General features: G+C 38.7%; 3 protein-coding genes across 3 annotated transcripts; 1 reads left to right on the top strand and 2 right to left on the bottom strand.

The window, feature by feature from the left end:
- Positions 1-19,421: 19,421 nt before the first annotated feature.
- On the bottom strand, positions 19,422-20,042 carry LOC149142236 (uncharacterized). The gene has a single exon (XM_089451430.1). It carries the CDS (start codon positions 20,040-20,042, stop codon positions 19,422-19,424), a length of 621 nt encoding a protein of 206 aa, XP_089307556.1.
- Positions 20,043-27,709: 7,667 nt separating this feature from the next.
- Positions 27,710-90,556, top strand: LOC149142235 (ABC transporter C family member 14-like). Its single transcript, XM_089451429.1, is given in 8 exon segments — positions 27,710-28,322; positions 28,325-29,811; positions 77,867-78,187; positions 78,306-78,392; positions 78,698-79,357; positions 79,515-79,679; positions 90,106-90,400; positions 90,498-90,556. Coding segments are annotated over 8 exon segments (3,687 nt in total).
- A 35,916-nt stretch (positions 90,557-126,472) lies between these two features.
- Positions 126,473-126,994, bottom strand: LOC149142234 (uncharacterized). Its single transcript, XM_089451428.1, has one exon. It carries the CDS (start codon positions 126,992-126,994, stop codon positions 126,473-126,475), a length of 522 nt encoding a protein of 173 aa, XP_089307554.1.
- Between the last annotated feature and the right edge of the window lie 17,185 nt (positions 126,995-144,179).

Below are 144,179 nucleotides of genomic sequence, written 5' to 3'. Positions count from 1 at the left end.
TTTTCTTCTTTGAGCTAGTTAAAATAGAGAGATACTTTTGATCTTCTAGGGTGGAGCTCATGAGAGTTCGTTCTAATCTTTTAGCTGCTAAATCTTTCTCACACCACATTTTTCTTTGAACTTAGAAGTAACAATATTTTTAATGTTATTAATGTTTTGCAATGCAACATTCTCGTCGATCTCCCAATGGTTTAACCAGGGCCTGGTGTCTTTACACTAACCTTGTTTGAGCCTTCAGTGGTTTTTGCTGGAATTTAAAGCTAGCTTAGGACATCTATGGTCTCCTATATTATTGAGTTTTTTCTTGTACAAAAGAAGCCTAGTCATAGCTAGGCTCTCGATAGGGGAAAGACCCACTTCTATAATGAGAATAGGATAGGGTGTATTGCTTTTAATTTTGAGGTTATACATTATAAAACGCTTCTAGATTTGCTCAAGATTTCTTCAGGATTCTCTAAAGATGTTGCAACCTCAAACCTCACATCCATATAAGATAACAGGGGTGACTAAAATTTCAAAGAGGAACTTCTTTCTATCCAACATTACGAGGTTTGTCGTTTTACAATAATTGAAGACCAAAATAAGCTTTCCACCCCCCATTAATCCTTTTCTCAATGCTATAGTTTTGGTTGATCTTGTGATGAATATCAATTCCTAGGTACTTGTAAGAAGACACTTCCTCCAAGTTACTATTGCCATACATAAAATTAGTGTAAGTGTCCTTGGATTTGATAATCATAACTTTTGTGTTGTCAATGTTAACAGTCATACCCATGGTAGAGCAGAAATCCTTAAGAAGTCTAAGTTGTTTATCAAGATTCAATGGGCACCTTGCGAGAAGAACAATATCGTCAACATAGAGAAGAAGGATGATGACTATCCCAGCTAAGATCATGCTAGCACATCCTGCTTCCTCTAAACAACCTTCTAGCTTGTCGATGTAAATGCCAAATAGGGTAGGGGAGAGGGGGCAAACTTGTTTAACTCTGATATTACACTTAATATCTTTCGACCACCCCTCATTGCTCTTTAACTTGGCAATTACATTCTCGTATAACCTTATAGCGACAACTCTCAACTCGAAAGGAACCTTTATCTCTTCTAATATATTCCATAGGTTGTTTCTAGGAACCGTATCAAAAGTCTTTCTAAAGTCCACAAAGCAACAAAAGGGATTGGATTTATCATTGCGGCATTCCTCCACCATGATCCTAAGCGTAACGAGGTGGTCCATTGTTGAGTGTTGCCTTCTAAAACCTGCTTGGCCTTTAGCCCGCTTACCTTCATTTTCAAGCCATATGCTCAACTTCTTTTCCAAAATGATACCATATAACTTGGCTAAGAGAGGGCTGATCATAATTGTCCGATAATTAGAGGGGTTATTTGTATCCCCGCTTTTAAAAATAGGGATAATGAGGCTCTGAGTCCATGGTTTAGGGAACCCTTGCTTGACCGCTTGATTGAAAAGCTTGTGGATGTGGGGGATGAGGACAAGACCTCCAATTTTTAAGATTTCTGCCTGGTAACCTTCAATGTCCTTAGCTTTCCCATTTGCCAGGCGTTTAACCCCGAAATCAATGTCTTATAATGAGAAAACTTCTTTCATTGTGAACAGGGTTTCAAAGTTATCCATGACATTTGGAGATTCATAAAGCTTTTTAAGATAGGAATTCCAGTCGTGTGAAGCAGTTTTCTTATTATCTTTAGTACTCCTAGTTAGAATATGTCTCCAAAATTTTCTAGGAGCTTAGAGAGGTGTAAGAGATTCTCTTGTCTTTTACGATACTGCCTTTTTTTCCTTTTAGTTAGGGCTTTGTATATTTTTATCTTGTCAATTTTAAGAGATTCATCAACAGCTTCCTTAATTTCTCTCCTCTCACTTTTACAATCATTGTCATACCATGGGTTGGTTTTGCTATTTCTTTTATTACTTGAAACTTCAATTGAGAACTTGTTAATAGAATATGAGAGGGTTGTAGTAAAATTATGATAGTAGTTTTATTATGTAAGTTAGTTTTTTTAGTTATATTTATTATAAAAATAATTTCTATGTATTAACTACTAAGATCACTAACCTATTAATAGACCTATTTACTATTAAGACCATCTAAATAAAAAATTAAATCATTTATATATATATATATATATATATAAAACCTAATAACTTAGTTACATAATTGACCACATATTAAGAATGACCACATATTAAGAATAAGGAATCTAATAGTATTAAGAATGAAGCAAATTCCTCTTGATTAAAACAATTTGGAAATTAAATTAAAATCATTGAAAAAAATATGGTTGGTTAATTCATTTATAATTAATTATAAAAAAAGGAAGATCAATAATTAATATTAATATAATTATCAATATTCAAGTACATGAAAAAAAATTAATTCATTTATTCATACAATAATGTTAATAAAAACAAATTTTTATTACTTATTCAAACCGAGCACTTATTTTTAATTTGGAAAGAGTGAAACAAAACTAGTGAAATCAAATTAAAATACTAAAAATAAAAAAACGAGAAGGAAAAAAAAACAAACGATAAAGATAACGAGGGAAAAAACCAAAAAAACACACGGAGACGACAATGCGAGGCGAATAAAATGTACATATTAATTTATTTATTCTATTATAATTGATATTATTTTTTTATAATAAAATTTTAAATTTAAAAATTTAACCTATTAAAAATTCAAAATAAATTAAATTAATAATTGTCCCAAAAGGTACAAAGAGAGGCCGATAGAATTATTAAATTGGAATTGTTGAATTTCTCTAGAAGAGATGTTGGTTCAAGCCTAACTAATGAGCAATTTGAGCTGGCTAAAGTCCTTCTAATTATTTTTTATTATGGTAAAATTATATTGATAATTCATTGGTTTTACTTTCAAAAGCTTGAAGGAATTTGAAGAGCAGGTATAGAATTACTTTGTGGGATTTGTTCCCAAAATCACTTATTTGTAAATACATACTCAAAATGGTTAAATGATATTCTTATATATAATTTAACTCAGACATATAATATAAGTGTTGATTTGTGAGGCGTAGTACAGGTATCATATCACCGAAATGTGATTTTGGATTAAGTTTAATATTCTTATATATAATTTAATTCAGACATATAATATAAGTGTGTTGATTTGTGAGGCATAGTCTAGGTGTCATATCACTGAACTGGTCAAGTTGTCAATGAGGAGCATGTTGGTGCCATATGACTAGAGATCTACCTAAAACTATACAATGTTTCTAGGGGCGTCATAAGTGGTATCAAAGATATCACCACTGAGGTGGTAACAACACACTTATGAGAGTAAGTCACATCAAACATGATAGTGGAGCACAATTGGGACAGGAATACTTGACATGTGGATATATCATTACAGTGTTTTGAGCAGGGCAATAGAGACTTGGTGTAGGTGTGCTAGTAGGGAGATATTTGGTGTTACTATAAAGAGTCCTTTAGTACATTGAGATGGAAAATTCATGGTAAGTTGTAGTAAGTTAGAAAGTTACGATTGCCACAAACTGAAAGAGAGTGTTTCTACTATTGAAAAATGCAGGATCAAAATGATGAATGATATCCAGGTACACATAAATGCATTAGAAGAGATAAGGAGGGACATGGGGACTATGAGGGAACATTCATGGATGCAGGATCAAAATGATGAATGATATCCAGGTACACATAAATGCATTAGAAGAGATAAGGAGGGACATGGGGACTATGAGGGAACATTCATGGCATAAGTGAACTTGAGGGGATTTCTCAAATAATGGAGCAAGTCTACGATGATGCATGGGCAAATTGGTTGAAGCACCTAGAAAATGAGGTGGCTTCTATTGTAGCCTTGACCCTAAAGCAGGAAAACATTATTGAAAGTGGGGCTACACATAACTTCATGCGAGAGGATGTGGCTAGAGAGTTTGGATTGAAATTCAAGATAGCCCATGCATCCTTTAACCATTTTGATTTTTATCTTTCATCTTTTTTTATTTTTTTTTCTAATTTATGTGAGTTGTAAAATGGTTAGCACAACTAACTTATGGCAACCTATGGCTTAAGTAATCGTCACCAAATACTCCCAAGTTACTCACACCCTTTACCTTTACACTATCTTTGTTCACTAAATACACTTTTACATTGATTTTAATTACTAATATATCTATAAATGTTGAGGAATTTGTTACATTCTTTTGATGGAAAAATCCATGCATGAAATTGTCTAAACTTGTGACTTGAGTTTTTCCTATGGAATTTCAAATTAATAACTTTTACAACATAAAATACCTAAATAAAAATACTTTGTCAGAATTTACTCTAAACCCCTTAAAGTTTATATTTTTCTTTAAAAAACACAATTAAATACAAAATTATTATCAGTAAATATTATTAAATATATTTAATAAAATAATAATAATAAAATAAAAACTATATATTAAAAACAAAATCTTATAGTCTTTAAACAATATAATCATCTCAATTTACTTATCCCACAATCTTTGGACAACATAATCATCAATTTACTTATCCCACAATCTTTAAACAACATAATCATCCTTTGACGTTACACACTGAAATGACCTATAGCATCAATGACTTTAATATTCAAAAGCATATCATGAAAGAGACATAATATGGATTTGGTCCCCTTTTTATGTACTTTGCAGTAATGCAGATCAATTTCCAAAAACAGGAAAGACACGAGTATCTAAACAGCTTCCAGTATAAGCCAATCATGATTAGTTTTTGGTGTCAATGGTTTTAGAACAACATATTTGTGGAGCCTGAGGCATTGGACCTGAATAACATGGAAGTGCAACTAGCTGTTGTAGAACATTCTGGGGATGTTATCCTCTAGGATAGCAGTTGAAGCTGTGAAAATAAAAAATGTATCAGAAAGGATTATGAATATATATCTTACTCATGCTTGTAGGCTTAGCATTCATGCATCCAATGTTTACGCAAGAAGACACCATTCAAGAACTCATGTAGTAGGCAAGATAATTGAAATCAGTGAAACTCGAAGTTCATGTGTTGATATTGAAACTACTTAAAATCGTTTCAACTTAAACCCAGCACTCTAGGGGGGGGAAGTTGGAAGAAAAATCTCTTCTTGTTTATCCATTTACAAATGTTGTATGTCATATATGTTTGTGTTGCTAGGAATTAAAATATTATGGACTAATATATCAAGACTCCTGTGACTACAATCATAGCCCAATGATTTTGATTTGGAGACTTTTAGGTTTCAAAAGCATATACACCATATTTGTTAGGTGCCCAAGTTCTAGCCCCAATTGTCCTGGAAAAACAGAAAAATAGGCCTCTGAACAAAATAGGCAGCAAGTTGCAGGTAATGTTCAAAAAAATTTAAGTAGCTAGTATAGACCTCCCAAGCCATGGTGAGAACATATCGGTGCCTAATAAACACAGAATTACATCAACTCGACATCGAAAAAAAAGTTCTAGCATGGCTGTAGGCATATACATTGGCAATCAAGGCACCATGGGTATTATTTTGTTGGTCCAAGTGACACACAGAATCCTCCAAATCAGCTCCACACACTACTTATTGCACAAGTGAAAACATACCCTCACCGATACAGAGCATTACATGCAAAATGTTTCCTCAAATAACTCTTAATTTCAAGGTACTCAGTTAAATTGCCACTACATGTGTGAGAGTGCTCCTCCTTGAATTTCGCTTTCTGCAAAGTGTTCTCTGTTTTGCTATCTTATTGAAAGTTCAGCAGTTTCTACACAAAATTTCTCCGCAAGTTTTTTCTGACAAGTAACCTTTCATTTAAGAAGGCAATGTCTACGCCAAATAGCTTCAAACTTAAATAGAACAGAAGGTGCAAATTTTGACATGAAATACTGAGTCTGTCCTTTACATGCCTGCAAGGCAAATAGTACCAAGGTTTTCCTAATAACATCCTACATACATTAAGGGCATTTGGATTCTGGGCACACAAGCCTTAGCAAGGTAGAGAGTCTCTCTTTTGCCTTTGCTTCAGAACCCAACTGTAATTCCAAAAGCTTTTGCAACAGAAAGAGCGGCAACTGATTTTTTTGCAACAGAAAGAGCGGCAACTGATTTTCGAGCATCATCAGATCTCTCACAATGGAATTATGGGCAGCGCTGGTGCCAGTCGGATCTAGTATTCGCCCCAATTGCTTGACGTCCACGTCAGAGTTTTGGTCGTGCCTGACATAAAATTGCAAACACTCTAGAAGGAAGGCTGCGTCCAGCGCCATGATCCAGGCCAAGGTTTCTTCCTTATAATCGAGAAACTTGTGATAGCTGTTCCAGATTTGCCATTCGTGCTTCTTAAACTCCTCCACAACCACGGACTCAAACTTCTGTCCGTTGATTCTTTTCTGAAATCTTCGAGCAGCTGCTACTTTGTAACGCTCCATGTCATAGAGCTCAGATCTCGAGTGGTGATAGGGACCGATAGATACCGACTGAGGAGTGTATGCTTCAGGCTTCACAGCCAATAACTCCTTGGGCACATTAAACATGTTGGAATATTAATTCCAACTATGTGCAGTATTGGTGGATGCCGACAATTGGAAAGCGACGGCAGCACAGTCAGTTGCCCGTGCAGCAGGAAAACAACTCCGTAAAACCACTGCTTCATATCGCACCGCCTTTTTCCAAAGGTTGTTTTTCCCTGGAGGCCTCTGACACAATCAGCTCCAGCCACGCGTCCACTGTACGAACCTTAAACCACCAATCTCTCGGGCATTAAAGTTCGTTTGGGTTGTGTGGCTGTAGGATCCGAAATGCGTCTGATCAAGTCAACGGACATGGATCTTTGTCAACCTGCCTGAACCTTATTGCCTGACCACGCACGTGAAGGAGTTAATGTAATTAATGGAGTTTCGTAAATTGTAAGAAAAAGTTGGTAAGTGTTTTAATTTTTGTTTGCACGGATGTATGGCGAATTAAAGATTGGTATGGGCAAGTCAACGGATAATTAAAACCCTCCTCGTTTTTGGTATATGTTTTGTGTGTGCTCATTTTCATATGAGTTTTTGTAACACCGGATGAAAGATAGTGTTCGCAACGAATTAAAACCATGAGATGCACAACAGTGCGATCTTGTGTAATGAAGTGCAAAAAAAAAAAATGAAACCAAAGCGAGGGTTCATTACACAACGAATGAAATGAAACTAGAGCAGGGATGAAAAGGAGGGTTCGCGGCAGCAAATGAAAAACCAGAAACGCACAGCAGTGGGAATAAATATTTTTGTGGAGCATATGCATTGAAATGCATAGAAATGAAATGTATGGTGTGGCCCAGCAGCGAAGAAGAAAAACAGGGGAGCACAACAATGCGAAGAAAATGAAACTAGAGCTAGGGTTAATTTTTCCAGAGAAGGCAATTTTGAAAAGTGCAGACAATGCATATAAAATTTTATTGGTGGATGTGTAATGCTTGAGAAGCGCGAAAAGGGTGAATCAAGTTTTTTGTTTTGTTTTGTTATTGGAATGTATTCTACAGCAGTAAAAGTAAGTTTTCTTTTTCACACAGCAGTGAAAAGAGCTATGTAAATTTTGTTTTGTTGGGAGTTTGAAATGCAGTGCGAATGTAATCAGATTGTGTAAGAAAATTTTTATTTTACAGCAGTAAATGTAAAAGTTTTTCACATAGCAGTGAATGAAAATTTTACACAGCAGTGTAAAATTATTTGTAAAAGAGGCAGAGTAATTTTTGTGAAAGTTTTTGGTGAATCCCTCTGTTAAAAGAGGAAGGTGCTTCTCAGCACAGTCTCTGGTGAATCCCTCTGCTAAGAGGAAGATCTGTTATCTTTGGTGAATCCCTCTGTCAAGAGGAAGATGCTTTTCAGCATAGACTGGTGAATCCCTCTGGTGAAGAGGAAGATGCTCTTCAGCATAATCTCTTGGAGAATCCCTCTGTGTGAGGAAGATATTTTAGTGAATCCCTCTGTGTGAGGAAGACTCTTTTGTTGTTTATGAAACTGCATTTGAAGCAGTGTTGGTGAATCCCTCTGTGTGAGGAAGACTCTTTTGTAACAGCAGTTTTGTAATCCCTCTATTAAGAGGAAGACCCTTTTTTTTGTAACAGGCAGTCATATTGATGAATGCAAAGTTTTTTTTTGGGGTGAAGAAAAACTCTGCTTTGCTCAGAAATTTTTTTTGGGGCTTCCCTGTGCAAAAAGATCCTGTGGCAGAAACAGAGTATTTCCTCTGTTCAATATTTGTTTGAAATTACCAGAAATTTCCAACATCGTATCGGAGCTGATCCAGTCTCTTTGAAAGTGATAAAGAAGCTGAAGGAAGGTTCCTTTTTTGCAGCAACAACTTCTCCAGCAGAGTGAAGACTCAAACAAAAGGATCCAGGTATTTCTCATGTCAAGTTTTTGAGTTACTGTTGAAGAAACAGTGAGTTATTTTAAATACATAGTCAGGTATTTGAAGCATAGTTAAGAATGGCAAGGTCAAAGAAGAAAGTCTCCAATCCTTCTAAGGATGTGTCTCCCTCTACTACTAAAATAGAAAATAATCAATTTGAAAACATTCTATTAGAGGCTCCAAGGTTCAATGGGAACTTTTATATATGGGAAATAAAAATGAGGACTTTCTTAAAGTCTGAAGGGATTGAAATTTGGGAATCAGTGATTGATGATAGCAGGATGGATAAAGAATCCAAGGAGTGCAATGCAAAAGCAGCAAAGGCAATCTTGGATGGACTGCCTGATTCTGTAAAGGAGAATCTAGGAAAATATTCATCAGCAAAGGATATATGGGACAGACTTCATGACCTTCATGCAAAGGGAGCACTGACCATGACCATCAGTCAAGAAGGAAATTATGAACCCATCATAGAAGCTGAAAATGAGAAGGTTGACCTCATCAAGCTTCAAGTCAAAGAAAAGGATGAAGAGCTCGCCAAGCTTAAGAAGGAACTTGATCAAAGCAAAAGGAAGCATCATGAAGAAGTCATATCAATGACAAATCAGTGGAATAAAGCAAAGAAGCAGGAAGATGCCTTGTTAAGACAACTTGAACAAAGGCACAAGAGAGTGAACAAACTTGTAGAAGAGATTGGACAGTACAAGGTAGAGGTCTCCTCCCTTAAGTCTGAACTACAAGAAGCTAGGAAGCAGGCACAAGAAGCTGAAAAGAAAATGGAGAGCAGTCAAGCAGAAATCTCTAAAATGAAGTCAGATATTATCTCCCTTAAAATAGTAGCAACTGAAGCTACTCGTAGCAAGGAAGAAACTGAGGAACAACTTGCAAAGAAGAATAATGAGTGTGAAAGATTGGAAGAAGAGATTGTCCTTCTCAGAAAAAAGGTTGAAGGGATGAACAAAATCATGAAGAGCTCTCAAGCCTTAGATGACATGCTCAGCTATCACAGATCTCCATCTGATAAATCAGGACTCGGGTATGTAGGTGAACCCTCAAACAAGAATGAAAATGCTTTAAGCAAAAGAGATGTGAAGAAGGTAGAAAGAAATTGTGATGCTCCTAGTTCCAGCAAAGGCAAGGAGAAAGATCAAGGCTACAATAGAAGAAATCCTACTCCAAGTAGAAAACCAGCTCCAAGAAGAAATGTAGCTGATGTCAAAGAGGCAAGAGGCAATGGTTATCATCAAAGGATCTCAAGGCAGAAAGGCTTCAGAAGTACATCAAGGAAACCTCCATCTCCCAGGTACCAAAGTTCATTTTTTGGTTATTGTTATTCTTGTTCAAACTTTGGTCATATGGCAAAACACTGTAGAGAATTTCATAGAGATAGATGTTATGGTCTCCGACAACCTCCAAGAAACAATTTTACAGGAAGAAATCATGAAATCTTATTCATGAACAATGTAGAATGTTTCAAGTGTCATAACATTGGGCATATGGCACGTGATTGTAACTTAACATGGGCTCTTACACAAGCTAGACCCATGCAAAAGAAGAAAGTTACACAAGTATGGAGAAGGAAGGAAATACAGTCTGAAAGTCCCTTGAGCTCTCCAGTCGATCTAAGTTTCTTTTGAGAAAACTTTGTTGAAAGAAGACAATGCATACAGTTAGGGGGAGCCTGTAATTCTTGATCATTATTGCTGAAATATATTAACAGTCATTTTTTTTATGAAGATCTTCTTATAGGGGAGAGATATGGAATTAAATCTGCCATAAAAGCAGAGAAGAAAAGTCTGCAGGGCATGGAGATTGCGTGGAGGATGTATTGTAGCGCAGCAGAGCGCAAATGAAATCTTTTTGTTAATCCCTCTGAAATGTAATACACAGCGGTGTTGAAAAATGTAATGTTTTTGCTTTGTTTTTTTATCACATATGCAATGGAATATGCACATAAGTGCGAAGAAGAAAAAGGGGCAGCGTTGAAATGTGAAGTACAACAGCGCGGTGAAGAGAAATGTTTTTACGCACAACAATGCGAATGTAAGTGCAGTGAAGTTTTTGGTTATTGTCCATTTTGAAAACAAAAGGAAGAAAAAAAACACGTAGCACTGTGCAGAAGTGAAAATGTTTTTTTTGGGGTAATGAGAAGAGGGCAAAACGCAGCAGAGCGTAAATGCCCAGTGTTTGAGAATGCAGTGAAATAAAACACGCAGCAGAGTCAGTGTAATATGCAGCAGAAGGAAAAAAAAATTGGCAGTGATGAAACGCACAACAGTGCGAAGAAGTAAAAGAAAAGGAAACATGATTGCAACGCCTGAGCAAAGCAGTGAAAGCGATGAAAGGAAAGCTGATACGAATAGGCAGAAAAGTTATGAATTCTTGAGGAAGTGTTTGGGTATGACTAAACGCCTAGCAGTTGAAATTAAAGGGGAGTGTTGGAATATTAATTCCAACTGCGTGCAGTATTGGTGGACGCCGACAGTTGGAAAGCGACGACAGCACAGTCAGTTGCCCGTGCAGCAGGAAAACAGCTCCGTAAAACCACTGCTTCATATCGCACCGCCTTTTGCCAAAGGCTGTTTTTCCCTGGAGGCCTCCGACAAAATCAGCTCCAGCCACACGTCCACTGTACGAACCTTAAACCACCAATCTCCCGGGCATTAAAGTTCATTTGGGTTGTGTGGCTATAGGATCCGAAATGCATCTGATCAAGTCAACGGACATGGATCTTTGTCAACCTGCCTGAACCTTATTGCCTGACCACGCACGTGAAGGAGTTAATGTAATTGATGGAGTTTCGTAAATTGTAAGAAAAAGTTGGTAAGATGGCGAATTAAAGATTGGTATGGGCAAGTCAACGCATAATTAAAACCCTCCTCGTTTTTGGTATATGTTTTGTGTGTGCTCATTTGCATATGAGTTTTTTGTAACACCGGATGAAAGATAGTGTTCGCAGCGAATAAAAACCATGAGATGCACAGCAGTGCGATCTTGTGTAATGAAGTGCAAAAAAAAAAAATGAAACCAGAGCGAGGGTTCATTGCACAACGAATGAAATGAAATTAGAGCAGGGATGAAAAGGAGGGTTCACGACAGCAAATGAAAAACCAGAAACGAACAACAGTGGGAATAGAGATTTTTGTGGAGCATATGCATTGAAATGCATAGAAATGAAATGTATGGTGTGGTCTAGCAACGAAGAAGAAAAACAGGGGAGCACAGCAGTGCGAAGAAAATGAAACTAGAGCTAGGGTTAATTTTTCCAGAGAAGACAATTTTGAAAAGTGCAGACAATGCATATAAAATTTTATTGGTGGATGTGTAATGCTTGAGAAGCGCGAAAAGGGTGAATCAAGTTTTTTTTTGTTTTGTTATTGGAATGTATTCTACAGTAGTAAAAGTAAGTTTTCTTTTTCACACAGCAGTGAAAAGAGCTATGTAAATTTTGTTGTGCTGGGATTTTGAAATGCAGTGCGAATGTAATTAGACTGTGTAAGAATTTTTTTTTTTTACAGCAGTAAATGTAAAAGTTTTTCACATAGCAGTGAATGAAAATTTTACACAGCAGTGTAAAATTATTTGTAAAAGAGGCAGAGTAATTTTTGTGAAAGTTTTTGGTGAATCCCTCTGTTAAAAGAGGAAGGTGCTTCTCAACACGGTCTCCGATGAATCCCTCTGCTAAGAGGAAGATTTTTTTATCTTTGGTGAATCCCTCTGTCAAGAGGAAGATGCTTTTCAGCATAGACCGGTGAATCCCTTTGGTGAAGAGGAAGATGCTCTTCAGCATAATCTCTTGGAGAATCCCTCTGTGTGAGGAAGATATTTTAGTGAATCCCTCTGTGTGAGGAATACTCTTTTGTTGTTTATGAAACTGCTTCAGAATACTCTTTTGTTGTTTATGAAACTGCATTTGAAGCAGTGTTGGTGAATCCCTTTGTGTGAGGAAGACTCTTTTGTAACAGCAGTTTGTAATCCCCCTGTTAAGAGGAAGACCCTTTTTTTTGTAACAGGCAGTCATATTGATGAATGCAAAGTTTTTTTTGGGGTGAAGAAAAACTATGCTTTGCTCAGAAATTTGTTTTTGGGGCTTCCCTGTGCAAAAAGATCCTGTGGCAGAAACAGAGTATTTTCTCTGTTCAATATTGGTTTGAAATTACCAGAAATTTCCAACAAAACACGGACATGCACAACTCCTTTAGTTCTTCTTCTTGCAGGTGTAGATCCAGACTTCCCTTGATTCCTCCATGTTCAATGCCATAAACTCCACTAAGAATTCAAACAAACTCTCCGAGAACTCTGGCATAAAAAACAAACTCTCCGAGCACTGTGGTCTGGCGTAAAAAACAAACTCTCCGAGCGTGGTGTAAAAATGTAATAATGGTGCAGGCACAGATGTCATGTATGAACTGAAAAACCGTCGTCCTCCTGTTATGAAAAACCAACGGCGAGAGTTGTTTTTGAATTCTCATTTCCATTAAAAAAAATAGTGTGCCACATGTCAATCAAATCAGAGTATGCCACATGTCAATCAGAAAATAGAAGTGTTCAATAGGAAAGTCTATCGACGTAATTAAAATTTTCTTTAAAAATTAATAAATCAAATTTATTAAAATATATCCTAATATTTCAACTCATTAAAATTATAATAATTTAAAAATACTTTTCCTAAATTTTTAAAATCAAATTCTTATAATAATTTTCTTAAAATTTTAAAACAAATTATTTTTCGTTTTAAAATAAATTAAAGGTTCAGAATTTAACAAACCAATTTTGCTTTCACATTATTGACCATCTGTCATTTTATTTCAAAATATAATGCTGTTGCTTTATTGAGTTGTATAAATTATTACTTAAAATATTCACATTTAATGTTAGCATGGGATGTTAAAATCGCGACAACCATGCGATGTATTTGCTGGTATTAGAGACCATTAAATTCCAACCAATCAACTTTGCAGCTCTGGGTAGAAAATAGGCTCTTTGGGTTGACATCGCTGAAGTGGAATGTCAAGGGCTTCGTGCGATTCCAGCGGAATAAACTGAGCTGGTGCCATGAAACTTGACTAATACCAATTGAAAATCACAGCAGCAGCCAAACGTACTTTGATCTTTCTCCCCAAACGTAACGTGGTTTGGACGACTTTGCTTGACCAATGTGATAATTAGATTTCCCTATCTGAGAAGGTTGGAAAATAGAATCTTCACTTTACTCCGATTTTCTGCATTTTATAATGGAAAAAGAAGAGTTCGGAGGAGGCGTTTTCTGAATTTTAAAATCCAACCAACCAGAAAACGCAACCATATTTGGAAAATCTAAACACAAGCATCAAGGAGAAGAGGACACCGAAAAGAACAAAAATGCTCCGCAGGAGAAGAGGATCACTTCAAATGCTCACCTGTTTGTTCCCGCTAAGCAAATAGATGGAAGATTAAATCACAATATATTAAAATGATTTGAGTTTGCACTGTGTCACGATTTTTTTATTTGTTTTTTTTTTTAATAAAAAAAACGCTTCTGTATTTATAAAAATAAAAAAACAAATAGTACATATAACATATTTTTTTTTTATTACAGCGTGCTTTCACAGTATTTATTATCTCAACCAAAAAAAAGGTGAGTTCTTTTTTGTGTTAGTCTTAACTTTCAGTTATATAATCTTAATCTCCTTAGTTTACTATCTAACATATTTAGTTCAGAATCTTTTATGATAAAAAGAAAACTCAAAATGTGTTCATCTTCTTCCAGTGTTTAAAATCTTTTTTGCCTTTCTTATTTGGGAAGTGGCATTGGCATCTAATTCTTTGAGAAGTTGATACTTCCAACATTTACCTTAACCCCATGTTGAAGAGTTGTAAAAAAACTTACCAGGATCTTTCCCAATACCTTTTTTGGACAGTAAATCTGCAGTCCAGTTCTGTTCTCTATATATGTGATCGATGTTGATGAGTTGATATGTACTCACCATAGTCTTGATGCGCTTCATCCAATTGTTCAAGATCGGAGGGTTGAAATTATTCAGTCCCTTAGCCCAGTCGATAATGCCTTTTGCATCCCTTGATATGTACTCACCATAGTCTTGATGCACTTCATCCAATTGTTCAAGATCGGAGGGTTGAAATTATTCAGTCCCTTAGCCCAGTCGATAATGCCTTTTGCATCCCCATAGACCTATAGGTTCTCCAATCCCAACCATTTCCCTGCTATCAACACTCCCCATAGTGCCATAATCTCTTCCTTATTGTTCGTGCCCTGTCCTCCTTCCCACAAAAAATGATAGCTTTTCCCGGCTCTGTGACTATGTACACCCCACATCCACATTTCTGCCCACTGCAAGCACCATCGAAGAATCCCACTGGGAGTGTATGCCATATGTTTTTACAAATGATTCTTATGTGTTTGCTTGCAATTTGGGTTGGTCTTATCTCCAAGAAATATGTCATTGTTTTAATTACGTCCTCCCTAATAGTTGGATTCTTGTTCTCAAATATGAGTGCATTTCTTCTCCTCCAAATGATCCATATGAGGTATAGAGGGAGAAAACGAAATTTGTCATGAGTTTTAAACCACTTCCTAATGCAACTTCTTAATGTAGTGAATTGCTCCATCGGCTTGATGCCAAATGAGTCCATTACTCCTTCCCAAACAACCATCGCATATGGGCAATGCATAAATAAATGTGTATTATCCTCACTACTTACCTTACAGAGGAGGCATATCCTCGGCGCTATGAATCTTTTGTTTAGTAAGTTTTTCCATGTCAGTACTCTGTCCTTTATAGCTAACCAGCAGAAACACTTTATTTTGTTGGGGATATCCCCTTTCCAAATTTTCTGAGTCCAGGAGTCTCCCTGTTGTCCCAATGCCTCCCTAGGGATGTCGTTGTATATCTCTTTTATGATAGGATGCCCCTTTTTCAAGCTGCTCCCTCTCCCCCCATGGCATGTGGTCCTGCTAATTATTTAGAGAGATGCCTACATTTCTCAATTTGGTGATATAGCCTTCCCATTCGCTAACCTCCCCCTTTGGTAGTTGAATGTCCCTAGCACTTTTCCATGATTGGCGATCCATGCACAATGCATCAATCTTGTAGATCTAATTTAGGAAAGCGAGTCCTATATTATGCAGTAAATTAAGAATGCCAAATGGTAGTGTGTGATTCCCTCCCATACCTTTAATGGCATCCAGTCTGATCTTGATAACAGTCCCATCTCCTACCTCCCATCAAATTGATCCCATCATCCATTGGATGTTTTTCATCATACTCCTCCAAATGTATGAGGAGTTAGTCTTCTTCTTGGCCCCTCCCGAAATCCACTCCATGAAAGACTGTCCATACATGTACTTATCAAAAATTATCCTAGACCAAATCCCTGATCCAGATGCTGCCTTCCACGTATTCTTTATGATCAACGCATTATTGAAGGCGACTGTATCAATGATGCCCATCCCCCTTTCTCAATGGGTCTACCTATTTGTGACCATTTAACACGATGATACTTCACACACGATAATTTTCCATTCCAAATGAATTGGCCCATAATAGATTGGATCTTATTGATGATCTTCCTTGGGAGTTGGAAGAGGTGCATCTAGTATACAACAAGGTTTTGTAGAACAACTTTTAACATTATCATCCTACCTCCCATAGACAACCATCAGTTTGTCCATCCATCTAGCTTCTTTTGGAACCTAATTACTAACCATTCCTAGTCCATGATGTTATAATGGTTGGGCTTCAAGTTGAAACCCAAATATGTGCAACCCTCATCCAAGTGTCGCACCCCCACATCTATGTGCAATCTAATTTCCTCTATCTCTGGATCAACATTCCCATTGTGGATGATGAAAGACTTCGATCGATTCATGCACAACCTCGAAGCTCTACCAAAAGATGTGATGATGCCATGTATTGTTGTCCATTAAGCCAAGGTAGTTGGACCTCCGAATAGGAGGTCATCTACGAACATTAAGTGTGTAATGGTGATCCTTTTTGTCACTTTGATGCCTGAGATTGCCCCCACCGCTTTTGCTTCCCTCACTTTCCTGCTTAGGCTTTCAATTACCATAAGGAATAACATAGGTGAGAGGGCACACCCTTGCCTCAACCCTCTGTACGCCGAGAAGAATTTGGACGGGATTCCGTTTACAATAACAACAAATTTTGTGGTCTTGATGCATGCCATAATCCACCCAATGGCCGGCATGGACATCCCCACTTTGATCATAATCAATTTAAGGAAATCTCAGTCAACACAATCGTACGCCTTCGTCAAATCGACCTTTAGCATACAAGACTTTAGGTTTCTGTATTTGATGGTATGCATAACCTCGTGGGAAATACCAATAGCATCATGAATTTGTCTTCCCTCGATGAACCCAAACTGCGCCTTCGAGATGAATTTTGACAGTATCGGCTTCAACCACCTAGCAATGACTTATCACTGGAGAATTGCCTTACACTGTTGAAATTATTTGGTGGGGCCTAACATGGAGAAATGATCATGATGCTTGCTCAGACCAATTGGCTTATTAGGGGAGTCTTTTGATTTTTTAGTTGTAGTCACATATGTTTTCCCTCATCAGCATAGATCTATTTTAAGTATGGATTTAACATGCCCTGAGAGATGAAATTTCTTTAAGTGCAATTTTTTTAAGAGTGCAAAATACAATGTGTAGTTTTTTTTCATTTTAAATTATATTTTTAAATAAAGTATATATGAGACTAAACAAATGTTTTTATATTAAAATATTTTATTGATAACCCACATTGAATATTTTATTATATACAACATTAAATTTTTTATGTTAATTTTTTTTTTAAAGAAGATATATATGAAGTCGACATTCACATAAATTAGTTAACACTGATGTTCAAATAGTTTATTTAAATCTCATGTTGAAATAATTTTTAAAAGTATAAGGTTCAAACATCTTATTCACACTTTTTTTTTTCTTTTTACTTCTAATTAATTTATAACATATTCATTTTTTATTATAAGAGACATTATTTTTCTATTTAGAACATAATTTATTTTTATTTTAATGGGGTTGTGTGTCAACTCCACAGAAGGACGGACTAACTTGCACATACCGTCATACTAGGTTGTAGAATGAGCCTCTCAACTCAATAATTAAATAATTAACAGCTTAGATCCATCTTAAATACGAATCTAACATGAGCCAAGAGGGATCCAATTTCTTCACATGCAAATTTTTTTATGACAGTACATTAATTAAATGTTTTGTATAGTTATTTTTTTTATTTTTATTTTGGACATTCTTTTCTTTCAACTGAAACGGTTATGTTTTATTAGAGAGAAACAGGTTGGGCCACGCCAATCAACCAAAGTACATTCTTCAGAAATTCAGAAGCACATCCTTCCCAATCAGGGGATTATTGCCTTGATCGGGAAATCAACATTTATACTTATCATCCCAATTTTCAAAGTACATCCTATATTTGCCAGTGTGTCCGCTTCCTTGTTTAAACCCCTGAAAATATGGTAAAATTGAACCGAGTGAATTTCTCTCGAAATTCTATTTAGTCTAGTTAGCAGCTTGTTTAGCACTAGATCCTTTAGCTTTTTCTCACTAATGAGCGCTTTTATCAGCACTTCCGAGTCTCCAAAGACTAAGATTTCTCTTGAATTTTCCTCTCTTGCCATTTGACAAGCTTTCAATAAGCCGAGAAGTTCTTCTTGGTTGTTGGTTCTATGACCAAGCCCCCAACTAAAACTATCTGCTTTGTTCCCATTCGAGGAAAAAATCACCCCACCCACCCCTGACTTTCCTGGGTTGCCTTTTGAAGCGCCATCAAAGAAGATTGTGCACTTGCCCTAGGATCTCCACCAATGTTGAAAGTTGTCCTTTGAATCTCGAATTTGCCATCTTTCCTTTTGAGTTGGGCGAGGATTCGCTTTGATTCTCACGCTGCTAGAATAAGCATCCAACCACGTCCTTTCTTCAATAAGAAGGGAATTGCCATCTTTGACGGGGAAATGATTCAAAGTTTCAAAGAGTATACCCTTTACTCGGGCAACCACCATTGTTGGAGACCAATCTGTATCGTTGAAAATGATATCATTCCTAGTGAGCCAAAGCTTCCAGCAGACATATCTCGAAACAACAATCCACACTCGAAGCTAAAGAGACTTGCTAGTGATGCTATGAGGATAATTGTCTTTCCAAGAGGTAAACATTGAGACAACCAAGACCTGAGATGGAGGGATAACATTCAGCCCATGTAGGAAAAGGGACTAGACCTCCTTCGTAAACTCGCACTCTATAAATAAATGATCAGAAGTTTCCTTTACGCATTTGCATAACACACAGCGGTGGGGACCTACTATATTCCTTTTGCACAAGTTTTCTCCGGTCAGTTTTTTTTTGTGCATCAAAGTCCAGAAGAAGAAATTAATTTTGGGGATGTTGAAGCTATCCCAAACCTGCTTCCAAAATGATTCCTAGTGAGTCGACTCCTTCCTAGTTTGGATCTGAATGTAGCGTTGCGCTGTGGAATAGACCCCGGTCTTGCCCCAACCCCAGGAATATTCTTCTTCCTTGTGCACCGGTGCGAAATCAAAGATTGATTCAAAAAGAATTTCCAACTGTATTTGTAAATGTTTTGGAGTTCTGGGAACTTTCCATCGCTGCCAGCTCCCATGGCTGTCCCATTCCGAGATGTCTTCTATTTTCCTGATTCCTTTTGCATGTAACCATGCTCTTAGCTCATAGATTTCGTTAACTTCTGCAAGAGGAGGATGGCCCATAATGTTGTCCCTCCAAAGCATTGTGTTTCTGCTGTTGCCAGGAATCCGATACAGGTAGGATCTGAAAAATTCAATGCCTCTGCAACATAAATTCCAAGCCAAAGATCCTTTTGGACTTTCTCCATCGTGAATTGCCTCAACCACTGATTATTGAGATATTTAAGATTGATTAATTTGCTAAACGGATGGCTAGGTTGTGCATGGATCTGCCATAATAACTTGCATCCCATTGCTAGATTGGCATGCGTGGGGTCTCTAATTTGCAACCCACCTTCCATGAGAGGTCACTTCACAATGTCCCAATTTATTATTGTTTCCACGACCTCCATTCCATAGGAAATCGCGAATGAGCCTTGAAATCTGATCGGAGATTGCTCTTGGAGCCAGCATTAGAGAAGCCTGGAAAGTGGGCAGCGCCGAGAGAACAGATTTGATTAAAGTGAGCTTGCCTCCTGTGGTGAGCCAAAAACCTCCCCAGACAACGATTTTCTTCTTGAATTTTGCTATTACTTCCTCCCACAATTGATTTCTGTTGGAACCCAGCATTAGTGGAAGGCCTAAGTATTTTATTTTTTCCCAGGAATCGTGCCCAACAAAGCCTAAATGGTTTGCAATTTTCTCAATTGTGTGTTGATCTGTATTCCATCCATACACAACGCTTTTCCTCTCACTTATAAGGGCTCCCGAGATGCTACAGAATTTTTGGAGAATGACTTTAAAATAATTTTCTATTCTCAGAGAAGCTCCTCCAAGCATTAAGGAGTCATCTGCAAACATAGCATGGTTTACGGGTTCAATTCCTTTTTCTATTCGAATCCTAGGGATGCTACCAGCTTGTTTTTCAAAAGACAGCTTTCTACTCAAGGAGTCTGCCATCAGAATATAGAGGAAGGGGGAAAGAGGGCAGCCTTTCCTCAACCCCCTGGTGGCTAGGAAGTAGTTGGCAGGCCTTCCATTTACCAAAGGCGCAATCCAGGTCTTTTCTACGCAGGCTTTGATGAGATTAACGAACTCCTGACTGAAACCAAAGGATAAAAGAACCCTGTACAAAAAGGAACAATTAACTCTGTCAAAAGCGTTAGACATGTCCAGTTTGATCAGCATACCTTGTTCTTTTCGGGAATGGCTAGAATGCAGAGCTTCTTGGACTTGGATTACATTGTCCAGGATGTGCCTTCCTTTCACGAACCCCCCTTAAGTTGGAGAAATTAATTTTTGTAGCAGAGGTTTGATTATGTTTGTCACGAGTTTAGCCAAAATTTTGTAAGAGGCATTGCATAGCGAGATCAGCCTATATCTTTCAAAAGACCCGGGGTTCGCTTCCTTGGGAATTAAGGCAAGGAAGGTGGAATTGGTTCCACCTCCAACCTTAGCTTTCCTCAGGAATCCATGAATCATTCTCAGAAGGTCTGATTTATTTATCTCTCGACATAGTCTGTAAAAATGAATTGAAAAGCCATCTGGCACAGGAGCTTTGTCGGGCTCCATGGACCATATTATTCTAGAGATTTCCTCTTCCGAGGTGGGATTCAACAACATATTATTATCATCTGCGTTAACTAGCTTCGGGATATGAGTAAGGAATTCATTTATGTCCTCTTCGCACCCATCACTTTCAGCACTGGTAAGAGCCTTAAAATGATTCTTAACTACTTCCTTTATCTGTTCAAAGCTTTTGCACACCTGCCCTCTAGAAGTGGTGATTTCAGCTATGTGGTTTCGGGAAAGGCGAGCTCGGCTATACTATCTGTGGAAGTATGCAATGTTTTTGTCTCTAGCTTTTAACCATAAGTTGCGAGACTCGATTCACCAATATTCTTCTTCTCTTCTGAAGTAGCTGTAAGTATTCCTTTGAGCAGATTTTTCTTTGTAAATGTCCAATGAGGTGACTTCAATCTTTTCCAAATCAAATTGAACTTCAACCAGCTGTTGGACAACTTCTTTCCTCTTTCTGGTAGGAGTTTTTAAAGCCTTCTTTATCCAATCTTTCAAGGCATACTTTGCATTTTTTAACTTTTGCTCCCACACAAAGCTTGGGGAGCCTGTTACTTCTTTTTGCCAAGCTGTTTGAACTGTTTTGAAGAATCCTTCTCTTTCAGCCCAGAGAGGACTAAATCGAAAAGGAAGAGGGCATAAGTCCTCTTCTTCTTTCAAACAGAGAAGTATTGGCTTGTGGTCCGAGGTTAATTTAGGAAGAATCTTGGAGAAGATGATTCTTCTATCCATCATGATTGAACTGTGGATGAGAAATCTATCTAGCCTGGCTGAGATATGATTCTCCCCTATTCTATTATTGTTCCAGGTATATTCTCCTTTTACTGGATTGAAATTTACCAGATCCCATTGAATCATGAGGTTTTCCACTATGTAGAGCATAGGATCCTTGGAGTAGGAACCTCCTCTCTTCTCTTTGGGATCCATAATAATATTCAAATCTCCTCCTATGACAATGTTCTTTGGATTGTGAAGTTCTAAAAATTCTGAGAGTGACTTCCAACACTCCCTCTTTTCAGCATAGTGTACAGGTACATACAAGTTAAAGAGAGCTAAGGTGAGATTGCTTGAGGTCTGTCGAAGCTCGATGAAAATCCAACGTTGTGTCTCATAGAATCTTTCTAACGAGAAGATTTTTCGAGACCAAAAGGTGCCTATTCCTCCAGCCGAGCATCTGGCGCTTACTTCCTTCCCATTTTGAAATTTCCATTTTGTGCTGCTTGTGTTTAGAAGGAGTTCCCCTTCTATTTTTGTCTCTTGGAGCATGAGAATGTCTGTGGGTTCCATTTTTAATAAGTCTTTAATAGCTTCTACCTTTGAAGGATTCCCTAATCCTCTGCAGTTCCAAGAGACCAGCTACATTACTCGCTGCTTGTTGGGATGGGTCCTCCTCCCTTGGGAGGTCTAGTTTTGGTACTTCTCCCGAGAGTCATCTCGATGGTGGCTTGGCTCCCTAGGGTTTTTTGTCTTTCTGCTTCTTCTTCTCTAGTTTCCTTGTGTGTTCTCCTTCCGGTTCTCTTTGAGGGCCTCTCGAAGGTCTCATCCTCCGATGAGCCAGAATTCTCTATGGTCTTTTTCTTTTTTTTTTGTAACGTCTGCATATGACAGAGAGGAATTGTTACCTAGAACCAGACTTGAGAGGAGAATTTCCACGTTACCTGAGACCGGAGAGGCAAATTCATTCGTCTGGATGAGTCCTTCCTGATCTGCTTCTGGTGGTTCTGGAGGGGTGTTGAGAGGTTCGAAGGAGTTTTTATCTTCCTCGTTGTTGTTTGGTTCCATGCTCCCTGAGGTTTGAGGGTTTCCACTGTCTTGCTCGGATCTTTTCCTTGTCTCTTTGCCTTTGGATTTATTATTCTGCCTGTTGTGTGCTGGTTTTTTAACTTGCTTCCATTGTTCTCCTTTGTCTTTATCTGCTGTCTCCTCGCTCTTCTTCTTGCAGTACCTTGCGAAATGCCCGTACTCATGACAGTGTCGGCATTTGAAGGGAAGTTGTTCGTAGTCAAGCTCTTGGATGTGGGTCCAATCTGCAACCGAGAGTTTGATGGCTTCAGGTAAACCGACTTCCAAGTTGACTTCAACACAGATTCGGGCACATGAGTATTGGTCTTTTCTCACCGCTTGGTCTATGTATTTGCCTAGGGCATTGCCTATATACTGCAGCGATCTCTGGTTCCAGCAATGAAGAGGGAGATGAGGAAGGCGCACCCACACTGGAACTGTTGTGGGCACATCTTGAGCCGGATCGAAATCTGGTGACCATTTATTCAAATAAAGCCCTTGGGGGCCCATAAAATATGGTTCGTTCCTGAAGATTAGACTTCTGCCTTCCCCATTGTCGAATACAAAGACGAATAACCCTTTTCCGACGAAGTGACTTTTAATTCCTTTTGAGACTAGTGGGATCCAGTTTCATTTTACCCATTATTCTACTGCTTTTAAGGCTGGCCATAGCCTTGTGAACTGGCCAATAAGACCCCTTTCAGCTAAGTTCAATGCTGATCTGCAAGTTTCTCCGTTGGCAATTCCACCATGGGGATATTATCCAGTTTTTTCACAAACTTCTGCTGTGATCCAGAGATTGTTCTTTTTCTAGCTGCTGCGATTAACTTCTGGAATGCTTCGACTTTAGGAAGCGAGGAAGGAGGAGCCTCAGGGCCACCTCCAAGATCCATTGCGGCAAGGAACCGCTCGGAGGGAAGGGAGAGCACAGTTAGGGTAGCCGCAGTCCAGCCATGTGCGTGGTTGCTCTCAGTTTTTTCAGATCCAAGAAAAAATAACCTTTGATACTTTAAAAAGTTTGTAGACTTTAACTCATGGACATTCTTACACATCATACTAAGTTGTAAAATGAACCTCTCAACTCAATGATATTAATATATAAAACATAAATAAAAGAAATAAAAAAATTTAAATATAAAAAATTTGTGAGCAAATGTATTTTTATTTTTTATTTTATTTTACTTGGTACGCAAGACCAGATCATGAATTTGGACTTGAGCAGTTTGTAGGGTCCAACCTAAATTTCATTCGTCGTAAGTATTCGACAAATGATAAAGGAGCACACGTATAGAAATTTGGTTTTGCCAACATGTTACTAATCACAATGACGAAATTCAACTTTTATATTCATTGAAGTCTGAAAATAAATCAATTAGTTTTTGGCAAAATTCATATTCTTCATGTGCCAATATTTTTCCAAAAAAGCAATGTTCCACCAAGACTCCGGGACGGGGGAGACGCACAAGGGGGATGTTTTAGGGAAATTTAGGGGGGACGAGGGGATGTCGGCGTATATATATATATATATATATATATATATATATATATATATATATATATATATATATATATATATCAAATTCATATTCAATAATGAAAGCATAAATACAATGATACATACATAATTGAATTAACTAATGAAATACAATGATCCATACTCATCATCCTTACTACTACATACTTGATTCATCCATAGATCACAAGATTCAATAATGAAATACTCCGATCCATATTCATTATTCATTATTCACCATTATAGAATCTACATTGATTTAAAAACTAAATTCATCATTCATCATTCTAGATTTTAAATTGATTTAAAATTAGAATTCATCATTCACCATTCTAGAATCTAATTAGTACTAAGCAAAATAGACTATAATAGATACTGAAATCTGAACACTGGAATAGTAAATTGATATAACTAAAACTCAAAAACAGTGGAGTGATGAGTCTAAAAGTCACTCTAAAATACAAAGAGGGCTTGGTGCTCTTGATTAAATACTAATTCCATACCCTTGCACATGACAAAATGCAATGGAAACATTGCAATCCATCGAATTCTGAATTCCTAAAAAACTGTTAAGTCTGTTGGATTTTGAATGAGATCTAAAATTCTACTTTCTCCATATGAAATCCAATGAGGTCAGAACCACTCTCAAACATCCTGAGTCATTTCATGGTAATGTTAAGAATTTAAGTAAAAGGATGAAAATGAAAGATAAAGGAGAATGTCGCTTTTACTTTAAGAATTTAACATTACCATGAATTGCATAGCATTAGTAGGGAAATATGGTCAAATATTAGGTTTTCCCCATCATAAATCATTGTTTAAAAGCAAATTTAACAAGGGACACATAGCCCATATTGAGGGGAGACGCCTAGGAGTCCCCCTTTTGGGGAGTCGTGTCCTCCACACTGGGGAAACGCCCCCCCTACGTCTCTCTGCGTCTCCCCAAAAGGGGGACGTGGGGAAATGTTTCCCCAGACATCTCCCTGTCCCGGGTGCATGGGGTGCGAGGGGTGCGCGCACCCGACCCTGGGAGACGCGTCCCCGTGGAACACTGCAAAAAAGCCATTTGGCCGATGGATTAGTGGGTGGCTGGTGCTGAAGAATACACCTTGGAAACCCCGACATGTTTCTTACGGAGAAGAGGAGGACCAAAAAGAGAAGCGTGGTAAGAAGCTGCAATTGAAAATGAAAAATAAGTAGAATAGGAAAGAGCAAGCCACCTTCATGAAATATGCCATTTAAACGTCCCGGACATATCTACGTTTGAATATATTGGTGCATAGATTTATTATAATAAATTAGTATAGATTTATTTTAAATATAGATTCATGAGTTGAGAGGAATTTAATTTTTTCACCTGTAAATTTTTTTATGAGTTGATATTATTTAAATATTTTGTATAGTTATTTAATTTTTTTTAATTTTTTAATTTTTAAACCTTTTTTGACCCATATAAACAAATTTTGAACTTTGATAACAAATAAACATCATTTTTTTCAGTACTAAAAAAACTAAATTATATTATAAACAAATTAACATCATTACATATCATACTAAACTATAAAATGAACTCAATAAATACTCTATATTCTATCCTCCATCACTATACCACACAGATTCCTCCTGAACTTCATTGAGCTTAATTTGTGAGAAAGTCTCAATTTAGTGTTAAGGTTCGAACATAACCACTGCTATTAAGAGGTTGTACCTGCCTATGAAATCACACCCGCAGTTCATAGCTTTATGAATTATATTTCTGCAGTGCAAGGTAGTTTGGTTTAATGCAACACCCTGTAGCCCATTTTATGTGACAAAATTTCCTCTCAGAGTTCTTTCTCTTAACATATTTTCGCGTACTTTTCCTCATCTCATCTGTTTTTGTTTTGGATTTGATGAGGTTTGTTTCGGACTTGAAGAAGGAAGACTAATTTTTAAGAATACTTGTAGTATATTTGTTTTGGACTAGCTCCAAAGGCCAAGCTACCGAGAGTGCTTTGAAGGACCGTTGAAAATAAGTAATCTTTCCCGGGCATCGGTTCTCTTTCATAAATGTGATCTAAAACAACCCAACAGTCGTAAATTTTGATGCATTCTTCTCGGGCCATGTTTCCCTGTCCATGGTCTGTGATACACGCAAATAATCGTTAGTAAGAACAATTCCAAATATTTGTTAGCATCCCATTTTTGGGTACCACCTGCATTATCATCGTTCCATTTTGCTGAACGGTTTTCCACTTCGTTTTGAATTTCTTTATTGTATTTCATCGGAGATACATTAAGTGCACCTCTTCAATGTTCGATTTCATTGATGGCATTTCTTTAAAAATTTTAGTTACTCATTTAAGATTTTTAGTTATTTTTCTGAATAAGGGTGAGATGGGTGGATTATTTGTAAATTAATTTTGAGCATGGGTGATGAAACTTGTTTTTCATATTGTTTATATCTTCTAATTACATTTGGTTTTCATATTGTTTATATCTTCCTATATGTATGTGTATGGATGACACTCCCAAACTTAAGATTTAAACACTTAGTGAAACTACTTACAAATCGGTTCCAAATATCAAAACTCTAAACGCCAAAGCTAATAATAAGACTTACTTTTATTGCTCGTATCCTGCTCTAAACATCAACATAATTTACTTCGCATTATTTGGGAAAACCCAATTCCGTGAAAGGTTGTGTGAGATTTTCATCGTATTATAGGCAATTGAATTTCTTTTTCTCCAAGTTAGCAAAGTTTAAGCATCAGATTTGAAAGTATTTTGCTGTTGTTAACAATGAGTAAAGGTATGTATCTTCGAAGTATTCCTTTATTTTGACAACCATCCACTGTCACAAGCCGAATATCCTCTAGATTTAAAAATTTAAACCTCTACATAAGGAAAATTAGTATGAGTGCTGGCTCAACCAGGCGTATCTGTAGCCATCTACTCATATGATCACTTCAATCTTTTTGCTTTCCCAGTTATTGCAATTTCTCATGCTGACATTTCAGCGAAAGATGATGGCCTTGCTAATTTTAAAAATAGTATATCAGAAAGTTTTTTGTCTTATCATGGCCCAATCCACTGACGCTGGTCTGAGACGTTTTAACATATTCTTCACTTGCAGGAAAATATCCTGCTTACTCTGTATTGTATTCTTTATGCAGCTGCAACCACTTGTCAGATCAGAACTTCAAGATAAACTTTTCTTGAACATCACAGATAAGCGGGTAGTAATTATGTTTCAGAAAGATTCATTACTGACTAATACCAAGCACGATTTTTTTGCTGTGAATTTGCAGATATAGTCATTAATTAAACGCAGACGTGATTCCGCAGTCATCTATTACAACGTGGAGTCTGCACTAACATATGCAGAGCAACGAGTTACAAGAGGTGCATAGTCTTCTTCCTCTGGAATATCCCACGCTTTAAACAACAAATATAAGTTCCTTTCAGTTTTATTGTTGTTTGTTTCGGAAATGCATCACCCTCTTTATGCTAATCTGAAAGCCCAGAAGGATTCATATCAGCACCATCAGTTACAGTACTGCAGTACACCATGGTCTCCACATGCATGCCAGCACACAAAATTTTCTCTGGCAAAAACACAAGATCTCCACATGCATGCCAGCACACAAAATTTTCTCTGGTAAAACACAAGATCTCCACATGCATGCAAGCACACAAAATTTTCTCTGGCTAAACACAAGAATTATGTTGCAGGGAAATGACCAGATCAGAAAGCTTATTTTCATCAGCCTCAATGGCATGGATCAGCTCAGAGTCTTGTAGTGGTTATAAAAAATCATCGGGCAACGAGTATTTTCTTTCAGAATTGTTAGGGTGGCTCAGATATGTGCTGCTGGCTCCATGTCCCCAACGCGAAATTGTCATCCTCGTCAACATTGGTTTCTTATTGCTTTATCTGTCATTCTTGGTGAACAAATTCCTGTGTTCACGAAAGATATCATCAGGGAAAAAATCACCCCCTAATAACACCAATCTCCTGGGCCAGCGCCAGAGCGTCAAAGTTAGTCTCAAATTCAGAGCAACTTTAGTTGTCACGGGAATTGTAAGTTTACTGCATGTTGGTCTCTGCATTTGGAGATTTGGAAGACTAGGCCTTGGAACGAAATGGGCTATCCATGAGGTAATATACACACTAGTCCAAGCACTTTCATGGATTGTATTTGGGGCAATAGTTGGACATGGGAAGAAATTTAAAGCTACAGCACATCCAAAGTCTCTACGTCTCTGGTGGCTTACAAATTTCATTCTGAATACACTATTCTTGATCTATGCAATCATCAGGTTCACGTCCACAACTCCTAATCCATATAGTATTCTCCCTCTTGATGACCTTTTTGCATTGATAATGTCCCTGCCAGTGGATTTCTGCTGGCATTAGCCCTCAAAGGGACTACAGGCATCACCATTGTTGAAGAAACAGAAGAAAAATTACGCAAACCTCTTCTGGATGGTAGCACTCTGAATCCTGGCACTGAGACACAATTAATAACCCCTTATGCTACAGAAGGTATTCTGTCAAGGGCTACATGGTCATGGCTGAATCCTGTATTGAACAAAGGTTACAGAAATGCTTTGCAATTGACAGATGTTCCTGCACTGGCACCTGGTGATAGCGCTGAAAATATCTTTGAGCTTTTTAAATCAAACTGGCCTAATGACATGGTGGAACACCAACACCGTGTACGCCTTACATTGCTTCGCTGCTTTTGGCCAAATCTTGCACTTACTGCATCACTGGCCATTGCAAAACTGTGTGTGATGTATATTGGCCCAGTTTTGATACAAAAATTTATTGATTTTACATCTGGAGATCAGAGCTTTCCTTATGAAGGCTATGTTCTTGTATTGATACTTCTTTCAGCAAAATACATTGAGGTTCTTTGTTCCCATCAGTTTGATTTTCAATGTCAGAAGTTGGGGATGCTGATAAGGTCTAGTCTAATCACGACTTTATACGGAAAGGGTTTAAGATTGTCTAGCTCTGCTAGGCAAGCTCATGGTGTTGGACAGATTGTAAATTACATGGCTGTGGATGCTCAACAGCTTTCGGATATGATGTTGCAACTTCATTGGATCTGGATGATGCCTCTGCAAGTTGGGGTTGCTTTATCAATACTGTTTGGGGTTTTGGGCATTTCTGTGTTGTCTGGTTTTGTTTGCATTGCACTGATAATGGGCATTATAGCTTGGGGATCCAAGAGAAATAGGAGATATCAATTTCAATTAATGAAAATGCATGATCTTCGTATGAAGGCAACTGATGAGTTTTTGAATTATATGAGGATTATCAAACTTCAGGCATGGGAAGGCCATTTCCAAACACGTGTACAGTCTCTTAGGAATTCCAAATATGAATGGCTCTGCAAATTTATGTATTCTGTTTCAATGAATATAATTACTCTATGGAGCACAGGTTCACTTATTTCAGTAGTGACATTCACTACATGCATTTTTGTAGGAGCAAAACTTACAGCAGGGAAGTTGTTCACTGCAACATCCATTTTCAAAATTCTTCAAGAACCCATTAGGAACTTTCCTCAAGCTTTAATATCTCTTTCACAAGCAGTGGTGTCCTTGGATAGACTTGACAGGTATATGACCAGCAAGGAGCTTGATCCTAAGGCAGTTGAAAGGTTACTGCCAGGCAAAGAGATTGCTGTTGCAGTTGAAAATGGTACCTTCTTTTGGGATGAAGAGGAATCGAAATCCACTCTTCAGAATATCAACCTTGAGGTTCGAAGTGGATCTTTGGTGGAAATTGTTGGCATAGTTGGATCCGGGAAGTCCTCTTTGCTGTCATCCATTCTTGGGGAGATGCCAAAACTCTCTTGTGTGGTATAACTACTATCCCTACTATCGTATTGACTTGCATCTGCATCTTCCTCTTTTAGTCTCCACTACATTAAAAATATGTATTTAGAACTCTGGTAACATTATCAAGATAATTGTTACAAAATTTGTTAGAGTTTCCTATTCAAACTCAGGTCAGCAGAGAAAACAAGCCAAACTTGCTTCTTGGCTAGTACAAAATTGCCATTCTTGTCAGAAAAAGTTAGCCTAGTTCTCCTGAGTTTTTCCTGTGTTTGAGCCGATCTCTGGCCTCATTAAAATTTTCACGGAGCCAATTTTTGTAACTATAAGAACCAAAATATGGGAAGGCTCCTCCTGCCAGAGAAATGTGAGATTGCAATAGGTACAAATCAAGGACAAACATATATTGAAAAGAAGAAACTTGTACCCACCAGAAGTTTTGATTTCAAAGGACTCATGACTAGTTGTTCTTAGTACGCTAAACTTAAACCATTGCAAGATAACCAGATGAAAGAAAAGGTAGTCGAAAGTACCAGAAATAGTAGCTGACTTGAAAACTGTCACTTCAGAGGTATAACAGACTTGTTTTCTGTTAATTAATGATTAATTGATTCATCAAACATGATTCGTTCTCTTAGATTTCTTTCCCTCATTCAGACTAAATAGGTCTATTAGATTGAACTATAGCTCTCACCATTTTTGTTAGAAATCACTTAAATCTGGGATCTTTGTCTTAAAATAATTTTACTAGAGATGCAGCATTTGCAATGAAAGCCCTTACTAATTATATGGAAGTTTTAAAACTGACTTTACATTTTGCTTGTGCATAGTTTCAACTATTTTTTCATCTCTTCTCAACATTCTTTTCCTTTTCCTGTCTCTTTTTCCTAACTAAAACTTTATTTTGTTGTACCTCATCCCTTGTGGTTCCTTGGCTGAGTTTCTTCCTTGAACTCACAGTTGATGATGGTTTCTTCTCTCTTGTTTTGTGATTTTCTTTCTTTACCTTTATTGCTATTCAAATCAGACTTGTCTTCCAAGTTCGCTTCAGTATCTGATGGGGGTTTTCCTTGATCCTTCACTTTATTAGGTTTGCTTTCCAAATCCATTCTCTTTTTTCCCTTCTCCTTGCAGCTCAAAACCTTCTCTCCTTCTTTAGCAGTTGGGTTATGGTGAGGGCAATAGTGGCTATATGCCATATTCATGACAAGACCGATACTGAAGAGTAACATGTTCATAATTTAAACCTGTTCCTAGGTAAAACCATTGAATTTCAGAGGAAGCCCTTTATGAAGATCTATTTCCACACATCATAGTACAAGACATGTGACCATGGGAGGTTGCATTGTCAGGTACTTTCTTAGGTAATTTCCAATAGTCTTCAAGGCTGATTCATATCAAAAATGCATTAACAAATTTGAGATTCTAACTCAAAATGACATAGTTTCAAATATTTCTATGAACAGATAGAAATTTGTATGCCATGGTTTCAAGCGAGGTTTTCCTTCCACAATTAACATGGCCCAACTTTCAGAACGAGTAGTTTATTTTCTTGTAACTCAAAAATCAGAATAGAGAAACCCCTACCATAGTACTGTATATTCATAGAGCCAAGCATTTTAAAAACCAATCCAAAAACAGCACTGAAAATAATTGACCAATGCAAAAATCTAGAGCTCTGGACAGCTAGAAGCTTCTAAACCTATAGATCCGATATGTGCACAAAAGACAACAATGAGAGAAGACTCACATAACAAGAAAATGCAAGATTGTACTAGTGTAGTTTGACTCATCTAAGACTCTTTTGCTTAGTCTCGTGGAGTCTTCTCTAGCCTCCTCAATCACTAAGAAACTCACCAACAAAGTCACCACTTGCTATACTCACCATAAACTTGCCATACTCATTGAGACTCGCCATATTTTTGGGCAGTGAATTTATTGTATTTTGAGGTTCATTTGTATTTGTTGAGTCTTTCCCAAGTCACTAAGTCATGTCAAGTCATTTATGATCATTGAGTTTTTCAGAGTCCTAGGCTAGTTGAGCCTTTGTCAAGTTTGAGAGTGTGTTAAATTTAGGTTAACATGCTCTAGCTTAGGATAGTTACTTCAAATTCCATATAAGTCCATTTGTTAGTCCATTTCACTTTCATTGGTATTGAATCATTATCACATTGATAGCAACTTAAGAAAGAACATATACGATCGAATCAAAAGACGAGCCAAGGCAAGAGAACACAAGGATATGGCACAAGCCATGGAAAAACCCCAAGATGGGGAAAACCCTTGATCAATTATTCTTATTATTATAATCAAATGCTTCAGCAGAGCGAGAGAGAGAGTACAATAATTAAAAGGTTGAGATTGGCTTGCCAATAAGGAGATCCATTAACACTTCCTTCCATTACAGTTGCAATTCTAGGGCAGTCAAGATGAACCCTCTTAATCTGGTGACAAATAGTAGAAGAACCTTGTTCTTGCTAGGGCTACTAACAAATCATCAAGATCTGTAAGGATCTGTCCAATCTAGTCAACTAAATATAGCGAGAGTTGGAAATTCACTGTTGTTTGGATGCTGCTCCTGGTTAGGGCATGAGACATAGTTTCAGTCCTTACAAAACAGACTTCTATAGATGCGGCCTCCGTGTAGGATAAACAATCCTCTTCATGTCACACATTTGGGCTCAATCCAACCCCAAGCTAGCCTCCATGAATACCTGCCTTCACCAAATTAGGGTTGCAGCCTATCTGAACATAAACTAACCCTTTTGGTCCACTGATTTGCAAGAAGAGATTTGCGGCATGCTTGAGAAAGGCTTCTGGAAGATATGGCCCATCTAAGAGAGAGATTTCACACCATAGAAGTACACCCAAAACACTTAAGCTCTACGATCACCCTCAGGAATAATTAGGACCTACAATAGGAGAGAGATATACCCAAAACAGTGCTCAAATAAGCCCAAACCTGACCTTAAGAGACTCGGCCTTCTTCTCAAGGGATTCGGCCCATCAACTATCCCTATCATGACACCAAACAAGCCCTTCATCCCTCACTGGAGATACCTTGCTTTTGCGGCCATTTTCGAGAGAGAAGAACATGAGATCGATGTGTGAAATGAGGTTGAGGGCACCTCAATAATTACTAGTCAGTGGGGTTGAAGGGACATGACTGTAGGGCTTGATGGGTTGACATATAGGAGAAGACGACCTTGATAATTGCATGTGAGAAAACAAAAATTCAAAATAACACTTCCGCTTGTCCAAATGAGGCAATCTTTATATCAATTTTGGTCCTCTCGAAAAGACGAATTCAATGGAATGATTATCTCCATCAACTAAGTTATCTAAAGTGGAATTTGGCCCTAGTTGCCAATTTTAACACTCCCTCTCAACTAGGGAGAATTCCACCTGCCAATTCACCATGTCATCCTGTCATCATGAACCATCTCTTCATCTCATCTCAACTCTACTGAACACTGATATAGATAATGAAGAATCGATTGAGAGTGAGTCACAAGACCTTGCCACTCCATTGACAAATGTCAGTCCACATAATTAGGGGTCGAACCTCAACAGGACTTGATCCCAAGTGATCAAGTTAATTGATCATCATACATCCTAGACATAGGGAGTACGACAGTGCACGATGCGTCCATCAGTAATGCTATGGTCCCTATGCACTTTTCCCAACTCATTATCTAGATGAGGGTGCTTTCGATGAATCCCAGACTAAATGGGTAGGATGATGCAAGAACATCAATAGGAAAATAATATATCACATCTACTCACAACCACACGTAGGGAAAGGAGAAACCACATCCTACAAACACATGTCATAATCACACGTAGGAAATGGATGAACCACATCCTACAGTCACATATCACAATCATCGTAGGGAATGGATAAACCACATCCTACACACATGCAAAACACCGAGAGTAGGGAAAGGATGAACCATGTCCTACACACATGCAAACCAACAATAGTAGGAAGGATCCTACACCTGGGAAAGGATGAACCACATCCCACCAGCATGTCAACCATAGATTGTAGGGAATAAGTATCCCACATGTGGGGAAAGGATGAACCAGTCCCGTCGACATGTCAAGAGATGCCTATATGCATCTTTCATTGGGGTATCCGCAGGAGAAGGTGAAGCACTCATCCTGCTCATACGCCATTGGAGAAGGTGAACCACTCATCCTATACATATTTCATCAATAGTAGGGGAAGGTGAACCACTCATGCTACACACATGTGTCCACAATCGTAGGGGAAGGTGAACCACTCACCCTACACACATGTCAACCACCATGGGGTATCACAGTGGAAGTTGAACGCCTTATCCTGTACACAGTGCACCACTAGGGGAAGGTGAACCACTCACCCTATGGTCGCTCATAGCTCAATAAGTACCTGAAGCCCCCAAGAGCTCCCAGAGCTTAGTATTCAACCAAGGATCCCTTCATATAGGGAATAATGCCAAGCTGCTTTCTGAAAACCAAGACTAATTCTTGGTGATAATATTGATGACCGGATTGTCAGTGGGAGCGTTATTTCTCTACGTAGCAACATATAGATGTATACATGGGGACACACAAATCAATGAAGAGTTTCTTATGACAAGGCATTCCTGCAGCAGTAATCTTAGCAGCACTTGGCAATCCTCTGTTTCCTTTGCATCTTGTTTACAGGAAATATTTAACTAACCTTACTCCCTCTTATTCATGGAGACCACAAGCCTAAGCTTGTCTCTATCATGAAGGTGCCCCACTACCTGTTTTGCTAAATAAATTTCATATGACAAGACTTTCTCTGGTCCAAGGTCCATGCTGAAGAGAATCAATAAGCATGCCATGACTTTGACAGTACCCTTCCATAGATAGAGAAGTTCTTTGTTATAATTTCGAGGAGAGTTCAACAAACAGCTCCCTCTTAGGTTGATGAGATATGCCATTCTTTCGGAGATAGATTGTTAGCTAATCATACATTCACTTCATTAAATGATCATCAGAATTTTTGCTGCAAAACTCAGAGGTAGCTTCAAAAGGTGATTCATCCAGTAATGCATGCAAGGATCTTATCATTATCCTCTCCCTTTGAATAGTAAGACTCTTCATCAATCAAAGATATCAATTCATGGATCTCTGAAGAATTTATGTCATGGAGATTTGAGATCATGTTAGACATGAAGCAGATATAAGAATATAGACATACCATAACTTTGTTATATACTTCAGAGGTATTATGCTCATCTTCTAAATCATTGTCTGCCAATCATTCTAAGGATTGCCATATTGGCTCATCATTATGTGATGACATACATTACTGTAGAAATTTTTCCATATAGAATTGTTGTCAAGAGGAGTCATAGACTTCAAAGATTCATAACAAGATATTGTTATAATAAGATCAAAGTCTCATATGAGAGGCATTTAATATGAATTATGTAGTAGAATGCAATCACAAAGATCTCTGACTTATGATTCATAACGGTCAAAATTTGGTAAGTGCACCAAGGTTGTAGACCATAGATGATACCTTGAGATGGTTGTGGACTATACTAGATCCTGGGATTAGACATCACCCTATGTCCTGTCATCATCAGCCCATGGTCCTATTGAAGTCTTGGACAAGTCATTTATAGGAGCTCAACCAAAATCTTATTACCTTTGGCGTAGATCCATTGAAGGTCTTGATTTACTGTAATGATAAAATCTGACAACTATAGTATATCAGAGCAAGAGGTCTGATAGGTTTGGCAACTTTTATTACAATTGGATGATATATGGATGGTGACTGAAACTTGTCACAGTGGATGACTATAATTGTAACTGGATCTTCGGACAGTCACTTCAGATTAACAGAAGAAACTTCTTGACTGCATATCAGAATTATAGTAAGCTTGAATCACATTCTTCCATATGAACAGTGCCTACAGGCCAGGTGGAACTTTGATAATCATTGTCCACAGTCCAGAATTTTCCAAATTTTTATGACTGTAGACAAATGGATATGAACAATATGAGTGCATACCATGTAGCGCAACATGTCCACCAAAGCATCAATACCTATCATCCATGCATGTGTATTCACAATAAGAGGAATCTAGATTCCTTTTTGACAGTTCCAATTCATTTGATGGCTGAGCATCATAGTACTCTCTTTGAACAGGGAATCTATATATGGGTTGATCACGATATTAATCATGGATCTCTTATCCTAGGTACCCATATTCTTGATACTATAATATGTATGGATGGTTTAATCCCTTTTATGCTGCAGTGATGAGCTTTCTTAAAACCCTTATGAGACTCGGCTCCTCTTTTCTTTATGACAGAGGCTTGAGTTGAGATATTATGAGATGAAACGAGCTATGAACTGGACAGTTAGGTTGCTCCTTTTCTGAGTAGCTCTTACCTCGTGCTCAGGAATATACAGGTTCATGCTTAAATTATGCTTTCAACAAAGTCAACATTTGACTCAATACTTACAGAAGCCTATTTCCTTTGAGGACATAAAATAAAATAGTAACATAGGATTGGGACCATAGCAGAAGATTTCCTTCCATGGTGGCCCAATAGAAAAGCCTTGAATGCCTTGCATCATTAGAACAGTCCCTCCATACAAATTTATATATATTCACTAATTAATAATGTACATACCAGAGATCAAAAATTCAGAGAAGAGTGCAGATATGATGGTCTTTCTTTTATTCCTAGAAATGACCTTCACAATGGAGTATTGGATGATTCTTTGCTTAATTAACCTGGGTTTGCAACTTTTGATGTGTATTGATGACTTCGGTCTCCAAATGGATAGCATCAGAAGCTTAACCTTTTCTTACTTTGTTCTAGGGCCGAAAATATTCCACAGGAATCTCTGAACCTTTAAACAACCAATCTCAAAATATTTCTTACTCAGGAATATGCAGAAAACTATCCCAACCAGTAGGATGAATCTCATTTGGGAACTAGAGATGCATAACAATTTTCTCAAGGCTAGGACCCTCAAATCTAATAGAACGAGGTGCATGCTGTAGCAAATCCTTGTTCCAGACTGAAATGATTTCTGCCAATGGATACATTAAAATGTAAGAAAATAATCCATGACAGTGCAAAGGCAAACTATCACAGAGAATGAGAGCATATTGAATTCTTCTTTTCAGTTCTCTCATAGGTTTGAATCCTCAACGTTAGCTAATTCAATTTGACTGACAATCCTTTCATGCCTTACCATGATCCTTGTCAACTCATGTATATTCCAAGTGAAGGAGCCTTAGGAAAAACAATCCTTGATGAGACTAGGTCTCAATTTCTGATCCATACCAGATATGAGGTAAGACTAATAGAATTCTTGGCCTTACAGAATTCTCCTCCACCCTGGAACGGAGATTCTTAACTCAGAATTATGACCTAGCAATCTTTGTGCAAAAATCCATCCTTCCTTCTGCTCCTTATTTAATTAGACAACTTGCAATCATTATCCACTTCATGTTGTTTTATCTTCAGGAGATCATTCAATAAATCTTATTGAAGATTGCCTTTATTCTTACTTGTGCTTGTCCTCACTTGTGCTCTAATACCATGTTAAATTTAGGTTAACATGTTCTTGCTTAAGATACTTAGCTCAAATTCCATATAAGCCCATTTGTTAGTCCATTTCACTTTCATTAGCACTGAATCACTATCACATTGATAGCAACTTAAGAAAGAACATATAAAATCAAATCAGAAGACAAGCCAAGGCAAGAGAACACAAGGATATGGCACAAGCCAGGAAAAAACCCCAAGATGGGGAAAACCCTTGATCAATTCTTCTTATTATGATAATCAAATGCTTCAGCAGAGCGAGAGAGAGAGAGAGTACAATAATTAAAAGGTCGAGATTGGCTTGCCAATAAGGAGATCCATTAACACTGCCTTCCATTACAGTTGCAATTCTGGTGCAGTCAAGATGAACCCTCTTAATCTGGTGACAAATAGTAGAAGAAACTTGTTCTTGCTAGGGCTACTAACAGATCATCAAGAATCTGTAAGGATTTGTCCAATCTAGTCAACTGAATATAACGAGGGCTGGAAATTCACTGTTGTTTGGATGTTGCTCCTGGTTAGGGTATGAGACACAGTTTCAGTCCTTACAAAAAAACTTCTATAGCTGCGGCCTCCCTGCAGGATAATCAATCCTCTTCATGTCATACATCTGGGCTCAATCCAACCCCAAGCTAGCCTCCACTAATACCTTCCTTCAGCAAATTAGGGATGCGGCCTATCTGAACAGAAACTAACCCTTTCGGTCCACTGATTTGCAAGAAGAGACTTTAGGCCTGCTTGAGAAAGGATTTTGGAAGATACGACACATCTAAGAGAGAGATTTCACACCATAGTACACCCAAAACACTTAAGCTCTGCAGTCACCCTCAGGAAGAATTCAGACCTGCAATAGGAGAGAGATATACCGAAAAACAATTCTCAAATAAGCCCAAACCTGACCTTAAGAGACTCGGCCTTCTTCTCAAGGGACTCAGCCCATCAACCAACCCTATCATGACACCAAACAAACCCTTCATCCTTCGCTGGAGATACCTTCCTTTTGTGGCTATTTCAAAGAGAGAAGAACATGAGATTGATGTGTGAAATGAGTTTGAGGGCACCTCAATATATACTAGTCGTTTGGGTTGAAGGGACGTGACTGTAGGGCTTGATGAGTAGACATGTAGGAGAGGTCGACCTTGATAATTGCATGTGAGAAAACAAAAATTCAAAATAACACTTCCGCTTGTCCAAATGAGGCAATCTTTATATCAATTTTGGTCCTCTCGAAAAGAGGAATTCAATGGAATGATTATCTCCATAAACTGAACTGTCCAAAGTGGAATTTGGCCCCAGTTGCCAATTTTAACAGTGTGACAACATTGCATAGTTGCTAGGGTTCCACAGCCACCTTAACTTCCATAGTTAGTGGAATAGATTGTTACTTAATGTATTGAGGGCCATATTTCTTAAATAAGGCTCCACACAATAGTATAGTGTGAAATCAATAAATATAAGTGGCCTTATTAAAGAAGGTGAGGTAGTTAGTGGTTGAGGCCTCATTAATGGAAGTCCATTAGGTGGTTAGGGTTTTTGTTAATTAGAAACTATATATATATATATTTTTTATATATATAGTAGAAGAAGCTATGTAATGGGTTATCAAGTGAATATTGTAGTATTTGGAGCTCTTCTTATGTTGGAGATTACCCCCTAGAAAAGGAAAGTGAATATTGCATCTAGTTTGGAATATCAATAAAGGACTGTTTAAACTTTATAGTGTTATTTTCCAATTTTAGTTCTATTATTTTCTTTTAACAATTGTATTCCATCTATCTTAATTAATTTCTTCCTGCATTTATATTATGTCTGTTTTGCTCTAAATATTCTATTTCAACTAACAAGAAACACCACAAGTAGTCTCAGAGCACTTTCTCATGCCAATACATGCTCCACTTTTAGAAAAACATTATTTATGTTAGGGATGTGTTTCAACATCTTTAAATAACAAAAATATCTATCATTCAATGGGAAAGCCTACAATTGGGGAAGAATACATGTAAAATACTAGAGGCATCACCTGGTTGAAAACCTTTATAACATTTGTTGGCACCCCTTTGAGTATCACTTATATATGGAATTATCTTCCATGTTCCTTCAAGTATATCAAAATTCCCCTAGGTACACTTGAAACCAACCTTGCATAGCCCTACCAGTGATCCTATTGCCATAATACATGGAGAATAACACTTGTGGAAATCACTCTTACATACTAGGGAATTGGGTAGTACAACTAAGGGAATAATCTATCCTCCTTGGTGCCATGAAAGATTCGGTTGAGTACTATTGTTGGAAACACTAGATATATTGTAATAAGAAAGGGAAATTTTACCCTAGGGTTTCTTGCACAATTAGGTTTTCTTCAACAAATTTCCTGTCTATTTATAAGATAAAATATTCCAACACAAAAGGTGTCCTTCAATACCAACAGCCAATAGTACAGTGTAACATTATAGTTTAACCATTCAAATAATGCATACTATTAAATTGGTTTGAATTCAACTGTCCAGATAAACCAATAAGTTCCAATATAGTCCCAATAGCTCTAAACTATTTTGAATCCCACAGAAACCTACTTGCTTCTAACAGATCTGAACTACATTATATTAATCGGGTTCAACCAGAAAAATGATTATCTAAATTCAGGACGAACCTCTTTGCTCTGCTACAAGACTTGTCTAAAATGCGGTTGAGCTTGAGAATGAAATTGTGGGTGTTCTAATCCTTGGGTTGCATGTCAACTGTCCAGAACTCCACAAAACCCTATCTCGATGCTTCTACGAAGGTTTCCAAGCACTTTAGTTCTACTTCTATACTTAATAAAGACCTCAGATCATCCCTAAAGGGCTCATTCACGTTAGTTTCTATAGCATTGGATGTGTTCGAGCCACAAAATTTGGTGGAGAGGCTATTATACACGAGATCTTAGAAACCCAGAAATCGTTTCTGGAAATTCCACCTAGAGATGGCTTAATTAGGAAAACTGGTTAATTAATTAGAATTAATTAAGTCAAGGTGAGAACTCTCTAGAAACTCACATAGATCGATCCTGAAATGATCTAATCCATCGATCAAGATTTAATCTTGGCCGTTGGAGTCCCAACGGGAAGATATAAGAAGGGATTGATGTGGTGATGGAGAATAAACACCAGAAGTTTGATTTCCTTGGCAGATTGATTTCCAGAGAGCAATAGCAGTTGTCGGAAAGCCATTGATCGAAGTAGAGATAGTGAGGGGCAGAGATAGTGAGGCTAGAGGAAGATTTCCAAATCAAGCGAGTGCATTTGCAGAGAGGCAAAAGTACCACCGTGAGGCTGACACAAGGGTTGCGCAGAAACCTCTACAGGGCAGTTCAATTTAGCTGGAGAGAAGCCGAATTTCAGTTCCAGAGGCTGGGAAAGGGTTCCAGAAGGTCGGAGAGACAGTTTCTCAGCCAGTGGCAGACAGGACGACTACAGAAGCAACTGATTTAGGTCGAGTGTGGCAGATACTGCGCTAGGGTGACACAGGCCAACACAAAGGCAGTTTGGACGGCTTACTTGGAGCTACAGTCAAAGCCTGAATTTGCCTGTGGGGTGAAGAAAATTACTCACTAGAATTTTGCCAAATTTTTCTTTGTAGGATTGTCAGATTCAACTTCCAGATTATTGTTCTCAGATTTCACTACTGCCTAATAAAATAAAAACCTCATCTGTTGCACCAGTTTTCCCGCATTGGGTTTTTTGGGGACTTGTCCAAAAATAACTATTTTAATTTTTATGTGTCTGTGCTAGCATTTCTCAGTTCCAATGCTATTTTATTTCCGCATTTTTATTTGTGAAGGTTGTAGTGTGTTTATTTCTATGTTTCCATAGCAATAAACTGAATAATTAATTTATCAGCTAGAAGAAATAATACTAGCTGCTGCAATAGGATTCCGATTTAGGAATTTTCACATGGTATCCAGAGTGTGAGAGATCAACCGGAAAGTGTTAGTCTTTGTATCATCGGATGTGTTCTAGCCTTGAAACTTTGTGGAGAGGCTAGAATATAGGAGATCTCCAAAACCCATAAATCGTTTCTGGAAATTCTGCCCAGAAATGACTTAATTAGATAATTATCCAGTTTTTAAATATTTCCTAAGTCTAAACTTAGGAATATAGTTAATTAATCAGAATTAATTAAGTGTTGGAAACACTGAGGGGGGGGGGGGGGTGAATCAGTGTTCCTTAGCAATTAGCACTTTTAAATATTTTCAGAGTATTAGTTAATCTTCAATTATTATTAATGTTTATGCAGTAATAACAGTAAATAAAATAGCATAGTAGGCACAAGAATTTTAGGTGGAAAACCCCCTCCGGGTCAAAAACCACCAAACGCTTTTCTAATAGATTCTTTAATCTTCAGCCCCATCTGAAATGAAAGACAACATCTTAGAATTCTAGAAAAGCATTCTTCTCCAGCTCCCACTAGAAGGATGCCCTAATGCCCTGGTTTCTTCAGTAATCAACTGAATGGATGCCCCAACACCCTAGCGAGCCACAACTCATCCTAGCACCACCCTAACACCTTGAAGTGTTCATAGACCCCAACCTGTAGGCGACTTCATACACCTGCCTAGCACCTCCCTACCACCCTATAATGACTGATATAAGACAAGACTATGTATTCCCAAACCAGGGACAACAATCCACAATATAATAAGATGTACAATGATTTTTGTGTACTTAACCAAATACCCAATCACTCTATGACTTGCAACCCAACCATGACATCATCCCAACAATGACTCCTATACCTCCCAACATTGCCTCTTCGACTCTAGGCAGAATGACTCTTTTGCAAATGACTATTTTACAATCATTACAATGATGCCTCTTTTACAAATGACTCTTTTACAATCTTTACAATGATGAATCTTCTACAAATGACTCTTTTACAACTTTACAATGATGACTCTTTTACAACTTTACAATGACTCTTGGCCTTAACAACATTTCACGATATCTGGATGGTTGTCATGTCTTCAAGGATGTCTCGTTGCAATGCTTCCTTTCATTTGATACTTTTGCTCTTGAATTCTTGCTTGATGTTGTACTTGAATCTTCTTCTACCTACATGCAAAATTTGCCCCGTGAAACCAATCCCAAAACAAAACAAAATACCCTTCAACTTACCTCTGCCTGCAAAACACATGTAAGTGCATAATAATGAAGAAATACAAATTAAAATTACAATGCAAACTTGAAGTGTGCTTGTCACTTTTGTTGTTGACTTGTTGCAGCAGTAGACAAAGACTCCCACTCTTGATATAGGCTTGGACTCTATGCAAGACTATATCCAAAACTGACCTAAAGATATATACAATAAAAACTGATGATAGACCCTAGACTTGTGATGGACCAAGTTCTAAGTACAAGAATAGAGACCATTCTATCAAATATGACAAGACAAGTAACATGAACGTACAACATCATATAGATTTAGCAGACTTGGTGTAGCATCAAATGTGTAGTATCAAGAATAGGACATCCGAAATGTGGTATCAAAACTAACTGTGACATATAGAGACATAGAGATATAACTGAGACCCTATATATACTTACGTTGTCCTGCAAAAACATATGTCAGAGATGATACTCAAAACTCAAATGCAAACACTAATCATAAATACCTTTTTGTAGGATACTTACTCTTGACTGTTGATGTGTGGTCCTTACTGCAGCGATCCTTGAATGCATGCTTTTTCTTGCCTTCTAGGAACTCGATATTGAATCTGTTGTATCTATGTAATATTGGATCTCTAGGGTCTGAAATGTTCTCTTGTGGTAGCCCTCTGAGTCCTATTTCCAACCCCACAGGTCTGATCAAGATTGGATTCTTCAAAAAAGAGTTATTCCCAATCTCCCATGATGACCTGGTTATAGACTGGTTCAGTAGAGCGAACTTGTACGAAGTGCCATGTGTCATTGTTGCAACCTTTGGCCCTGAAAACAATACCCAACAAACTATAGTATGTCCTCTTTCTGCCACTATTTATGAAATTTGAATCCAATGCTCAGGGAGAAAGTTATGATGATTTTCCCAACGTCACTTGTTTGACATGGAATTCGGGAGCCTGCAAAAACCCTAACTTCCTCAGATCATGGCTCTGAAAATATAGCGAACCAAGATCTGAAATTCGGTCACGAGGTTCATCAAGATTTCGACTCAAATAGGTTTTAATTTTAGCTTTTGAAGCTTCGAATAAAAAAATTTATAGCGAAAATTTTACGATGACCTGTTTGAAGCCACAAAATCCCTACTAGAGGAGGATATAAGCGTCGCTATTTATATGAATGTCTTGAGTTGAGAGGGTCCTCAACAAGTGAACATTGGAGGGATTTTAGGAGATTTTTTTTTTATTAATTATTGACTATTCAATGACCACAACCAAGTATGAGTGCCATGCCACAACCCCATAGGGTTGTAGCCCACTAACTAGGGTTACTAACTTCAAACACGAATATCTCTCAAACCGTGAAGAATTACGTGGCGTGCCATATATCAACAGAAACATCTCGACAAGTATAATCCATTTAGAAGATCCTTGACTCATAATAGAGTAATTTGTCAAGTCAAAATGCCCATGCAAGATCAGGGTAGCCCTTGGTGCTGCTTGGTTTGACATCAATGACAACCACTCATCAACAATATCCCCCTTTGGCATTGATGGCAACACAAGTACTCCCCCTACGATCATGACACCTCTTCCTAATGCCTTCTCTCCCCCTTTGTCATCAATGGCAAAGGGTAACTCCCCTTGACAAACTGCCATCCTGCAGACCTATACACACCTCCATTCCCCCTTTCTACTTTGTTAGATAAGAGAAAGATTCTAATGAGAACTTGGGAGAATCCCAAGCTTTTGGTGAAGGTAATCAAATGCTTCACGAGGTAATGGTTTGGTAAATATGTCAGCAATTTATTTCTTTGTGCCAACATATTCAAGCTTGATATTATTTTCGGCAACCTGCTCTCTAACGAAATGATATTTGATCGGAATGTGCTTTGTTTTGGAATGCATCACAGGATTTTTGGAGATACTGATGGCACTGGTGTTATCGCAGAAGATGGGAATAGGCTCATCAAACTTAACTTGAAGATCTTGCAAGGTTTGCTTCATCTAGAGAACTTGAGTACAACAAGCTCCAGTCGCGATGTATTTTTCTCTTGCTGTGGATAACGAGATTGAAGACTGCTTTTTACTTAACCATGAGACAAGGAAACCACCTATGTAGAACGCTACCCCACCGGTACTCTTACGATCATCAACACTTCTTGCCTAATCTGCATTTGTATAAGCTTGGATGACGAGATCATTTCCTTTGGGATACTAGAGACCATATTTCGTTGTGCCGTTAAGATATCGAAGAATTATTTTGACGACAATGATATGATATTCTTTTGGTGCTACTTGGAATCGTGCTACTTGTGCAACCGCCTTCTTCACATCTAGCTAGGAGGATGTCACATATAGGAGACTACCAATCATGGATCTATACAACCTTTGGTCCACATCCTTTGATGAGTCTTCTAAGCTTAACTTGCAACCTGTTACCATGAGGGTAAGAACTGACTTGCAATCTTCCATCTAGAATTTCTTGAGCATTTTTTTGATGTACTTGGTTTGATATATGAATATTCATTTATCCTACTGAGAAATCTGAAGTCCTAAAAAGTATGTTAGTTCCCCAAGCATAGACATTTCAAACTCACTTTGCATTTTAGTGGTTTACTTAATTTGTCGTCACTGCTTCCAAAGAATATATCATCCACATATACTTCGATAATTGTTAGGTTATCTCGATCCACTTTCACATAAAGATTGTTGTCAGCACTTCCTCTCTTGAATCCATGTTGATGTAGATATCCGCCAAGATGAGCATACCAAGCCCTAGGAGCTTGCTTGAGACCATATAGAGCCTTCTTTAATCTGCAGACGTAGTCTTCTTTGTTAGAAAGTAGAAAACCTTCGAGTTGTTCAATGTAAACTTCTTCCTCCAATTCACCATTTAGAAAAGCTGACTTAACATCCATTTAGTAGACCTTGATTTTTCTCGAGCAAGCATAAGCAAGAAACATCCTGATAGCTTCCATTCTAGCAATGGTAGCTTCCAAATCAATTCCTTCAACCTGTGCATATCCTTTGCAGACTAATCTTGCCGTGTTCCTGGTGACCTGCCCATCCTCATTCAATTTGTTTTTGAAGACCCATTTAGTTCCAATAACATTTTTATCCTTTGGCCATGGAACCAATTCCCAAGCGTCGTTCTTCTCAATTTGATCTAGTTCTTCATTCATAGTTGCTACCTAGTGTTCATTTTGACTAGCTTCCTCAAAATTGCTACGCTCAAAAGTCGCTAATAGAGCAAGATGGGCTTGTTGTGATGAACAAAGTTGTCGACTTCTTCTGGTTCTAATTCCTTCATTTATGTTGCCGATGATTTGATTTGATGGATGATTCTTTTGACACCATTCTTTTAAAAATTTTGGAGAAGTTTCTTGTACATCCTGCTGATCATTTATTCTTTCCTCTTGGTTCACTGTTGTTTCCTTATTCGATTGGTCTTATTCTAGAGCTTCTTCTTCATCCTTCACAGATTCTACCTCAAGACCCTCAAATTTGCTTGGAGAGATGATCACATTATTATCCTTTAAAACACCATTTTCGTCGAAAGTAACATTTATGCTTTCAACTATTTGTTTTCACCTCAGATTGTAGCATCTATAATCCTTTCTTTTGCGCGAATAACCAATGAAAATACCTTCATCAACACGGGAATCGAATTTGCCCAATTTTTGGTCTTCTCTTTTGATGTAACATTTACTTCCAAATATTTTGAAGTATATGACATTAGCCAGTCTTCCTTTCCATAGTTCGTACAGAGTCATGTTACAGTTGTTCTTGAGCAAGCCTCTGTTTAAGATGAATACAGAAGTATCAATTTCTTGAACCCAGAATTTATCATCTAAGTTTGAGTCCTTTAACATTGTTCTAGCCATTTCCTGTACGGTTCTATTTTTCCTTTAAGCAACTCCATTCTACTATGGTGTTCTGGTTGTTGAGAATTTCCTTTTTATTCCATTTTCGTCGCAGTATTGCTAAAATGCTTTGGATGTGAATTCTCCTCCATTATCCAATCTCAGACATTTGATCTTCAAATCAGTTTCATTTTTGACCAATTCCTTATAGATTTTGAAACACTCGAATGCCTCAGACTTTTTCGTCAGGAAACTGACAACTGTCATTTTGGTGTAATCATCTATCATTAGCATAAAGTATAATTCGTGGTCTAAGACTTTTGTTCTCATAGGACCACATAGATCGGTATGTATTAATTCCAATGGACGTGATGCAAAGTGTTCCTTTGTCTTAAATTCGACTTTTGTCTGTTTGCCATGCCGACAAGATTCACATGTCGTATTGGAAGGTTTCGAAATTTTCGACATTTCTCTACGTGCTTTCCTTTTGCTAATCTTGACCAAATTGTCAAAATTTATATGTCCCATTCGTTTGTGCCATAACCAACTCTCATCTTCTTTTTCCAAGAAATAACCTTTAGGTGTCTCATCCAAAATGTATATGTCATTTGGAGCTCTGCTTGCTGTAGCCACAATTTTACCAAACTTTCCTTTCATAATTTCACATTTCTTCAAGTCGAATAGCATTGTGTGCTCTTGATTGCACATCTGTCCAACATTGAGAAAATTGTGATTCATATTTTCAACCAACATCACATCTTTGCTAATGTATCCTTGCTTCCAAGAGAGACTGTACCTGTTCCTATGACGTTTGAAGCCTCGTCATTTCCAAAAGACATTGTTCCATCCTTCTTTTCATTCAAGGATATGAATTTATTTTTATCTCTAGTCATATGTGTTGAGCAACCGCTGTCAACATACCACACATCTCTGTTGCTTTGAGCCTTGAGAGTGAGAGCAAACCTTTCAGTCTTCTTTTTCCATATTTGTTCATTTCGATTTTGCGTGAACTCCTTTGGAGAGCTTGCAAGTCTGTAGATTTAGCTAGGTGTCCAAAATTGTTACATTTGTAACATTTGACATCATCTCTCAGATAATCAAATCTGTTGATATCTTGCTGAGTTTTGGAATATCCATTTTTGAAATATCTCCTAGAATAATTTTCATACATGCGACATTCTACAGCTCTATGTCCAAACCTTCCACATGAATAACAGTGACCATAAAAGATAGGTTGATACTTGGGAGGAAATCTTCTTCAAGGAATTGTCTTCCAAGGTTCTTCCTGCGAGTCTTGATCTCTTGATCTAGCTAGGGGATCTACCCTTTTTGCATATCCATCTTCTTTAGTTGTCATAGAAGGACTTGACTCCTTTTCGGATTTTTCTTTGTAACCAAGACCAGTCTTGTCACTATATGATCGTTGGTTGCTGATGAGTTCATCCAAAGCCTTTGAACTGTTGGCGTAGTCTTGAAGATTTTTTCCACTTTTTACTTCCTTTCACAGAGAAACTATTTCAGCTTCCAATGCTTCTCTCTCCTTGTTTCTTTCCTTTACTTCTTTCCTGAGTGATTCTTCAATTCGTTTGTATTCTTCAACCTTGATTTTAAGATTGAGGACCTGTTCCCTTTTTGTCTTCAATTCGTCTTCAAGAGTGTTAACATGCTTCTTTTCGGCTTGAGCTCTTTGATAACCCTAATTACTTCGTTTTAAAATTTGACTTCAGGCACTTCTTCTTCTTCGTCTCCTGCCTCTTGTTTATTGTGCTTGGCCATAAAGAATACTCTTCCGTTGAATTCTTCTTTGTTATCACTGTCTTCTTCAGATGAGGAACTATCTTCTTTGGAGAAGAAACTTTTCTTAAACCATTTCTTCTTGCCTTGCTTGTTGAATTTCTTAAGACTTTTCTGCCCTTTCGTAACACCCTCATTTTTGTGAGGACAGTTGGTTGCAAAATGCCCAACCTCACCACAATCAAAACATATTAATGGAAGTTTGCCTTTGAATTTTCTCGTACTTGTTCTCATTTTCCGCATGAAGTAGGAAAATTCTTTATCTGAGAATTCTTCTTCACCTTCTTCCTTTTCCTCGTCCTTACAATTGCAGTCTGCTTCTCCTTACCATTCTTCTTGGATGCGGAAAATGTTTTTTTTAAGTGAGATGTGCCATCGTCTTCTTCAATCCTCATTTTATATGCTGTAAGAATTCCATGAAATTCATCTATGCTAAGATTGGTCAGATTCGGTCTATCTTCCAAGACAGATACCTTAGGGTTAAATCTTGCTTGGAAAGGTTTTGAGGATCTTTCAGACAACAATTTTCGTTTCAACAATTTCTCCTAGCCCTACCAATGCATTTGTTGTTTCATCAACACGCTGAAAGTATGCAGCAATATCTTCATCTTCCCTCATTTTGAGTTGCTCAAATTTTGCCCTGAAAATTTGAAGCTTTGCTTCTTTCACCTTTGAGTCACCTGCATATATATTTTCAAGCTTGCCCCATACCTCTTTAGCAGTTTTGCAACTCAATACCTTAAGATAAACAAATTCGATAAGCCCATTGATAATAAGATCTTTAGCTTTTGCATCATATACCATGTTTTTATTACCTTGTTCATCCTGGGTTGGTGTGAAGCCTTTGTCAACGATTTCCCATACTTCGTATCCTTGCGGCAAAAAAGGAACTTGCATTCTTCCACTCCAAAATGCATAGTTATTTCCATTAAACAAAGGAACTCTATTCTTAGTATACTCCATGATCTCCTTCCAGTTGTTAGACTGCTATTGAAAGAACCAAGCTCTGATACCAATTGTGGGAAACACTGAGAAGGGGGCGGGGGGGTGAATCAATATTCCTTAGCAATTAGCACTTTTAAATCTTTTTAGAGCATTAGTTAATCTTCAATTATTATTAATGTTTATGTAGTAATAACGGTAAATAAAAGAACACAGTAGGCATAAGTATTTTAAGTGGAAAACCCCCTCCATGTCAAAAACCACCAAACACTTTTCTAATAAATTCTTTAATCTTCAACCCCTTCCTAGAATTCTAGAAAAACATTCTTCTCTAGCTCCCACTGGAAGGACACCCCAACGCCTTGGTTTCTTTAGTAATCAACTGAATGGATGCCCCAACACCCTAGCGAGCCACAAGTCGCCCTAGCACCACCCTACCACCCTGAAGTGTTCACAGGCCCCAACCTATAGGCAACTTCATACAACTGCCTAACACCTCTCTGCCACCCTATAATGAATTAAATAAGACAAGATTGTGGATTCCCAAACCAGGGACAACAATCCATGATACAATAAGATGTACAATGATTTTCGTGTACTTGACCAAATATCCAATCACTCTATGACCTGCAACCCAACCATGACATCATCCCAACAGTGACTCCTATACCTCCCAACACTGCCTCTTCGACTCTAGGCAGAATGACTCTTTCACAAATGACTCTTTTACAATCTTTAAAGTTTACAATGATGACTCTTTTACAACTTTACAATGATGACTGTTGGCCTTAACAATACTTCACGATATTTGGATGGCTGTCATGTCTTCAAGGATGTCCCACTGTAATGCTTCCTTTGATTTAATACTTCTGCTCTTGAATTCTTGCTTGATGTTGTACTTGAATCTTCTCCTACCTGCATGCAAAATTTTCTTGGCGAAACCAATCCCAAAACAAAACAAATTCCTCTTCAACTTACTTGTGCCTGCAAAACACATGTAAGTGCATAACAATGAATAAATACCAATTAAAATTAGAATGCATACCTGAAGTGTGCTTGTCACTTTTGTTGTTGACATGTTGCAGCAATAGAGAAAGAGTCCCACTCTAGATATAGGCCTGGACTCTATGCAAGATTATATCCAAAACTGACCTAAAGATATATACAATAAAAACTGATGACAAACCCTAGACTTGTGATGGACCAAGTTCTAAGTACAAGAACAGAGACCATTCTATCAACTATGACAAGAAAAGTAAGCAGACTTGGTGTAGCATCAAATGTGTAGTATCAAGAATAGGACATCCGAAATATGGTATCAAAACTAACTGTGACATATAGAGACAAGGATATAACCGAGACCCTGTATATACTTACGTTGTCCTGCAAAAACATATGTAAGAGATGATACTCGAAATTCAAATGCAAACACTACTCATACATACCTTGCTGTAGGAGACTTACCCTTGACTGTTGATGTGTGGTCCTTACTGCAGTGATCCTCGATATTGAATCTGTTGTATCTATCTAATTTCAGGTCTCCAGGGTCTGAATTTTTTTTATTTATTTTTTTTTTTTTTATTTTATTTTTTATTTTATTTTTTATTTTTATTTTTTTTTTTTAATTTTTTTTTTTTTTTTTTTTTTTTTTTATTTATTTATTTATTTATTTTTTATTTTTTATTTTTTTTGTGGTAGCCCTCTGAGTCCTCTTTCCAACCCCATAGGTCTCATCAATATTGGATTCTTGAAGAAAGCGTTATGCCCAATCTCCCACGATGACCTGATTATAGACTGGTTCAGTAGAGCGAACTTGTACGAAGTGCCACGTGTCACTGTTGTGAACTTCGGCCCTAAAAATGATACCCAACAAACTATAGTATGTCCTCTTTCTGTCACTATTTAAGAAATTTGAATCCAATGCTCATAGAGAAAGTTATGATGATTTTCCCAACGTCACTTGTTTGACATGGAATTCGGGAGCCTGCAAAAACCCTAACTTCCTCAGATCATATCTCTGAAAACATAATGAACCAAGATCGCAAATTTGGTCACAAGGTTCATAAAGATTTCAGCTCAAACGGGTTTTAATTTTAGATTTTTAAGCTTCACAGAAAAAAAAATTATAGCGAAAATTCCACGATGACCTGTTTGAAGCCACAAAATCCCTACTAGAGGAGGATATGAGCATTACTATTTATATGAATGTCTTGAGTTGAGAGGGTCCTCAACAAGTGAATGTTGGAGGGATTTTAGGAGAAAAAAAACATTATTAACTATTGACTATTCAATGACCACAACCAATTATGAGTGCCATGCCACAACCCCATAGGGTTTTAGCCCACTAACTGGGGTTACTAACTTCAAACACGAATATCTCTCAAACTGTGAAGAATTACGTGGCGTGCCATATATCAATGGAAACATCTCAACAAGTAGAATCCATCTAGAAGATCCTTGACTCAGAATAGAGTAAGCTGTCAAGTAAAAATGCTCAGGCAAGATCGGGGTAGCCCTTGGTGCTGCTTAGGTTGACATCAATGACAACCACTGATCAACATTAAGTCAAGGCGTGAATGATCTAGAAACTCACACGGATCGACTTCAAGTTAATCCTAGCCATTGATTAAGATTTAATCTTGGTCGTTGGAGTCCCAACAGAGGATTATAAGAAGTTGACGGGCACTTGGAGAAGACATTTTTGCAGTTCGATTTCATGAGCAGATCAATTTCCAGAGTAGCAGTAGTCAGTTGTCGGAGAGAGAGCCAGTGAGATTGAAGCAGTGAGTGAGGGGCAAAGACATTTATCTGGAGAAAAGATTTTCTGGATCTGGGGAGGTAGCAGCAAGTGAGCCGAATTATCCCAGAGAGACAACACTGAGGGGTAGCATAGTTGCTTCAGTCAGGCAATTCAATTTGGAGAGAAGAAAAAATAATTCTCAGTTCCAGAGGCCAGGAATGAGTCCGAGAGAGCCGGAGAGATTATTTTCTCAACATCCAGAGGCAGAACGACTTCATCAGAGCCGAATCCAAAGCAGTCTGTCCAACCATCTACACAGAGCAGCGCAAAAGATGACGCAGTTCTCCAAAAGGTCGAGTTTTGATAGGGAAAGCTGAGCCAAATATTGCCTATGTGAGAAGGGTAATTCCCTTCAGTATTTTTCTCATATTTTCTTGGTATGTGGATTTCCAATTGAGCTTCCATAGATGTACTCAGATTTCACTACTACATAGTAAAATAAAACCCTCACTACTGCACCGGTTTTCCCAAGTTGGGTTTTCCAGGGGACAATTGTCCAAAAATAACTGTGTAAATTTATGTGTGCGTGCTAGCATTTCTTCTAGCGTTTATTCTTCTGCAGTTTTATTTGTGTAGGTTGCAGTGTGAGTTGTTCAATATTTTTTTATAGGAAACAATAAATAATTTATTAAATTTAATTAACAATTAGGCGAATAATTTCCAGTTGCTGCAATAGGATTCGGGTTTCCGAATTTTCGCATGGTACCAAAGTGCAGATGATAAGCTGGAGAGCTCAGTAGTGAAGAAAGAAGGATTTTTATTGTTCTGTGTAGGCAGCAGATCGAAACCCCAAAAGGTAGCACAATCACTTTGCCAGAGGCCGAATTTCTTGAGGAGATTCGATTTTTCTGAGAGAGGAACAAAAAAATTCGATCTCTCCAGATCGAGGGATTCTAGAGGCAGGGGGAGTAGCCCAGTATTTTCGCAGGGAAAATCTCTAGTTAGACGCAATGGTTTTGCAGGAGTTTGCTAGAGCAGAGCTAGCGTCGCGAGGAAGAAGAGCACACACTGAGGGAAAAATTTCCTTAGGGAACTTCTAGTCTCAAGAAGTTCGATTTCCTTTGCAGATCAACAGTCATTGTCAGTAGAGTTTCTCACTCCAAAAGGAAGTACGAATAGCCTAGCAACAACGGAGCAGAAGGGAAGAGGAGATTTTCGACATTTGTTGAGATGGCCATTGCTGGGCTTCGAGATCAGGACAGGTTGGATGGAGCTTCCAAGTATGTCATTTGGAAGGCAAGGATGTCCTTCCTTCTAGATGAATATGGCTTGAAGACATAGATTGATGCAGTTGTAGAAGTTCCCATGGATGCAGATCAACTGAAGGAGTACAGAAAGGAGATGGAGAGGGCAAAGAGATTGATCCTAGATGGTTTGCGGGATCATGTTGTATCACACATAGTGGCCAAGGGAAGAACAAAAGAGATGTGGGATACACTTTCCACGTTGTCCCAAGGAACTTATGAACAATGGAAGATGTACTTAAAGGAGAAGTTGAGGCTCATCCGAATGCAAAAGGGGGAAGGCATAGATCCCTTCCTCACCAGGATTTAGGAGGTTCGAGACTAGTTGTCAGTTCCTCAATCCATAGAGTTAGTGTGATTGGCACTAAATAGTGCCTCCAAGGAGTGGCAGGTATTCGTCCAAAGTATTTTGGGTAGAGACACCTCACCAAGGTGGGATAGGATGTGGGCCGATTTGCAGCGGGAAGATTTGAGGCAAGCACTTCTAAAGAGCTCCATCAGTGGCAGCAACAACGGATTGAAGCAGGTGAAGGAGGAGGGGAATGTGGCCCTAGCATCGAAGGGTCCCAATCAGGGATAAGGGGAGAAGAGAAAGAATAAAAAGAGCCTGTCGAAGTTCAAGTGCTTCAAATGTGGTGAGCTCGGTCACTATAGTACCCAATGTCCTCTTAGAAAGAAGGACAAGGAGGAGAAGCAGGACCAGCAGGCAACATCAACAAAAAATGATAGGCTTTCCTCCAGGTTGGAGGAAGACTTCGACATGTTTTCTAATATACCCCCACGAGTGAGGTGGAGTGACTTGGTGCGGTAGTGTAATGACCCTTCCAAACTTTATATTAAAAAAAAAAAAAAAACTGATTTGATAAATTTCATATTAAACATAAATGTGAATTAAACTTTGTTATAAATAAAAAATTTAAAACTTATAAATATATATATAATATTAAAACTCATAAAATTAAAGTTTATAATAAAAAAAATATAAAATATCAAACTTATGTAAGTGTAACGCAAGGGCCAAACAGGAAAGAGAAGTAATGTACAGAAGATCAGAGAGAACGGGATCTGAGAGAAAAAATGCATGCGGAGGCGTGTCGGAAGGAGGAAGAGCGGTGGCCGTAGGCAGGAGGGCGGCCACCACCAAGCCTACAATTATAAAACCACTGATCTGAGCCGATCACGGGGGGCAGAAGGCAGAGAAGAAAATCAGCAGAGAAGGGAGGACAAACCAGAGAAGATCAATTGACTAAGGGAAGAGCTTTAGGTATCTGAGGTTCGGGGCACGGGGGACAGTGAGCTTCTGTGGGAAGCTTACTGGATTGAGCAGCCAGGCTCTACTCAGTCTAGGCTGGTGAACTGGTTTCCCGGTAATTGGTATCAGAAGCAACTACAACGCCATCAACTACACCAGAGCAGGCAGCAGTTCAGGTAGGTGACCAAATTCTCTTATTGTATTTCAGTTCAGTTTTGGTTCTTACTGTATTTTAATTCTGGTTATTACCGAAATTCAGTCTATAGTCTTTACATATGGTATCAGAGGTTTGTTCAAACCCTTTCGACCTTACCGGCCCTACGCATTATGTAACTCTCTGCTGAATTTTATCCGCTGAATTTTACCTGTTAAATTTTCTGTTGGAATGTCGCCAGAGGCAAGAAATTATTTTTTCCTTGACTCTGCGTACGCAAGAAATCCAAAATGCCCTTATTCGTATCCATATCTCGTTAAAGAGACAGCTGACTAGGCAACCGAGCCTGGACAGTATTTAAAACCTCTGTATCAATTGACGACCATTGTCGAAACGGAATTTATCAGCAGGCCAGGTCGTGCGTGCTGAGTTCGGTTCTAGTGCAAAATCCTTGGGGGAAATTAGATTGTAGGGTTCTGTGTATAAATTAAGGATGTAGTCGACTGCTGCTAAAGAAACCGAGTCACTGTATCGACCAAGCGGTGGAGATTTGTTTTTTTTTTATATACCTCATTGCCGTAGAGAAGCGGGATGTGAATTGCGTGTTCTGCACAATTCGACCTAGCTCGGGTTCGGTCCTTACCGTGAAAATTTGACTGTTCAGAGGCAGAATTTCCATGGCCTGTGCATTGAGAACTGGAGTTTTTGATTGATTTTGCTAAATTTGATTCAAATTCTAAGAATTCAACTAAAATTTTTAAAGAAACTGTCAACTGTCAAGCTGGATTTGAGTGGCGGAATCGCAAATTTAGAAATTTAATCTGGATTGTGCAATGAAAAAAAAATAGCTAAAGAATTAGAAAAATAGTTTGCTAAATCTTCAGTGAAGGGAAAGAAATAGAACCGGAAAAATAGGTCTTCGCATGAGAAACTGAGATTAATAAACGCAAACGATGATTAAAAGATTTTACGTAGGGGTTCGAAACAACGAATTTAGCGGTTGCTTCAATCATTATCCAAGACGGTGATCCAGTCCGCTATTAATCATTACTCCGGTCCCGAAGGCCAGCACAATAGGACTAGACTCCTAGTGGTCCGTCTTTTGAATGCCAGAACTGAAATCATTCGGCTTATTACCCGCTGTATAACACCTGTATGTTGTATCGGTCCCCGCATAATAGAGATGGACACAATAGTACCTAGGGTACCATGCAGAAAACAACAGAAAGCCAAGAGGGACCTCCGACTATAAGAAGCCCTTAACTGGCGCGTTAACAAAAGCCTCCTCACTTGTGCTCTCTCTTTTTTTTTGGTTTTGCTGCTTGCGGCAACACCATGTATTTAGATTTCCTTGCTTAGGGCATTTTGAGGGCTTATTACATCATCTCACCAACTCATGATTATCCGGATCTACATAGTTCCATCGTACTTCTTGTGCGCACCATCTTGGTTTCCTTAGTGTTTGCATATAAACCCAATGGTGGAGGAATTTTTTCAGATGGCTGCACAAAGAAATCGAAGGGTTTATTGTAGAACTACTCAGCTGCATGCTTGACTGGAGACTTTCAGGCTTTTGAAGAAGATTCAGAGGCAGATTGATCAGTGCTTTGATTTCTATGGCTTTTAGAACTTTTCCTGCAAGCAATTCGAGGAGCTGCAACAGCTGTTAAAGAGTTGGTGTGAAGTCTAATGGTTGTTGGACCTCCAATATCAATTTCCGTTGGTTATTTAGATGACATGATGGTCCCCTTGCTTCGCTTAATGGATTTGCATTTATTTATGCCGGTGCCTACATCAATCATGAACGTTCCCATCTGATATGTACAAAGGTACTGTCATGATCTAGGACTGAGGAGTGCACACAGCCCATAGATCTGACCCTGTATTTCATGCCTCTTTAAAGTTTTTTAGTTACTCTTTGTATCTTTTGTTTTCAATTATACTCCGTAAACAAATTTAGGCTGATTTAGGTCACCATTTCAAAACAACTACTCAACTTAATAAATTTTATATTCACTTGAAAAGTGCTTCAAAAAGGGACTATTGGGGGCATTCGTATTTCATTGTCAGAGTAGACTGAAGGTCTTAGGGTTTGTAGGAACACAAACTGGTTTCGGATCTGCAGAGAGGCGTAAAACTTTGAGGGAAACTTGGCTGCCATCTGATCAACATGGACGGTTGAGGTAAGCTTTATACATGCAGTTCAAGCTACCACTTGTAATCAGTTGAAATTTATTCCACTGGAGATCCAATATTACAAAATGTTTTCCCATTTTTTTTTAAATCACAAGATATTGACACTTCACTAGAAACGATCACAAATATCGTCTTGTTGAGTTCAGTTATGTCCTTTTTAAAACAACATTAAGCAACCCAATTTTTTTTGCAGCAATCATATGATTATATTTAGACTATAATTTTCCTGCCAAAGAGAATTGCTGCCTTCCGATGGATTTGTATAGGCAATGACCTTTAACATGCCAGTATTGTGCCATTGGTGCTATTTCAAAGCATCAGTTAGAGGACAAACTGTACTAATTATATCCTTTGATGGAGTCATTCGTAAAACATAATTGGTTCTTACACATCCTAATTTATTTCCTCCGTTTAAACCCAATCTACTTTTATGATATACTGCTGAACTATATCCCTTCTAGATTTTAATCATGACATGTCCTGGGTAAATTTCCGGCTAAAGGTCAAACTGATATGGAACCAAAACAACCCTTCATACTATAGATTTAATCCATATCCAAGTAATATATTCTGAATGTAAATATGTACGACCTTCCTTAAAAGTAATAGCTAGATTGAGGTATGGCGGGTATGTTACCGGCATATATTGTAACGAGACATTTTATAGTTTTTTTCGTGGATGTCATTGGTAAATAAACTTTGGATGTCTTACCTTAGGAGCTTATAACCATACTTCTGCATTATTCATATTAGGATAGAATACCCTGCATTAGGACAAGGGGGTCGCGAGACCACCCTCCTTGACCTCGGTACCAGTGAGATCCACCTAGCGGGTAAAAATAGCAAAACTGTACCCGTTTACAAATGTGAAGTTGCAAAAGAAAATTGTGTTAAATTCGGTTGTTTACCTCAAGATTTTTATAGAAATTTTATTATGTGTTCAGGGACCATTACAATGGTAAGGACGTATGAGCGACGACGACGCGACCAGGTAGCATCACCACCATTAATGCCGCCACCGTCGCCATCATCATCCCCATCACAATCGTCACCACCTAGACCATTATCAACATCAAACGCCCCAGCGCCAGAGTTGACTGTGATAATGAACTCTTTGGAAGCCTTATTGGAGGCATTAAAGGAATCAACTAAGGCTAAAACAAAAGAGGAATTTCAACATGTAGCCACCAGTTCAGCGGAACCAAATAATTTTGAGCCCAGAAGACCAAAAGAAGACATTTCCAGGGAGCTTCAGAAAATTAGACTCCCATAATTCTCAGGAGGTCGAGCAGGTGAACGCGCTGAAGTGTGGTTAGAGGGAATGAACAGATGCTTTAGGTTAAGAAAATATTCTTCTTCTGCAAAAAAAAAATTTGCCGTGTTTCAATTAAAGGTAAGCGCCTTGATTTGGTGGGGAAATCTGGAGAAAGTTACACCTTACATCGGATAATGTCCCTTGGGAACTATTTGAGGAAAGGTTCCGCGCAAAGTATTTACCTCCATACTTTCAACAACAGCAAGCCAGAGCCTTTCATACATTAGTTCAGGGAAGTAAAACGGTGGAAGAGTAGGAGATAAGGTTTATGGAGCTTGTAAAATACATTCACTACTTAGACTCTGATGAACGTCAAGTTGAACGCTTCATATTTGGGTTAAATCCTCGCATCAGAGCCTTGGTAAGCATGTGGAAGCCATCATCAGTAGCAGAGGCAGTCGAATGTGGTTGTTATGCAGAAGAACACCTTGGGATCAAAAAAGATATGGGGCCAGCAGGGCCTATCCAACCAGGATTTCCAGGAAAGACCCCCCGAAACTTCTTCAGAGAAGGTGGCTCGAGGCCACCTTACGGTAACAGGTTTACCCCAAGAAATGTGGGGACAAGAGCTTCCATGGCAGTAAACACTATAGCCGAAGAATCATCAAACACCAATCCATGGACATCTCGAGGGACCGCTAGTAGAGGAAGAAATTCGAGAGGAATCAACATGAGAGGACGAAACTCGTCCTCTAGAAATTCATGTCCCGATTCAAGAGGATCAACGCAGCTTAATTGTTGGGGATGTGGGGGACCGCATTTTCAACGTGACTGCCCAGAAGCTTCATCGAATATGTTGCATAGGACTGGAAAGGAACCGATATCAAACAATCGAGGTAATCATAGAATTCACGCAGTAGTCGGCAACGACCAGGCAGCACATCAATCCACTGTAGTGGAATCTTCAGGTATTATCAATGGTATAAAACTCAAAATCTTATTTGACACTGGTGCCACAGATAGTTTCATTTTATCATATGCATTAAACAAATGTGGGTTGGCAGCGCGTAGACAAAATGATTTCCATCAAGTGGAACTAGCCTCAGCAGAACTCCAAACCGTGGGCTTGAGTGTGGATCAATGCAAAATTGACCTAGGGTTCTGTACGACTAAATTGAAAGTTTATGTCACAGCCTTAGGAACGTATGATCTTATCATAGGTATGGACTGGCTAGAAGCCCACCAAGCTTGGGTAGACTGTTATGGGAAAAGGATTCTAGGCATAATGATGAAGGAGAAGTAATCCAAATCCAAGGAATCAGGAGGGAAGTTTCCTTACGCTACATTTCAGCAATGCAGATGAAGCGTTGTTTAAGGAAAGGTTGTCAGGCTTACGCAATTCAAGAAGTAAGCCATGGAAAAGGGTCATCCTTAGAACAATATCCGGTGTTAGCCGAATTCCCGGATATATTTCCAAAAGAACTACCTGGATTACCCCCGGTAAGAGAATTGGATCTCACTATTGAATTAAAACCAGGTACCCAACCAATCTCTAAAACACCTTATAGAATAACAGCTCCAGAACTTCAGGAATTGCAAATTCAATTAAAGGAACTACTGAATATAGGGCATATTCGGCCCAGTTCATCACCTTGGGGCGCTCCTGTAATTTTTGTGAAGAAGAAAGATGGATCTTTAAGATTATGCATAGATTATCGAGACTTGAATCGAGCTACAGTAAAGAATCAATACCCTATGCCTCGAATCGATGATCTTTTCGATCAAATGAAAGGAGTTGTTGTCTTTTCAAAAATTGATCTTCGCTCAGGATATCATCAGCTAAGGATTTCTGAAAATGATATTTCTAAGTCTGCATTCCGGACACGTTTTGGACACTATGAATTTACGGTGGTACCCTTTGGATTAACAAATGCGCCAGCCGTATTTATGAATCTTATGAACAGTGTTTTCCGTGAATATCTTGATCAATTTGTGCAAGTCTTTTTAGATGATATTCTCATCTATTCCAAGGATGAGAAGGAGCATGAAGATCATTTGCGGATAGTATTGTCCTGCCTTAGAGAACATCGGTTATATGGAAAACTATCCAAGTGTTCATTCTTTCAGGAAAAGATTCATTATTTGGGTCACATCATATCAGGTGAAGGGATTTCAGTAGACCCTGAGAAGATAAAAGCGATCATGGATTGGCCAATACCGAAAAATGCACATGAGATTCGAAGCTTTATGGGTTTAGCCAGTTATTACCGAAGGTTTGTGGAGGGATTCTCCAAAATCGCAAATCCAATTACCACCCTTCAGCGTAAAGGTGTTAAGTACGAATGGACCAAGGAATGTAATAAAGCATTCTCTGAACTCAAAAGACTACTCACCAGTGCACCAATCCTAAGAGTCCCAGACATGGACAAAGATTTTACTGTATGTACTGATGCATCCAAACAAGGGTTGGGTGCAGTGTTGATGCAGGATAGAGGAGTGATAGCATATGCTTCCAGCAAGTTAAAATCTCATGAAGAACTCTATGCTACTCACGATTTAGAACTAGCCGCTGTAGTACTAGCTTTAAAGATTTGGAGGCACTATCTAGTGGGACGAAGTTTTATACTTAAAAGCGACCATCAAAGTCTACAATATTTGTTCACCCAAAGAGACCTAAATGCCAGGCAAAGGCACTGGAGCGAATTCCTAAGTGAATACGACTTCGAAATATCATACATTAAGGGAAAGGAAAATGTGGTAGCAGATGCTTTAAGCAGAAGACCTCGGATATTTTCTCTCATACCCATTAAAGTAGACTTAAGACAGCGAGTACTGGATCATCTTACAAAAGACAGCTGCTATTTAAAGGTAAGAGCAGGTCTTGAAGGTAATAAGGCAAAAGAACCTAAATTTGAGGGATATGAATTAGAAAACGATGGGATCTTATGATTCCATGGAAGGATGTATATTCCTGATGATAAAGATCTTCGAGATACCATCCTTGGGGAAGCCCACAGAGCAGTATATTGTGCTCATCCTGGAGTAGGGAAGATGTATGCGAATACCAGGAAACTCTTCTTTTGGGCAGGCTTGAAGCGTGATATCACTCAATTTGTTGCAAAATGTTTGGAATGTCAGCAAGTAAAGGCAGATCATTGTCACCCAGCGGGCCTCTTACAACCCCACGACATTCCTATGTCTAAATGGGAGACCATTTCGATGGATTTTATCACTGGACTACCTCTTACTTCTCAAAGACACAATGCCATTTTGGTAGTGGTGGATAAATTAACAAAAAGCGCCCATTTCATTCCCGTAAGAGATACTTACGATGTTGCTGACGTAGCTTGAGTATTCATAAATGAAGTTATTAGATTTCATGGAGTACCAAAAAAGATTATATCCGATAGAGATTCGCGATTCACTTCTAGATTCTGGACTTGTATGCAAACAACCTTAGGTACTCAGCTAAATTTAAGCACTGCTTACCATCCTGAGACTGATGGGCAAACTGAAAGGGTAAATCAAGTACTTGAAGACATGTTGCAAATGTATGTGATGGATCAACAATCACATTGGGAAAAGTACTTACCCTTAGTCGAATTTGCATACAACAACAATTACCACAGTTCGATTGGGATGCCTCCATTTGAAGCTTTATATGGCAGACCTTGCAGAACTCCATTAAGTTGGGACAGGTTAGAAGATCGAGTGATAATAGGACCAGAATTAATCCATGAAATGGAAGCACAGGTAAGACAAATTAGACAACGATTAAAGGAAGCACAGGATAGACAAAAGAGTTATGCGGATGCTCACCGAATTGATAGGAGGTATGAAGTAGGGGATCAGGTCTTCATCCGCATCAAACCAACTAAAAGTACTATTCGATTCGGAAAAGAGACAAAGTTGTCACCCCAATTTATTGGACCATTTAAAATCATGGGAAGAGTTGGACCTGTTGCCTATCGTCTCGCCCTGCCACCTCACCTGCATAGAATTCATAATGTATTTCATGTTTATGTATTAAGGCATTATATAACTGATCTATCTCATAACCTTCAATGGAAGGAATTGCAGGTATCGGACAAGGGAGTCGTAACGGTCGAACCATTACGTATATTGGAACGTAGGGTCCGACAGCTGAGGAATCGCCTGGTGGACCAAGTTAAGGTCCAATGGGACAAGTATAGTCCTGGATCAGCAACTTGGGAAGATACAGAGGAAATATGCCAAAGATACCCTAATCTATGTCAATTTTGAAGAACTTTAAACTATGTTTAGTATATATTTACTTCACTGCAATCAGAGACTCAGAAACATTTTTGAATGATTATAAATATACGTGAGATTTTGCGACATTATATATATGTTTAAATTCTGCTGGTACATGGATACCAAAACGATATATGCGGTTCATTTTTATAGTTGTCAAGGTAAAGTTAAAGACCGTAAATGATTTTACTTCTGATAGAAATTAAGATATTATAAATTTGTTTTATTTATGCATGTCAACATGAACAATGGAATAGAAGGCAGGAAGTGAATACATTCTAGATGAAGGTCAAATGACATGCATGGAATATGGCAAAATATGTTATACTGTAATGTCATATGTGAATAATACATGAAGTTATTTTGAATATGCTAATGCACGTTTTACAAATGTATGGGTAAGTGTATGACTGCAGGTAATGAACAGTTACCGGGATAACCACGTGATGACCGAACCTCAGAACCATTAAAGCTCAAAGTGATTCTATGATAAAGTATTAGCCCTAATTCTACTAGGAGGGGTGGAGGTGTTACCCACCGTTTATCCTCCGAACCCTGGAGTCATGGGAGGACTGTGTGAATCACGCTCCCCTAGACGTGTGATGATGACTGCCGGATGCCTACTGGGAATCAGGTCGGTATAACCGACGCTGTCACCTTAGAGTTATGAATCGTTAGGTCAGTAAAACTGACGCCAAGGCATACTCCAGTAGAGGACGAATAGGATGGGAGCGGAAGAGATTAGGAAGGATAGGATGATTATAGAATAGCTTGGGAACTTGGGTAGGGTAAGAATTATCCATTTAAAATCATAAACCTAAACTCTAATTTTATAGTCTCTTAAACATTAAAACAAAAATTTTGAAATCTAACTTCGGGACGAAGTTTTTGAAGGGGGAGTGTATGTAATGACCCTTCCAAACTTTATATTAAAAAAAAAAAAAACTGATTTGATAAATTTCATATTAAACATAAATGTGAATTAAACTTTGTTATAAATAAAAAATTTAAAACTTATAAATATATATATAATATTAAAACTCATAAAATTAAAGTTTATAATAAAAAAAATATAAAATATCAAACTTATGTAAAGGTAACGCAAGGGCCAAACAGGAAAGAGAAGTAACGTACAAAAGATCAGAGAGAACGGGATCTGAGAGAAAAATGCATGCGGAGGCGTGTCGGGAGGAGGAAGAGCGGTGGCCGTAGGCAGGAGGGCGGCCACCGCCAAGCCTACAATTATAAAACCACTGATCTGAGCCGATCACGGGGGGCAGAAGGCAGAGAAGAAAATCAGCAGAGAAGGGAGGACAAGTCAGAGAAGATCAATTGACTAAGGGAAGAGCTTTAGGTATCTGAGGTTCGGGGCACGGGGGATAGTGAGCTTCTGCAGGAAGCTTACTGGATTGAGCAGCCAGGCTCTGCTCAGTCTAGGCTAGGTGGAACTGGTTTCCTGGTAATTGGTATCAGAAGCAACTACAACGCCATCAACTACACCAGAGCAGGCAGCAGTTCAGGTAGGTGACCAAATTCTCTTATTGTATTTTAGTTTAGTTTTGGTTCTTACTGTATTTTAATTTTGGTTATTACCGAAATTCAGTCTATAGTCTTTACAGGTAGTCCCAAAGAGCTACAGAGATTGGGCAGGGTCCTTAAGGATTCCACCTCTTGGATCAATACCTTGCTACGGGGCCCACAATATTCAGTAGCAAGATGGATCAATGGCAGTTGCTGCAGTTAGATTCCAGAGTGATAGTTGTAGAGACTAGTAGCAGTCAGATGTTGGGGAGCGCAGTGTAGAGTTGGTAGCAGTGCAATTGGCATAGTGCAGAGTCAACAACAACACAAATTCTCCAGTGACAGTGCAGATACTAGCAACAGGAAGAGACTCTGGTGACAGATGCATTATACTGATCACAGTTGATTCAGTGTTTAGGATGCTTCTTAGTTGCAATTGTTGCAGTTGCAGCAACAACAAATGAGAGGGAGTTGCAGTTTTGGCAGCAGTTCAACAGAGTTAGTAGCAACATAGATGCAGTGTACATCAGAGTTGCGTAGTGGTTGGTGGGTAGCAGTAGCCAGACATCAGCAACTCGGCAGGAGATGATACAAAGACAAGGTGCTATTACAGGATGTGTAGTAGAGCACTAAAACACATTCGTCGCTAAGAGGGAGTGTTAGTTTTTGTAGCATTAGATGCGTTTTAGCCTCAAAATTTTGTTGAGAGGCTAGAATACAGGAGATCTCCAAAACCCAAAAATCATTTCTGGAAATTCCACCTAGAAATGACTTAATTAGATAATTAAGCAGTGTTTAAATATTTCCTTTGTCTAAACTTAGGGAATATGGTTAATTAATCATAATTAATTAAGTCAAGGCGTGAATGATCTACAAACTCACATGGATCAACTTCAAGTTAATCCTAGCCACCGATTAATATTTAATCTTGGTCTTTGGAGTCTCAACAGAGGATTATAAGAAGTCGATGGGCACTTGGAGAAGACACTTTTGCAGTTTGATTTCATGAGCAGATCGATTTCTAGAGTAGGAGTAGTCAGTTGCCGGAGAGAGAGCCAGTGAGATCGAAGCAGTGAGTGAGGGGCAGAGACAGTGATTTGGAGGAAGGATTTTTCAGATCCGGGGAGGTAGTAGCGAGCCGAACTATCCCAGAGAGTCAGCGCTAAGGGGTAGCACATTTTCTTCAGTTAGGCAGTTCGATTTAGAGAGAAGAAAAAATCGTTTTTTGTTCCAGAGGTCGGGAAGGAGTCCCGGGGAGTCAGAGAGATTAGTTTCTCAACATCCAAAGGCAAAACGACTTCATTAGAGCCCAGTCTGAAGCAAACCGTCCGACCAGCTACACAGAGCAGCGTAGAGGCTGATGCAGTGCTCTAGAAAGCCGAGTTTTGATAGGGAAAGTCGAGCCAAAGATTGCTTGTGGGAGAAGGGTAATTCCCTTCAGTATTTTTCTAAGATTTTCTTGTTGTTTGGATTTCCAGTTGGGCTTCCATATATGTACTCAAATTTCACTGGTACATAATAAAATAAAACCCTCACCGCTGCACCAGTTTTCCCAAGTTGGGTTTTTCTGAGGACAATTGTCGAAAAATAATTGTGTAAATTTATGTGTGTGTGCTAGCATTTCTCCAGCATTTATTCTTCCGCAGTTTTATTTGTGTAGATTGCAGTGTGAGTTGTTCAATATTTGTTGTAGGACACATTAAATAAATTGTTAAATTTAATTAACAATTAGGAGAATAATTTCCAGTTGCTGCAATAGGATTCGAGTTTCCAAATTTTCACAGGAAGCTCAGAAGCAAAGGAAAGAATTTTGCTGCTTAGAGGGAGAAGCAGGCCGAAACTCTTAAGAGGCAACGCAATGCTCAAACAGGCAGGCCGAATTGTTGGGGCAAGAATTTGATTTTTTGTTGCACGGTCGTAGAAAAGCCGAGTTGCCCGAGTTAGTGCTTCCAAAAGTCAGAGGGAGCAACAACAACTCATATTTTCACTGAGCAGAGTCCTTGGTTGGACGCAGATGGTTTTGCAACAACAAAATCAATGTTGGGTGGAAGAGGAAAGCACACGCAGAGGGAAAATTTCTCTTAGGGGATCTTGAGTTTTAGAGATCTAATTTTTCCAGTTTCATATTGGCAGTAGCTGTGAGCATTTTTTCTCACTCCAGAAGAGAGTGCAAGTAGCAGATTCAGCAACCAAGCAGAGGGAAAGAGGAAGATTTTCGAGGTTTATTTCTCCAGTTTCTAGTTTCCAGATTTTGCACATCTACAGGGATGGCCATACGAGATTTCCAGAGGAGGTCGTGCGAGTTAGCTAGAATGCAGATCTGGGCAGTAGATTGAGTTCTTGTTGCTGAAGGCAGTGCAAGTTGTCCAGTGCGAGTTGCAAAGAAAGGAAGGGTCCCAGCCAGGGAATAGGCTTGAAAAGAGATAGTGGGGCACCAGATCCAGGAGGAGGAGTATAAGACTCCAATGTGCCATATTAGGCAGGGTCCAACGCAGTTACAACAAGGAGATCAGTCAAATCAATTCCAGATTGTTGCAGGAGGACAATCACCCTTGCTACGGGGGCCCATAGTATTTAGTAGAAAGATGGATTAGTGCCAGTTGTTTCAGTCAGATTCTCGAGTGACAGTTGTAGATACTAGTATCAGTTAGATGCTGAAGAGCACAACGTAGAGTTGACAGCGGAGCAGGAGGCTCATAGCAAAGTCAACAACAACGCAGATTCTTTAGTAGACAGTGCGGTGGCTAGTAGTAGTCAGGACTTAGGAGACAGATGTAGTAGACACAAATGATTCAATATTTCAGATGCTTCTTAGTTGCAGTAGTTGCAGTTGCAGCAACAACATATGAGAGGGAGTTGCAGTGCAGATGCGGTGTTGGCAGCAGTATGGCAATGTCAGCAACAACACAGATGCAACATCACAGTTGCGTAGTGGTTGGTGGGTAGTATGGCCAGACATTAGAAGCATGACAAAAGGTGATACAGAGACAGGGTGTTGTGGCAAGATGTGCAACATTAGAACACAATCCTTGCTAAGAGGGAATGTTAGTTTTGGTAGCATTGGATGTGTTCTAGCCATGAAATTTGGTGGAGAGGCTAGAATACATGAGATCTCCAAAACCTAGAAATCATTTTTGGAAATTCCACTTGGAGATGACTTAATTAGATTATTAACCAATTTTTTAATGTTTCCTAAGTCTAAACTTAGGAAAACGGGTTAATTAATCAGAATTAATTAAATCAAGGTGAGAATTCTCTAGAAACTCAAACTTATCGATTCAGAAATGGTCTAAGCCATCGATTAAGATTTAATCTTTGTTGTTGGAGTCCTAACAAGAAGATATAAGAAGGGATCAATGTGGTGATGGAGAATACATCAAAACACCAAAAGTTTGATTTCCTTGGCAGATCGATTCCAGAGAGCAGCAGCAGTTGTCAGAAAGCCAAAGATCAAAGCAAAGACAGTGAGGGGAAGAGACAATGAGGATAGAGGAAGATTTCTAGATCCAGTGAGTGCATTTGTAGAGAGGAAGAAGTAACACAGTGAGAGTGGCACAGGGGCTACACAGAAGCCTCTAGAGGGCAGTTCAATTTAGCTGGAGAGAAGGCGAGTTTCAGTTCTAGAGGTCGGGAAAGGGTTCTAAAAGGTCGAAGAGACATTTTCTCAGCCAGTGACAGACAGGATGACTACAGGAGCAACTAATTAAGGCTAAGCATGGAAGACACTGCACTAGGCTGACGTAGGCCAGCACATAGGAAGTTTGGACAGCTCACTTGGATGTGCAGTTAGAGCCCGGACTTGCCTGTGGGGTGACAAAAATTCTTCACTAGAAATTTTCCAGTATTTTTCTCTGTAGGATTGTTAGATTTGGCATCCAGATTATTGTGCTCAGATTTCGCTGTTGCATAATAAAATAAAACCCTCATCTCTTGCACTAGTTTTCCCGCATTAGGTTTTTCTGAGGACTTTTGTCCAAAAAAAACTGTATTAATTTTTATGTGTATGCTAGCATTTCTCAATTCCAATGCTATTTTATTTCCGCAATTTTTGTTTGTGAAGGTTGTAGTGTGTTTATTTCAATGTTGTCATAGCAATACACTGAATAATTAATTTATCAGTTAGAAGAAATAATACCATTTTCCACAATAGGATTCAGATTCAGAAATTTTCACAATTCATAACTCGGCTCCTTCAAAAAATCACAAAAAACTATTGTCGTCCCACACTCTTGTCTTTCGATATGAATTTTAGTCCTCAAGATGATTGTGACCTTCCACAAAGAACTTTTATTTTTTCTACATGACGTCCTTGCCAAGTTCTTAGCACCTCAATTCCTTCGATCTGTTCAAGATTCAACTCTAGAAAGTGACGTTTGGCTCTAGGTGAATAAATTTGCCATGCCATTAAATGTTCTTTCCACAGAGCTTTGATCTGGTCAGAAGATTAGTCATAGAGAATTCTGCCAACTTTAGGAGATTTAATTGGCCTTGCTACCACACTTCGTTTTTCCTTAGATGTATAATTTTCCAGTGGCCAAAACAAGAAACAAGGACCAAAAATAGAAAGATTTCCCCGCCTCCTCAGATAGATGATCCCTGTGTCAAAACAGGGAGAGTGATTAGGTAGGGTGGGATCACCTCCACCGAAACTAGTCCAAAAGAAGAAAACGAGGTCTTGAATGCTCAGAGCCTCAAGCTCAACAAAACAGAGATGAAATAAATCAATCCAAGTCATGCCTTAAATGCTTCTAAGACTCTTCTATTTATAGATTTTCATGAGGGGGTTTTTCTCCTAAATTAATTGAGTGATGTTCACAACAAGCTCCAACTTTGGGCTTTTTTTTCCCTAGCTGCCCCAAAACTTACCCAACAATGGATATTTTGGGGTTTTCCCCTTTATCGAGGACTATAGCCTATGGGGGTCAATAGGCTACTTCATACCTGGGCTAATTAATCCGTCGATGACATTACATATATTAAGAGCTATAAAACTTGACACTCCTCTATCCTTAAGACCCTACAAATCCTAGCCTCTTCCTACAAACCATAGCTTTTGCAATGCAGTTAACAAAATTCTACTCATTTCATAGTATCAAGAGTTTTAGAATTTGATCAATGCAGTAACACTCCCCTCAAATTGAAAAAATATGTCTAGGGCCTACCAGTATGGGAGACCTATCTCAACCAAATCCTTGTGCAACATTGATGGTTGTGGTGTCATTTTACAGTAACTAATTTTTCTTTTCCTTTTGGATCTACTCATACCATTGCTTAAAATCCATGTCAACAAATTTCTTTTGGTATACTGTTTATGTTGGGTTAAGATTTGGCTAGCCTCTTTGATGGACCCAATGGTCCATGAAAAACACCCGTAGCATGTCAACCATGAGGAAGTACGGAAGATAGTTGAGTCTTTTGCCTAGTAAATAAGCAAAATGGGAACCAATATGTCCTCCCTCACCTTTCACATATCACCCATTTTCAAGCCAATGACCCCTTTTCAGAAGCTTTTCCATACAATGATAGTTGGTTATTTCTGTAGTCGCTGCTTTGATACCTTTGAGCATGTAGGAATTGCCATTCTCTTGAAAACTCACGTATAATTCAAGGAATTCCATGGTGATATGGCCTAGTGTTCTTACCCATTCAGCACCCAAAAAAATATCACAACCACCCATTTAAATGGAAAATATGTGGCTTCCTTGTGAAGGAAGACATATTGGTTCCATTTTGCTAATTGAGGGAACAATTCCTTGTAAGCAAGGAGGAAGAGGTGAAAATAATACTAGTTGACAAGTGGCAAGTGGGAATGTATCATTGTGTATTTGTAAACTTCTAATTTAAACTCCCATGTTTAAGAGACAAACAACCACCAATGATCTCATTGGTTTCTCCATCAATTACTCCATTGATTGACTTCATTACATTTTGGATTTGATGTACTACAATATATCTAGTATCTACATTTGTGGCATTCCTCTCTTGTAGCCTACCTTTTACTTTTTAAATGCCACTTATATTACTTCAAGGTAAAATAGCAACTAGTTACTTGTGTTATCATCATCGTATTTTCATAAGTCTTCTCATCTTTGTTTGTAAGAACATATAATATATTGGGCCAAATCTTGCCATCTTTTAGCAACAGTTTGATCTATTGTCAAGAGATTAGCACAGACTAATCTACATCTTTGACCCATCCAAGCTGATGCAACTTGGGATGAGTTGAGGATGGTAACTTAATTTCCTTTTCCAATTGAAGCAAGAGAGGGTTATTTTGGTTACCATTATCAATGACCATATATGCTAGTTTGTGTTTGATTTGACAGTTCTATGTGAAAAGAGCTTCCTTGTTGTTGGCAAGGCCATCTTTGTGCATTAGCATCAAATGTGGGTCAATGTAGTTGGGATTGTTGACATCAACCTCTAAGTCTCCAACCTCTCAAAAATGCTTAGAAAAGAAGTATTTTTTCCTTTTGGAGCTCTCTGGCCTAAATGTTTGACATTCCTCATTGGAATGGGCAAGCTTTCTATGATAGGTGGCATATTTCTTCTTCCCACAGTGGGTAGAGGATATGGAATTGGTTTCTTATTTGTTCTACTCAATATTGTTGCGCTGAAAGAAAATGAGGACAAAATTCCCTTCATCTAAAAGAATTGAATGGGCTTATGTAACTTGGCTTCAATCTTGGAACCAATTTGCATAATATGCTCCAAGGACGAAATAGAATAAACTCTAACTTATTTATAATACTAGGGAACAACCCAAAAAATAATTTAATGTAAAGGGTATATATTGGGCCCTTTGAGACTTTGCCTTGAGTTGGGAGAGAGATCCATATCTATCTCTCCATTCCTATAAAGATTTGGCCTCCTCGGTGTTGATTTTCTAGTGCAATTAGGGTTAGCACGATATTTATGAAAATCTGATAATTACTTTTGATGTAGATCTTCTTTTAACTTGTTCCAATATATCATTCAACAATTATACTTCATAAATTCAACAATAAAGGACAGTAGAACATTAAAGATCAGAATGCACAAAAGAGAGACAATATTTACCCTAGGAAAACCCACTATGTGGGAAAAACCCAACAACCTTTTCAATAGAGAAATTCTTGTTTAATAAGAGACACACCTAGACCTATGGTCAAGCTTGGTGTTCTCCTCCAAGTCAAGTAACCCAAGTTGATCTTACAATTCGTTTTGCTTGTATGATCAAGAAATTTCGACCTCCAAGAAACTGTCTAGTAGCTTAGAATTTTGCACCCTAGTAACCCAAAAGATTTTGACCCCCAAACAACAGTTGCCCCAGAAAGATGTGAATCATAAAGAGAGAGACTAGACCACACGTGAAAGATTCTAAAGAGAGAGAGAATACTCCACCCTTCTTATCCTTCGTTAGCTTTGCCTAGAAACTGTCTCGAGTGAGGAATGTGAATTGCCCAAATGAGGAGCTCGGGCTGCCTTTATACAGTAATATGTCTAGGGTGAATGGATGTGTCTCTTGGCTAGGGCCGACTTGACTTGGAGGGAAGCCGACTTGTCACTTTTGGAGCCAAACAATTCATTTTAAAAATTCGATTTTACATCTTTTAAAAATCGCAATAGGACTTTGACTCAAAATAAATTTTTCTTTGACTCGAGCATTTATAAATATGATTTATAATGATAAATATAATTACATCAAGTGACAATAAATACATTATGGAGGCCAAACATAGTTACAAATTCAACACTTGGCTCATTCTGGTTGCAGGAAATATTGATACTTTGAGGTGACTTTTTTTCTTCAATTTGCCATCATCTCCATTGATTGATTCCCGCCTTTATAGGTACCCTTGAATGCTCCCCCCCCACCCCTCCCCGAAGGAGGAGAATAGTGAATCAATCAAGGAGGACATCTAATGGTAGTACATTCTAATCACTTGGTTTTCTCCCTTGCAATGCTTTAGATTTAAGCTAGCATTTTATGCTAAATTTTTTTTGCAACTTAATAGTCTGATTGTTTGTCCAACTACATATGAAGGCACTAGCCCCATGGACTGAAGATTCCCCTCATCAACTAAGACTGTGCTCCCACCATTTACATGTCAAGATACGTATCCTTAGATTCCCTGAGAGGACAAGATTTGTCGACACTCCTCCCTCTAGGAGGTGAAGTGTTGGGATAGAGTCCCTAGGGTTAGTTTTGGGGTTAATTTAACCCAATTTTGTAAAAAGAATGTAAAGTCTCCGCAATATGTGGATGCGGAGCGCACAGATAGATAGGAGTCAAAAGGATCTTAGCCCTTATTTTTGGTTGGCTTTAAGATTCTCCCATGGTCTGTGGACCATGGTATTGTATGAAGGAAAGCTATAAATAGTTGAGTCATAATGAGTCTTAGAGATAACTTTTGATAGAGAATTGGGTACCTTGAAGGGTTTTGTTGTTTTGGGCGAGTGCTAAGGCAAGAAGGCTTTTCTTCCTGTACTTAGGTGAAGAGGGGAAGGCTCCTACAGTTGGGTGCGTAGGAGGCTTGGGTAGAGTCCATAGCTAAGTGCGTGGACCCCTGTAGCTGAGTGCGTAGGGTAGAAGAGTCCGTAATCTGAGAACTGAAGATCAATAAAGACTTTTTTGAATAATTATTGTGCATTTCTGTTGAATCTGTTTATGTTATATTCTGTCGCTTAATGATATGTTTTAATGAAATAATGAATGAATGTTGCACGAATTCACTGAATCTATCTTAATGATGCATGATACGAATGGTTATCTACTTTCACGAAGTTAAAAGCTATTTCTGTTATGTTTTCTGATGAATTAAGTAGATCTGCGCGAACTTAGATCTAGGGTGGTTTATTGTTGCGCGGAAGTAGGTAAATCTTCTGTTTAAGGTCCGCAAAGACTGAGCGTGGATCTTCGCGAAGGTCTAGAAGCCGTCTTCACTTAGTTGTAGTGAATAGCCCTAGAAAACTACCAATTTGTGCAAGGCAGATATGAGCTATCAGAGCCTAAGAACCATTTATCACATGTCCCTAGATGCAAAAACCTGGTTCTAGCATCCCCCAATGCTGCTTTGGGTGAGACTACAGCCTGTGCTATGCAGGTTGTTGCCGAAAGGCCTAGCAGTTAGGGTTTTGTTGGTTGGCGCGAACAACTCTTAACTTGGGTTAGTCCCCCTTAAGCAGGTCGAATTTGAAGGTCCTAGGCTAGTGCGCATTCCGGTATTAAAAATGGAGGACTGGGACCTCGCGGACCATGAGAAGTTCCCACATTTAGCAACCCACAAATATATGTCAAAGATATATTATGAAGAAACAGGGGTTACGACATTGGAACCCATGAAGTGGGTCCACAGTGTTGAGCAGGTGGGGCTGTTGAACATGCTCTTAGTGCCGCACTATCATCGCTCAATTATCAACATGATGTGTGTGCGCTAACTCCTTGCATTGGTGCACGATGGGTGTCTATGGCTGGGAGATCCCATCCAAATTACGGACGTGTTGATCCACAGGTTCACGAAGTTGCCTCACAAAGGAGCAGACCCTGCCAAGGAGTTTGGAGGGAAAACTAGGGAGAAAGAATTAGCTGATAAAATGAAGAAGAGTATGGTCTTGTTAAAAAATCGCGTAGATACTCTATCCTTTCTATCCAAGACCTAGTAGTACAGTTTGCTACCCAGATTCTCGCGGGCAAGATCATGAGAAAGTGTCGCGCGGACGAAGTTTCGACGCTGGTAGTGTCGCTTGTAGCACAGTGCGCAAAGGGCGTTCAGTATAATTGGGCCAAGTATCTATGCCAGGAGTTCCTCATGAACTGTCGAGAAGCCCAGGAAGAAAGCAAGCCATTTCATTATGCTTGGCTTTTATTATCCATTGTGTTAGTTGCTTGGAGGTTGCCGGAGGATAGTCAATTTCCTCCGCACAAGGAAGATTTACCTGAGGTAGTGCGGTTTGCCTCATTGTGGTCTACAAAGGATCAGGCACGAGTCAAGGAGACAAATATTTTCTGGATCCTAATGGAAATGGACCTTCATATGGTGGTTAATCAGAGGCCAAGGTTGTCCCCAACCTTGTTCGAACAATTGACAACCTACGCATAGTTTAAGGCCGATTTCCACAATGTGTTTATCCACGTGCGGAAGGACCTAGAGAAAACAAGGCATTTGTTGCCTTATTTGGTGTTCGAGACGGATGTGCAAGAAGTTGTAGGGTATTGGCCAACAGAGTGGCGTGAACCTATGAAACTGGATGTGGGAACAAGCAAAGGCGCAACAAGCTCTACTGCGCAGAAACGAAAGGATGTCGCTCAGAAGGCCGCACGCGCCTTGGCCGAATAGAAGAAGAAGGAAGCTGCTAAGGCAGCTGCAAAGAAGGAACGAATGGAGAAGGAGCGCGTTGCTAAAGAGCAGGCAAAGAAGGAACGACATGATACAAAGGAGGATGGAAAGTCTGCTTTGCATCATAATGACGAGCAAGAGCCGTCAGAGTAGGGAGGAGGCGGTGGTGAGGAGTAGAGCACTCCTTTCATCTTGAAGAGACGTGGGAAGGAGCGGATAGGTGGACAATGGCAAAAGCATAAGTCTGAGAAGCAGACACATATCGATCCCATGGTGCTGACAAAAGGCGATCTCAATGAGATTGGAGACAAGGTGCGAGACACGACAACGAAGGTGTTGAAACAATTTGAGCAACAATATATGCATACGCTGGGGAGCATCCAAAAGGATCTGTCGGGCGTTGGGCAAGCGAGTGGAGCGCAAGCGAGCCTGACACAAGGCAGTAGCACATTGGCAGAGCTAGAACGAAATCTAGACCTTAGATTCATTCCATTACCAGAGGGGTCTGTTCGCGCAAAATCAGAAGATGATTGCACTGTGATTAACGCAGTGAAGGACATGGGGTTGAATTTGGCCATGCTGCCGCTCCAGACCCTCCATGCGCTACATCAGGGGGTGTTAGAAGAATTGAAGATCAAGGAACAACACGCCCTCACCGTCGTCGGTGAGTTTAAAGTTAATAACGAACAATTTTTCGCAGAGAAAACTCAGGCACTGAAGGAAAAGGAAGAGTTGCAGACACAATGTCAGAACCTGGAGACAACGATTGAGCAGGCCTGCAAGTCAGTGCTTGAACTGAATATACCAAAGGATGTAGAGGCCTCAGCGAAAGTGAGGAAATTGGCTGCTGTAGTACGTGCTTCAAAGGAGGAAGTCAGTAGGGTGACTTTTGATTTCTAGATGAAAATCGTCGAGCTGCAGTTGAAGTTGCAGCCAACGACTCTGCCAGAGGTTCGGGAGCAGCGCAGAGCAACAATCAAGGAGGGAATGAATACATTGGATGCCATAGTCAATGGCTGCTCCTCAATGTTTGATGCAGCGATGGAATTATGGACGAATCTGCAGGAGGACCCAAACCTGTAGATGTTGAACACAAATGTCTGAGAGACGCAACGGAAGTATGATGAAGTTCGAATGACTGCGCGCACTTTGGCGCCATTGCAACGCCTCACAAAGTTACAGGAGGGAAAATAGTTGCTCACACAGGTGGAGGACTTGCAGAGGAAAGAGGCCTTGCTGAAGGCCAGATTGCAGTTGTGGCTAGAGGAATCTTGTCAGCTTACTCTATCACTTCAAGAGAAGCTCAAGGGGCTACAACAGACGCAGAGGACAATGCGCTTAGCAGTGGATGGGCCAACAACAGAGAAATTGGTCGAAGAGGTACAACAAGCAGCGACACAGAGCACTATTGAAGTTGCAGTGATGTAAGTTGAACTGGGTGGTCTTCGCAGCAAGATTGCGGTGCCAACTGAGTGACTCGAGGGCAAGTCACGATCTTTGTTTTGGGGGCCTGTTGGGATAGGGTCCTTGGGGTTAGTTTTAGGGTTAACTTAACCCAATTTTGTAAAAGCTTTTGTAAAAAGAATGTAAAGTCTCAATATGTGGATGTAGAGCGCGCAGATAGATAGGAGTCAAAAGGGTCTTAGCCCTTGTTTTTGGTTGGTTTTAAGATTCTCCCATGGTCTGCGGACCATGGTATTGTATGAAGGAAAGCTATAAATAGTTGAGTCATAGCGAGTCTTAAAGATAACTTTTGATAGAGAATTGGGTACGCTGAAGGGTTTTGTTGTTTTGGGCGAGTGCTAAGGTAGGAAGGCTCTGCTTCCTGTACTTAGGTGAAGAGGGGAAGGTTCTTACAACTGAGTGCGCAGGAAGCCTGGGTAAAGTCCGCAGTTGAGTGCGCGGATCCCTGCAGCTAAGTGCGCAGGGTAGAAGAGTCTATAATCTAAGAATTGAAGATCAATAAAGACTGTTTTGAAGAATTACTGTGCATTTCTGTTGAATCTGTTTATGTTATATTCTGTCGCTTAATGATATGTTTTTATGAAATAGTGAATGAATGTTGCGCGAATTGACTAAATCTATCTTAATAATGCATGATACGATTGGTTATCTACTTTCGCGAAGTTAAAAGCTATTTCTGTTATGTTTTTTGATGAATTAAGTAGATTTGCGCGAACTCAGATCTAGGGTGATTTATTGGTGCGCGGAAGTAAGTAAATATTTTGTTTAAGGTCAGCAAAGATTGATCGTGGACCTTCGCGAAGGTCTAGAAACCATCTTCACTTAGTTGCAGTGAAGAGCCCTAGAAAACTACCAATCTGTGTGAAGGCAGATATGAGCTATCAGAACCTAAGAACCATTTATCACATGTACCTGGATGCAGAAACCTAGTTCTAACATCCCCTAATACTGCTTCGGGTGAGACTGCAGCGTGCACTATGTAGGTTGTTGCCAAAAGGGCCAACAGTTAGGGTTTTGTTGGTTGGCGCGAACAACTCTGAACCTGGGTCAGGCCCCGTTAAGCCAACATGGAGACTAAAGATCACTTCATGCTTCAAGTGCCCCATCTACTACGAGATCTGAGGGAGATTACATTGCTTCTATGTAGACTCTAGCAAGTCCCTTGCTACTTTTCTTTAAAACCCAAACCATAAATGCTTATCCTGATAATGTGAGATCTAGTTACTAATAGACAGTGTGCCCTACAAGGACCTTCAAGGCCTACTTGGTTGACAACTCCACCTCTCAGCCATTAAAGGCATGAAGAGATTGGGATATTGGTTGTCACTAGCATCGACAATGACAGATTATTTAAACAAAGGCCATCGACATGAGATGTCATGAGATCACTTTCCCATTGACTCTTCGCAATTGGCATAAAGGGACAACCATCCTTCCTTGTTCTTAGCATAGAGGTCATGGATAGATGCTAGCATCAAAGTTTCTTTCCTCCTTGAGAGATTTGCTGGCCTTGGATGTTTGGGGAGGTACATGGGGTCCCTGAATTCTCCCCCCCCAGAATTCTTCCATTTTGTGGTGGTGGATGATGATTTCTCTCATTTGATGCTGGCCAAGATGCTACTCTTCCTCAGCCTCCATAGTCGTGGTTGATTTCTAGAGAACCTGTCATGGTGCAGCGCTATCATTGGGTTATTTTCTCCTCCTAGAAAATTATCTATTTCACTTTATAAAGCTACCATTTAGGTTCCTTCCATGTTTCTATTTTACGTTTTTGTCTACTCTTTCTCATGCTTTTTCTTTCTTCCCATAAACTAAGATTTTAGAAATGTTTAGGAGATGCTCTACTGCTGTTCCAAATGTTGTTATTCCTGGTCTTATTAACCTATTTTGGTCATTCGTCAACATTAATATAATTTGATTTCATTTTGAGTTCATTTGTCTTTTTTATGTCCGCTCAGACTAAACAGGTCTATTGGTTTGGACTGTAGTTCTGAGTTTTCTGTAATACTTTTCTTCAACCTATTATCTCTGTTGTTGAGTTTGCTAATTCATAAATTGTCTATTGCACAATGTACATAACTCTTCAAAAGTGTCAACTGTCATCCAACCTATATTCATCTACATCAGATAACAATGGATTATTTTCTTATTCACAATGAATTTTCTCTTGCTTTGTTCAGGTTATTCTCAAACTGATGTTTCAATCAATTTGATCAGATGTTGTCATCTAATAACTGTTTGCACTTTTCTTTTCATTACTTGTCATACAGGTAAAGGTGAGTGGTGGCACAGGATATGTGGCACAAACATCATGGATACAGAATGGGACAATAGAAGAAAACATTCTCTTTGGATTGCCCATGGACTATGGCAAGTACCAGAATGCAATTCGGGTGTGTGCACTGCAAAAGGATTTAGAAACGATGGAATTCGGGGACCAGACTGAAATTGGGGAGCGAGGGAGCAACCTTAGTGGTGGACAGAAACAGCGAATTCAGCTGGCACAAGCTGTTTACCAGGATACAGATATTTATCTTCTTGATGACATTTTTAGTGCTGTGGATGCCCATACTGGTTCTGAAATTTATAAGGTAAGAACAATTAGATTGTCATGTATTACTGTCTATTTACCTGGCAGGTTGATTTACCATATACAAGAATTCATTGGGAAAATTGGAGATTCAATCTTCCTAATTATTCATCTCCCAGGTATGCATACGAGGTGCTCTAAGTGAAAAAACAATTTTACTGGTTACTCATCAAGTTGACTTCTTGCATGGGGTAGACCTAATTTTGGTAAGATTCAATGTTACCTTGTCTTATCCTGTAACAAATAAAACCACATGCAAATCTTCTCTTATTTTGCTGTTCAACGGACAGATACATTATCTCAGAAAAATTGTTTGCTTCTCTGATTTTTAATTTTGACTATAACAAAGATTTCCCGAGAGCAATAGCTGTATGCATCAGATTAGCATGACTGGCAGTTTAGCATTGGCGGACACGCACAATTGTTGCTGAATTGAGTAGTTTGACATGATGTAGCAAGCCATCTCAAAGCTCAGCATGATCTGTTTCCACTATTCCTGATTTACAAACAGGTTATGCGAGATGGTATGATAGTGCAAAAAGGAAAGTATGATGAACTTTTGGAGTTGGGCACAGATTTCGAAGTACTAGTTGCAGCTCATGAGGATGCCATGGGATTAGTTGAAACAGGAAATTAATCTACAACGCATGCTGCTGAAAAAGAGCTGGAAACCATTCCAGAAGGGCAAATCAATGAGCTCAGAAGTAAATCCAGAGACATTCGTGTCCAAACCGTGCCCAGTCAATCACATACTCCTGTCTCAAAGGTCAAAAAAGGAACAGCAAAGCTTGTGGAAGAAGAACAAAGAGAGACAGGGCATGTCAGCTGGAAGGTTTACTGGTTGTATATAACCAAAGCATATGGCTGGTACATAATTTTAGCATTGTTTACAGTTCAGATCGTATTTCAAGCTTTTCAAGTGGCGAGTGATTATTGGCTGGCACATGAAACATCGGATGCAAACAGTAAATATTACCACCCAAAATTATTGATAGAAATATATGCCCTGCTTTCAGCAGGAACACGGGTTTGTACATTTTTGCGAACCATGTTAGTTACGAGATTTGGACTCAAAACCTCACAAATATTTTATGAACAAATGCTCGGCAGCATCTTCCGTGCACCCATGTCTTTTTTTGATACAACACCATCAGGACGAATTCTCAGCCGGGTAAGCGTGGATCCTGCGTTGATGACTTTGATTTCATACAGTAGTTCAGTACTAATAAAAATGTCCCATGTACGATTCAGCAATTAAAAATCAGAGATTTATCTGAGATACAACCTGTCTCATTTCCTGAGATTTTCTGTTTTGTTTGTTGTCGCAGTCATCTACAGATCAAACTGCTCTTGATATTTTGCTTCCTTTCTTTTTGGGAGGATGCTTTGCAAATTACTTTAATGCGATTACCATTATTGGCGTTACATGCCAAGTCGCTTGGCCAACTATTTTTACGATAGTGCCACTAGGTTGGATAAATGTTTGGTATCAGGTAAACACCGTATATTGTAACCGATTTAATTCTTCTTTTTTTCAGAAGAAAAAAAACCATATATATTATATTACGGGAAATATAATGTCCATGAATACAGCATAACCGAATTGTCTGGAGACCCACGGCAAAAACAGATAAAAACCATGTATGAGAGAAATGTGCAAGGATTACAGATGATCAGATGGGTGGAGCAGTTAGTCTCACAGTAGAAAGAGACCAATAAATTAAGAAATCTCCATATGGACCATGTGTAACCAACAGCACCAGATAGAGCGAGAGCTCCATAATCAGACAAATCCAAAAAAAAAACATTGATGCGCAGCAGCAATGACGACCACAAGTAACAGTTCTGTTCCAAATAAAATATTGATGCGCACCGATTTAATTCTTCATAGCGGCTGTTTTTAGTTTGTCAGACAGCAAGATAAATTTTGGAACTACATATTCTATATGCTGTTAATTGTGGCCGCAAAAGCAAGTTTACACCTCAAGGGAAATTTTAATGGGTAATATTTGCCATGCAGCTATTCCATTTCACACTATTCTAGAAACAAAGTTTCCAATTGAACACGATAACACATTCGCCTCAGCTTCTAAAAAAATTAAACGTGTCAAAGATTTTGTAATGGCATCAATACTTTGACAGCTTACTATTAAACTCCAAATCATCGAACTCCATATTGGAGAACAGTAAAAAATCATCACGATTCCTATATTTAATAGAAACAAATCTCCATATGTTCTTCCAATGTTCGGCATCATCCCAAGTCTGGTATGATCTTTCCCTTTCTTTTGGTTTTCCTTACCAGGTGTTCGCTTCTGTCCAGGATGGTTTCAGATGGTGGTCCGTTCAACGATCAGAATGGAGATCGCTTTTCATCTACACGTGCTGGCTCTTGTGGAAATGGCGGAACGCGCGCATTTTTCAGGATTCAAAGACTCCCATTTCCTCCATTCCGATCCTTATTTCTGCTTTGTCTGAACAGTTTTGATTCTGATGGTTATATGCTGCCGTCCTTCATGGATCTCTTTTTGATTTGGCTGTTATGGGTCTTCTGTATATACAATCTGCTCGTTTTGATTCTGATGCTTTTCCATGGACCTCTTATGAGGGACTGTTATGATGGACTGTTATGACTCTTCGGTGTATTTAATCTGCTCATCTGGCATGTATCTTCCCATATCTGCTCAGCATCTGTCTATTTCTGGCCATGCTCTTTTGGTTAGATCATATGGTCTGATAATTGTATTATGCCTATTATATCTCCTTAATATAATATCATGTCGATTTTCTCTGTTGGACACCTAATCCTAAATGGGTTAGTGTGGAAGTCGAGTGGACAAAAGCAGTCCAAGAGACCTTGGGATCTGAAACCCAAGAGTCACATAATGTACTATAAATGTAAATCATTTGTCAATAAAAATTGTATTGCATGTTTTATCTTTCACATTGTCTTGCTGTCCATGTGTGTTTAACATGGTATCAGAGCAGGCGAATTCTGGCCCTGCTCATATTTGAGCCACTTGTTTTGTGGTCTCTATGTATATGTCATTTGTGCAGACCTTCCAGTTCTGCCCATTACCTATAAAGCTCCATTAATTCATTGTTTGCCAGAAATCTGCTGACTCTGGCTATTTTAAGCCTCTCTGTCTGACCCTTGAAATCATACCTGCGCTCTCTCTCTTCTGCGTTACTTGCGCCCTCTGTCCTTTGAATTATGCCTGCGCTCTTTACTGTTTATAAATGTTCTGTAAAAGAAGCGTTGTCCTGACAATTTAAATTTCTGTTGTGCTGTCATCCTGACATTGAAATGCCTGAGCGCTGTCATAACCTGAGCGCTGCTTCCCCTCTGTCCTGATGATGGCCTGTCCGAGCTCATTTCACTCTCTGCGCTTCTATCTCTGTCGAAACTCTGCAAATCTCATTAAAACGCTTCTGCCATTATTCTTTGTGGTATAAGTTCATCGAATCACTGCTCCTGCTCGTGTAACTCTTATTTACTTAGCATTATTCTCTGCTACATCCTCTCTCTGCCCTTTTTACAACAACAACAACAACAGATCGTGAAATGCCAACACTGTGACCGAGTTGGCCATCTGAAAGATCACTGTTTTGATCTTCATCCATGTAAGCACTGTCATAAAACCAACCATTCTTCACACAGATGCTTCAAAAACAAACATCCTGCAAGAACAAAGATTCATCTTGGATGGATCGCTTCTTGGCAATGGGCATCAACAACCAAGAAGATATTCCAAACACATGTCAGAACTTGTTCCAGAATATTGAACAGTCTTGCAGTTGAGTTTTCTCCATCTTCTCACCTTGTATCTGACAGGGGGGAAATGATGGTCATCTACAAGCTTCAAAGTCACATCAAGCGAGCCTGAGCCACAACCTGCCACACCAGTTTCAGAGTTGTAGCCAAAGACAAAGATGCCCCTGAACATGCCTTCAGTTGGCAATCTGGGACACTTCCTCTAGCAAAAGACTCCAGCTTCTTGCCAGTTTTGGAAGAGTTCCAAGAATCGCAGAGTTGTTGGTCATCCTTAAACCATCACAGATTAAGAACACTTCCTCTAGCAGAAGACTCCAGATTCTTGCCAGTTTTGGAAGAGTTCCAGGAATTGCATTAAGCATTCTAGAGTTGTTGGTCATCCTTAAACCATCACAGGTTGAGACTTCCCTTTTATGGTTGAAGGTTTCCCTCTTTAAAACAATAGGATCACTTCCTCTAGCAGAAAACTTCAGTTTCTTGCCAATTTTGGAAGAGTTCCGGGAACTGCACTAAGCGTTCCAGTGTTGGTGGTCATTCTTAAACCACCGCCCTTTTTACCAACATTTCATAGAGCACATTCAGCCTAGTGCTGCCATGCATTTTTTGCACATTTTGTATTACAGCTCTCTTCTTGGACTCATACATAACCCTTCGGATTAAGGGGGGAATGTTGGACACCTAATCCTAAATGGGTTAGTGTGGAATTCGAATGGACAAAAGCAGTCCAAGAGACCTTGGGATCTGAAACCCAAGAGTCACATAATGTACTATAAATGTAAATCATTTGTCAATAAAAATTGTATTGCATGTTTTATCTTTCACATTGTCTTGCTGTCCATGTGTGTTTAACATTCTCTCTGAAAAAAAAAAGAAAATAGGGTAAACGGTTCGTCAAACAAATTCTGACTATGAGCATAATAAAGACAGTACAGTCAGACTATCCTAAAAACGAAGCTGCCAATTGAACACGATAACATTCACCTCAGCTTCTAAAAACAGTTTGAATACTCAGTCAAATATCTGTATATGTTGGTGTATATGCACATTAGTTAGTTTTAGTGGTTGCATGTGGTGTACATGCACATTAACATAGCTTTAGTTAGCCTTAGTGCTTGCATGCAGTTACTTTATTTATGGATTCTCTCATCAATATTGAAATAGTGAATCCATTCTCTCTTCCAATTTTCTTTTCAATTTTTAATTCCCGCAAGTTTTATGCAATTATTCTCCACGTTACCTGTGATTTAATAATTTTTACGGTGTATATGACATCATCCACAGTTTGAAAATTATTATTAAACTCCAAATCATCAACCTTAATATCTGCAGAACAGTCAATATTCATCATGATTTCTATATTTAATGAAACAAAAGGTAATTGGTTCGTCAAACAAATCCTGACAATGAGCATAATAAAGAAATGTAATCAGAGTGAAGAACTGCTAATGTTTGAGGAAAAGACCCCGTGTAGAAATGCAACTGTGATTGTGATCTCGTATTTTGGTGATTGTAGTGCTATATGCACTTTTGCATATTACTTGTTGGCTATGCTTCTTGGCTGTGACTGCTATCTTTGGTGTTTAAACAAAGCCATTCAGTAAAGGACTTCCCCACAGTACCTAGTTGTCCAGAATTTGATTGAAAAAAAAACATCAGTTCAGATTGTGGTTCTCGTAAATTATAGTGCTTGTGGTTCTCGTAAATAATAGTTTATTTACTAAGTCAACGTGCTCATTATTTAGTAGGATCTCCGAGATGAATACATAAAACCCAAAATGGTGTAGAAGTCCTTCAATTCATTTTGAAAGGACTAGAGTTATATTATCAACTGTGATAAATATGGATTTTTAAATTCATTTTGAAATGACTCAATGTATATTATCAAACGACCGAGATGGATTATTATAAAATGACAACAGTATGTCGTTACCAACCTTATCCATTTCATCTAGTTTGCATTTATACCAGAAGACACTTGGCATGGTCAAATCCAGCCAAAGTGAAGTTAAAAGATTCCATTCAATTTCCGTACTTTACTTTTATTGCCGATATTTTTCTACGACTTTTTCCATTTCTGTTCTTTTAATAGCTACTGAACATATATATTTTCCTGTTTGTATCCTGTGACCATGATTTATTGTTGGAATATTAATTCGAACTGCAGTGCTGCCATGGAGGGCAAGTTGAACAGCGGCAGTGTACTGTTTTTGCAAAACAGCCAGTCTCCCATCGCACCGCTCTTTGCCGGACAGTGGTATTCCCCCCAGAGGCTCCGACACAATCCGCTGCTGCCACGCGTCCTCAGTACGAACCCTCAGTACGAACCGAAAACCACCAAACTCCCGGGCATTAAGTATCGTTTGGTTTGTGTGACCGAAAACCACCAAACTCCCGGGCATTAAGTATCGTTTGGTTTGTGTGAGTTAGGCGAGCGATATGCGTCCGATTAAGTCAACGAACCAGGATCTTTTACAAGCTGTCTGAACTTTTTGTTTGACCGCCCATTCCCCGGACAATAACGTTCAGCATGGAAGGGCCTCCAGACATCGCCGTCAACCGTTCGCCGTCAACCGTCCGATTGCAAGGATGACTGTCCACTGTTTGATCAATAAGGAGCTCCAGGGCAGTATGAGAAAATTAATTAATTGCCATGCTGAAGTACCATCGTTAATAAATTAACGTGAAGGGAAAGTTTTTATTATTATTGCCGGACAGTTTTTTCCAGTGAAACCATTAATGTAATTTACGCTGGTTGGTAAATGTTGGTAAAGATTTTTTCATTGACTTTAATGCACGGAAGTTGCTTGTTTTTATGGCAAAAGTAAAAAAAACAAAAGTAATGTTTTTTGGTGAGGAGGAGGTATTGCAGCACAGCAAAGTGCAAATGAATGTTTAATCCCTCTGAAATGAAACTGGGTTCGCAGCAGCGAATAAAAATCAGGGAGATGCACAGCAGTGCATAAGATATGCATTTGTAATGTTTGGTGTGTGCTTATTTTTGCATACGAATTGAGTGTGTAATGGAATGAAGAAGAGGGCTTGCAGCAGCGAAGAAAAACAGGGGAGCAGAGCAGTGCGAAACTAGAGCGAGGATTGCGAAACCAGAGCAGGGATGAAATGAAAGGAGGGTTCGCGGCAGCGAATGGAAAACCAGAAGAGCACAGGAGTGTGGAAGAGAAGAAAGACTTGCGGCAGCAAATGAATATTTGGAATCCCTTTTTACAGGTGCTTATATTTTGTTGAAACCAATGGGAATGAAAGTATTTTTTTTATGTAATGTGAAAATCCAGAATTTTGAATGTAATGGAGAAATTTCACACAGGAGTGAATGTGAATTTTTTTTTATTTTACAACAGTAAACCAAAGTAAGAATTTCTCAGCTTACAACAGTAAATGTAAAAGTTTTTCACATAGCAGTGAATGAGGATTTTACACAGTGTAAATTTTTGCTGAGACAGAGAATGAGATGCACAACAGTGCAGTCAGTTTTTTTTACAGCAGTAAATGTGAATGAAGATTTTACACTGCAGTGTAAAATTATTTGTAAAAGAGGCAGAGTAATTGTTTTGGTGAAATTTCTTGGTGAATCCCTTTGTTAAAGAGGAAGGTGCTTTTCAACAGAGTCACTTGGTGAATCCCTCTGTTAAAGAGGAAGGTGCTTTTCATCACAGTGTCATGGTGAATCCCTCTGTCAAGAGGAAGGTGCTCTTCAGCATAGTCTCAGGTGAATCCCTCTGTTAAGAGGATGACTCTTTTGATTGTTTGTGGAACTGCATCTGAAGCAGTGTTGGTGAATCCCTCTATGTGAGGAAGACCTTTTTTTTTGTAACAGGCAGTCATATTGATGAATGCAAAGCTTTTTTTGGGGTGTAGAAAAACTCTGTTTCTCTGAGTCAAAAACAACTTCCCTGTGCAAAAGATCCTGTGGCAGAAAAACAGAGCATTGTCTCTGTGTGTGTTCAGTTTGTTTGTTTTTGGGATTTTACCAGAAAAATCCTCAACAGTGGTATCAGAGTATTTCCTCTGTTCAATATTTGTTTGAAATTACCAGAAATTTCCAACATGGTATCAGAGCTAGTCCAGGCTCTTTGAAGGTGACAAAGAAACTGAAGGAAGGAGTTTATTTGCTGCAGCAGCTTCTCCAGCAGAGTGAAGACTCAGCCAAGAAAGGATCCAGGTATTTCTCAAAGCTTTTTTTGTGTAGTTGTTGAAGACAGTCAGGTGTTTTAAAAACACAGTCAGGTATTTTAAACATAGTTAAGAATGGCAAGGTCAAAGAAAAAAGTCTCCAAACCTTCTAAGGTTGTGTCTCCCTCTACTACTAAAATAGAAAACAATCTATTTGAAAGCATTCTATTTGAGGCTCCAAGGTTCGATGGGAACTTTGATATATGGGAAATAAAAATGAGGACTTTCTTACAGTCTGAAGGGATTGAAATTTGGGAATCAGTGATTGATGATAGCAAGATGGATAGAGAATCCAAGGAGTACAATGCAAAAGCAGCAAAGACTATCTTGGATGGACTGCCTGATTCTTTAAAGAAGAACCTAGGAAAATATTCATCAGCAAAGGATATATGGGACAGACTTCATGACCTTCATGCAAAGGGAGCACTGACCATGAACATCAATCAAGAAGGAAATTATGAACCCATCATAGAAGCTAAAAATGAGAAGGTTGACCTCATCAAGCTTCAAGTAAAAGAAAAGGATGAAGAGCTCGCCAAGCTTAAGAAGGAACTTGATCAAAGCAAAAGGAAGCATCATGAAGAAGTCATATCAATGACAAATCAGTTGAATAAAGCAAAGAAGCAGGAAGATGCCTTGTCAAGACAACTTGAACAAAGGCACAAGAGAGTGAACAAACTTGTAGAAGAGATTGGACAGTACAAGGTAGAGGTCTCCTCCCTTAAGTCTGAACTACAAGAAGCTAGGAAGCAGACACAAGAAGCTGAAAAGAAAATGGAGAGCAGTCAAGCAGAAATCTCCAAAATGAAGTCAGATATTATCTCCCTTAAAATAGTAGCAGCTGAAGCTACTCGTAGCAAGGAAGAAACTGAGGAACAACTTGCAAAGAAGAATAATGAGTGTGAACGATTGGAAGAAGAGATTGTCCTTCTCAGAAAAAAAGGTTGAAGGGATGAACAAAATCATGAAGAGCTCTCAAGCCTTGGATGACATGCTCAACTATCACAGATCTCCATTTGATAAATCAGGACTCGGGTATGTAGGTGAACCCTCAAACAAGAATGAAAATGATTTAAGCAAAGGAGATGTGAAGAAGGCAGAAAGAAATTGTGATGCCCCTAGTTCCAGCAAAGGCAAGGAGAAAGATCAAGGCTACAATAGAAGAAATCCTACTCCAAGTAGAAAACCAGCTCCAAGAAGAAATGTAGCTGATGTCAAAGAGGTAAGAGGCAATGGTTATCATCAAAGGATCTCAAGGCAGCAAGGCTTCAGAAGTACATCAAGGAAACCTCCATCTCCCAGGTACCAAAGTTCATTTTTTGGTTATTGTTATTCTTGTTCAAACTTTGGTCATATGGCAAAAGACTGTAGAACATTTCATAGAGATAGATGTTGTAGTCTCTGACAATCTCCAAGAAACAATTTTGCAAGAAGAAATCATGAATTCTTATTCATGAACAATGTTGAATGCTTCAAGTGTCATAACATTGGGCATATGGCACGTGATTGTAACTTAACATGGGCTCCTACACAAGCTAGACCCATGCAAAAGAAGAAAGTTACACAAGTATGGAGAATGAAGGAAATACAGTCTGAAAGTCCCTTGAGCTCTCTAGTCGATCTAAGTTTCTTTTGAGAAAACTTTGCTGAAAGAAGATGATGCATACAGTTAAGGGGAGCCTGTAATTTTTAATCATAATTGCTGAGCTGGATTAACAGTCATTCTTTGATGAAAATATTCTTATAGGGGAGAGATATGAAATTAAATCTGCCATAAGAGCAGAGAAGAAAAGGTTGCAGGATAGCTTAGAGATGCAAAGATTGGAAATCTTGCCGGAGGCAGAGAGAAAGAGGATATTACATGATTGGAGTGCCTGAACAAAGCAGTGAAAGAGATGAAAGGAAAGCTGATACGAATAGGCAGAAAAGTTATGAACTCTTGAGGAAGTGTTTGGGTATGTCTGAACGCCCAGCAGTTGAAATTAAAGGGGAGTGTTGGAATATTAATTCCAACTGCAGTGCTGCCATGGAGCGAAAGTTGAACAGCGGCAGTGTACTGTTTTTGCAAAACAGCCAGTCTCCCATCGCACCGCTCTTTGTCGGACAGTGGTATTCCCCGAAGAGGCTCCGACACAATCCGCTGCTGCCACGCGTCCTCAGTACGAACCGAAAACCACCAAACTCCCGGGCATTAAGTATCGTTTGGTTTGTGTGAGTTAGGCGAGTGATATGCGTCCGATTAAGTCAATGGACCAGGATCTTTTACAAGCTGTCTGAACTTTTTGTTTGACCGCCCATTCCCCGGACAATAACGTTCAGCATGGAAGGGCCTCCCGACATCGCCGTCAACCGTCCGATTGCAAGGATGACTGTCCACCGTTTGATCAATAAGGAGCTCCAGGCCGTATGAGAAAATTAATTAATTGCCATGCTGAAGTACCATCGTTAATAAATTAACGTGAAGGGAAAGTTTTTATTATTATTGCCGGACAGTTTTTTCCAGTGAAACCATTAATGTAATTTACGCTGGTTGGTAAATGTTGGTGAAGATTTTTTCATTGACTTTAATGCACGAAAGTTGCTTGTTTTTATGGCACAAGTAAAAAAAAACAAATGTAATGTTTTTTTTTGTGGTGAGGAGGAGGTATTGCAGCACAGCAGAGTGCAAATGAATGTTTAATCCCTCTGAAATGAAACTGGGTTCGCAGCAGCGAATAAAAATCAGGGAGATGCACAGAAGTGCATAAGATATGCATTTGTAATGTTTGGTGCGTGCTCATTTTTGCATATGAATTGAGTGTGTAATGGAATGAAGAAGAGGGCTTGCAGCAGCGAAGAAAAACAGGGGAGCACAGCAGTGCGAAACCAGAGCGAGGGTTGCGAAACCAGAGCAGGGATGAAATGAAAGGAGGGTTTGCGGCAGCGAATGGAAAACCAGAAGAGCACAGGAGTGTGGAAGAGAAGAAAGACTTGCGGAAGCAAATGAATATTTGGAATCCCTTTTTACAGGTGCTTATATTTTGTTGAAACGAATGGGAATGAAAAAGTATTTTTTTATGTAATGTGAAAATCCAGAATTTTGAATGTAATGGAGAAATTTCACACAGGAGTGAATGTGAAAGAATTTTTATTTTACAGCAGTAAACCAAAGTAAGAATTTCTCAGCTTACAACAGTAAATGTAAAAGTTTTTCACATAGCAGTGAATGAGGATTTTACACAGTGTAAATTTTTGCTGAGACGGAGAATGAGATGCACAGCAGTGTAGTCATTTTTTTTTACAGCAGTAAATGTGAATGAAGATTTTACACTGCAGTGTAAAATTATTTGTAAAAGAGGCAGAGTAATTGTTTTGGTGAAATTTCTTGGTGAATCCCTCTGTTAAAGAGGAAGGTGCTTTTCAGCAGAGTCACTTGGTGAATCCCTCTGTTAAAGAGGAAGGTGCTTTTCAGCACAGTGTCATGGTGAATCCCTCTGTCAAGAGGAAGGTGCTCTTCAGCATAGTCTCAGGTGAATCCCTCTGTTAGGAGGATGACTCTTTTGATTGTTTGTGGAACTGCATCTGAAGCAGTGTTGGTGAATCCCTCTATGTGAGGAAGACCTTTGTATAACAACAATTCAGTAATCCCTCTGTTAAGAGGAAGACCTTTTTTTTTGTAACAGGCAGTCATATTGATGAATGCAAAGTTTTTTTTGGGGTGTAGAAAAACTCTGTTTCTCTGAGTCAAAAACAACTTCCATGTGCAAAAGATCCTCTAGCAGAAAAACAGAGCATTGTCTCTGTGTGTGTTCAGTTTGTTTGTTTTTGGGATTTTACCAGAAAAATCCCCAACAGTGGTATCAGAGTATTTCCTCTGTTCAATATTTGTTTGAAATTACCAGAAATTTCCAACACTTATACCAATAGCTGATTCGTGGCAATTTATCTTCCTTAATCAAATGATGTCCAATTTGTAGAGATTTTACATTGCCTCTTCTCGAAAGCTGACCCGCCTTGACCAGATCACTAAAGCTCCAGTGATTCACCATTTCAAGGAGTCCTTTGCAGGAGTTGTTATGATCCAATGTTTTAAAAAGCAAGCAAACTTCTCACAAGTGAATATTGACCGCGTAAATTCTAACCTACGAATGGATTTCCATAACAATGCATGAAATGAATGGCTTGGCTATCGCTTGGATATGATCGGAACCACTGCTCTATGTGCATCTGCGTTGCTTCTAGTTTCTCTAACAAGTAACATTATCAAACCAGGTAATGCTAAATATTTCATTTAGTTGTTTTGGTATGCAAACTACTTAAGCTCCTTCTGATTTGCAGATTGATCAGGCTGTACTATGTCCTTGAACAGGCTATAAAGTACCCCAATGCAAAGAGGGCATAGTTTTGTGGGCACTTGTAACCTTTTAAGCATTTAAAAAAAAAAAAATGTTCCCATAACCAAATTTATGGTTTTTTTACCTTGTTCTTTTTCTATTTAGGAAATTTTATGCTTATCATACTGGAAGGTATGTGAATTTCATCCTTTCAAATATAAAAGGTGTTATCATTACCTAAAATTAGCTTTTCCCTTGCCTACTGATATCATATTTTTAAAACTTGGACCGTTCTGACTGAGAACTAGTCAAACTGGCCAGATTAATAGGCCACCAAGTCAACTTCGCCTTCAACTCAGCTCGGAGGTGGTTTGATACCAAACTAGCCCAAACAGTTCAAGTTGATCCTAGTTGAAAAACGAGTCATTGAATCCGAGTTGCAACCCAAGTTAATTGGTGGCTGAATCAAACTCCGAGTCCGAGTTTTAAAACTATGATTGATATAAGTAGATAAGATAATTGTATTATTGTCCAACAAATGCCCGCAAAAATAGAACAACTACTGTGATTTGGCACCTATATAGAGCTTACAACAATCTTTTTTTTATGGCACATATTCTAGTTGAATTGTGGAGAGTTATTACATGCAATTCATATATCCTTTCTCAATGAAAATCTTTAAATATCCTAGCACAACCCTTTTGCTATGGGAAGTGAATAGTGTCCAATTTAATTACTTGCCAAACACTCCACAGATTTATGATCACAACCTGCATCTCAAAAGTATTTTAACTAGGACTAGATATAAATCTTCAAAGATCCTAGCACAACCTTTTTGCTTCAGGAAGTGTATAGTGTCCAATTTGATTTCTTACACTCCACATAGATTGATGGCCTCAACATAGATCTCAAAAGTATCTTAATTGGGACCAGATATAAATCTTCTTCACAAAATTTATTATTCGAAAATGTATGTATATATTTTGTTTCCAAGAAAAAATATTCTCAGCTTAAAAGGCATCACTTGCTTTTGTAGATAGTTGTGTAAATCCCCCAAAAAATCGAAAGTACATCTAGGCTCTTGGGAAAGATGCACAATATGATGGCCATCTTTCTGAACTCAATGGTGTACTCCTATACACTCTACCCTTGCCTCTATTAGAAGTAATGCCATTGGATCCATTGGTCCTCTACATGCTTGATAGGGTAAAATTGGGACTTAATGAAAGTTTTGAAGTCCTTCCCCTTGGTACTAGAGGATCACCCTCTAGCCTGTAATATTCCCAATTTTGTGAGCATGGGAGTCACTAAGCAATTTTGCCCAATTTTAGTAATATTAATTAAAAATGGGCAAATATCATTGGAGAAAGGTGGCTAGTATTATTTTATTAGAGAATAGCAACAAATTATTATTGTATTAAATGGTGGCAAAAGTAACTTAGTGGACAATGGCCCCCATTAATAAAATAATATTAAAAAAAGAGTTTAGAGGCATGAGGAGAAATATAAAAGGAGGATGTACTCATTTTGTGGATTATCTTTTGGCTATTACACTTCATATTTCATCTTCTCTTGGAGGTGCTTAGCACAAGGACTAGAGTGTTGTTTAGCACAAGGAATTCCAAGTGGAATTCCACCCTCATTTCGGAGAACTTCGAGTGTCTCCCTAATGAGGAAATTTGGGAAGCTCAATTCAAACCTTCCATTGGACATCATTTTAGGAGTTTATTTAGTGGTGTGTTTTTCTTGGGCACAAAGGTATTTTGTGGAGCACATTGTGGGAGTAAGCATGGGTTAGAGGCTCCGAGATTTTGTAGGGAATTTTATTATTGTTAGACTGGAGTTTGGACAATGATTTGCCAAGGTATATTAGAGGCTATTACCAGGGTCAATTCTTCTATCTTTTGGCAAGGGCATGAAAGCTATTGACCCAATGTTGCGCATGAGTATATAGAAATGGAATCAGGAGAGATAAGGGCTGGAGATAGGAGGTATTTCTTAGTACAGAATTTAGCTATAGCTAGGAGAAATTTCTCGTGGTAGATTTGGGCATCATTCAGTAGTATCAAAACTATTGGGTGTTTTTTGGCCAGATTGGGCAATTCACACTTGTTGGGGGTCATCGGGGTCAGTGGATTCAGACCAAACCCTTTCTGGGTTTTTGTGGGTTTATTGAGAGGTCTCTGGCTAATTTTACAGAATTTTTTGGGCGATATTCAGGCCCAAAATTCTCATTCTTATAGCAGGGCGTATTGCTTTTTAGCTGGCAAATTTGCATCACTTAGTGGGTTTAGTTTTGGCTTGGAGTTGGGTCAAACTCTTTCTGGGTATTTTTGGGTACAAGGAGTGGAGCCCGTGGCTAGAATTTTAGGGTGATCTAAGCATTCTTCATAACAAAATATCCAGTCCCATTCTAGCAGCAACAACAGTAATTTCCTGGGTAGTGTGCAGTTCCAGTTTGGGCTAGTATTTCCTCCAGATCAGAGTTGTCTCACCTGGGTTTTGTATAGCTTGCAGTAGCAAGCCCATGTTCCATTTTCCTTACTCATTGTGCTCATCATTCTTGAGATTAATAAAATGGCTCAATTATATTACTTATTTTCTATGGTGTTTTGATTTGGGTTCTTGGATTTTAATTTTAATTGTTGTTCCTAGTTCGTATTTTTGGTATTTACTATTATTTTACAATAAGAAATATTACTGTGGTATCAGAGCCATGATCTTGGCCAAGCTGTGGGCCTTAATCCAAGTGATGACAAGGCCAAAATAAAAATCTAAGAAATCATGGGATCCACAGAAAGATTAAAATCAAACAACATGGCAGTAACCTTGAATGAGGTGATTAGGATGCAACAAATGATGATTGATGTGCGGGAGCAGTTGATTCACACCACAATTGGGAATGAAGACCATTCTCAATTATACAACAAATCCACTGTGCCCAAAATTATGGATAATGCATCAAGATGGAAATACATGATTGTAACTAATGTGGAGTTACTGGCAGCAAATTGGAGGGCATACCAATCATTGGGACATGGCATTCAGACGTCCCTCTCTTTTTGGGAGTTTTGTGACAAAGATATGTGCATACACCTACTGATGAGATGCTGAGAGTTGATGAGGTACATAGTGTTGTGACTAAGTTTTCAAGTAACTACAACGCACCACAGGTTGATGAGGTGCTTAGAGACATCTCCATCGTTGATGAGGAGTCGATAGGTATAGAGGCATCCAGGTCTATGACAAAGCTTCAGGACAACAACCACCTACAACTGACTGGTGAGCATGTCTTGCATGTCAGGTTGTCTATGGAGGAACAGTTGGAGGCTCATGTTGAGCCCATGATAGAGGAGGACGAGAAATCATCTTTTGGGCCAACCACTGATTAGACAGTGGCTCTCTTTGGCATCATATAGATGGGGCTTGCAACATTGCTAAGCTAGCTTTGCACAACAGAGAGAGAGAGATGTAGAGTCACCTTGAAAGATTTTATGTGTTGACCACGATGGTGAGATGAAGCAACATGAGCTGCGTAGGGTGCAACACTCACAGGATGGAGGGCTTATTCTATGTGCGGTAGTTCATGGATTCGATCCCTCTCTTGGGGTTAGATGGCAAGAGATTCTGAGTTGGTACCCGGTGGAGTGGGCTGGACTCATAGAGATGATCGTAGTCTGGAGTAAAGCTCAGTGGGAGCTCTCAGACACCGACGGTACTGGAGGCCCAAGTTGGCATTGGGATCCAAGTGGGGCTTCCTATCCGATATCGGACATGTCATATGGCTATGGCATTGATGATATAATCGACACAGTGACTCAACACATGCATTCCTTAGGGGAGTTCTAGTTGACATTAGTGGCTAGACGGTTTGTGAGCAGATTCCATGGATTGTTTTGGCATGTTAGTTGCGCACGGGGTCATAGGATCATTAATATTCTCTAGCAGGAGTTGGTTGGAGGAGGTGGCATGGGTAGGTGACTGGACTGGGTGTTGTATGGAGACGATATTCTCCCATTGAGGTATTGGGCACAGGAGTGGCTAAAGATCATCACAATAGAGATATCCCCTCTAGCAAGAGTGGATTTAGGCCACTCAGGTCTACCGGGACAAATGAGGAGATATGACGTGTGTCCTGGTGGGCTCACTAGCAGAGTGGTAGATACATTTGCACGTGCGGGATACCATTTGCTATAGGGTAGTAAGACAGAAAAATACAAGACTGCACAGGGTTATGTCATAGGGTCCAATGTTATGTAGAGGGAGGTGAACTGATGTTTACAGACCCAATTTCAAGTGATAACATCCAATGGTGTGCAGGGCTATGTTGCAAGGAGGAGCGGCCTATAGAGGGGCATGGAGGTGTGTGGTGGTGTGCGGTAGCATGTCGATTTACACCATGGAGTAGGAGTGACTAACATCGCATTGAGTACACGCGGGGAGTTTCAGGTACAATGACACCGACAGGACACGAGATGATGTAGGATGGAGCAACAGTAGCAGGGGGTATCTAACAGTGTACAGGGCTAGGCCGCAATGTACAGTGGCATGCCGAGGAGTACAAGGATGCTCAGTGGTATTCAGGCGCGTATGGTGTTGCGCAACGGGGTCTTGGAGGGTTGCCTCCAAGGAGACTTATGGATGGAGAAATAGGGCATACCTTTGGGTGTAACTCACTGAGGATCGACAAGGACACAAATTTGTGATACTCGATGGTATCCATGGGGACTCACCGCCGGTCCTTCTTCTACATCACTTATAGGCACAGACGATTTGGTTGTTGTCCTTTGACACTTTGGGCACAAGCAGCAAGGGACATGGAGCTCACCATAGATATTTGGATGACGCTTAGCGCACTAGGGGAGAAACCTCTCAGTGGCGGCATTGGGTCGGTGCGGAGTTGACAACTGTAGGTTGGGGGATGAGGTGATCACTACAAGGGTGGCATATCGTTCATCAATGAGCCTACGCTTGCGAGATAGTCACGAGGGAGACATGTGTCACTCTTTCCACAAGGCATGTCAGGACCATGCATGAGTAGAAGATACCGTGTACAGATGAGGCAGTTTTCCAGTATGTGTTCAGGCTCTAGACATTGTATTGGCACATTATCGAGAGGGCAACTGGCAGAATTAGTGGTGGTGGTTGGTAGGAGCAGGATGGATCCACATACATTGAGTCGATTGCGAGTATCAGATACCCATCTATTAGCTGCATTGAGGGGGTATCTATTTGGCATATGTGGTTTCTAGTGGTCATTGGTGCTATGCAGTGGCAGACACAGGGCAGTTTAACATGCATCAGATTAGTTCATGATATATGGAGCATATATATTGATTGCATGCACGGACTAGAGATGAGGCACAAATGGATTCCAACAGTCGTCAGAGCTATGTCGCAGCATGTCTAGCTATGGGATCCTGGGATTCAGTTGGTTGATAGATCACTCTGTCTCTTGATGAGGGGAGTCATGGCAGAGAGTGTACTAGCTCACTCTTGGGTCGATACATGGGGGTTCACAGAGGCCTTCACCGTATGGCGCGGTAGGATTTCCCTATTGCTACGCAGGTTTGGGTTAGCTTTGGATGGGTAGGCTTTGGCATCATGGAGATGCCTGGGCAGGATGTATTTGAATTTTGGCCTTTATCAATATTTCACCATCAAGTTCTAGGAGAGGAGGATATAGTATGCACACAATGGGCAGTCAGATGTAACCGAAGTGGTGCAACATCAACATGGTGGCATATTTTTTAGATTAGCATGAGACCTTAGTATCAAGGGATTCATTTATGACAGGACGATGTACGGATTCAAGGTGACTCAGTGGCATATTTGGGACCCCAGTATTGTTTGCGGTTATAGTTTGCGTCAACAGTGAGAAGGGGCGCTTGTTCGAGCATTGCTTGAGGACAAACAATTTTTGGCGAAGAGGACTGTAATATCCCCAATTTTGTGAGCATGGGATCCACTAAGGAATTTTGCACAATTTTAGTAATATCATTCTAAGGAATTCTAGTATTATTTTATTGGAAAATAGTGGTAAATTATTATTTTATTAAATGACGACAAAGTAACTTAGTGGAAAATAGCCCCCACTAATAAAATAATATTAAAAAAGAGTCTAGAAGCATGAGGAGAAGTTATAAAAGGAGGATGGACTCATTTTATGGATTATCTTTTGGCTATTACACTTTCCCATTTCATCTTCTCTTGGAGTTGTTTAGCACAAGGGCCAAAGTGTTGTTTAGCACCATGAATTCCAAGCGGAATCCCACCCTTATTTCAGAGAACTTCGAGTGTCTCCCTAGTGAGGAAATTGGGGGAGCTCAATTCAAAGATTCCATTGGATATAACAACAAAACTATATTGCAGATCAACAAAGAAAATACTCAATAAATCAAGGTGATAAGCTTGAACGTGCCACGAATTGAGTATAGAAACTTCTTGAATAGGTAATAAATCGGAAGTGTTATAGATGCTCTATGTGGTTGTAAGTAGGACGTAAACTTGTTCAAACCTATAACTTCTGTAATTTTGAAGATTGAACTAGGAAAAAAAAGCATAAAGCCACGTTAAGGGCTTGTAACTAGCTCTTGGTGTACTTGAAACTCAAGGGACTTGGTGGAAGTGTTAGTATTATGAAAATCCTTTCCAATGAGCACAAGAACACCAAATTTGGATGAGTAGTTGAAAATATATTCAATCTGAAAATTAATTACCCAGAAAATAGCCCACAATTGTGTTAGATGAATATTGACTTAGCCCAAAAAAATGATTAGACCTACAAATTCCTTTTGGACAGCCAATATATGATCTACAATAAATGAATAGTCAATATAAAACCCTTTTACATCAATTGTAAAGGATACAAGAGAGTCAAGCTTGAATCTCATGTATCCCAAGGAAAGGGTTTGCCTCTAGTTACTCCTGTAAATAATTTCCAAAACCTATAATAAGCCTTGAAACACTTGGAAACAATGTTAGAACAACAATATAGAGCAAAATAAATGGAGACATTCAGCCTCAAGGCTTTTAAGTTTTCCCAAAAATGCAATTTGTGGTGATTTATCCAATGGAGTAATCAATAAATGCAAATTAAACAAGTTCACAATGATTCTCCAAGGAGAAGAAGGCCTATATTTATAGATGAGGATCTTCCAAATTTGCTCCTTTGTCTCCTACAAAATAAGTAACTTTCCATCCAAAAAATTCTTGAAGGGTAAGTTTGAAAACTATTTTTTCAGATTTACATTGAGTAAACCCCAAAAGGAGGCAACATGTTGCACTGATACGAGGTCAAGAGGGGTTGTTTTGACTTTAAATGACCAAACATTCCACTTGTGATTGCATGGTTGGCTCGCTTGTAAAATCAACACTTCATTGCTGCTCCAACGACTTGATTTGACCTTGCTTTGACTCTCCAATTATTAGGCTAGAGTTGGCCGCTAGGCTTAGGTGGACGGATTGGATAGGCTAGTCTTCATTGCTTGAAATTTGGATGATTTTTTGTTTGTAAAGTGACTCTTCCTTGCTTTTCCCTTCATACTTGACTTGGAGAATGTCCCTTCCATGCAACATTTCACTCCCTTGACCTTCTTGCATAACGAATGAGGGGTTGGCCTTCCTTCATTGCAAACGACTAGCTGATTTGGTGAAGAATACTTCAATTTTGGCTTGAATTTGACTTGAAAACACTTGAAATAGCCCTTGGGGGCTCTCCTTCACCAATAAGCCTTGTTAAGCTTTCTCAGGAGAGATTTAATCTTGCTCGAGGAGGGCTTGACCTCCTTCCTTGGCCCTCAATCTTCCCAACGACTACCTTACTTAAGAGAGGATGCTTTCCTTTGACCTTTGAATTGATATTACTTTGCTTACTTCTTGACTACTTCCTTTGACGACTTGCTTGGAGGTGCTTCTTTTTCTTACTTGAATGAGTCGACCCCCCTTTCTTCCTTGAAACACTAGCGGCTAGGACACTTTCCAACTCTTTGACATTTTCTTTGAGTAATTTTTAGTTGACACTTGGGTGATCAGCCCTTGGGGCTCCGATTTATACAAATAGATTTCGACGTTCCAATATTTGTCCTTATCTTGCTCTTTACTCCATCTAATAGCCCCAAATAGGATGACGGTCATGCCCCACGTGTGGTGGAATTACTTTCCAGAGCTTGATTTGATGTCACTTCACTCGAGCGTTGGGCTGATTTGGCTTATAGATGACATTTGCTGGACCTATCTTCTTGGTCCACTTCATCAACTTCGTTCAAATCGCATTGCTTGCAATGCCACACAGAAGGCCCTCTTCCCCCAAAAATGGGTCCACTGTTGTAACTAGATATCTGTGAGCGTGCTTTGTTTGCTTCTAGAATCAAGTGGTTCATCTTGGCATAGAGAATCAAATGGACACCCTCTTTGCCTCAAAATACATAGCAGGATGCCTTGGGAGACACATGCATTGGGTACTTTGAGAGTATCAGGATGTATGGCCAAGGCCAAAGGGGAGTGCAAAATACATAAGACACATAGCACGTGGGGTAGGGGGTGTATCGGAATCAAAAGAGTTAATGTCAGGGAAGAGTACATATGGTGATCACTATTACAAGGATTTATGATGAAAGTACTCCCTTAAACCATGTGTCCTAGTTGTGTCTAAGCTATGATACCCGCAAGTTGCAACACCATCCCAGGGTATAAGGATACCCATCAAGGTAGTGAGTTACCACCTACCAAAGGGAAGTCAATGATGCTAGAAAGGCAAACATGCCATGAAATAAACAAAATTAGGAGTAGTCATGGCCGTTCACACCAACAAGGATGCAAGAGTCACTCTCACAAACTAACACAAACCCACATGGCTTTACAGGGCTATAAGGCACATCCTATGGGCTTATATGGCATGGAAAAAATGTTTTGGAGTACCCTTGCTAAAAGAGGGGTAGCATCTGGCTCCAAATGTAGGACGAGTGCTCTTTTGGGGCTGCTTGAGAACCTCAGAATCTCCAAATGTCCATCACTCAAAGACTTGCATCGATGACACCAAAAACAAGTATCAAATTCTATGAAAATAAATAAACTAATCTAACATGCAATGCAATAACATCATTGACTCAAACCACACAAGTATGAAAAGGAAAGGAAAAACACCTACTCTACATGAGGATGCCCTAGACGCATAAGATATTACCTAAATAGAATAGTTCTAAGGCTTGCCCATTTACAGGCAAGGGTAGCTTCTTACGGTCCAAATGACATATATGGAAAGAGTCTATACCTACAATCTCATCAAGCATATAAGGTCCTAACCATAAGTTTCCAAACTTACCATGATTACTTGGTTTTCACCTCTTTTGTTCCACAAGAGGACTAAGTCCCCTTTTTGAAATTTACACTAGTGAGCCTTCTTGTTGAATTATTTTAGTGTTGAATTGACTTTGCCATAGGTGATCATAAGAATGTATTCGACTTTCATCAAGTTCCATGATTTGATTGATTCTTTGATTCAAGCCATTTGAATCAATAGATTACTACTGCTTGAAATTGAACAGGGGAAGATTTAAGTGAATAGAAATGTAATATCTGTCCCATAGACCAGTTCAAATGGGCTCTTCCCAATGGAGTCTTTCTTTGTAATTCTATCATCTCATAAAGCATACTTAATCTTGCTATCCCAACTCTTCTTATTGTGGCCAAGTGTCTTCTTGATGATTTTCATGAGGTTCTTGTTCCTCAATTCTACTAACCCATTACCCTGTAGGTAATAGTTTGAAGAATGAGATAGAACAATGCCATAATCAAAACAAAATGTTGTCATTTCTTATAAACTAAAGGCTCTGGCAGTGTCAGTAGTGATCTTATTTGGCACCCCGAATCTCATGAAGATCCTATCTTCAAGAAAATACATGACCACTGAATTGGTTACCTTGTTCGTGGGGATGGCCTCTACCCACCTGGTGAAGAAATCAATAGCAGGTAAGATCCATCAGTAACCATTTCTTGAATTTTCTTTGAATTCTCCGATGAAGTATAAGCCCCATTGTTAGAAGGGAGCTTCCACTGTAGAAATTTACAGGGTAAGTTCCTCATATAGAACACCAAAGGACACCGCTCACAAATAGATCACAGATCAATACACTAGTATTCTTGACGTGGTTAAAACCCTCAATGAGGGAAACAATCCACAGCGTGAGCCAACGCGGCCACTTTAGGAAATTTATTAATAAAAGAAATAAAATTTACATAAGCTTCTCTCATGAATGGTCACCTTACAAATGACCCTCCATGCTCTTTAAATAAACATCATCGACCAATCGGGTGTTAAGCCATGGATCAAGTGTTGGTAATACCAAGGAGAGAATGAACTGTCGGATCACTTCATGTCTAGAACATATCGTGACTGTCGAATTGTAAGTTACAAAAGTAAATAGTAAAGAAACACACTTTACCTAACTCTATATTAGACCAAGTTATACTTAACTATTTCCTATGTGTCAGAATATCCTAACATCCCCCCTTAAAAACAACTTGGGATAGGATTGAAGGATGTACAAATATGACACAATAGGAGAAGGAAGGAGGCATTAGAGCCTATCCCCCCTTAGTGACAACTTCCTGAACTCCAATCATAAATCGAAGTTTAGTAAACTTCGCCTCTGTGAGAGCCTTTGTAAATATGTTTGCAACTTGATCATCGGTTGAACAATATTGCACTTCAAGAACATGGTCATGAATGAGCTTTCTGATGAAGTGCATGTGTAGTTCAATGTGTTTGTTGCGCTGATGTTGGGCTGGATATTTGCATAGTTGAATGGCACTTTGATTATCACACCAAAGTGTAGTCGGATGCTACTGCTGAAAGCCAAACTCTGACATGATTTGATGAAGCCATAGGGCTTCCTTACTAGCTTCTTTCTGTTGAAGAAAGAGAAATGGCACTTTGTTTCTTGCAAGCCCATGTAATAGGTCCAGAACCAAGAGTGAAGACATAACCCACAATAGACTTCCGATCATTAGGGTCACCAGCCCAATCAGAATCAGTGAAACCAACCAATAGAGGAGATGCATCTGCACCTTAATGAATCCCAAAATGAACTGTACCTCGAACATAATGAAGTATTCTTTTAGCTACTTTCCAATGACTTCATGTGGATTTTGCATAAACCGAGCAATAAGGCCAACAACGAAGGAAAGGTCAGGAGGAGTATGGGTCAGATACAAAAGATTTCCTACAAGCTGACGGTATAAGGTTGCATCAACTTCAAGGCAAGTACAAGTGACTGAAAGTTTGGCTCCAAACTAAAAGGGAGAAGGGGATGGCTTACAATCTTCCATGTGAAAGTGGTGTAGAAGATCACAAGCATACTTGGACTAGGAAAGGGAAATACCTTCCTTGGATTGCAAGACTTGAAGACCAAGAAAATAATGCAAGTGTCCTAAGTCTGTCATTTCAAACTGCTTTTTAAGGTTGGATTTCACATGGTTTATAAGGTTGGGATCACTACCAGTGAGGATAAGATCATCAACATAAAGAACAAGAATGATAAGAGACTTACCCACTTTCTTGGTGTAGACAGTATTGTCAGAATGACACCTAGAAAAGCCAGTATCTAAAAGAAAACTATCTATTTTGGCATACCAAGCCTGAGGGGCTTGCTTGAGACCATAAAGGGATTTCTTAAGCTGACATACAAGGCTTGAGTCTGTTTGTATAAAGCCAGGAGGTTGTTCCATATAGATTTCTTCATGCAAGTCCCCATGCAAGAAGGCGGCTTTAACATCCATCTGATGGACTTCTCATTTGAAAGAGGCAACAAGGGAAAGAACAAGGCAGATAGAGTTCATTTTGGCAACAAGGGTGAAGGTTTCAGTATAGTCAATGCCTTCAACTTGTGAAAAACCCTTAGCAACAAGACGAGCTTTATGTTTATCAACTTTTCCATCTGGTCCAAACTTGGCTCTGTAAACCGATTTGCATCTAACAAGTCTTCGTCTCTTTGGAAGAGGAACAAGATCCCATGTATCATTTGCCAATAATGAATGATATTCTTCATTCATAGTTGCGTCCCAATCTGGATGGCTGGCCTGAAGCTTCTGCAAAGGTGTCAGGATCGCAATTCGCTGAAGCTTGAGCCAGTAAGAAGAGGCTCTATCGAACTGAGAACGAGTACGTCAATGATCTGTAGGATCACCTGCAAGAGAACCTGCTGCATCCCGAGTAGCACGAACCCATTTTGGAAGTTGAGGCGCTGAAGGAGGATCCTGAGAAGGTGGGGGAGGATTGTCATCCTCGCTATCATCATCTGAAGAAGAAATATTTTCAGAAGTAGAAGGGATAGAGAGAGGTGGCACATCTGCCGAACTAGGCTTGTAGCCCGATATATTTTCAACAAACTTTACATCTCTTCTAATGATAAAATTTTTGGACTTAAGTGGAATAAGTCTATCCTTTGACATCTTCAGAATATCCAACAAAAATACATTTTTCACTCTTAGGTTCTAAAGCTTTATGTTTCTCATCTAGAATATGGGTCCATGGTTCACTTCCAAAAAACATCTGGTTTAATTGAGCTCCATGCTTCTTCTAAAGTGATATTCTTTAAAACCTTAGTAGGAGTGCAGTTTACTATGTAATTTGCACAGTTAATTGCTTCTTCCCAAAAATTAAGACTAAATCCTTTAGATTGAAACATACAATTAGCCATTTCCTTTAAGGCGCGATTCTTCCTTTTAGCTACACCATTTTGTTGTGGAGTATATGGAATAGTATGTTTCATTTGAATTCCATGCTCAGTGCAAAAGTTGATGAATTTGTTGTTAACATATTCTCCGCCATTATTAGATCTTAGATTAAGAATTTGATGTTCATATTGTTTCTCAACAAAGGCCTTAAAGGCCAAGAACATGTTAAAGACTTCACTCTTGAGTTTTAAGAAGTATACCCAAGTGCATCTGGAGAAATCATCAATGAAAGTTAAGAAATACTTGTAGCCAGAGAATGAAACAACTAGAAGTGGACCACATAAATCACTATGCACAAGTTGTAAAGGGGCTAAGGCGTGCCAAGAGGCACGTTTTTCAAAACTATCCCGATGATGTTTTCTAAGTACACATCCAAAACAAACACCATCTCTGCAAGATACGATAGGAAGACCCGTCACCATATTTTCTTTAATTAGATTTTGAAGCGAGCGATAGTTTAAGTGACCAAATCGCTCATGCCAAAGTTTGCTCACTTCATCATTATGAGCAAAAAATACTGAGGGAAGAGTTGATGACCCAAAGTTGTTAAACTTATACAACCTTGTAGAATCGTTAGCAATGCCAATAGCTAAAATCTGTCTAGGATCTCTTAGGTCCTTAATTACAACATCGTGAGGTGAAAATTCAATGATTTTACCTTCACCTGAAGGAGTTATCTGATATACAAATAGAAGGTTGCAGGATAAGTTTGGAACACATAATACATTATTAAATTGACCATTGTCTAGATGAATAGTTCCAGTCCGTACAACACTAAGAGATCTATCATCACCAACATATATATTTTTGGTGTTACAATCATTTAAAGAAGAAAAAATGGCTTTGTTTTTGGCCATGTGATAAGAAGCTCCAGAATCAATGAGCCACTCATGAGAATGAGAAGAAGAAGGTACATTTAGTGCATAACCAGACTGAGATGCTTGACAAGCACATGTAGAAAGTGCTATTCCTGAAGATGAAGTTGAAGTTGAAGAATGATCCAAATGGATGTTATGCTTCTTCATTGCTGCTTCCAAGGCTTCCATCTTCTTAAAGAATTTGGATTCTAAGTGGCCATCTCGATTACACAAGTTGCAATGTCTATCAATATTTTTCCCTTTGTTTTTATTTATCTTATCATTTTGTTGAATTCATTTTTCATTTTGTTGAGACCGAAAGTGCTTAGGACCCTTGTTTGGTTTAGGACCATTCTTTTTAGGATACTGCTTCTTAGGATTTTTTGAATTTGGTTGTTGCTGGGTAGCTAAGGATTTCTTAGAGGAGTTTCCAAGATTAATAATACCAATATGTAATAGTTTTTCTTGTTCTCTTATTAAAGAATCACGAAAGGCATCAAAAGAGGGAGACTTGTAGTCTTGTCCTTGAGAAATGAAGGCTTCTCTAGTAGAATGGAAGGTGGAAACAAACACAGAGTAGGCTGGTCCCAACTTAGTAAGAATGGAATAGATAAGGCTACCATCTTCTTTCTTAACCTTAACACCTTCCAAGAGAAGTCTAAGGGTCTTGAACTTGGATAAAAAATCTTCGATGGAAGAAAAATTACTGGGGTCCAACGTAAGCAACTCATTTTCGAGTTTATGGGTTCTAATTTCATTTTTAATTCCAAAAACTTTAGTGAGTTGTTTCATTGCTTCATTAGGGGTATCAAGTTCTGCGATATGGAATCTAAGGTTTGGAGAAATAGACATCCCTATCAACCCACGTGCTTGATCTTGCCTATTTTCCCATTTGGTTGCCTTATCTTCATCTTTAGGTTTAGTTTCTTGGCCTGAGGCTATTATGTAAAGACCTTTACTTCTAAGTAAATCCACAATGTAGGACCACCATTGGAAGTAGTTGGTGCTGTCAAGAATAACTTGGCATGGACTTTCCATTTTAACAGAAACTGAAGCTATAGATGCTGAAACTAAGTGTTCCAATGGAAATATCTCAAAAAATTAGGCCGATTAAAAAAAACAACTCTGAAAACGGTTTCCAGATGAAAAAGTTATGGTTTTTTGAAGAAAAGTTGTTGAAGATGCTGACGAAGTGCGTGAATGTGTGGAAATGAATGATAATGTTATATTTAAAAAAAAAATCCCCCCTCTTTTCAAACTTAATATAATTAGCTCACTTTAAAAAAAATAAAAGTATGTGACCCACTTTCATAAATAAATGAAAGTCACTTTTACAATGGTACTTTATGAGCTCCCCACTAAATTGTAACTTAAATAAAAGATAAAGAGACTTTAGAATTATAAGTGACTCACCTTTTATAATGGGTGAGAACACTTTTACATAAAGTAACTTTAAAACATAAGCTACATGTGCTTTTTGAAAAAGTAACTCAACAAAAAGAAATACTTGAACTTAAGACCTCTATTCTCATAAAACAACTTTGGACCAAGTGAGCTAGTTTAAAAGGTTAGTAATTTTTGGAAAAGAGGAAGGGGATTTTTTTTTTAGTCACTGAAACTTTGGGGTGCGTGGTTACTTGAAAAGGCTCTTTTTGCCTACAAAACAAAAAAACCACACAACCCAATACGGACATGCAAAAAAACCAAACCTTATGCTTGAAGTTAGCTTTCGCCGAAAACTAAATATTTTCCTCAATGTTTCTGATTTTCCGAGATCACACTAAGGCGCGGCAGAAAAGAGCATACGAATGAGAAAATCCTTCCTTTTTGTTTCTAATTTGCCCAGATCGCACAGAGTTGCAGGGCAAAGAGCATACGCCGAAATGAAAGGTATAAATATGGTAATAAAAAACAAAGAGCTAAATAAACCGAAATAAACAGAGAGATGAATAACTAAAACTGCAAATAAAGACTGTATACCTCCAGATCTTAAAAATGACATAGCTAGGGCTACCAGAAACCTTTTTCGCATGAAACGAAAGGGGTTCCTCACTGGAACAGATGCTCCTAACACAATAGAGCAGTCCTCTCGGCCCGAAAGTGGTCAAAAATAGTAGATCTAGGACACGACAATCAGATGCAGTTGTATTGGCTTCAGATTTGGATCACCAATGGATGCGGCCCTCAAATAGCTCTGATACCATGTAGGAATTTATAGGGTAAGTTCCTTTGATTGAACACCAAAGAACACCTGCTCACAAATAGATCACAGATCAATACACTAGTATTCTTGACGTGGTTAAAACCCTCAAAGAGGGAAACGGTCCATGACCTAAGCCAACACGGCCACTTCAGGCAATTTATTAATAAAAGAAATAAAATTTACATAAGCTTCTCTCATGAACGGTCACCTTACAAATGACCCTCCATGCTCATTAAATAGAGATCATGGACCAATCAAGTGTTAAGCCACTGATCAAGTGTTGGTAATACCAAGGAGAGAATGAACTGTCGGATCACTTCATGTCTAGAACATATCGTGATCGTCAGATTGTAATTTACAAAAGTACATAGTAAAGAAACACACTTTACCTAACTCTATACTAGACCAAGTTATATACTTAACTATTTCCTATGTGTCGGAATATCCTAACATCCACTACAACTAGCTAAAGAGGGAGTTCCGCCAACTTCTTCTTCTTGTGAAAAACTAACATGGATGACACTCTCTGATGAACTTATGCACATCTGTAAAAATTGAAGGCCAATAATATACTGCTCTTAAGAATTTTATGTGCAGTGCGTTTTGTCAAATGATGTCCTCTTCACAATCCTTGATCAAATTCCTTTGTCAACTTTGCAGCTTCATCTGGGATGACATATTTAAGGACCAATCCATTAGGATTCTTCCATCTAAGTCCCTACTCAATCAGAGAATATTTTTCTACTCTCAACCTCATTGACATCTTCTTATGCCCTAGAATATGTCTTGGTGATGAAAGGTTCTTGAGGTAGAAAATGATGTCCTTGTACCAATCATATCCTTCCAATTCATCAGTGATTGTGCATACCAAGGCACATGCACCATCCTTAATGCCTAATGCTTCTTTATTTTTTCAGCCATAAGTTGAGCTAACCCTTGACCTTTAATGAGCTTAGGAGGTTTGATTTCCAAATCATATTCTTGTATTTTGACACTCATTTGCCTCAGGTTTCCAATCAGTCTTGCTGAGATAGTATGTCTTTGACTGTTGGATGGGGAACATAATAAATCACTTTATTGTATCTGATGTATGTCTTGAAATTCTTAAGTGATTTCACTAAGGTATATGCTTGTTTTTCCATAATGGCGTAGTTGAGTTTTGAGTCCCTAAGCATCTTGCTCACGAGATTTGTAGGTTATTCTTCATCCTATTCATTCTTTTGGAGAAGGATACCTACAATAGTTTTGTTAGAAGCAAAATAAAACACAATGAAATTTCTAGAATGATCAAGACTTACCAATACATTAATAAGGAAATGTTGATTTTGTTGGTTCTATTGATTATTATTTGTTTGGATAATTTTTTTTTGCAATGATGCCTGACTCTTTATGATGATGAGTTCCAATTCTTTGCGTTTATTGACTAGAAATGAATTGGGTCATTCAATCATCCTAGTTCTTAACTTCTTCCTTCTAGAGCTTTTGTTTGGCTTCAACCTTTCTTATTGGTCTTGTTGTTGCTCGAATTGTACAGGGACCGCGATAACTACTCAGGGCAGGGGTTGTCACTCTGATCCCCGTCCAGTCCGTTCTAGTTGTTTCCCATCAACAAGCTATGGGGGGTAGTCCCTATGGAAATGAGGTGAAGAAAACAAGTTGGGAACTAACTTGTTCGAGAGACATAGTTGAGTGGCCTAGTTACTTGGTAGATTTAACAAGATTAAGGATTTGATTAGATTTAACATTGAGACCAGTGCCTGATGGAGTCAAAACTTCTTGCTTATTTGAAATTATAGCCAAGTAACTGAATGGACAATTGTCACTTATATGATGAACTAACATATATGAAGATGCAACTCCTAAGAACTAGATATGATGCAAGGATCTTGGTTAATTTTAGATTAAATGCCTAATCTAAGTTGAACCTTTCCCTTAACTGTTTTGAGAAACAGTCTTTAGAGTAGGTTGTGAGATGGAAGCCAATAGGAAGTAGGCAGTGGCCTGATTAACGATACCTCCCCCGGTGTTCCAACCACCCAGTGCTTCCGATGCTGCAAAAATTGTGGCTCTGACGATTGCAAGGTTACTATGTTAACCACTAAGAAGGGTTGAATCCCTCAACCTAGATGAGAGAAGGTTGTCTTAGGATTCTATCAACCAAGCTTATGCTTGGAGATAAGTTATTAAGTACAAAACTAAGACTAGAATGCTTATGGAATGATTATGAGTGAGGTCACTTGAGTTAAGATTGTTTAAGTGTTTAAGCACTTAAACAATGATTACTTTATGACTTCAATACTGTTAAAATTGACAACTAGGGCCAAACTCCACATGGGTCATCTTATTTATGACAGCTGATACTTTTTTTGGATTCCTCTCTCCGAGATGTGTAGGATTGATCTAAAGATCATCTGATTCTGTCATGTACAAATGAAGTTATGAATTTATTTTGATTATGGTGAAATTTTCAAGGTTGGACAACAAACTTATGTAGGCTCAGAAGCCCAACAATCACGTTTATTCATCCTCAATGTTGCATATAAATAAAAGGTGACTTAGCCTCATTTGGACACTCTCATTTTCACACTTCTCTCTCTCTCTCATCATTGATTGGGTATTGATTTCTGGGCCTCTCTCTCCACACGTCTGAAATATCAGGAGAGCGAAATTTCAAGAGGCCGAAACTTTAGGAGGCCGAAAATTCAAGAGGCTGAAATTTCAGGAGACCAAATTTTTGGACAGTTTGACCAAGCGTTGACTAGCATGCGTTGACCTCATTTGACTACATTTTTGTGAGGGCTATCTTTGTTTGGGCAGCCCACATTTCTAGGCACAAAAATCGAGGCTAAACGTTGACTGTTGACCAGTGTTGACTGCAGCTAGGGCTGATTGCAGGTGGGTTGTTTGACCAGACGTTGACTGGGATGAATTTCACTGTTTTGAGGGCTATTTTATCTTGCTGTTTGGAGGCCAAAGTTGACTGAAGTTGACCAATTTTCTAAGGGTCAAATATTCCCTCTTGACCAACGTTGACTTTTCTGGTTAGGGCTCTTTTGCTGCTGTTATAAATTTATCAGATTTGTAAATTGTACTATCTCTCTCTGTTGAACTATTGAAGACTAAAAGAAGATTTGATCAAGGGTTCCCCACATTGGGGTTTGTCCCTAGCTGGTGCCACATCTTGTGTCCTCTTGTCTTGGCTTGTCTTCTACTGTTTCTATTTATGTTTATGTTCTATCTATATTTTACTATCATGTCAATCTGAATATTGATACTGGGCTAATAAAGAAATTGAAGTAAAATTGCTCTAAAGCATAGAACATACCATTGTTGCCTAAAATTAACATGGTATCGGAGCTGAGGTGAAGACAAAGCCTAAGCAAGAATGAAAGAGAAATCACCAAAGACAGTTGGACAAAGACAAAAGGTTCAGTGGGTTCCTCTTCCTACTTCCTGGCTGAAGACAAACTCCATGATAAATCTGACTATCATGGATCAAATATGTCTCTTGATTTGACCTTGGAAGAAAAAGAAGTGATGGACTATGTGCAGGGTAAAATCCGAGAACCTCCTTCAAATGAAACGACTAATGTGAAGACCAAGTACAATAGGGCTGAAGTCAAAGCAAAGAAGATTATCAAGGATTCCATTGACAAGCATATGGTGGCCTACATCTCCGAATTGAAGACCTCCAAGGAGATCTACAGGTTGGTCGGCATGTTCAAGGTTAGTAATGCTAATCAAATTCTGTTTCTCAAGAATAAGTTGAAGGATATTAAGAAGCGCAAGGATGATGATATTCAATACTATTTCTTGAGGATTACTGAGATCAAGAATGATCTACTCTCGATTGGAGAAGTCATTCTTGACAGGGAACTTATTCTCACCACCCTTGGAGGACTCCCACCTGAGTGGTATGTATTTAGAACCACTGTCCTCAACAATGATCGAATTATAGGGTTTGAAGAATTGATGTCGAGATGCATTCAAGAGGAAACAAGAATGGTGGAGCAAGAAATGCCTTCTAATAGAAGCAACCCCACTGCATTCTCCACTCATGCGAAAAGGAGAAATAATGCAGGGTCTAAAGGTCATTTCCATGGAAAGCCTGGATCTAAGGGAGGAAGGAAGGGCAGGTGCTTTGTTTCTAATAAGTTTGGCCACTATGCAAGGGAGTGTCCAAACAGAAGGAGGACATCGCATGATGATGATCACAATCATTCCAAAGGCAACTTCAACAACAACGATCAAAGGAATGGCAAGTCCAATGGCAAAGGAAAAAGGAATGCGAAACATCAATTAAATGGTCGACCCTTCAAGAAATCAAGGAACTCCAGGTATGAAGAATCAAATGTTGTTAACAATAAGCAAAAAGTGTACTATCTTATATCGGCCCTCTCCATTGCCTTTCCTCCAGACACTTTGGGAAATTGGCTAATTGATAGTGGTCGCTCAAAGCACTTCACCGGATACAAGGAAGCCCTCTCTAATCTGATAGGAAAGGAGACAAACTTGGAGATCATCCTTGGAGATGATGCCACCTATCCCGTGAAGGGAGTAGGGAATGTTATCCTTCAATTGAATCAAGGTAACATTATTCATTTGCAATAAGTACTATATGTATCTGATCTCAAGAAGAACCTAGTGTCCATTTCAGCCATGGAGGACAAAGGATTCAAGGTGGCATTCATCGATGGAAAGATATGTTTTTGGAAAAGAAATTTTAAAGATGTTTTTACTCTTGGGTTTAGGGTTGACACTTTGTATCAAGTTGGACGAAGTCCATTGGGAGCCATGTCTTGTGACACATCTCTACAATCTAAACTATGGCACTGGAGGTTTGGCCATCTTCATTATAAGGCCCTACCCGATGTGAGGCAGATGGTGACAGGTATGCCCGAGTTCAAAGTAGAGCATGAAGTTGTATGTTCGGGATGTGCTGAAGTAAAACTTACAAGGGGACTATTCCCCTCAAGTAATAACAAGACCACAAATATATTGCAATTTATCCACTCCAACATATTTGGTATGATGCCTGTAAACTCTTTGGGAGAATACTTATATTATCTCACCTTTACAGATGATTATTCTCGCAATACCTGGATCTATTTCTTGAAGAAGAAGGATGAAGTTTTCACCTAGTTCTGACACTTCAAAGCCTTGACCGAAAACCAATCTGAGAAGAAAATCAAGATATTGAGGACTGATAATGGGACCGAGTACAAATCCAATGAATTCCAAGATTATTGCAGAGAAGCTGGCATTAAGAGGGAGACTACAATTCCATACACTCCTGAGCATAATGGTGTGGCAGAAAGGAAGAATCACTCTATTGTAGAAGCAATTCGTGCCATGCTTCATGATCAAGGCCTTCCGTAGTTCCTATGGGCTAAAGCTGCAAACACTGTTGGTTCTGTTCAAAACCGATACCCTCATCAAGCATTGGACTCCAAGACTCCCGAAGAAATGTTCAATGGTAAGAAACCTGATGTCTCTCATTTTATAATTTTTGGAAGTCCCGTATATTTTCATGTGCCGAAAGAGAAAAGAAGCAAATTGGGTGCCATCAGGGAAGAAAGGAATCTTTGTGGACTATAGTAAAAATTCTAAGGGATATAGAATTTGTGTGGCTGGTCAAAAGAGAGTTGAGATAAGTCATGTTGTCACCTTCGACGAAAATATGGCCCTCAGGAAGATCAACAACCTTCCTATCGTAAGGAAGGACAAAGAAGCTGACACCAGAAATCAGGGTGCAAAAGAAGATGAAACGATGCCTGATGTTGATGAACCTATGGATCTGATTGATCCTCCTCCTCATGATCCCTGCTCCTCCAAAAGGAGACCCTCATGGTTTAGGGATACTCTTGAATATGCCGAAAGGCGCATTACACCAAGGGGGACTTTCTGTGAAAGCAAGAAGCCGAATAGGTATCAAGGATATTTGACCGCCATGAGAACTATCATTCAAAATGAGCCTTCATCATTCAAAGAAGTCGTGAAGCATCAAGTATGGAAGGATGCTATGAATGAAGGATACGAGTCAATTATGAAGAATGATGACTGGGATGTGGTCCCTAGACCCCAGGAAAAATCGGTTGTCACCTCTAAGTGGCTCTACAAAATCAAGCATGGAGCTAATGGAAGTGCAAGCCCTCTCATTCACAAATGTAAGAGGGCGTTGGCTTCTGAATTTGAGATGAAGGACCTAGGACCGATGCACTATTTCCTAGGGTTGGAGGTCTAGCAAAAGGGAGGTGAAATTTTGCTCTCTCAAGGAAAATATGTTGTGAAGATAGTGGAAAGATTTGGGATGGTGGACTGCAAGCCTGTGACTACTTCGAAGGAACTTAACTTTAAGAAGTTATGTGGTAGTGTTGCTGGACCTAAATTGGGAAATGCTTCTGAGTATCGTCAACTCATAACATCATTGATGTTCTTGGTGAACTCCCATCCATACATATGTTTTGCAGTTAACACATTGAGCCGATATATGGTTGAGCCTCATCATATACATTGGATTGGTGCCAAGAATCTTCTGAGGTATCTTCGACACACAATCACTCATGGATTGAGATACACTGCCAGAGATGTGAGGCTGCATGGTTATTCTGATGCTAATTGGGTTGACAGTGTGGTGGATCGCAAGAGCACTTCTATATATTGTTTTTCTTTGGGTTCTGCTTCGATATCCTGGATGAGCAGGAAGTAGAAATCATTTGCCTTGAGCACCGTCAAGGCCAAATACATGGCTGCTAGTATGACCTCCTGTGAAGTTGTCTGGTTGAGGAAGCTCTTTAGTGCGCTATTTGGACATGTGTTGGATGCCACCATGATCCTCTGCGATAGCCAAAGTGTGATTCGATTATCAGAGAATCTAGTGTTTCATGATTGCTCCAAGCATATAGATATCAGGTACCACTTTATTTGGGATATGGTACAACGAGGAGCATTAAGTGTTGGAATTTCTAAGTCTATCCATTAGAATTTTATCTGTATTATTATGGTTTATTTCTCCTACTTGTTAATTACAAACAAGTTATTTAAACATATAAATATCGAAACACAATACAGTCTCAACCATCTAATATCAACAGTTGAAATAAATAGCAAACACACAAGTGACACCGTTATTTTTGGACAAATCGTCCTCGGAAAAACCCAATGCGGGAAAACTGGTGCAGTAATTCTGAGGGTTTATTTTATTGTGCAGTCTATCCTTGAGTACAACCGGGTGCCAAACTGGCTCACTCGACAGAGAAAAATAACCGGCAGTAATACCTCTCTATTCGGAAGCAGATATTCAGAAATCTTCCCCACGAAACCCTCTCCAACACGACTAAAGCACACGTCAGCCCTCTTGGCCTCTGTGTCAGCCTCAAAGCCCTCTGCGTCAACCCTCTAAGGCACTGCGTAGCCTCTATAGCCTTCTGCATCACTCATGCTGCCCTCTGCATGGATGACGCAGGCACTCTGGCCTCTACATTGTCCCAGCTAGCCTCTGCGTGGCCTGCTCTGGCTTCTGCGTCTGCCTCTCTGCCTCTGTGCTGGTCTCTTGGCACTTTCTTTGCTTCTCTGTCTAGTACTCATTGTCCCTTGCTGCAAACTGATCACTGATTCAACTTTACTTAGCAAACCCCACTCTAGTAAATCGAATGACTAATCACTCTAGTGTGTTCTCCAATTGACCCTCAAGCCTCCTCTTATACTTTTCCTGTTGGTCCTTCAATGACTGGGATTACTTCTCTAATCAATGACTAAGATTATATTTGGCTTGATCCTTATCTTTTGGAACCTTCTAACCCAGTTTTATATTAATACCCATTAATATTTTATTTTTCCTAAGTTTAGACTTAAGAACTCCATTAAAAATATTAATTATTTTAATATCTCCTAAACCGGGTAGAATCTGCCCAAACCATTCTGAGTCTTGGAGATCTCATGTGCTTTAGCCTCTCCACCAATTTTCATGGCTAGAGAAAATTTGATGCTACCCTAAATCAACAGTCCCTCTTAGCGAGGATTGTGCTCTAGTAATACTTCACACTAAGCATCACTATGATTATATGGCACCGGTACCTATGCTGATGCTAGGCCTACCTGCCCAACATCCTCTGCACTACTACATCCTGTATTGCTGCCCACGGCTCTGCCACTGCCACTACTACATTTGTACGACAACTCCCTCTGCATCCATGTTGTTGCTGGTCCTTTCTCCCAACACTGCATCCACCCTGCAACCCCCTCTCATCATGCTGCATCGTGCTATTGCAATGCAACTCAGTTATTGAGAAGTAAGTAACTGATCCACCCAACTACTGACATCCCTGTTAGGCTGGAAACACTCCCGATGCTGAAGCTCCCTCTACCGCTATCAAGTGCTCCCTCTACTACCTCTGTATTGCTGCAACAACTCCCTGCCTCTTGCACCACTGCAAATCTCTGTGCCATCCTACACTGTTGCAACTTGCTAGTTTTGCGCTGCCTGGGACTACTGCACTCTAGCACTCTCTACCTCTTCATCTGCATCTATTTCTACCGACATCCGCCAGTCCTGCTACTTCTCACTTCAGGGCTCCCGTAGCAAGGATCTGATCCAAGAGTTTGGGTACCTCAAGGATTTTGCCCCTCATCGCCTGTAGTCTTCTTGACTATAGCTCGATGTCTCCCCACCTCTTCTCTAGAGGTACATGAGCACTCATGGCACAATTTTCATCCTCCTCTACCTCCTTTTCCACCTTTGCTGGCGCTGCCTTGGAGTCAAACGCCTCTCCCTTGTTCTTCTTCCTGGGACACTGGCTTGCATCATGACCCAGTTCCCCACAGTTGAAGCATTTGACCTTGGAGAGGTCATTTTTCTTCCTCTTCTCCTGCTTTCCCGCATATGCCAGAGCTGCATCCTCTTCCTCTTCCTTCATGATCCAGACTCCTTTACGGCTACTTCCCATCTTGCTCAGCCATCTGATATCTTCTTGGCAAAGAGCCGCCCACAATTCTTCCCAATCTGGAAGATTCACTCTGCCTAGAATGCTTTGGACGAATGTCTCGTAATCCTCAGAGACTACATTTAGAGCGGTCCTTACCATCAACTTCTGATCCAACGTGGCCCTTATGGAAGTCAATTGGTCTCGGATATCCTTCAACCTCTCGAGGAAGTGATCTATTTGCTCCCCCTTCTGCATATGGTATGACGGCAGCTGATTCTAAAGTAACATCTTCCTCTGCATGGAAGTATGCTGGTACAAATTCTTCAAGGCGTCCCACATTTCCTTTGTCATCTCCTTCTCGGTAATATGGTTGAGCACATGATCCTTGACACCATCAAGGATGATGCATTGCGCCTTGGCTATTGCCTCCTCGTACTTCTCATCATCAGCCGGGTCAACTGGGATAGCCACCGTTCTTAAGGCAAAGGCCCTGATGCGATGTCTATCTAGAATGGACATGATCCTGGCTTTTCAGACCACAAAGTTGGACACTCCGTTGAGCCTGTCCTGAACTCTCAGTCCATTCATGGCCATCTCTCTGCTCCTATCGACTCCTCTGAGTCTCTACTTCCCTCTGGAAGTTCTCTCTTCGACTCCCTCTGAGTCACTACTTCCCCTCTGGAAGTTCTCTGCTAGACTCCCTCTGATTCTCGATTTCCCTCCTAGAAATCCACCTGCCAACCGTCGAGTCGCACCTCTCCGATCTCCTATGCACCTACAACACTGATCCAGATTCCTTGGCTTGAATTCCACTTTGCTAGCCACTCCCTCTACCTTAGTTTTGCCCCGTTAGATACTGTTTTTCCCACAGTACCCCACCAGCTTCACTCCCCGGAAATTTCCCACAGCTTCCTATGCCCCAATAATTGAAGGACTAAGCCTCTAAGCTTTGCGCAATCCCAACGCTGGCTAAAATGCTCCCTCAGCCAATTGCATCAACCCTCTTGGTCTCTGCATAGCTCTCTGTGAGCCTTTTTCTGCCTTCCTCAGCCTCTGCATTGGCCTCTCTCTGGCCTGGACTGAAGACACAATTCCTCTGCGTCAACCCTTCTTTCGTTGCTTTATGCAAGGAATAACTTCTGTCACTCGAGACACCTATTTCTGCTGCAAATGCTCTACTTTAATTGATGCCTTCAACTCTCCTGTGATCTACAACCTCGCTCTGATACCATGTTGGAATTTCTAAGTCTATCTATTAGAAATTTTATCTGTATTCTTCTGGTTTATTTCTCCTACTTGTTAATTACAAACAAGTTATTTAAACGTATAAACATTGAAATAAACACAATACAGTATCAACCATCTACAGATCAACAATTGAAAGAAATAGCTAATACAAAAGTGACACCGTTAGGTTTGGACAACTTGTCCGCGGAAAAACCCAATGCGGGAAAACCGGTGCAACAATTATGAGGGTTTATTTTATTATGCAGTCTATCCTTGAGTACAACTCGGTGCCAAATTGGCTCACCCGACTAAAAAAAATAATCGGCAGTAAGACCTCTCTATTTAGAAGCAGACATTCAGAAAATTTGCCCCACGAAACCCTCTCCAGCACAACTGAAGCATTGTGTCATCCCTCTTGGCCTTTGCGTCAGCCTCAAGTCCCTCTGCATCAACCCTCTAAGGCACTGCATAGCCTCTACGGCCTTCTGCATCACTCCTGCTTCCCTCTGCGTGGATGACGCAGGCCCTCTGGTCTATGCGCTGTCCCAGTGAGCTTCTGCGTGGCCTGCTCTGACTTTTGCGTCTGCCTCTCTACCTCTACACTGGTCTCTTGGCACTATCTCTGTGTCTCTATCCAGTACTCACTGCCCCTCGTTGCAAACTGATCACCGATTCGACTTTACTCAGCAAACCCTGCTCTAGTAAATCGAATGATTGATCACTCTGGTGTGTTCTCCAACTAACCCTCAAGCCTCCTCTTATATTTTTCCTGTTGGTCCTTCAATGACCGAGATTACATCTCTATTCAATGGCTAAGATTAGATTTGGCTTGATCCTTATCTTTTGGAACCTTCTAACCCAGTTTTATACTAATACCCATTAATAGTTTATTTTTCCTAAGTTTAGACTTAGGAACTCCATTAAAAATATTAATTATTTTAATATCTCCTAAACCGGGTAGAATCTGCTCAAACCATTTCTGGATCTTGGAGATCTCATGTGCTTTAGCCTCTCCACCAATTTTCATAGCTAGAGCACATCCGATGCTACCCCAAATCAACAAAAAGGCTCCATCACATTAGGACTGATTAGCGGTCGCCGATATTCTAAGAAAGTCCCTGGGGAAGGTCAATTTATTGGCCTTTTGAGAACGAATTGGAGTCGTGGAGAGACCCTCTTATGAGGGTCCTATATGAGATGGACACTAAGCTCTGGGAGCTTCGTGGGGCTTGGGATACTTCTTAGAGTGATGAGCAACCATAGGGTGAGTGGTTCAACCTTCCCCTAGTGGTTTTCTATGTACAGGGTGAGTGGTTCAGCCTTCCCCTGCGATACCCCTTGGCAACATGTAGGCAGGATGAGTGGTTCATCCTTCTCCTACTGAGACATCCTACCCATGCAGGCTGGGACTCATGGGAAGTACCTCTCATCTGGCCAATGAGTAGGGAAATGAGGATAGGGACCATAGTACTACGGATGGACACATCATATACTACCATACTCCCTATGCTAAGATGACAGATATTTATCTGGGATCAATTGGAACTGACTTCAGGTTAGTAAGAGTGGTATGAGACACTCTCTTTTTATTGGAACTGACTTCAGGTCAGTAAGAGTGGTATGACACACTCTCCTTTGATTGGGACTGACTTCGGGTTAGTAGAGAATGGTATGATACATTCTCGATCACTTCTTCTTCTTCGTAGTTTAGTAGAGCAGAGTAGTGCATTGATGATAGAGATAGTACAAATTGGCAGATGGAGTTCTCCTTAGATGAGAGGGAGTGTTAAAATTGGCAACTAGGGCCAAACTCCACATGGGTCATCTTATTTATGACAACTGATATTTTTCTTGGATTCCTCTCTCGAAGATTTGTAGGATTGATCTAAAGATCATCCGATTCTGACATGTACAAATGAAGTTATGAATTTATTTTGATTATGATGAAATTGTCAAGGTCGGCCAGCGAACTTTGTAGGCTCAGAAGCCCAACAATCACGTCTATTCATCCTCAGCGTTGCATATAAATAGAAGGTGACTTAGCCTCATTTGGACACACTCATCTTCACACTTCTCTTTCTCTCTCCTCATTGAATGGGTACAGATTTCTAGGCCTCTCCCTCTCCACACGTCCGAAATTTTAGGAGAGCGAAATTTCAGAAGGCTGAAATTTCAGGAGGTTGGAATTTTAGGAGACCGAATTTCTGGACAGTTTGACCAAGCGTTGATGTCTTTTGACTGCGTTTTTGTGAGGGCTATCTCTATTTGGGCCGGCTGCATTTTTGGGCACAGAAATCGAGGCTAAACGTTGACTGTTGACCATCGTTGACTGCAGCCAGGGCTGACCAAAGGTGGGCTGTTTTACTAGACTTTGATTGGGCTGAGTTTGACTGTTTTGAGGGGCGTTTTATCTTGCTATTTGGAGGCCAAAGTTGACTGAAGTTAACCAATTCGCTGAGGGTCAATTCTAACTTGTTGACCAACATTGACTTTTCTGGTTACGGCTCTTTTGCTGCTGTTATAAATTATCATATTTGTAAATTTTACTCTCTCTCTGCTAAACTGTTGAAGACTAAAGGAAGATTTGATCAAAGGTTTCCCCACATTGGGGTCTGTCCCTAGCTGGTGTCACATCTTGTGTCCTCTTGTCTTGGCGTGTCTTCTACTGTTTATGTTTATGTTCTATCTGCATTTTACTATCATGTTGATGTGATTGCTAACCTGAATATTGATATTAGGCTAATAAAGAAATTGAAATAAAATTGCTCTAAAGCATAGAACATATCATTGTTGCCTAAAATTAACAAATACTTAACAACAATTCAAAGACAATCTTAAAACAAGACAAGTGCTTAAGGATACAATTGATAATAAGAAATGAATCCACAAGATACTTCAACCAATGATATAAGTGAAAGAACATAGAGCACCTATCCACAGGATGCCAACAACAATTATTCAAGATGTTCTTATGCTAATATCACAATGCAACAATTATTCAAGATGTTCTTATGCCAATATCACAATGCCAATTAGATGTTAAGTTCTCAAAAATAATATTTAGGAAAGTTATGATTAAAGTGTTTTTAGTGAGTGAGCTTATTAGATGTGAATATTGAACTTTAAAGCATATAAACTCACAAGGAAAACACAATGTTAGCCACCTCCACAATATCAACGCTAGGAATAAGAAACATTAGAATGTACTAACATGAAAGCACTCGTGAAATTTATGTTTCAATGACCTCTAATAAGCAACAAGTGACTGATATGACAACAATAAGAGACTTATAACAGCAGCAAGGAAATCACTTTAAACCCAAGAGATGACAAGCCTAAAGCAACTAGACTTGATCACTAAAATACCCAACAACTTGCCAAAGTAAAACAATGAATTTTAGCTCACTTGAAATACAATTTTCATAATTAGATCAGATCTGATAGAAATATATCTTGTTATAGCAGTAAATAAATCAAAAACTCTGTGAGTTAGTGATGCTACAACAAGTGCCACTTCAAGCCCAAAACTTGGAAGAAAAATTCTCAGCTGAAAAATTTAGTTTTTGAGCCTTTTTAGGTGCGTGATTCAGAAAATTGCAGCTCTGATTCAGTGATTTATGCACAAAATTCCAGCAATAAAAAATTCAGATCTAGGCTAGATGATGAATGCCCAAGTGGCCAAATTTAAGGAAAATTCAAATTTTGCAATTTTAGAGTATTTTGACCAACTTAATGTAATTTTAGGGTTTAGGTCTTATTGTTATGAATCAGAATTTACAGAAGTAATAAAACGGTGGAAAATTAGGGTTGAGAGAGCAAATCCTAGGCCCAAGGCCTTGAAAATCCCTTGATCCAAATTTGCTGAAACTTTAGGATGAGTTTACTGCCTGAAAATCAATTTTTTTGAGGCCAAAAACCTGCAAAACTACCATGTATTCAATCCAGAAAATTCAAATATGGATTTAAGGCAAACTAGGGCCAAAGAGGGTCAACGCTAAGCCCAGTAGGGTTAGCGTTGAGGGTTAGAGGCTAGAGGAAGGTAGATCAAGGGTCAAAAATGCAGTATGGAAAATGTCTGCAAAAAATCAGGATTAAATCCCAAAATGGCGATTTTTTCAACAAAACAATTTAATTGGTCGATTTTTTGCAGACTTTTCAGTCTCGAAAAAATCGCAATTAAATCGTTTTATGCCTGATTTTATCATGAGTGAACCCAAAAAGTCGGTCGTCCTCCCAAGCCGTGGATAAAGAGGCTGAAAAGGCCGAAAATAATATCATTTGTTGTTGTTTTTTCTCCCATTCGATGCTGTGGAGATTCATAGTTGTTTGCCATTGCCCTAGAGGAGACGATTTCCTAGTTTTGTGGTGGGGATTTGGAGATTTGTCCACTGCTCAATGTGAGAGATTCAAAGTGCCGAATTTCTACTGCCAAGTATGTATTTTAATTTATCTCTTAGTTTTTTTTACACAAATGACTTCTTAAATCTTTCTATAATTCTCTATAATTCTATTAGTTTGTTTATATCTTATTTTTGCCTAGAATTTTGAAAGGGAAACATTGTTTAGAATCTAAATTGAAGCAAAACCTCAACTTTCAAGAATAAAATGACAATAATTCAAACCCTTGTTTCCTGAATTTGAGTGTTTTCAAGTGACTGAAAAGAGGCATTTAAAATCTAAAATCAACTATTGCATTTGTGTTTGCTTCTTATGTGATGGGAAATTTTTAATTTGTTTCAATTTTTTTTTGTGCCCAAGTTAAAATTCAAGTTCAAAGTTTAAAACAAAATGCCAAGGCTTTTGGATGCTATGTGGGAATATGGTGAACCTGATACTATACCCGAATCTGGAGGGATCAATAAAATGTATTTGACTTGCAAGTTGTGTGGCAAGCATATGTCAAGAGGTATCAACAGAGTAAAATTCCATTTGGGGCAAATTCCAGGGCAAAATGTTGACCTTTGCCCAAATATATCTCCAGAAATCATCTGACGGGCCATTCAATCATTGATGGATAAAGAGGAGGGAAAAGACACCAGGGTAGCACTAAAATTCCAACTTGTAGGGGCCTCAAGTGTGGGGGGAATTGAGAGTGTCAGTGCTTCTTCAACATCACCTTCCTCACCCATATATCCAAACCCCTCATCTATATCATCTTTTTTTGTTTCTAGAACCACACCTAGTGCACAACCTAGCATCAAATCAACACTTAAAAAAAAGGAAAACGCAGAAGCTGACAGGTTGGTCAGTAAGTGTCTCTTATGGAGTGATGTTCCTTTCAACATTGCCAAGACAAACCCATTCTACCAACCTATGTTTGATGATGTTGCTATCATTGGCCTAGGGTACAAAGCCCCCACCTTTGCAGAATTGAGAGGGCCTCTTCTTCAAGATGAAAAGACTGATTGCACTTCTAGATTGGAGGAGTTTAGGGCATCATGGGAACAAATTGGATGCACAATCATGTCAGATGGTTGGACTAACCAGAAGGGTAGGACCCTTCTTAACTTCTTGGTTAGTTGTCCCAAGGGGACAATGTTGATGAAATCTGTTGATGCATCTGCACACATTAAAGATGCACGTACATTATGTGAGTTGTTGGACATCTTCATTCAGGAAGTAGGCCCAAGCAATGTTGTCCAAGTCATAATGGACAATGCTGCAAATTATGTTGCAGCTGGTAAGTTGCTTATGGAGAGGTATCCTAACTTGTTTTGGACACCTAGTGTTTTTCATTGCATTGACTTGATGTTGGAGGATATAGGTAAGATTCTTACTGTGAGGGATATTGTTGAATCATCCAGGAGCATAGCAAAGTTTATATATAATCATGCATCTGTGCATAGTTTGATGAGAAAATTCACCAAAACTAAAGAGTTGGTGTGTCCTGCCATTACACGATTTGCCAGTACTTTCATATCTCTTCAATCTCTGTTGAATTCTATGTGGGATGTGAAGAGCATGTTTCTTTCACTGGATTGACGTGCTTTATCTATTAACCCCAAACCAGAGGGAAAGGGCATATGCAAACTAGTTTCATATGATCAAAGATTTTGGGCAAGAGTAGAGGAGGTGTGTGCCATTTCAGAACCTTTGGTAAGGGTTTTTCGGTTGGTTGATGGAGACAAGCCCGCAATGGACTACTACTTGTATGAGGCCGTGGATAGGGCCAAAGAAGCTGTTTTTCCTTATTATTATGATAAAGGAGACGAGGGGTTAGAGAAACAACGGGTCATATGGAGAGTGCTTGATGAGTGGTGGAACAATACCCTCCATCGCCCCATTCATGTTGCAGGTATCTACCTCAACCCCGCATTTGCTTATGCCTGTGGTTTCAAATTTGAGGCCGAGGTGATGGATGAATTCTTCACTTGTGTCAAGAGGATGGTGTCATCTAAGCAAGAACGTGAAGATATTTCTAAAGAAATGGCGGTATATAAGATGGGAGGTGGCACATTTGGTTTAACCATGGCTATTAATAATAGGACGACCAAAATACCAGGTAAGCTTAAGTTTGTTTCAAACTTTCAAGTTTAGAATTTCATTTTTTTTTATGTTTCTCATTTTTCTTTTAACTTGTAGATGCTTGGTGGACAAGTTATGGTGGCAGAGTACCCCATCTCCAAAAGCTTGTCGTTTGAGTGCTCAGCCAAACATGCAGTTCGTCTGGGTGTGAGCACAACTGGAGTGTATTTGAAAAAATACACAACAAAAAGCACAATAGGTAAAAAGATTTCAAATTAAATTTTCTGAATTCATTTGATTATTTTTAATATTTAAATTTTCTAAGTACTAATTTACAATCTATGACCCTAATACAGACTGGAGTCCCAACGCCTCAATGACATGGTTTACGTCTACTACAATCTTCGATCATGGGTGAGACAACTTCAGACACATCCTGATGTGGAAGCCATCTCATTGGACAATATTCATACCACTGCTGCATGGAGGGTCGAGACTGAGAGGCTGACCATGGATTCTATCTCGGATTGGTTAAGTGTGGATCTAGAGGAGGTAGCAGTTGCAGGGGAGGGAGAGCCAGAGGTAGCAGAGGAGGAGGAGCAACATCAGGGTTAGGAGGCAGAGCTGGATGAGGATGATGAGGAGGAGGTGACACCATCTAGGATGGGCAGCAATAGCATAGCACAGAGGCCACCTCTTGTATCGGCTTCTAGAGGACGACTGATTCCATTTGTATTTCCAGGGGCTGCTGGGCCTTCTTCCTCTAGAGGAAAAGGCAAAGCCATTCCCTATTCCTGTAAAAGGGGAAAAAGATCTCAATGACTGATTACTTTATGACTTTTAGATGACTCATGATATACATTTATTATATTTTTTATTGATATTTTGACTCTTGAGAGTTGAGACTCAGACAAGATTCAAGATTCAAAAATTGATTCACTATTTTGATATGTGATGTAGCACTAGACTTCATATACATATTATATATTAGCTTTCTTTACATGTTTATGTGGAAATTCATTTATTTGATGTTGTGGATACTCTAGATGTTAAAAAAAATAAATGATTTTTTGTGTTTTTTTAATTTTGCTGACTTTTTCAAAAAACTCTCGACTTTATCAGTTTTTCAAATTTTGGACCCTTGCCGATTTAATCCCGACTTAGACTTTTTCCACATTGCAAAAATGCCCAAAGTGGGAAGAGCAAAGGGAAAGGAGGCATGAGAAGCCCTAAAAGGTTGGATGTTGGAGGAAGGAGGCTCAAAAGGAGACAACGACTAGGGTTTTAGGGATGAAAATCACGTGGCTAACCCAAGAAGCAACCATCCAGGGTCTCTGAAGGAGGCCGAGGCCTTCTTAGGCCACGGATGGGGCAAATTTGGCCTTAAACCCTCAACACAAGGGATAGGAGGGGAGGCAGAGGCCTCTAAGGATTATGACCTGCCCTAAAAGGGTCTAAAATGTTGAGGCATGAGGAAAGAAAGTTGACGCAGGGCAAGAGGAGGAGGGAATTGGCCTTGAAGAGGTCGGATCTAGGCCCGGGAGGCCCTAAAAACAAAAACCTTGTTTCAAAAAAAAATAAAAATCTCTTCCAGATCTGAATTTTGTTGCAAAGTTTCCAATTGTTGGCCCTGCAAAAGTTCTAGAGACTAGAACTTACCCTCAAGGGCCTAGATCTAGCTCTATTTCATCTTCTTCTCTTGATTTCACCTGCACAAATAGATTCACAAACATCCAAAACCCCAAATATATACAAAATCTCAAAACCCCAATTAGCAAAAATAATTTTTCAAATATACAAGAATTTTAAAATAAATTTATTAATTAATTATATATATATATATATATATATATATTTTTTTTTTTATGGATATTTTCCTTTTGATGAATGACTAAAATACTTTAGAAACCCAATGCACAATATAGCCTTAGCGAAGTTCAAATCAACCACATAAATATTTGGGATCCAAACAAAGTTGGTTCATGCCCATAGTTTGTGAATTTGGAGACCAAGGACTGGGGTACCTGCAAACATTATGTATATATCTCAAGAAAATAAGTTAATTGTATGGTGAATCAAATCTTCTAAGATTAGCCCAAAACTATCAATAAAATGACTTTATCTCTATCTACTGAAAAACAAATATTATCATTTACCATCACAACATAGGAAAGCTTGTAGGCAGCACATACCACAAATCAACGAACACTAAACACCTTGAACTGCACCCCAAAGTCTTTATCATGATAGAAATAAAAATTCCCAGCGGGACAATAGTGTTACATCAATGTCTCGACAACAATTTTTTAACCAGAGATTAGATGGCTAGAGACTCAAATGACTCTAATTTATAAATAAATCCTCCAAGTGGAAAAACAACAAGAAGTTTGCTTGATCCTTGTCAAAAAAATATCGGCGGTCGAAAAATACTTGATTATCTTTTAATCTTAGCTATTGAATTTTTATTTTTGAGGAATTTTCAAATTTATCATTTAATTCCATTTTTATTAGCTCAAAAATTTGACTTTGATTTAACTACCAAGGTCCAAGGGTCTATTTTTTCTTAAAATATGCAATATTCCTTTGGTGGAGGACCTCCAAAAATTAATTCTTTTAAGACCCACGAATTTTTGCACTTGAAGGATTTAATTTTCTTAAAACATTTTAATGTGACTCTAATTAATTAATTTTTTAGCTTGGGATTTGATCATTTTTGCTAGAAAATTTAATTAATTGACATTTGAGGGGATTAATTATTTTTTCCACTCTCTAATATTTTAGCCATGGTGTCGAAGTATGATGGACCATGCACTGAAATATTTTTTACATAAGATTTTTTTACAATTGAACCTTCAAAAGGGGAATACCCGTTCGACTTAGACCCTCTAATTATATACCCAATTCTGTGACACAATATGATCTAGTAGACCAAGTGATTTGTAATAAAATAAATTAGCCAACTAGCTTAAATTATTCCCAAATCACTTTTACATAATACTAGACTAGAATGTTAGGACTCACTTAAGGCTTCGACAAAAGATTCCACCTTAGCTTTGGGGTGCGGTTGGAGGGAAAAAATTTGTCAACCATCCATGTTTAGAAGCACAAATGAATCAGTGAAACAAAAAACCTCCTAGGACGAAACTCTTGCAAAATAATAGGCTTACCTAAGTTTTTACATACATTCACGGTCTTACTAGTATCATATACATTACATAACTTGCAAAATGGGTTTACAATGACACAAATACTGCTGATAGATGATCCGATCTTGTTGAAAACATTGGTACTCCCGCTTCCTCGGAACTTTGACAAAAACTGTTCAACATCTGGCTCCATATGGGGACACGTTGCTTCCAAGAAGTAACGTGAGAACCTCAGAATCTTGTATCCAAAAAAACAAAAGTCCATCAAATAGATATCCATTCAAAACTAAAATCATCATATATGCATAATAAATGTCATTGAAATAGAAAATATTACTCTAACAAACTGAAAAATAAAAGACATAATATAAATGCATGAAATAAAACTATCTAATGACATGAAATAAAAGTGAGTAGGCTTAGAGAGACTATACAAAAAGATGCCTTATGGCATCAGATGTCATCTTTGTAGTACAACTTCAAGATCTTCCCATTTGCTGGTGGGTCCACAAGAATGCCTTCCAAAGTGTTAAGGTAGAAAGAATTTGCTCCAACGACTCTTTTGATGATGTATGGTCCAAGCCATAGATCGTCGAACTTTCCATGGTTGTTGGGCTTCTCGTTCTTGCGATCCCATAATAATAACATATCATCAATCTGTAGAGACCTGTTTCGTGCAACCTTGTCGAATCCTTCTTTAGTTCTGGCCTGACTCTGACATATATTATCAAAAGTGTCTCTGCGGACCTCATTAAGTTCCATTATTTGATATATTCTTTTATGCACTCCATCTTTGTCCTTTGTAAAGTGTTGAAAGAGCTGATAAACAGGAAGTTTGAGATGAATAGGTAAGGTTACCTCCAAATCATAAACGAGCTCGAAAGGAATTTTCCCGGTAGCCCTCTTCTTTGTGATCCTGCCTGTCCATAATGCATATTTGATCTTAATATCCCAAGATCGTTTATTATCCCCCATTATCTTCTTAATAAAGCTGATCTAAGTCACATGACATGAGGACATGAGACATGGAGGACACGTAAATACAAGTATTCGACACGAGACACAGTGACTGCAAAAATAGGGCACGAGGGATACGTTATATATATATATATATATATATATATATATATATATATATATATATATATTGAAATATAGTATGAGTTTATTAATTTTCAACATCAATGATGTTCACTGCTCACAGTTCAATGTTCATTCTTGAATTTCATGTTATTAACTTATTAAACAAATTGAGAACCAAATCGAGGATCTCAATAGGGGCATTCTGCGTATTGCAGATATGACATCAAAGACTGATATTTTCTTTCTCAGTAGTTCTAGCTCTCTTTTTGACTAGTATATGAATCTGACTTACTCAAGTTGCACATCTTGGAAAATGTGGACAATTACAAGACAAACTTAACTAGGTAGAGCCCTATATATTTAAGTCAACTCTCTGTAGCCATTGAAATTTGCAATTAAAACAATACAATGGTTATATATGCATGCCTTCTTCATTGGCCAAACTTGGAGATATGCAGGGAGTCGAAAAATGTTTTGAAGAGTGGGAATTCGATGGCCTAAGTTATGATATCAGAGTGCCCAATGTACTAATTGATGCCTATATCACAAAAGGAATGATTGAAAAGGCAGGCCACTGAGTCTTTCTTGAACATGTTTTAGAAAAAGAAGGAAAACCAAATTTCAAAACATGGGAAATGTTTGTGGAAACATGGGAAATGTTTGTGGATGGATATTTTGAGAACAAGCAAATGAATCAAGCTATAGAGACCATGAAGAAAGCTATTTCAAAAGTTAAAAATTGTGAATGGCAGCCGACACCTAAAAAGGCTCTTGAATACATTGATACAAATTATATAGGTATGGGCATATGGAATACAAGAAAATGCTGACCTGGCCCCCACATGCTCAAAAACAAGAAATTTAAGCCCCAAACCATGAATGCTATTATCCAGGACCCAGGTCAATGTGAAGTTGACAGTTGGGAATCGCTAAAGGAACTTCCAACACAACACAACAACGACTCCAACGAGCAAACAATGACCAAGTTCCAACACAACAACGACTCCAGTGAGCTTTGACGGTGAAAAATGACCGAAAAAACCAAAAAAATGAACCATGTGTGGGCTTTATGAGTGAATTTTTGTGGGACACGTGTCCTAAGGGGAAAAAATGTTAGGGCACATTTTTTCCATGTCGAAAACACATGTCACGATTGGAGGACACGATAAAAAACGTTTTGGACATGTTTTAGGTCGTATTTCGTGTCCGACACGTGAAATACGGGACATGTGACCCTAAGGGACGTGTCCTGTGACTTAGATGGTGATCAAATTTTTATTGCTTGATTTAGCTATACCATTTCCTTGGGGATAGTAGTTTGAAGAATGATACAAAATAATGCCATACTTGAAACAAAAAGAAGAAAACTCATAAGATATGAAATATTTGGCGTTGTCAGTCGTGATCTTGGTTGAAACACCAAATCGAGTAATAATATGATTTTCAATGAAATCCATGACAACCTTCTCAGTAGCATGCTTTGTTGAAATGGCCTCAACCCACTTTGTGATGTAATCTGTTACAGTGAGAAGCCATGAATAACCATTACTAGAATTTTGGTTAAAGTTACCAATGAAATCCAACCTCCATTGTTGAAAAGGGGGTTCCGCCACAATCGACTGGAGAGGTAAGGTTGCTAATTTCTGTTTTCCTGTGAAAAGCTAGCATTTTTGACAGCTTCTGACAAACTTATGCACATCTGAAAAAGTGGTAGGCCAATAATATCCTCCACGCAAAATCTTGTAGGCCGTAGTTTTTGTAGCAAAATGACCCCCAGAAAATCCTGCGTGGAACTTGGTAATAAGCCTTTTAGCCTCATTTTCATCAATGCATTTGAGTATTATCCTATTAGGGTTTCTCCATCCAAGGCCATCTTTTAAAATACAATATTTGGATGCCTTTAATCGAAGAGCCCTCCTTTTATGAGCTACCAGGTGATCAGGACAAAGATTTGTCAAATAATAAATGATGTCCCTATACCATTCAATATTTTCGAATTTCTGAAGCTCGGGGAGATAGGAGGCTCAATAACTTCATTCTGGAAAACCATCTCTAAAGATTTCTCATTACTTTATTTCAACATTTGAGCCAATCCTTGGCCCTGGACAAGTTTGGTTGGTTTAATCTCAAGATCGTACCCCTGAATTTTGGTTACCCATCTGGCATGAGTCCCTAAGCAATCAGTTTGAGTTAATATATCTTTAATAGCTGAGTGTGGAACAAATGCAATAATCTTTGAATAGCCCACATATGTTCTAAAATGCTTAAGGGATTTGACCAATGCATAAGCTTGTTTTTCCATAATGTTGTACTTTAATTCTGAATTTTGCAATGATTTGCTCATGAAGGCAATTGGTTGCTCATGGCCATCTTTGTTCTTCTGCAATAGAACACCTGCTATAGTGTCTTCGGAAGCAAATGAAAAGATCATAAAGTCCTTTGAATAATCTGGACTAACCAAAACAAGAGCTTTGGCTATAACATCCTTGATATTTTGAAATCCTATCTTACCTTCCTCTTTCCAAATAAACTTTGCATCTTTCTTTAGAAGGCATTGTATGGGTTTAACAATTTCAACATAGTTCAGAATGAATCTTCCAAGGAATTTTTTTTACCCAGGAAAGATTGCAGGTATTTAAGATCACGAGGTAATGGAATTTGCTTAATAGCCTCAACCATTTCCGGATCAATCTTGAAGCCATCCTTGGAGATGATATGACCCATTAATTTCCCTTTAGTTACTCCAAAAACAGACTTAGGTGGGTTCAATGATATACAAAATTCATGACATTTATCAAAAACTTGCTTTAGATGGTTGATATGAGCTTTACCATCCTTAGAGAAAATAGTAAGGTCATCTCGATAGATTTGAATGATTTCCCCAATTAATCCCTTGAAAGCATAGTCCATAGCCCTCTAAAAAGTAGCCCCTACATTTGTCAACCCGAAAGGCATTCTAATATATTCAAAAGTGCTCCAAGGTGTGGTGAAGGTGGTCTTATGACAATATTCTTCCTTAACCCAAACATGGTTATAACCAGAAAATCCGTCTAATAATGACATCATATCGGACCCCGTTATCCTTTGCAGCATATTTTACATGTTGGGCAATGGATAATTATCTTTTTTACAGGCTAAGTTAAGATTTCGGAAATCAACACATAGCCTAATAGTACCATTCTTCTTTCTAACAATGACCAGGTTTGAGCACCATGAGGAATGCTGAGTTTGTCGGATGATACCAGCAACAAACATTTTCTGCAACTCTTTCTGAATGAGAGGGCCAACTTAGGATTGATTTTCCTAAGCTTATGCTTAAAAGGCTTGGCCTCTTCATCCTTTAACGAAGTTGTATGTTGAATAACATCCTTTTTGTAACCCTTGAGCTCATCATAGGAAAAGGCCATGTCATCTCGTCCTTTGCCAATTTTGACCATTTTCAGATTTTTGGGAAAACCAATATATACCTCAATGAATTCCCCTGTATCCATCTTCTTTTCATCAGTATTTTTGGTGGCATCATTTCTATCAAAGATTTGTTCCATGACTACCATGTTCCCAAAGGTGGGATTCACCACATCCTTTCTTTTGAGTTTAGACTGTTCTTAGGACAAGATTGGAAATTTTCAAATTTGTCTAAATGATTAAGGAAGCAGACAATTTTATTTTCATCATCAAATACTTGTCAATGCTCCACATTATTCGGAACTGATGGTCTGAAAATTATTTCCATTTTGGCTTTATCCTTGATTAAATTGTCAGATATTTGGAAAGTGGAAGCAGCTACAACAAGCTCATTGACTTGACCATTTTCTTCTCTAGGAATAATTTGCAGGCCAAATGCATCGAATAACTCTATGGTATCCCATACAATGTTTCTGTACTTCTTGAGTCTATCACTTTTGCATGAGAATATACCCTTGACCTATTTGAGGACAAGATCTGAGCCACCTTTCACAGTTAATGAATTTATTCTAAAGATCCCTAGCCATTTCCAAGCCTAACAACAAAGCTTCATACTCAACTACATTGTTAGTAGCTTCGAACTCTAGGTGGAAAGAAAATTTGAACACATGCCCCAGAGGTGAAGTTAAAACAATTCCAGCCCCTTTACCTAGTTTTGAAAAGGCACCATCAAAACTCATGTGCCATTTGATCTTTAGACTCTATTTCATCCTTTGGCAAATCTAAAGGATCAAAAAGGACAACATAATTTCCAATGCTAGACTGCATCACAACAGGCTCTTCTAAAAGGTCCTTGGGAGGGGACATTTCATTTGAAACTTCCTTAAGCTTGGCACAATCATCACATGGAACAGAGTAAGGGGGAGCTTGGTGCTCATCTCTAGGAATTTTTTCTGGAGAACCCTTGACCTCCTCCGTGACCACATTATTCTAAATCAAATTTTTGATCATCTGAGTGATAGGCACATATATTTTTATTTGGCTGATCCATTCTCCCAATTTGAAACTAGGATTAGCTTTAAGAAAATCAGAGGTCGATTCTCCTATGTCTTGGATAGATGGCTCCTCAAGCCAATCTTCATTTTCATTTTCAATATTTCCTAAGTTAAGAGTTTCAACATTACAACTATTTTCAATAACTTCCATCCAATCTTTTAAAGGAAAATGAAACTCTTTTCCGAACATATTAATTTGAGGATCAAGAGGCCTTTGCTCAGCAGAAGGATTTCTTCTCGGCCATGGGTTATTATCACCTCTAGGTTGTATGTTTAGCATCTGAATCATTCTGGACCACATGTCACTCATTTGTTTGATATGCTCAATGTTAATTTCTTTCATAATCAGGTCAATTCCTTAACAGATTCTAATTTTTCTTCTTTAACTTCTTTTCCCTTAGACTTGATTTGGACTTTGTCAAAACTAGGGATTTATGACTTTCCTTAGGTTTTATTATCCTTTTCCAATTCCTCAGTTGTGCTTTGGGCAATAGCTAAAGTGTTGGGATGAGCATGTCTTATCTCATACTGCATCTCTACAGGGTAAGCCTCAAGATATTGTTCCAGAATTGTCTTGTCAGGAGGCTTATAACCTTAGTCATATCCCCTATTAGTTTATTAAATATTTGGTTAAATTCTTCAATTGTTTTGTTTGCTCTTTTCTTAATAGTGTTGAAATCCTTAACAAAATACTTTCCTTCCCTCTTATCTCCATACTTATCTTTAAATGCATCAAGAAGGGGTCTCAAAGAGTCGAAGGCATTGTCAGCTTTGTCTTGAAACCAATTGAAAGCATCAACTTCTAGAGAAAGCACAATCATTCGAACATCCTCGTGATTATAAGCAGTAGCATGAGTGAATCTTTGGATAAAGCAGTTGAACTTCTTTATGTGACTTTCAACACTAATAGCATTGTTCCCTTGGAAGAGAGGCAACTTAATCATAGTGGACTCATTCGAAAAATCATGTGGATATCCCTGAATCTTGGTGAAGCTGCAAGGCCTGTAAAAGTCCTCATGATGTCTTGACTTATAGGATGGTTGATGAAAAGCAAATGGAGATCAAGGAAAGCTTCGTGTTCAAGAAAATTTAAATGATTGCTAGAATGTAATTTGTTTAACTGGGCTGTTAGAACCTTCTCAGGATCGGGAGCGGGGTTAACCAATCTACCAGGATTTCTTCTAGAGTACGTTTTTGTGAATGGATGAATAAGTGGAGTCGCCACCCAAACAGGAAACCAACCTAAATGTCCAGGTGCTAAAAGTGTGAATGAACAAGATGAAAGGATTAGTGAGAGAACAAAAGATAAGTGATGAGAAGATGAAGAATGATGAAAGGATTAGTGAGAGAACAAAAGATAAGGTAATGAGAAGATGAAGAATGATGAAAGGCTAGGTACCAATAATGTTATGATGTTGATGGGACAAGGAATGAAGAAATATGGAAAGATTGAAAGACTGAGAAATTGTCGTAAACCCCAGTAACCGAAAAAATATATCCTTAGAAACAGTGCCAAAAAATGTTGTCGCTCGGATTGTATAAGCACTGCGACTATTGCTTAGGGCAGGGGCTACACTCTGATCTCCGCCCACTCTGTTCTAGCTATCTCCCAGTCCCAATAGAAAGCTATGTGGGGTAGTCCCTATGGAAATGAGGTGGAGGAAAACAAGTTGGGAACCAACTTGTTTGAGAGACACGGTTAAGTGGCCTAGCTACTTGGTAGAATTTAGCAAGATTACGTATTTGATTAGATTTAATATTGAGACCAATGTCTGATGGAATCAAAACTTCTTGCTTATTAGACATTATAGCCAAATAAGTGGATGGACAACTGTCGCTTATATGATGAACTAACCTAGACGAATATGCAACTCCTAAGAACTAGATATGATGCAAGGATCTTGGTTAATTTTAGATTAAATGCCTAATCCAAGTTGAACCTTTCCCATAACTGTTTTGAGAAATAGTCTTCAGAGTAGGTTGTGAGACAGAAGCCAACGGAAAGCAGAAAGTGGCCTGATTAACGATACCTCCCCCTGTGTTCCAAGTACCTAGTGCCTTCGTGCTGCAGAGACTGTGGCTCTGACGACTGCAAGGTCACTGTGTTAACCACTAAGAAAGGTTGAATCCTTCAAGCTAGATGAGAGAGGGTTGTCCTAAGAGTCTATCAACCAAGCTTATGTTTGGAAGTAAGTTATTAATTGGAAAACTAAGACTAGAATGTTTATGCAATGATTATCAGTGAAGTCGCTTGAGTTAAGATTGTTTAAGTGTTTAAGTACTTAAATTATGATTACTCTTTATGACAATAGTACTTAACAACAATTAGAAGACAATCTTAAAACAAGACAAGTGCTTAAGGATACAAGTGCTAATAAGAAATGAATCCACAAGATACTTCAACCAATGATATAAGTAAAAGAACTTAGAGCACCTATCCACAAGACGCGAACAACAATTATTCAAGATGTTCTTATGCCAATATCACAATGCTAATCGGATGTTAAGTGCTCAAAATTAATATTTAGGAAAGTTATGATTAGAGTGCTTTTAGTGAGTGAACTTATTAAATGCGAATATTGAACTTTATAGCATATAAACTCACAAGGAAAACACAATGTTAGCCACCTCCACAATATCAATGCTAAGAATAAGAAACAATAGAATGTACTAATATGAAAGCACTTATGCAATTTATGTTCCAATGACTTCTTAATAAGCAACAAGTGAATGATATGACAACAGTAAAATACTTATAACAGTAGTAAGGAAATCACTTTAAACCTAAGAGATGACAAGCCTGAAGAAACTAGACTTGATCACTAAAGTGCGCAACAACTTGCCAAAGTGAAACAGTGAATTTTAGCTCACTTGAAATGCAATTTTCAGAATTAGATCAGATCTGATATATCTTTTTAAAGCAGTTAATAAATTAGCAAATCAATGAGTTAGTGATGCTAAAACAAGTGCCACTTCAAGGCGAAAACTTGGCAGAAAATTTCCCAACTGAAAAATTTAGTTTTGAGCATTTTTAGGTGTGTGATTAAGAAAATTACAGATCTGATTCAGTGATTTATGCAGAAAATTCCAACAAACAGAAATTCAGATCTATGCTAGATGGTGAATGCCCAAGTGGCCAAATTTTAGGAAAATTCAAATTTTGAAATTTTAGAGTATTTTAACCAACTTAATGTGATTTTAGGGCTTATGTATTACTGTTATGAATCAGAATTTACATCAGTAATAAAATAGTGGAAAATTAGGGTTTAGAGAGCAAATCCTAGGCCCAAGGCCTTGAAGATCCCTTGGTCCAAATTTGCTGAAACCTTAGGATGAGCTTGCTACCTAAAAATCAAAATTTTTCAGGCCAAGAACCTGCAAAACCACCAGGTATTCAGTCCAGAAAATTCAGATATGGATTTAAGGCAAACTAGGGCCAAAGAGGGTCAACGCTAAGCCCAATAGGACTAGCGTTGAGGGATAAAAGGCTAGAGGAAGGAAGGTCAGGGGTGAAAAACGGTCAAAGAGGGAAGAGCGAAGGGAAAAGAGGCAGGAAAAGACTTAAAAGGTTGGAAATTATAGGAAGGAGGCTCAAAAGGAGACAACGACTTGGGTTTTAGGGTTGAAAAACCCACGACTAGCCCAAGTGGTAGCCTGTCTAGGGTCTCTGGAGGAGGTCGAGGCCTTCTTAGGCCACAACTAGGGAAAATTTGGCCTAAAAGCAGGGGTAAAAGGAAGAGGACGCTGGCCTTGGAGAGCCCGGATTTGGGCCCAGGAGGCCCTAAAAATGAAACCAATGTTTCAAAAAAAATAAATGATTCTCTTCTAGATCTGAATTTTGCTGCAAATTTTCCAATTGCTAGTCCTGAAAAAATTCTAGAGACTAGATCTTACCCTCAAAGGCCTAAATCTAGCTCTATTCCAACTTTTTCTCTTGATTTCACCTACACAAATAAATTCAGAAACACCCAAAACCCCAAATATATACCAAATATCAAAACTCCAAAACCCCAATTAGCAGAAATAATTTACAAATATACAAGGGTTTTAATATACATACATATATATATATATATTTTAATTTTTATGGATATTTTTATTTGATGGCTGGCTAAAAATACTTTAGAACCCCAATGCACATGATAACCTTAGCGAAGTCTAAATCAACTACATAAATATTTGGGATCCGAACAAAGTTGGTTCATGCCCACAGTTTGTGAACTTGGAGACAAAGGACTGGGGTACCTGCAAGCACTATGTATATATCTCAAGAAAATATGTTAATCATATGGTGAATCAAATCATCTAATATTAGCCCAAAACTATCAATATAATGACTTTATCGTCATCTAATGAAAAACAAATTTTATCATTTACCAGAACAACATAGAAAAGTTCGTAGCTAGCACATACCACAAATCAATGAACACTGAACACCTTGAATTGCACCCCAAAGTCTTTATTATGATAGAAATAAAAGTTCCCAGCGAGACAATAATGTTACATCAATTATTCAACAACAATATTTTTGCCCAAGCTCAAATGGCTAGAGGTTGAAATGACTCTCTAATATATACATAAATCCTCCAAGCGGAAAAACAACAGCTAATTTGCTTAATCCTTGTCAAAATAATCTCAGCTGTTGAAAAATACTTGATCATCTTTTAATCTTAGCTATTGGATTTTTGTTTTTCAAGTATTTTCGAATTTATCATTTAATTATATTTTTATTAACTCAAAATTAATTTTTTTGAGCTAATTTCCAAAAAAAATTAACTTTGACTTAACCACCAAGGTTCAAGGGTCTAATTTTTCTTGAAATATCCAATATTCGCTTGGTGGAGGACCTCTAAAAATTAATTCTTTTAAGACCCACGAAATTTTCCACTTGGAGAATTTAATTTTACTAAGAGATTTTAATTTGACTCTAATTAATTAATTCTATGGTTTGAGATTTAATTATTTTTTCCAGAAAATTTAATTAATTGACACTTGAGGGGATTAATTATTTTTTCCACCCTCTAATATTTTATCCATGGTGTCTAAGTATGAAGGACCATGGACTAGAATATTTTTTACATAATATTTTTTACAGTTCAACCCTCAAAGGGGAATACCTGTTTAGCTTAGACCCTCAAATTACATACCAAATTCTACGACACAATATGATCTAGTAGACCAAGTGATTTATAATAAAATATTTTAGCTAACTAGCTTAAGTTATTTCCAAGTCAATTTTACATAAGACTCGACTAGAATGTCAGGACTCATGTAAAACTTTGATGAATAATTCCACCCTATCTTTGGGGTGAGGTTGGAGGGAAAAACTTTGCTGACCATCCGTGTTTAGAAACACAAATGAATCAGTTAGACGAAAAACCTCCTAGGACGAAACTCTCGCCAAAATAATAGGCGTACCTAGGTTGCTACATACATTCACAGTCTTACTAGTATCTTTTACATTACATAACTTGTAGAATGTAATGTCCCAAATGAAAAAAAGTTGGAACAAACACTTCACATAAAATTATCATTCACTTAATAGAAGATTACCATGTCAAAATTAAACAAACAGAGAACCACAATCCCATAACACACTGAACAAGAAAATTCTTAGCTTTATTATATTAAATAAACTAGGGTTTTACATGATGGAATAACAAAAATAGCTGAGATAACTAAGATAGAACTGCCCTCAAATAGATTGACCATAATGCCGCAATTGACCTCCAAAACAAATTGAAAATCAATAAACTGCAACTTGTGAACCTTGAATGGATCCACCAAGGGAAGAGATGGGTGCTCGCCCACTCTCACTGAATCACCCGAGGGTTTCCGTCCTAGGGCTACTACTGAAGTAGAGAATCGGGTTCTCAAACCTCTCTACAAGAATAAAACACATCCAAGATTTCTCCAAATGACCTTCTCCTCCCCTTTTATAGATCTAATAGATAGATCGCCAAGCCTCTAGAAGCATCTTATTTTATTATTATTCCAGAAGCTCCTCCATTGACTTTATCTTGAGTGACCTTTTAATTTTTTTTATTTTTCCTAAGTCACTTATGGACCATTTCCTCCAATTAATTATTTTTCCTTAATTAAATGACTAATTAAAGTCATTTTTAATCAAGGAAAATGGTAAGTCGCCCACCATACTCTCTCCGGTGACTGGAAGTGACTTCTTAGCATCCCATCCTGTAGATATTCTTGTTCCGATTCCAACAAGCTATTACACTGAGGTGTTCATTTAACTAATCTACTTGCGATGCCACCTCGAGCATAATTAATTAAGTCCCATAATAATGCTAATTTTTGGAAGTTGTTAGAATGCGACGGAACAAAAGGAAAACTGTGTGGATGATGGAGTATGCCAAGAAAATGCCATCAAATCCCATAAAAACTCCTCAAAACTCCATCGGAACCCCTGATGACAACTGACATGGCCATCGCCTACCCTGGAAATCCAACTTGGCTGTATTATGGAGAAAGATAAGAATGGGGACATTACAGTCCTCCTGCCCCAAGATTGTTTTCCCTTGAGCAATCCAAATCCGTGGACCAATATGGTGGTCCAACGCAACTGAGACCCAATGCTCGGATCCCATACGAACCATTTGGTGATGCTTTGCTCCGGTGTCAACCCACCATGAATGGACCCCCCAATACCCGGATCCCAGACCAATATCCGATTGAATCTGTCATCAACAAATCCTCCTAGATCCCAATGCCACCAAGAACAAGTATCAAGGCTCCAAGGCTCCTACTGTGCTATAATTCCAACCATGAATGTTGCTCCATCCACCACGTACCAACTCATCACCTCTCTCCAATCAAACCCTTAGCATAGACCAAGGTCAATCTTATCATGTTGATGCTGTAATGAAAAAATGATGAGTGGCCAGCCTACATCCTGCTGCCAACTGAAGCATGTAATATCCCTCACCTCTAAGGGCTCTCGCAATACAATGCTTTTGACTAAAAATGATACTCCATCAATAGGGTACTAGCTCATGATCTCTCGCCAATCCAATGCATGGACTCTGGTGTAAGGAACAAGTCTACTATGCTGATGCTGGTCCATGCTCAACTCATGTTGCTCTATTGGCTGGTTAACATATCCATTGAGAAAACCTTACCTCTCTCCCTGTAATGGGTACAAGTGGCCAAACTGTGTTGCAAGCCCTATCTATGATCTCTTGGAGAGGGTTTCTTCCTGAAAATGTTGCAGCTTTGCTAGTTGGCACTACATTTGTTCGCACCTCATCAATGGGTAGACCCAAAGTTGGATGAACTTCCACCTCCCTTGACCGATAGGAAACTCCACGCTCCTCCAGTCCACCAATATCCGCAAAACTGTCCTATCATACTCCAGCATCCCCTGAAGACATGTGTCTGAAAATAATGCCTCCCTGGAGGTTGCCTGCACATCTGTCTGCTCCACTCTAATGGTTGGCCCCAAGGGTGTCTACTCATCCTCCATCATGGTCTCAACATGAGCCACTAGCTGACTCTCCAACACAAGCCCATCTTGCACACGTTGTGTGTCATCTATCTCGTGTTCCTCTATGTGCTCTCTATGCTGAATCATCAGTCGCTCATCTACTCCCGAGTCTCCTTCCCTCATGGGAACAATCGGCTGCTCATCGTACTCCTCCACCACACATGGATGCATATTTGGGTTGCTGTCATCAACTCGACATCACTGCTTGTGCTCCTCAGAGGTATCATTGTATGAACCCATGGACTCATCCAAAGAAGAATCCTTACCTTGAAAGTCGGAAGGAATCTCCTCCTGCTCTACCTCTGTCATCTCCTCATTGCCACTCAAGCATGAGTGATCAGGTCCCCGAGGTCCCTTGTAGACAAAGAAAAGTTCCTTCCTCATGTCATTCTTGTTGCATGATCAACCAAACCTGAGCAGCTCCTCCCTGGTCGATTGTCTCTTGAACAACCCAATGTTCTGCTCAACCAACCTTTCGACTAGCTCGTAAACAGTAGGTGAGACCAACTGCTCTCTCCTCCAGACAGACAACAATTGAGACTGCAACTCCCTACAAATGGCATCACGACCTCTCATACATGATGATAAGATGGATTGCATGTGTGCTATGACTCTGCCAAGATGAAACATTTGCAAAATCAAACCATCGCACTCTAGATCAAACGTGATTTCATAAGTCCTAGTCATGGCCATAACTCCTAAAATCTCAAGCTTCTTTCCAAAGGTAGAGCCTGCATTATTGTCCAAGTCTCGGAAAGTTTCTATCATCAGTTTGAAAACTTTCCTCATAACATCATCATTGTAAGGAGTTATAGGGGCGGTTAGACTCTGTTGATTTGGGGTAGCATCAGATGTGCTCTAGCCATGAAAATTGGTGGAGATGCTAAAGCACATGAGATCTCCAAGACCCAAAAATGGTTTGGACAAATTGTACCTGGTTTAGGAGATATTAAAATAATTAATATTTTTAATGGAGTTCTAAGTCTAAACTTAGGAAAAATAAAATATTGATGGATATTAATACAAAATTGGGTTAAAAGGTTCCAAAGGTCATGAATCAAGCCAAATCTAATCTTATCCATTTATTAGAGATTTAATCTCGACCGTTGAAAGACCAACAAGAAAAGTATAAGAGGAGGCTTGAGGGTCAGTTGGAAGATAACCAGAGTGATCAATCATTCATTTTGCTAGAGTGGGGTTGCTAAGCAAAAGTGAATCAGTGATCAGCAGTGAGGGGCAGTGAGTACTGGGCAGAGAGGCAGAGACAATGCCAAGAGACTAGCGCAGAAGCAGAGAGCGAGAGGCAACAACTAGTTCAGGCCACACAGAGGGCCGCTGCTACGTGTCCCTCCTTCATGATTTCACACCCCCCCTCAATACCATTAACCACACACAACCCCCCCCCACCCCCTGAAAATCACTCAGCCCTTACTTCTTTCCCACTTGATGTTCCATCTCTCGGCCTATATTCACGCAATTGTATAACTCACTATCTCAATTGTATTCTATTCCCCTAATCCCAACTGCCACGTGGCCCCTCCACGTGCATTAATTCATAATTGAAAAGAATCACCCCCTTTGCGCTAGATATATTATGATTAAAGGTTATTTTCCCAATAGTCTATAAATGTATAAATTAATGTAAAAGGGGAACTTATTAAACTAAAATAACAATAAAAGCAGCAAAGGAGAAGGAGACAACGAGGAGAGCAAGGACACATTCAACACATTTTAATCATCAAGTAGCAAAAGGACATAGGACAACGTCACATATTCAACACAACAATCATCAAACAGAACACATTGGAATAGCGAGACAATAAGACACATCTACCAAAAGGACAACAACATTGCTCATTTAAAGGCCTAGTCACTACCAGAATGGCCAGAAATAGCATCAACACTCAGCCGACTGATTTTTTTAGACAGTTTAGTCTATTTTTATACTTTTTGTAATAAAATATTTAATTTTGTTTTAAGACATTTGTGTAGATATTCGTGACAAATCTTGATATTTTAAATCAAGATATTTTGTAATAAATTTGTATAAATACTTCATCATTTGAAGTAATAGAGGTTGGTTTTTGTACAAAAGAAAACTATTGTATATTTTTCAAGCCTCAATGGACTTATCAGTAATAAAAAGGACATTCTTCATGGGATTCATGCGTTGAACTATTTGGTGATGTGCTTCTTACACTGTTAATGTTTTACTACTTTGTTTACATACTTGTGTTTTCCGAATCTAAATTATTTTACAGAAAATTAACGAACAATTTTTTTTGAAAAATACACTCTGATTCTAGCTGTAGATGATTTCAATGTTTTACTTGAGATCATGCTAAATATATCTTAATTTCCCTTTAGCTTCAATTGAACCTATATCTCTTCTCCTACTTCATTTCATTGAAATCTAAAAGATCCAGTTAGTTCAGCTACCTTGCCCTGTGAAACTCCTTTGAAAATCTGATACAGATCCCTATTAAGTTTGTAGAATCCATTGCCCAACGGCTCTTCCCTTGTTATTCCAACCAACCCAATTCATAAACCAAACTTTGAACACTCATAACTAGCCTAATATCTAATACAACAAAGTTAAATCTTACAAAGAGAGCCCTCTTTGAAGCTAACACGGCTAGATCACAACTTCCAAAGTAGGTTTGTGGTTACCTTTGTGATTTTCTTCTGCAACCTCGGAAAATTACAGAGTGCTAACAGGTTGCAATCACAATATTTTTGAGAGGTCATGTTCTAATGAAATGCAAAGAACTAATAAACATTCTAAGCTAAAAGAAATACCAATATATTAGAGGGACCTAAACCATTAGGTTTGGGCCCAAACCCAAGAGCCTCGTCCCTCTTGAACTAACTTGGTGATGGATCAATAATAAACTTCTCATTATCATTGCATCAATGTCAAATACATCACATAACCAGTCAAAAATAATAGTATCAAGTGCTTGAGCTCAATAGCTTCTTAGCTGAAAAGAAAGTTCGAATCCTAATGAACTCTTTGGAATGAATATATATATATATATATATATATATATATATATATCATCATCACCACATATGGTATTTGATACTCATTTAACATCAGTATTTTATAAAACATCGCAAATATATGTATAAATTAGATTATATGATATCGAATTTTCACTATGAAATTTTTCTAATAATTTTACTAGTGAAATTCCATTGTATATATTAATGGATGATATACTAATTGACTTAAATTTATTGTTTATTTTGTTTGTCTTTTTACTTCATGCATACATGTTATTAGTAATTTGTGCATGGATGCTTCAAGTAGTGTTGAACACATTTCAAATAATTTGCTTTGAGTCTTACTAACTTGGAAGAAAATGACAAGAAATGATTGTTAACTATCGCTGAAAAGTTTTTTTTTTATGCATACAAGTGCCTTATCATATTTTGGATCCTTTTGTCAAGTTCTTGGAAACAATGTATATTTTTTAATTGTAGTTATGTCGTCAATAATTTGACTAATCTTCAATTGTCGAATTTACTATCCATCTTTCATTTCTATGAACATAAAATTAAGCTTAGGCTTGTATATACATCAGTAAAACATAGAATTGCATTTAAGAGTAGGCTTTAATCACTACATTTTCTTAATATTTTTTAAAAATACAAAAAAATGTTCTCCCCAAATCAAGCCTCCATTCATTGGAGAATCACCTTGTGATGGATAAACTAGACCCAAAATTCTAGTTAGGACTGCCATCACCAGAAGAGTTTAATCAGGACTCTGACCAGATAGTTCCTCCCATGTTGAGTCAAGATTTTTCTCGACTTACTTCAACATGACCTCATCATGCTTGGCTTCCAATGACCTCGAGCTTATGATATAGAGTGTTGTGATTTTGGCTGATTGAGTGAGTTAAGGAGGTGGACAACCTCCTGGAATCTCTCCTTATTGTCTACTCCGAGCTCCTACATTGAAATCATCTAAAAAAAGCTCCATTTCTTGCATTTAAACCATATTAGGCCACATGACATAGCAAACATCTTTTACCCCTATCACTAAGCATAATATAACAAAAAATGTAAATAAACATGAGAAGGAGATAGTTCTAAAGCTAGAGGATGGAATTATGACCCTTATGATGTACCTATTGATGAGCCTCATCAATAGGTATGTTTACATAAGGAAATCCCCTCCAAGCTTGTTGATATGGCTGGTTTTGGACTTGTTGTGGAGGCCATTCCTGCCATGGCATAGGAACATTCCATTTATTCTGAGTGACATTAACATTTTGTTGATTAGGATCTTGATACATATTTGTTTCGCGTGGTTGCCAAGGTCTTCGGGGCACAATATTGTAGATTGATTCTATATTTTCGTAGTCTCCTTGGTAAGTTGTTTTCATCTTAGGTAATGTAGGAAATTTCTTAGTTTTATGTGGACCTACACAAATTAAACAAACTTGAATATTATCAAGAGGGCATTCTCGTAGTGGATGTTTTTTTTGACATTTAGTGCAAAATATAGATAAGACTGACTCTTGATCTTATTCCTTTTTCCTAATCTTTAAATCATCTATTTGAGAAGTAAGAGTATTTAAAAGATCAGTCTTAAAACACTCTAGCAAGTTTCCTAATTCTTCTCTACTAACACCTCTATTAATTGATTTAGTAACTTTAGAAAGAGGATTTCTTATGCTTGCACCAGTTTTAACTTTCCTTCTTAAATATTTCCCGCATAAATCACTAATTTTGTCAAATGAAAGATGTGAAATTTCACGAAAACCCATTAAATTATATATATATACACACACACACACACACACACATATCATCTATTTGAGAAGTAAGAGTATTTAAAAGATTAGTCTTAAAACTCTCTAGCATGTTTCCTAATTCTTCTCTACTGACACCTCTAGTAGTTGATTTAGTAACTTTAGAAAGAGGATTTCTTATGCTTGCACCAGTTTTAGCTTTCCCTCTTGAATATTTCCTGCACAAATCACTAATTTTGTCAAATGAAAGATGTGAAATATCACCAACACCCATTAAATTATATATATATATATATATATATATATATATATATATATATATATATATATATATATCACGAATGTCTTTTAAT

The sequence above is a fragment of the Pinus tabuliformis genome, chromosome X (genome assembly GCF_031772625.1).
Source record: "Pinus tabuliformis cultivar Carrire ecotype Pingquan chromosome X, CPIR1, whole genome shotgun sequence".
NCBI classification, from domain to species: domain Eukaryota; kingdom Viridiplantae; phylum Streptophyta; class Pinopsida; order Pinales; family Pinaceae; genus Pinus; species Pinus tabuliformis.
Note: the sequence above shows the minus strand (reverse complement) of the source record. Positions and strands in the feature narration are given on the sequence as shown.

Bases quoted from the DNA above. Each gene is read 5' to 3' on its own strand.
- LOC149142236 (XM_089451430.1), bottom strand. From the start codon at position 20,042: ATGGCAGACTCCTTGAGTAGAAAGCTGTCTTTTGAAAAACAAGCTGGT.
- LOC149142234 (XM_089451428.1), bottom strand. From the start codon at position 126,994: ATGGGGGATAATAAACGATCTTGGGATATTAAGATCAAATATGCATTA.